The 144,179-nt window shown below is 35.1% G+C and overlaps 1 protein-coding gene and 1 long non-coding RNA gene across 2 annotated transcripts; one reads left to right on the top strand and one right to left on the bottom strand.

Annotated features, from left to right (window-relative positions):
- Positions 1 to 72,868: 72,868 nt before the first annotated feature.
- LOC149554540 (uncharacterized) lies at positions 72,869 to 108,288 on the top strand. Its single transcript, XR_016364382.1, has 2 exons — positions 72,869 to 73,112; positions 107,734 to 108,288. It is a non-coding gene; the product is annotated as an uncharacterized LOC149554540 (long non-coding RNA).
- On the bottom strand, positions 78,209 to 133,130 carry LOC149554539 (receptor-like serine/threonine-protein kinase ALE2). The gene is made up of 10 exons (XM_089828586.1): positions 132,188 to 133,130; positions 95,426 to 95,510; positions 94,478 to 95,205; positions 82,157 to 82,249; positions 81,800 to 81,910; positions 81,232 to 81,603; positions 80,853 to 81,143; positions 80,360 to 80,749; positions 79,937 to 80,180; positions 78,209 to 79,749 (listed from the first exon to the last, which is right to left on the bottom strand). Exons 1-10 carry the CDS (start codon positions 132,315 to 132,317, stop codon positions 79,002 to 79,004), a joined length of 3,192 nt encoding a protein of 1,063 aa, XP_089684712.1. The 5' UTR covers positions 132,318 to 133,130; the 3' UTR covers positions 78,209 to 79,001.
- Positions 133,131 to 144,179: the final 11,049 nt, after the last annotated feature.

Genomic DNA, 144,179 nt, shown 5'->3' with positions numbered 1-144,179 from the left:
GGACCATTTGAGATCCTCAAGAGGATTGGTCCTATTTCTTGTCAACTAGTTTTTCCACCTAGCCTACGATGTCTTTCATGTTTTTTTTTTGAGGCAGTATACTCTGGATGTGACACATGTTCTTGATTGGGATGCTTTGCAAGTAGTGGACAAGCAGCTTACTTTGGAGCCCATTCATATCCTATAGTACTAGAGGTTGACCTTGTAAGGTCAAGACATCAATCAGGTAAGGCTCTAATGGGACTTGAGTGATGAGATCTCTGCAACTTGGGAGGATGCTACACCACTAAGGAGATTGTACCCCTAACTTTTTGCTAGATTCTAGGAGTAAACCTATACTAGTTGGGGAGATGTAGTGTAGCCCCATTGAAGAAGTGTTATATGATACTTGTAAAGTATTGCATGCCCTTGAGAGAAGTTTTGCCCAAACCCTAAAATTTTTACATCCCTTCTTGAGAAAGTTCATATGATTCTAGAAAGCATCACCTAGTTCTAATTTAAAGCATCGCCTGGTATTTCCAAAATTTGTCTGGGCAGACAATGGGCACTTTTTAGTTTGACCCAAACTTTTTGGGAAGTGTTTTGGGTACCCTCTTAAGTGCTCTTCAATCCTTGGTGTCACATTTAGAATTTAGAATTTTTTTATTTGAATTCAATTGTGCATCTTTCGTTGTTAGTCATTTTGGTCAGTACTGGTGTTTGGAGATTCATTGGTGTTGGGATGTTTGGTTAGTCTTCCATTGCAATCCTTTTGATCCTCGTATGTGGTATGTTGTGTGCATTCATACTTGTTCAAAAAATTTAACTTGGCTTATATTTATCCTTGTTTCCAAGGATCTCTGAGTGAGGCATCAAATCAAGTGCATCCTTAACTATTCTAGGTTCAAACTCAAACAAAAAACATGTATCATTCCTTAATGATTTGATCTTGTGTATGATGTCTTCTTACATATTTTTCTATTGTAGGTTCAGATCTTCTTACTTCTTCTGGTAATTTAGTTGGTTTGGTATGTTCAATATCTTCATGTCTCTCTTGTTGTATCTTTGGTTGTATCACAAATTCATCCATCTAATGGTTGACAGTCATTGCCTATTGCTTAGCTTCAATATTTTGATGCTGAAAAAATTACTATTGCTTGCCAACACTCCTTTGCCAAGGCTCAACAATGTCCTCAACCTATATCACTTCACCTAATCTCTCAAGTTTAGGAATGGTACTAGGTTTTCCTTCATAGACATATACTTTCTTTTTTGTAATCTTTAAGTTCCTTCTTGCATTCAGCTTCATTCTTTTCTACAAATTCATCAACTCCAACATTTTTACTTTCCACAATCTTGTTACTATTAGAATTTAAATACTTATATGCCTTACTCTTTTTGGAATATCCTAGGAATATGCCTTCATAAATTTTTGTATCAAGTTTACCTTTCCTATTATCTTTTAGGATAAAACATTGTCTTCCAAAAACTTTTAATTAATTCACATTAGGTGCATGACCATACCAAATTCAAAAGGTGATTTTCCATTACCTTTCTTAACTTTTTCTCTAATCAAGGTACAAATAGAAATATTTATATCTTCTCTCCAGAATTTATGTGAGACATTCTTTTGCATTATTGGTGTTCTTGCATAATCCGTGATATATCTATTCATTCTTTCAACTATACTATTCTATTATGGAGTTCTAGGTCCATACATATTCCTTATGATACCTCCATCATTGCATAATATGTTTAATTATTCATTTATAAATTCTCCTGCTTTGTCATATCTCAAGAAGTTCAAGCTCTTACAAGTTTCTTTCTCAACTCTATCCAAATACCACATAACATTTGACAATCATCAAAATTTTCTTTAAGAAACATAAAATTCATCATCATCCTAGAGTAGTCATCAACAAATAAGATAAAGTACCCATCGCCATTGTATCTTTTCACTCCAATAAAACCACATAGATTAATATGGACTAATTTCAAAACATCACCTTATCAGGTTTACTCAACTTTGGTAACCCTCATACTCTCTTCTTCTTACTAATCTCAACAATTTATCAAAGTTCACATGACACAATATCCTATGCTATATCCTATTTGAAACTACAATTGTAACAATTATTATGTTGTCATTGATGTCCAACCTATTCGTGAGACAGTTTTCTATCTTGTCTAAGTGTCATATCTATTTGATTGATGAAATAGATTTGGGAAGTTGTTCATAACAAAAGTATCTAGAGGATAGGTTTTTTTATGAAGAGGAAACTACAAATAGGTATTTGATTAGTTAGACTTTGACAAGATAAAGTGATTGTTTAAATCATGCTACAAGTGGAGAAGACAGTAATGCTCAAGTCTTAAAACTATGAACAAAGATAGATTAAATACATAGGCTTGACTGAGAAATAGAGTAGAACAAAGAGATTTTTCTTGCATGGAAAATTTTAATGAGGCTACATATAGCTAGTATTGGTGTTGCTGCAATGGAGTTTCTACAAAATGAACATGTGAATATAAATACAATCCCTCTGACTACTCAACAACTGAAAGAAAAGCAAGAACATAATTAGGAAATGTTGGAGATGGCTTCAACCCTAAGTTATGTTGAGTTTGAGGACATAAATAATGCAAGAATACAAAGGAAATGTGGGATAAACTAAAAAACATATATGGAGGAGATGATAATGTCCTGAGAGCTAAATCAGAAAGTTTGAGAGGAAAGTTTGATGAAATGAGAAAGATAGAAGGTGAGAACATAGTCTAGTACTGCACAAGAATCAAAGAGGTTTTCAATATTATTCGAGGTGTAAATAGAAAGATTGAGGATGAAATAGTCATAAGAAAGGAATGGAGAACTCTACTTCCTATTTATGTTATTGGGGTTTCTAAAATACAAAAATTGATATGTACACTAGGTAATGAACTAACTTTAGATTGTGTAAATGGCAGGCTTACTACTTTTTAGATGTCTAATTTTGATAATTACACTTTTGCTACTATTGAATCTAGTTTTAAATCACAATTGGTTCTTAGAAAAAAGAAAGGAAAAGGAAAACGTGTGAAAAGTGACAGTGATTCTTCATATGATGAAATTGATGAGCTTGAGGCACTAATGGCTAGAAGACTTGGAAGAAGAAAAGAAAAATACAAACGTAAACTTCTTATAAACTATTTTTTCATGCAAAAAAGTTGGTCATATTACTACTAGATGTCAAGAAAGGAAAGAAAGTACAAAGGATGAATAGATTACTGAGACAATATGAGGAACACGAACTACAAAGATAAAGGTAAGAAATATTGTTATATTGTTGAAGAAGAGACTGATATTGAATTTGAAAGCAATGATGAAGAAGTAGTCTATATTTCTATAAAAGAAGATTCTAATGAAGATGAGAAAACTGCCTTAATCTCTTATGTGAATAAAAGTAATAGATGGATAATTGATAGTGGTTGTTCAAATCACATGACTACTGATAGAAGTGAATTTGAGAACATTGGACCATACAAGGGTAGTTGTGTTAAATTTGGTAATGATGTTTCATGCATTGTGAAAGGTAAAGGATCAATAAAACTAACTAATAAGATCAAGTGTGACAATGTTTATTGGGTTGAAGTAATTAACTACAATCTATTGAGTGTTTCACAATTAAACAAATTAGGTTACAGAGTTGAATTCCATCATAAAAAGGCCAAAATATTTGATGTTGATGGTAAACTAATTGAAAGTGATGATCAAACAAGAGATAACTTGTTCTATCTAGATTTTTCTTATGAGACATATTTGTTTGCACAATATGAATATATTTGGATATGAAATAAGAGGTTATGTCATGTAAATTTTGACAATTTGGTTGGCATTTGTCAAATGAAAAGAGTAAGAGGTTTTCCAAAACTAAAGAAACCTAAAAATGCTATGTGTAAACAATATCAACTGGGAAAAATGACAAAGTCTTGTTTCAAGAGAAAAACATATTCATCTAATGATATTTTGGAATTGGTTTGTACTTACTTATGTGGACCTATTTGTGTTTAAAGCTATTTTAGAGACAAATATTTCATTCTATTTTTTGATGACTACTCTAGAATGATGACTGTAATATTTTTTTAAAGAATAATATGATGCTTTTCAATTATTTAAGTGGTATCTGGCCATATTTGAAAAGGAGACAAGGAAGAGGTTGAAGTTCTTGAAATTTGATAGAGGTGATGAATTCATTTCCAGTGAGTTTAACCTATTTTGCAATGACAAAGGAATCAAAAGATAGATGTTAGCACCCAAGACCCCTCCTCAAAATAGAAAAGTTGGAAGAAGAAATAGATTAATCATGGATTGTGCTTTAAAATTAATGATTGAGAAAAATGTCTCATAGAAATACTAGAGAGAAGTTGTAAGCACAATTGTTTATACTCTAAATAGAGTACAAGTCAAGAAAGGTAAAAACTCTTCACCTTTTGAATTATGGTATGGATATGCTCCTAATGTTAAGTATTTAAAAGTTTTTGGAAGAAAATGTTACATACTTGAAGACTAGAAATAGAAAACTTGATGCTAAAAGTGATGAAGGCATATTCCTAGGATATTCTACTAGGAGAAAAGCTTATATGTGTTTGAACTCTAACACTAACAAAGTTTTGGAAAGTACAAATGTAAAAGTTTATGAGTACACATAAAAAAATCAAGTTGAATGCAAGAAAGAACTTGAAGACTATAGTTCATTCATATGTGTGAATGATAGTTCTCATAACACCCTACGTAAACAAGATAAAAACATTGTTGATCCATGACAAACTAAGAATGTTAAGTTATAACAATCAATTGTCGAGCACTAGAGTTTGGGTCCTGAGAAATAGGGAAATAATGTTCAGTCATAGATAGAGGAAGCCACACATCAGGAAGACAATTCCAAGCATGCAGAACATGAACCAAAACCTAAACATGACAAAGATAATGAACTTGAAATTATTTTTCAAGATGAATCTATTGAAGAGCAAAGAATAATAGAGCCTACATTAGAAAAATGTGTGATAAGACATCATGTACCTAAACAAATAATTGGAGACAAAGAATCTGATGTTATGACAAGAAAAAGATTCATAGGTGATACATGCATACTTTGTGAGTTTGAGTCCAAATCTGTAAAAGATGCTTTGGAGAATAAGGAATGGATACAAGCAATGAATGAAGAAATTGGGAAGATTGAAAAGAAAAAACATGGAAACTAGTATCTAGACCTAAAGAAAAAAGTATTATTGGAACAAAGTGGGTATTCAGGAACAAATTGAATGAAAATGGTGAGGTCACAAGGATCAAGGCTAGATTGGTATGCAAAGGATATGCACAAGAAGAAGGTGTTGATTATGGAGAAATATTTTTCCATGTAGAAAGAATAGAATTAGTCAAAACATTGATTACATATTCTTCTTATAAAGGATTCAAGGTATAACAAATGTATGTCAAATTTGCATTTCTAAATGGGATAATTGAATAATAAGTATACATAGAATAGCCTAATTGGTTTATGGATCCTAGCAAGAAAAATATGGTGTGTAATTTGCAAAAAGCTTTATATGGTTTGAAACAAGTCCCTAGAGCATGGTATGAAAGACTACATAACTACTTGGTGACTTTTGGTTTTAAATGATAACAATAATCTATACTTGAAGACTTGCAAAAACAATGAGGTATTGTTATCTAAAATGTTTGTTGATGATATCATATTTGGAGGCAAGGAAGCATTATGCAAATCATTTTCTAATGAAATGAAGAAGGAATTTGAAATGTCAATGTTTGGTGAGATAAAAATATTTTTTGGCTTAAATGAAGCAAGGTATCTTCATTACTCAATCCAAATATAACAAGGAGATACTAAAACTTTTGGGATGGAAGACTCAAGACTAGTTATTACACCTATGGTTACTGTACATAAATTATCTAAGCATGATGATTCTACTAATGTGAACCAGACATTATATAGATGAATAATTGGAAAACTATAATATGTTGTTCATAGAAGACTAGATATTGCATTAGCAATTGGGATAGTTGCAAGATTTTTTGCAAGTCCTAAGCAAAACCATATGATGGAATTGAAAATGATACTAAGGTATCTGAAAGAAACAAAAGACTGTGGATTTTATTGACTGGTGAATCTTAGCAAAAGGTTGAGAAGAGGTGAAGAAGTGAAAATTGATGGCTTGAAGGGTTGCCAAGAGAATTAGAGACTAAGAGGACAATGGAGGCCAAATAGTGAATCAATTTATGAGATAAAGAAAGATTTGTACATGCAAAGTGATTTGTACTTAATAGATCAAAACCTATTGTTACTTTCTAACAATTATAAATAGTATTTGAAACCCTTTAATCAAGGTTGACCTAAAAATCATTTGTAAATTCTCTAATAGGGTGATTTAAAAGGGAATATTCTAAAATCCTCTAATAAAGCCACTCTTGACAAGGTGTCAAAAGAGTGAAAATTAATGAGATGTTGCTAGTGCTTTTTCCCATATTAGGTTTCCATGTTAAATCCTAGTGTCAAAATTGTGTGGATGTTATTTATGGTGTTTTACTAATTAATCTTTACATTCTACAAGTATGTTATATTTAGGGCAATGGACAATAATTTGATGTTACTAAAAGTTAATTGCAGAGGCTGAGCTATGGAATGATAAGATCTAAAGTTGATTAAGTGTTTTTGTGTTCAATTGGTACATTTGAACCTTGGTTAACTAATTCAACCCCCTGCCCCCCTTAGTTATTCTAAATATTCCAACAATAGCAAAGCATATTCAAATTGTAGAAACAAACATGTTTCATTAGATAAGTCTAGATAGAAAAACTTACTTATGGTTTTCTCTCCACTTCAAATTAGTTCACTAGTAGCATCATAGATATTTTCTTTCATGTTCTAAAACTCAACTCTTTAGCCTAAACTAATCAACTATACTACACTCAGTAAGTTACGTTTCAGACCTTCAACCCAATATGAACTATCATATTCTATCTTATCATTCAACATTATTGATATTTTACCTTTCACATAATATTGAGCATCATTTCCAAAATTGATACTACTTCCATTATAATGTACCAGCTTATCAAGCTTACTTGTGTCACCAATCATGTGATGTGAACCTCCACTATTAATTATCCTTCTATTATTCTTGCTTATATGCAAGATTAAATAATTTTTCTCATGCATTTCATCACTAGATTCATCTTTCATAGCAACATATATAACTTCATCATTTTCATGAGTACCACTATCAGTAATTTCTCAAGCAATGTAACAAGATTTATTACCTTTTCCCTTGTAGTCTATATCTCTTCTTCTTCAGTATTTATTGTCCTTTCTTTCATCTTTTTCTTTTCTATTAGGACACCTTGCTTTAATATGACCAACCTTCTTACATGTAAAAGAAATAATAGGTATTTTATCTTTCTATTTTCCCTTTCCTCTTGATAGCCTTTTAGCCAATAATGCCTCAAGTTCATCAAGCTCATCATATGATTCATTGCCATTATTCATGTGTTTTCTTTTCTTCTTTCCTCTAGATTTATCAAGAGTTAGTTTTTCTTTCAAATAATTTTCAACATTAGTAGGTGTGTAATTATCAAAATTAGGCAACTCAAAAGTTGTGAGTCTACCAACTAGACTATCCAATGTCAGATCATTACTAGGTGTACATCTAAGTTCTTATATTATAGAAACTCTAATAGAATAAATAGGAAGTAAAGTTCTCAATAACTTTTTGATCATTGTTTCCTCATATATGATACCACCATTACTCTTTATTGTATTCACCACTTCTTTGATTCTTAGAACATATTGTGCCACATTCCCACCTTCCTTCATCTCCATGTCATCAAAATTTCCTCTTAAACTTTCTTCGTAGGCTCTCAACACATTTGTGTCTCCTCCATTGATCAATGTGAAATTGTTCCACACTTGCTTTGTATTTTCACATTAGTTCACTCTTTCAAATTTAGAATAGCTCATAGAGCATGTAAGCTCAATCATCATTTGATTATGCTCCTTCTTCTCTTTCATTCTCTCAATTATCATAGGTAAAGGAACCTCAATGTACTCATTCTCTACATAGTAAAGAGTAAAATCTCCAATACCAGATAGATGCAACTTTATTAGCCTTTTCCATGCTAAGAAATTATCCTTGCTTAACTTGGGTACCTCTCTCTTATACATCTTTATTTGTAGCTTTAAGTCATTCAAACTTTCTCAGAAGCACCAATTATATGATACCAATTATAAGAATATTTATAATAACTTAGAGGGGGGTGAATTAGTTATCCTCAAGTTTGAATGTATAAAATCAATTTTTAACAACTCTAATAAACTTATCAAACTCATGAACAATATATCAAATAAAACTATTCATCACCATTCAACTTATTCATTCCATCTTTCTTCTTGTTTAGTAAGTGTTGACTAGTAGAATAATATTACAGTTAACAATAAAATTCAAACTTAAAAATAGTAGTAGCATAAACACATAATAAACATCTACAAAAATGTTTGACACTAATATTTAACATGGACACCCAATTTGGGAAAAACCACCAAGTAACATGCTACCACTTTTCACTCTTCTAAAGTGAGCTTTGTTAGGAGCCAACCCTACTAAAGATTATAAAATGGACTATTAGGTGTGACCCTATTAGGAGTGGTTACTTTAGAGGACTTTAGAACATTTCCTTAGAATGTCACCTTATTAAAGGATTTAAAAATGATTTTTAGGTTAACCTTAATCAAAAGGATTTACTACTAACACAATGATTAGAAAGTAACAACTAGGTTTGATCTGATAACATACAACTCACTTTGTGAATTGAGATCTCCATTTAGCTTAAATCTAGTTCATTGGCTAGACTCCATCTTACTCAACAACTCAAATCTTCTTAGCAACCCTTCAAGCAATCTTTGACATCACAAAATTTTCCCTTCTCTTTTGCATATTGTTTCTCCACTTGTCTGAATTCTAGTCCAACAACTCTCAAAAACATCTCATATGCCTTCTTAAATAGGTAGCTTAGATCTTTTGTTGCTTAAACATAATGGTAGATCTTAGGGTTAGAATTAGAATCAATATATTTAATGAATTTAGCCATCTTCTATTCTTCTTCCTTCTTGAAATTTCTAGAAGTTTCCCTCAAACATTAGCCTTTGATCACTCAACTAATCCTTTCCATGCATTAAATAATCTAGTTCATCAATCCTTATCATCAATATGTTTTGATTACTTTAATAATTAAACTATGCCAACCACAAATCTTGATTCTTTCTCAAACTATTAGTTTGTTGACACTAAGTCATAACTACATATTGTTGCTTCGTCATGATCACAAAATTATCTTGTTTGGTTTACATTGTACAAATCGATCATTACTATCACTCAAAATTATCTATCACTCAGCCAACACTAATACTCAACCAACATTATTCTTCTTGGAAATGCTTAAGTTCCTTAATCTTTTGCATCAAATACTCTCTTTCTTCACAACAAATCTATCTTCCTTGCTTATTGTAATGAATAAACAACACATCATCTTGTCAAGTTCTAACTAATCAAATGCACATTGTAATTTCATCACATTATCACATCTCAACTCAACCTTTCACTAGATCATCTCATGATTTCTTCTTTTCATATCCTCTTCATCAATCAAATGATATGGCACTCTATACTATTAGACAATGTCTTACCAATAAGGTTTGACATCAATGACAACATAACAATTGTTCCACATTTGTAGTTCAAACATTATAATGACTATCAAATGCCAAAGATTATATCTTAGACATTTGCAAATAGGACGGTGTTACCATATTTTGGACAATGACTCAAATAGTCATTTTGATTTTTATAATGGAAATATCAATAGAAAAGGTGAAAATCATATTTCAATTAAAAGGTGCAAATTACCAAAAAAAAAAAAATTAATGGGTTTAAAGAGAGCATTTTATTAATGCTTGGGAAATGATTTTCAATAATGAGAGAGTAGAGTTAAATTATACACTAAATTCTTTTGGGGATTACATTTCATATTTCCTTCAAGGAACAATAAGCCTTCAATGCATTAAAATGAAAATTCCAGTGAATAAAGAGTGCACAAAAGTTTTCATCGCTAGTGATTGCATATTTTATAATCAAAAAAAAAATTATGAACTTCATAGATACATAGAAATATGATTATCCTCATTCATTATTTGTAATACATGGAATTTCAAATATTATTTTTTCATAAGTTGTAGTAAAACTAAAATTCAAAAAAATCAGTAATGGAAAATATCATAGATTTCTTGAAGAATATTGTATACCATTGTATCTGACATTTAAGTTCCTATTAAAATGAGTGATATGATAAACCTATTTCAAAAATAAAACAACCATTATGTAGGTGGAAATGTGAGTCATATAAATAAACCCTAAGTTCATCTTATAGACTCACACCTCAAGATGATGAGTTCAAGGAAAATGATTCTTTCAAACCAATCCTCACATGTGTTAAACCCTAGGAGGTCAATGATATCCAAATGATAATAGAGCACTAACTCAAGCCAAGATTTAACACTTGTGAAGATAGGTAAAATAAATTTATTTTACCTTAAGATCCTAATCAATTACTTTTAGATCTATGCAAAGTATATAACACAAAGAAAAGGGCATAAAGTGTTGAATTGACAAAGATAGGTAAAGAATTTATCTTAAGTATTTGGTTCCAAAAAAAATATTTTTATACTACTCTAGTAAATAAATAGAGCCATATTTGAGCCTAAAACTACCAAACCTATAAAACCTAGAAATCATTCGGCAATCTAGCAGGGGCAACTTTTGTGTGAGGGTAACTCTCTACTAAAGCAATGGAGTATTATGTCCATAATCAACTATATTCAACCTTGATTCTAATTTTTTAGTTTTGATAAATGATTAGTGGAGCATTATGTCCATAATCAACTATATTCAACCTTGATTCTAATTTTTTTAGTTTTGATAAATGATGAAAGGAATACTAAGATATGTAACTAGTTCTACCTTCTAAGATCCAGTGATATCTAAAATCTAGAGTGTTGGATGGATATGTAGGAGTTTTCCTTATACAACCCCCCATTTTGGTGGTTCCCACCTCCAAAAATAGCTATTATATCGGTTATATTGTATTTCATGCTCAAGCATGATCTTTGAGTGTGAGATGCTAAGATCTAAATCCCTAGATCAAAACCCTAGCATGAAGTTTTGTACTTGAATAAGGATGAAGCAACAATCAAGACATTTAAGTATAACCTAGAAAGAAGACTGAGCCCCCAAGGATAAAGTATTCTAATCCATATTCATCACCCATATATGTCACTTTGTGATTGAATCTTGAATTCTTGAATGATAGAATGGAAGGAGAAGAATAAAAAATACTCTTTCCTCAAAGGATGCTTCAAAGGCTCCTTACTTTCACCTTGCAAATGTACTAAGAAAAATTAGGATTTTGACAATGCCTTTTCCATGTGTAGTATGCTTGTGCTTTCTTTCTTGATATGCCTTGATTTCTTGGTCATGCTCTTGTATCACATTACATCATATTATGGTAAATGAAGAAATTGAGGGGGCTTATAAAGAATTATGGATTAACTTTCTCTTGAAAGCTAAATGGGATCAAAAACCAAATTATGGATCAAACCTCAAGGAAGGGACTAATGATCAAGACCCAAAATGCACCCATATAGAGATGAATTTCATCCTTGATTACTCTATTACGGACATAGTGTATACCTAATTTGGCAAGGATGTACTACATCCCTACCACCTAGCTATAGCAGTCATTTTAATAGCCTTGTGATCCTAGAATAAGTCTCAGAACTCATAAATTAGGTACATATTTTAAGAAAATCATGTCTTTCTATAGAGAAAGAGTTGAATTTATTAGAAGAAGGGGGAAGCGGAGGACTAAGTAAATAGATCAAACCTTGAGTTTTTCATTATAAGATAATAAATCTAAGGAGGATTTATTAGGTCCTACCTAAATACTATTTTTTGGTTAACAATTAGTCTTTCTTGGATTTTGGTTTATGCCCTAGCTCTTAATGTGCCCAATATAGTGAAAGACAATGTAGTTAGCAATAGATTGGGTCAATGTAGGTGTTCTATCAAGGACCCCTGAATTGAAAGGTATAACACCCTTGTCTACAAATATTTGCAATGAATATTGTATTTAGTAGATTAGTAATATCTAGGGGTATGCTCTTAACTAGAGAGAAGAAAAGGTATGACCAAATTACCCAATAGTTTAAGCAATCCAGGAAGATTTCAAATGATGACTCATAACCTCCACATCTATGAATGTATATGAGCCACTTTTAAGCTCTTTCAAAAACTAAATGTAGCCTAGTTAATCTACTGAATGCAAAATGTAGTAATGCATGACTACCTAACATTGCATATTGTATAAGGAAAGGATGTTTGACTAACTAAGCAATACTCAGATTGCCCAAGTCACTAAGATTCCATAGAAACCATTTGTTTCCTACTCAATAGCTTACATCAACCAAATCTAGAATTTCTTGCACAAAAATGAAAATGCGCATGCACTTACTTGTATGGAGTAGGGAAATGAGATAATACTGCAAGTGAGTGGAGTAAGGCTTATAACCACTAAAAAGGAGGAAACAAAACCCTATTAATTTTCAATCCCATAATTTTTATTAACAACACATTTTATTTCAAGCACCATACAAGGACTAACACTAGACTAACATGAATGAAAGAATTAAAATATGGATGCAGAGTCTCACACAATAGTCCCAACTACAGGGGTTTTCCCAAATCAAACTTTTTTTGATCTTATTTACTTGTCAAAAGTTACATTTATAGGCCCTCTAGAATAGGCTAGTTAAATTTCATGATTACCACACAAAGTGCTTGAATCACTATGGAATCATTACTCATTAGTTACAATTCAATACATTAGAGAAAGAAAGTAGAAATGGTCAAAAACCCTCAAAATCCTTATGGATTGGCATCATTACATGGTTTTGGTAACATTTCTTACTCTAAATTTGATAGCTTTCTATTCCTTATTAACCTCTGGCATCCTCCATGGCCTTTATTGTTCACTGTTATTCTAGAATGTACTCAAAATGCTTCATTTTCCCTTCCTAGTTCAACAAAACCCTTTGTGCCACCTTCTCCCTTTCATATTTTTAGCCATTTCTCTGAGTTTAAATCTTTTTCATTGATGTACCATCTTTAGTTACCAAATTAATGATCAAGATTGGTCTTCATGCTTTGACTAGGCCTTTATCCTTCCTTCACTAAGAAAATGGATGACCATGATTAATCCTGGGCAACGATCATGATTGAGTCTTCATGCTTTCACTAGAAACTACATGTTAATAAGTTAGGTCTATGCCCCCACATGGCATTACTCTATTTTCTCTGGTTTTATGCATTTATCTTTTCAACCATTTCATGATTGCCATTGATTTCTTCAAAATCTACTACCATGATCCCATAAGCTCTTTTCCTTTATAATCTGAATCTAGGGTTAATATTTACAAGTCAATTTTGATCCTTTTAATTTTTGGCCTAAAATGGATTTGAGTGTGGAAAAGTGTCATTATTCTAGAGACTTTATCAAAAAAAAAAATCCTTCAATATTTAGGCCCAAAAAATGACTAGGATCATTCGATCTTATCTTTATTTGGACGATCAAGATGAATTGATGATCTAGGCCTACAACTTACAAGGTGGAAGTGTAATGCCCCGCCCGAAGATCCTTGGAAACAAGGATGAAATACAAGCCAAAATTTTATTTTATTTTGTTTACAAGTATGAATGCACATGACAACATCATATAGGGATCACAAAGATCGCAACGGAAGACTTCACCACAATCCCAGAAACCAACAGATCTTCGAATTCCACAACCAACTGACACACATGAACAAAATCCAACAACCACCACAAACAAGATGAGGGCTCAAGAAAGGACCACTCATAACCAAAAAACCAAGCTAGGGTAAAATGCAGAATCTTGAAATCTGGCTAAGCCTAAAATCCTAAAGCCCTAAAAATTGGCTAAGTCCGGATTTCTGAAGCCCTGAAATTTCCTAGAATCCATAACTTATCTCTGAGAGGTCTGAAACCTATCTCAAATGATTCGTCGCATATATTAAAATATATCTTAAGTATAAGAAATTATACTTAAGTATAAGAAATTAAATTAAGTATAAAAAATTAAATATACATCAACTCATACTTAAACGATATATTTTAAACCCAAAGAGACTAAAACAAAAACACGAAAACTCAATTTCAAGAGAAACCAACAGAATTCAAAATGCAATAGCATAGGGTTGAAGAAAACCCAAAAGGGTAGCCAAATCAACCCTCAAAAATTTTGGAACATGACGTAAAGTGCCCACTTTCCACCCGCGCAAGTTTTTACAAAAAACCATGCGACACTTCTTACAAAGGGAGGGCGACACTTCTCCTTAAGGTGTGCGACACTCTTCCAATGTCGTATGACATTTCTCAAGAAGGCATGTGACACTTTATAGTCTCAAATGACATTTCTCAAGAAGGCGTGCAACACTCTTCCAATGTCGTATGACATTTCTCAAGAAGGCGTGCGATACTTTACAGTATCGTACAACACAGTTTGTATGGGTGTGCGATACATTTTTATGTCGCACAATGCTAACAAAATGTTGCCCATAGAAACATGAAAACACTTAAAGAACTCAAAAATAGGGAAAAATACAAAGAAAAACCTCCACACCGGGGAGTACTGGATCCATGCAAATCGAGGAATGAACACTCAAACGCAGTAATAGAAAGGGAAGAGGAACATCTATCCATCTAAACCACAGCAACAAAGAACATACTGAAATAAACATCACAGTAAACAAAAATACCCAAAGAAACTAAACAACCAAAATAAGTGTGTGGTTCTTGCCAACCGTCAATAGCATCATAAGCCCATCGTGGGTCCTAGCCATCCCCTACGCGTAACATCCCAAGCCACCGACCAAATTGTCAGTACTATCATAATAGGGACGCCACTACTAAAACATGCAACAATATAAGCATAAGGAAATCTAACATGCTAGAAGAAAAGCATAAGATAATCCTACAATAGATAACATCACCTATCACATGCTAAACATCAATAAGCAATAGATATGCTACTACAGCAATTCACATCATCTAATCATATGCTAAACTTCATAATATGGGAATGCGCCAAATAAACTAACATCATCTAAACATGATATCCAAGCATTCCAATCAAAGCATAAATCACAAGAAAGCATACTTTGGAACCTGAAGTATCAAGTGAAAACATCTAGCAACGGTCACACTAGGACAAAAGATCATCTTTGTACACCAATCTCTAGCAGTGGTGAAGGTAGCTATGCCTCCCAACCATGTGGTACCCATAGGTCCACACCCGCCATGCTGATGGAGATAATGATCCAACCACAAACACACATAAAGCATAACATCCAAGGCTAACACTCACGCTAGACAGTATGATGGCTGCAACCAAGAACCTAAGACAATGCAAGGAGTACAAGTCCTGGTCAGACACTCAAAAGGCTGCTAAGTAGGGGCTAACATCATGGAGAGTGGCTTGGCATCGAAAATCTCAAGCTCAGATCTATGTAGCTCAACTCCCTCAACGGAAGGCCAATACACCGTGTAGCTCAACTCCCTCAACGAAAGGCAAATACACAAAAGTACCATTTTATTATCTTAAGTTTTATTACCAATCACACATTTTATTTAGTTATCACTTATTTAAAACTTCCTATCCTCTGCCAACCCTATGGGACTAAGGTCACCAGGCTACGAGATAGAAGCCCCCTCCATATGTTACCCTACCCTACCCATGCTCATCCTACAACAAGTGCCCGTGGGCATGCATACTTCCATCCCAACCCTAATGATCATAACTTTTGGCAAATCCACAAAAGATCGGGCCTTGCAAATCACCCAACAAATGTACATGCACGTACTTTTGTGTGGCACACCACCATCATGAAGATCATAACACAAGGATAGGAATGAGAACACAATGCAAAATAAAACACCTAATTGAAAGCAACTCAAGAGGATAGATTTTACACGAATCCCAAAGCCAATAAAATCATACATCATAAAATCACTCAATCGGCCTCAATCTGAGAGTATAGATTCTACACGAATCCCAATGATGTAACAAGACCAAAATTCATGAACTTACTCAATTGACCTCAATCCGAGAGTATGGATTCTACACGAATCCTAGCATCCATGAAACAAAGCAAAGGTCCAATAGAAACCATAACAATAGGTAACAAATCACTCAACTGAACACAGTCGGGAGTACAGGTGTGACATGCATCCCAATGCAACAAAAAATGCAATAGTGGTCTAACTAATATCCAAACGGATCATCCAAGTCCATGACCCACACTGTGCCAGGAAAACTCGAGACAATACGGCGGCATGCAAAATGAGGTAAAAACCCTAATTTTTGGAAAACTTCAAAATTAAAACCCATTTAGCCTTTGGGTTCAAAAACCCCAAAAATCCAAAAATAAAAGGAATCGGACACTGTATGCAAAAATGGCCAGCATAACGGTGCAAAACTCCAAACCCTCATCCCAAAAAACATGGAAATGTTCATACCCGCCCAACCGGGTAGAACTAACATACAGAAACGGAGGGGAACACTAGTTCTCAGCCTCCAAACAAATGGCTACCAAAAATAGAAGCAGAAACAGAGCTGAAACAATCAAACAGGAAAGCCCTACCTCCCAGCCAAAAGGGCAAAATGATAAACTAAACTAGAAACTAAAACGCTCGCAGAAGTGGCTAAAAATTGCGATAATCTAAGGTTTCCTCGAGCTGGATCCAACGAGCTCAACCTCATGACGATCCCACGCCCGTAGCTCCCACAACGAACAAAATAGTAAATTCTCATGAAGAGGATTTTGAGTTTTACTGTCCAACTTTCCAATTTGAAAGTGAGAAGTGAGGAATTAAATTCCTTTTTGGATACTTATTCACTTTTTGGGTGAATAATCGATTAGGGTATTTAACCAGCCAACCTAGTTAAACTCTAAATCGACCCAAATGAAAACAAGCTATTCTTATAAATAGGAATTCATCTATGGCAAAGCTACTAGAAATTAAAATAAATCAATTAAAAAGCCCAAAAATCCATAAACACATAAATCTCCTTAATAACTTTCGCGACAATGCAAACCTCTAAATGCACAGACATGATTACTGGTCTAATCACATAATGCAGATGAGTTCAGATTTAATAATCATTGAAAGGTTTAATTAAAAATTTTAATAAAGGATGCATCAACCATATAAGGATGGCATTGGTAAAATATATCACTAACTCCATGTGCCACTGCTAGGGATATAAATCTTGCACACTAAACAACATGATCAAGTGGAATTGCATATAATAACATAGCCGAAGCACTAAATCCATTAAATCACCTAATTTAACCATTTATTTAATTATATTAAAATAATCTATTTACATCACTCACATTCGCATAAAGCATAGCAATGCAGGAATGAAGTAAATAACCACAGCATTAAATCCATCACATAACATAATCAGAGGTATGTCCTAATACTAGATAACCAGATATCATCATAAAAATACATTGTCATCTCAAAATGGCATCATCATGCAATATGATTAACTGAATAGCATAGTAGTCTAATATCTATGATACTAGAATCAAGTTGTAACATTCAACCCTCGGGTCCTCTCAGGTATAAAGCATCACATAAGAACAGATATCTCTCTAATCAAAATATAACAAGGTAAATGTTCGCAACACACAACCAAATAATCCAACATGAACAATCCATTCTAATTACTTAAGCATTTAATAATGATTGATTACTCTGCATAAAAGAGGCATTTAAAACACATAAAAAACCATAGTCATAAACATGACTAACCACTGCTATAGGAACCTAGTCTAGTGTAGCATGGAAAAAGAACATAGTGCAATCTCTACACACATCTTAGGATAATCACAAAACAACCTCAGGATACCACATCAATCTTGGTAACTACTGGCACAAACCTCAGTGAACCAACAATCACAACATAATCTCATAGATCAGTCAAAAGCATAAATAAAGCAACTGATACAGAAGCATAAATCCAAACACCTCGATGGTGTAGACCACTCAGGGTCACAATCATGATCCCATCACAACAAGGATCAACAAGGTTGCATCCATCAAGATGACTTACGAAAGTCAAATGGGAGAGGCACTACAGGAAGGAGATCTATGGCTCATCCTATACTTTGAAGATTAAAGAGTTTGCATCTAGCTAAATTGGTAAAGCAAAGGCTATTTGATGCAATCGCTTATTAACCACTTCACTTGACTTATTGTATGTTAGTTATCTCATGGATCTTTATGATTGGAGATTTGACTCTTCACTACTTAGCCACACAAATCCTTACTTATATGATATTTGGTTTTTCTTCCTCCCAATTTTGTTGATCATGATTTGATCTAAATTGTTTCTCTAATCACATCAATAACCCGAAATGCATCACCAACTTATGTCTATGCTTTCCATGATCTCTTTTGGAGTTGATGAAAGATCAACCCCATAGCTCCCAAGAAACACTTGCATGCAAACACATGTTACAAAAGAGAGAGGCAAAAACATGAAGCATTTGATCTCTAATTTGGGAATTCTTTATATCATTTGAAAGCTCTTTCCCATGATGCTAGTTGTTTTTCTAGATTCTACTCTAAGTACATTCTATTCAATCTTCTGCATTTTTTCATTTTGGTGGATAACTTGGTTGTTTCAGGGCCAAGGATTGATTTCTTTACTTCAGATGATTTTTCATGACTTGTACTATTTTTTGTATTAATCACATGTCTTTTTTTATCATTGTTGACATCATTTATATGCATTCTTGCAAACGCACTGAGATAAAGTGTCTATCTACATCTATATTTTCATTTTAGTTGTTTTCTTTTGTTTACCTTCTGATTCAAGCAGTTTCATCTAAGGACACTTGTACAGATTACTATATTCTTGGGATTCACTATGTCTTGTGCCTTATTGTACATGCACTACTCTAATAAAGTGCCATGGGGGGTTGATGTTTTACCTTTGTTTTCCATCTTCCTTTTTCCAGTGAGTGTCCCTTCTGTGACATTAACCTCATGATGTGTCTGAGATTGTTCACCTTAGTACACACATATGTACTCTTTTGTGAATCTTGATCATGGTTCCTTGACTTGCAGTTATTTTGGAACACTTTTTTAGTTGTCTATCACCTCACCCTTATCTACATTGGGGGGGTTCTTTTGTTGCTTCTTTGGTTCGGTTGATCAGCTCTTCAGCCTTTGGTGTTTTATACCATCTATATTTTTGAGTTCAATTGTTTATCTCCTAATTTGCTACATATTATAGTCTTCTCTATCTGGTTACGTTCTATTTTAGTGGAGCTTATTTAGATCAGCAGTTATTTTTGACAGAGTTTCGTAGCTTCTACATGCTTCAGTGGTGTTCTACATGATCATCTTTGTTCCTATCTTCTGGGACATTCCCTAGTTTGGAGGCTTCTTCAGTCCTTCACTAGTTTCTTTCAGTATGTTTTTCATCTCTTTTTGGAGTGTATTTTTTCCCATGTGGTTTTCTCTATTTCTCCTCTTTACAGAGATTTGTTTGTGCTTGGGTACCTCATTAGGCTTTGTTTGTCGGGACCCATTTCTCCTTTCAGCAATCATTTCTAGGTTTTTAGCTACTCACTAAGTTTATCTTAAGGGGAGATGTTAGACTAGTTAGATATTTCCTAATTAACTCTAGGTTCTTAAGCTAAACTTTAAGCATCTGATAATTAATTCTTTTATTAATTATTTTGATGCAATCTAGGTTAGACCTTTTTTAGGGTTTGGATCTCCTTTATAAGGATGATATCTCATTGTAAACATTAACTTGAGATAATTCAATCTTGATTATAGCAATCTCCTTTTTTCTCATCAAGAATGTCTCATCTATGGATTTGGCAATTCTTGCCTCCATATCTTTTTGCTTTTCTCTTCTATAATAGGTGTTTGCATGCAAGTGATTCTTGGGAGATGTGGGGTTGATCTTTCATCAACTTTAACAATCTCTTCATTCAACTAGTTTCTTCTTCATTGCTTTAGCTCTGGATCTTCATGGAATCTTTTCCTCTGATGTACACAAAACTAGTTCTTCACTTGAAGTGGGTTTTGAACATGGATAAATGTATCGATAGAGCTCATTTAGCTTTATTCTCATCTTAGGAAAAGCTTGACACTTGCCCACCCATCCTAGAATCACATAGTTGACTAATAGTGCTTGACTTGTTGTATTTCCCACATGGGTAGGCTCACAAGGGTAGATGAGAAGAAAAGACATCCTAATAGAATTCTAGACTTTAATTGACATATTTTACATTAGATTATCATTCACTTAGGAGCTCAAAATTAAGAAGACCTAAAGTACACCAACAACTAGCTCTGTCTTGGGAACTTAGGCATGAGAATTTCTAAGTAGGGACCTCAGTATCTTTGGTTTTGCACAACTAGAATGGAAAACTTAAGAGGACAAAAAATAAACTAAACACAGAACATAAAGAAAACTAAACTAGGAAAACAAGAAGCTAAACTAAAGCATTCAGTGGGAAGGAAAGCTACCTAGACTAACTCTAACTGTAGTGGTTACCTACTTTCAACTCTATAACTAATACAATTTTAGGTCATGGACATTGTAGAAAAATGGCAGAACCTCAGCAATTGGATAGGAAAGTATGAAAGAATTATTCTGATTCACTTTCATAATTTTAGAAGGAACTTTCCAAAGAGAATTGAATTTATGGTGCATACCTTTGGGTTCACATCTCATATCCCACAATAAGACTAGATCACTTTTCATGAATTTTATTAGCCTTTCTCTTTTTTCAAAGAATCTCTTCATGCATTTTTGATGCTTTATGGTGTGGTCAACCATCTTTTCACATTCCTCTTCCATCTTGGTTAGGTATATTATTCTTTTTTCCATACCACTCTAAAATGTATGGTCTTCAATTGTCTGTTATAATTTGTAGACTAATAGCTCCAATGGAAGGGGAAAACTAGCCTCAACTCCATATACTAGCTTGAATGGGGAAATACCAATAGCCCTCTTAGGTGTTACCCGATGTTGAGATAATGGGTGTTGCACACATTGCATAATATTGTTATTTTATTATTTTATTTTATTATGTAATGTTGTGCCTAGATGGACGTGCAACATGTAAATATTCCCATGGAATAATGTAATTATTTAATATTGGGGAAAAGAATTAAATGCCCAATATTAAATGTGGGGTCAGTGGGTTAGGTAGCAGATGGTTTTAGCACATGGTTTATGTAATACCACTTGGTGGTTTTGTGGGACTTGCTACTATATAAGCAGCCACAAGGGTAGTTGTTGTGAGAGTTAGAGTGACAAAGAGAAGACAAAAGGCAAGAGTTGAGTGGGACAAGGCTTGACAAGTTAGCCAAGGGAGCATTTGTGAAGGTTGAAAGCATGGCATGGGATGTGTGGATTCATGCTTGTTCACATAGTTTGCTCGGTTGTGGCTATAGCCATGAAGGCTTCCATGGTTGTATGGCAATGGTAGTTTTGTTGAATAATACATGGTGATGGATGCTTTTGAAGGCTGGGTTTTTCCCTCAATGAGGGTTTCCCAGGGTATATCTTGTGTCACATTTTGTGGGTATGTTGTCTTTTCTCTTGCATGTGGATTTTAATTTCGTGTTTATTTCAAATCTATTATGGGTTATGTGGAAATGGTTATATTCTTTGTTACCAAGTTTCCTTACAAGTGGTATCAGAGCTGTGGTTGTTTTATTATTTGTAACCCTAGATTGAATCCATGGGAATGCATGAGAGGATAAAAGAAAGGGCAAGATATATGAATGATTTATTGCAGATCTGAGGGTTTTGGGTTTGCTGTTATGATGGGATGTTAATAGATTTGGGCATGTGAAATTGTTGGACAAAAATATTTTTCGGATGTTTCATTTAAAATGAGGGTTTTGGGGGGTAGCTTGCAAAAATGACCTCCTGGGTAAAAACAGACCTCACCATTAGATCCGGGTCGACATTTCCATAAAATTTGATATATAATATGCCCTAGTTTGGCCATGTTTAGAGGAAATGAAAGAGTTTTTTTGGTTTCAGCCCATGATGGCCGTCAAATTTAATCCCGTCAGAATTTTCGTCACTAAAAAAATTTAAAAATGAAAAATCGTACTGAAAATGGTAAAAAGACTGTCTCAGTAAAATGGCCATAACTTTCTCTCAAAATATCAGATTTCAAAGTTCTTATAGGTGTTGGAAAGCTAATTTAGAGCACTACAACATGGTGTAGGTTTAGTTCTGTAATTTTGAGATTTTGTCAGGTTTTCAGAGCCCTAAATTCAGATGTTGTTTATTTTGAGCATGGATTAGGGCATAACTTGGGCATACGGAGTCAAATTTTGGACTTCAAGTAGTCAACGGAAAGCTCTTGGAGAGCTCTACACATTGGTTCAGATTTGGTGCAGGTTTGGCATGATTTATTTGTTGATATATTGATCTGAATAGTTTATAGGTATATTTTGACTATGGTAACATTGTGAGTTTATGGCATTAAAGATTTAAGTTTTTGATGTCATTGTATACTCAAGTTTGGTCTCATGATGATATGGTTATCAGTGTTTGGTTTGGATATGCATGATGACTTGTTGGGTCTACAAGTTGTGCAGTGTTGTAAGCAGTCTATACTTACAAGTTGCATTTATAGCTTGGTTATGGGTTGTCTTTGCCCATTGATCTTTCATTATTGATGCATATTCAGATTGGTGGCTTGGATTTGGGTTGTCTATGCCCTAAGTCACATGATTTACTATTTTCTTCATTTAGAAGGGATGAGATGTTGTTACCAGGTATAGTCATGGCAGAGGATTGTGGTTGACTATGCTGACAGGTTGGACATATTGAGATCCAAATGCTCGGTTCATGGATGTGATCATGGTGTCATGGATTTTGGCATGACATGATTGGTTATACAGGTACATCCTTGATGTTCATTAGCTTGGATTTTTCAGATTCAGTTATGGTGGTATATCTTCTTGGTTGAGGATCATGGTTATTTGGTTTCTTTTAAGGAGCTCATGATGTGCACTTTGAGTTCTTTAATGGTTTGATGCCTTGGTTGATTCTCATGGTTAGAGGATGGTATTTTCATCATGATGTCATGGATAGCTTGGATACACGGTTTAGTGGGAGCTTGTGACAGTGATGGGGTGACAGTGCAGGATTAGTTCCTGGTTTGGTTTATATCTTCTTGGTTTGGAGAGGATGGATTTTATGATGCCATAGGTGACTTGGTACCACAGTTGAGTGGGAGTTGTTAGCATTGATATATTTATTGAGTGTTTGCAGATGTTCGAGGTTTGTCTTAGATCCTGTTGCTGTAGAAGAGTCTTTGACATGTGCATGGTGCACTTGTTATCTTCATGGTCTTTGAAGATGGTTAGATCTTGAGAACTCATGGAGTTCTTGGTTATCTTCATGGTATGTGGAGATGGTTCTTCCTAGTATCTGGAGATGATTTTCTTCATGGTGTGTGGAGATGGTTGCATCTTGAGGACTCACAGGGTTCTTGTCAAAGGTGTGGTTTATGCTTTTATTTGGCACGTTATCCTTGGTGTAAGGATGGTTTCATTATTATGTCATGGTATACTCTTGATACGCGTTTAGAGTTGTGACATGTTATAGTATGTTCATGTGGAGCATGTTATCTCTTTGGTTGAGATGGTAAGATCATGTTGTCATGTTTATGTTCCTGAGGCCATGGTTGGAACTTTGACATTGATCTTGGTTTAGTTTCTTGGTATTGAGTACACTGATCATAAGCTGGATACTTCATGATATTGCTATGTTGCATTTGGAGTTGGCATGGATTGATTGGTTACAGGTGCTCATGGATACTTAGAGATGGTGGTGATGCTGATTTCTCTTAGATTAGAGATGTATTTGTTGGGATGATTGATGGTTTCAGCAGGAAGTCCGAGGGGCAGTCACCTAATATGGACTTGAGAGGAGATTGTTCTTAGATGAGTCTTGGTTGGAGACTTGGGTATCTTGATGAGCATTCTCATTCCCCACTCTTGGTCTACTCGGCGGTTTGCTACTTGAGAGGTATAGCCCATTGTTTCTCTCAGTTGCATTATATTTATGCTTATCTTTCATGGATATGGATCTTGAGCTATGGTACATGAGTTAGTTCTGGAGGGTTCATTTGAGAGATGGTTTAGCATTGGTTATCTCCATGTACATATGTTGTTATGCTGGTTGAGTTTGGGAGATGGTTTTATATTGGGCATATTCCTTGGATTAGGAATGGTTATTCCTTGGTTTAGGAATGGTTTTTATTGAGTTTGATCTTCTTGTGAAAGGCTTACATCCATGATTAGTTATATGGTATGGTTTGGGTGTTGTTGAGGCTTCTTGTTGGGGTTTTATGGAGGAGATCATACTTGCACAGTTTACATCTAGAGGTGTGTGTAGAAGGACATGATATAGGTTATGATTTGCATGGTTTCTCTGGTCTTGGTTATCTTCCTGGATGTTCAATTTTTCCTACATTGGATTTGAGATTGGTTAGAGATTGTGATCACTGGTTTGTGCTCATGTATGTCATCTGAGAGATGACATGGTTATTTCTTTCTCTTTCCTCTATTGGTTGTGGTGAACTTGGGAGAGCATTGGAGAGTTGTTCTTGCAGGATATTAGTTTATGTATTGTGGATGTCCTTGATACTACATGGATTCACTTCTTTGGGATGTGTTGAGTGGATTGGTTATAGATTTGACATTATCTTTTGCAGTGGGAGCTTCTTGGTATATATGTGGCAGGTACTGCTCTTGAGGCTTGTGATTGCAGGTTATAGATTGGATATGTTGATGATGTGAGATTCACTTGTTATACTTTTGAGGTATGGATAGTTGGATGGGTTTGGCACTTGCTATGGGTGTTATTTCAGCTATGGATATTTTGACAACTACGGATACATGTGATTATCTTTGGATCAAGTTTTTGTGCTTGAAATTTTAGTTGGTACAGGATTTTATGATCTTCTAATGCGACAGGTTGGGTGGTTTTCTCTTTAGATGGCTTCTATGTATGTCCAGTGGGAGTGGCATAATAGGAGGTGAGATCATTCGTGTTTGAGATGCTAGATACTTTGATTTTGTTGCGGGTACCAGGATGGAGCACTTGGTGTATTTTGATCCATGATGGTGGATGTGCTAGGAGGGATTGTTCCCTTGTTCATTTATGTGGCTACGGATTGACCCTATGCAATGTATACAACAAGTAGAAGATTGTTGAGATAATGGGTGTTGCACACATTGCATAATATTGTTATTTTATTATTTTATTTTATTATGTAATGTTGTGCCTAGATGGATGTGCAACATGTAAATATTCCCATGGAATAATGTAATTATTTAATATTGGGGAAAAGAATTAAATGCCCAATATTAAATGTGGGGTCAGTGGGTTAGGTAGCACATGGTTTTAGCACATGGTTTATGTAATACCACTTGGTGGTTTTGTGGGACTTGCTACTATATAAGCAGCCACAAGGGTAGTTGTTGTGAGAGTTAGAGTGACAAGGAGAAGACAAAAGGCAAGAGTTGAGCGGGACAAGGCTTGATAGGTTAGCCAAGGGAGCATTTGTGAAGGTTGAAAGCATGGCATGGGATGTGTGGATTCATGCTTGTTCACATAGTTTGCTCGGTTGTGGCTATGGCCATGAAGGCTTCCATGTTTGTATGGCAATGGTAGTTTTGTTGAATAATACATGGTGATGGATGCTTTTGGAGGCTGGGTTTTTCCCTCAATGAGGGTTTCCCAGGGTATATCTTGTGTCACATTTTGTGGGTATGTTGTCTTTTCTCTTGCATGTGGATTTTAATTCCGTGTTTATTTCAGATCTATTATGGGTTATGTGGAAATGGTTATATTCTTTGTTTCCAAGTTTCCTTACACCCTATCTATGCAAAGATCTTTATGTGGCTTCTTGTGCCAATTATTCTAGTTGTCAGAGACAAGCTTGTTGGCAATATGGCTAGTTAGATGTCTAAAGTATTATCATTTATGGTAACATGTATTTATATTTCATTTATGCAATTACAATTAGAAAATTGTCTAAGTATTAGATAGATTGTAGCAGTACAAAGATAGATATGACATGTATAGAATACTAAGTTTGATTTAGGACATGCATAGTTAAGGATCATCAGATGACATCATGGTGATGATGTATGACAATGCACATACCCATATGGATGGTATGACACAAGTTACAATCAGGATACTAGTTGGGTTATCTAAAAAAATAGAACAAATAGTAGTAGAGAATTGGATTATACGATTTAAGGAATTATTTTGGTCAAAAAATAATTACTAAGTCATGATGGGCTGACATCCTAGATGTTTATCCTAAGTCATTTTTATACTTGGTCAAGCATGTGAAAACATTAAGGCTAACTAAGGAAAGATTTATAACTTTGTGAGATATAAATAAAGATGATATCTTGCATAGATAACATGTGAACAATGTGAAGTGAATGTGATGCAAACTATATGTGAAGAAATCTTGAATGATATGCGAGCTTTGTGTGATGAAAAATCTGATGTATGATCAAAGAAAGTGTGAGATACAATAGTAAGATAGTATTTCATGTATACCTACTATTGTGAAGAAACTAAATTGTATAATTTCATGTTAGGGTAGTGGGATCTTCTTGCATACATTGTATTTGTTCTACCAACTCCTAATAGAGTTGAGGCTTTTAAAAGGGCCTAGTCCTCTAACAAGGACTCAAGACACTATATTTATTTTACTGATTTCTAATAGGGTCAATATTCTTAACATGATTCTTTTGTTTAGTGAATCATCTTGTGGGTACCATCCCCACTGAGGTTTTCCCTTGGCCAGGGTTTCCCTAGTTAACAAATAATGGTGTTATGAGTTCTCTTTGTGCATGGTTTTATTTACTATTCAACATTATTGTTTTACTTTTATATGCAAGTTATAAAGTAATTAACAATATTTAGTTGTGGGGAAAATTTTGTAAAATACTAATTCAACCCCCCCCCCCCCCCTTCATTATTATCTATTTCTCATGATGTTGACCAAATTTTTGTTGCTTGATTCTACTTGACCATTTCCTTGAAAGAAATAGTTTAAAGAATGACTTAGATGGATATTGCTATCATAGAAAAATTCACAAATTTCAACTAAAGAAAAATATGTAGCATTTTCCATGACCAACTTTAGTGGGACCTCAAATCTTAAAAGGATATTTTCTCTCATGAATTCACAGACAACTAGGAAGGTGGTTCTCTTAGTAGGCTTTGCATCCACCCACTTAGTAAAGTAGTTTGTAGTAGTAATAATATATGAATGTCCAAAAGAAGAGGAGGGGTTAATTGAACCAATAAAATCAATTCCCCACTATTGAAATGGGTCTTCTATGATTACCGGTCTTAGAGGAAAGGTAACCAGCTGAGGTTTTCCAGCAAACAATTTGCATTTTTCACATTGGATACCCATTTTTAGGTATCCTTAAACATACCTAGCTAGTAAAAAAATTGCCTCATAATCTTATAAAAGAGTAATACCCACCACAAGCTTCATCATGGAAGGCTTTGCGCAATCTCTTCTGCTAAGGCTTATCTACACATCTTAGGAATGTGCCATCAATCACCCTTTTGTACAATTTATCATCATAAATGACATACGTAATAGACTCAATCCTAAGATCTCTTCTATGCTTATAGGTCAATCCATTGGGGTATTCTCCATAAGTGAGGAAATAAGGACTAATTAAAAACCAAGCATCTTGGAGGCTTACCATTAGGGCTCTTGATATTTGTTCCTCTTCCCTTACCTTTGGATTTTCTGCAATTGCTTTGCACAAACCATTGTAATGCATCAACTTCATAGATTTTAGCTCAATGTCATACTCTTGGACTTTAGCTATGTAGTCTCCTCTTGAATTGTATCCTATTTATTGTTGAGTTAAGATGCTTTTGATTGTTGAATTAGGAACATAAATAATTGAATGAGACTATAGGACATAAAACCTAAATTTATATAAGGCTCTGACCATAGCATAGCCATGATTTTCCATTTGAGAGTATCATACCTCAATTCATGCTCCTTGAGGGGGGTGCTCATAAAAGAAATAGGTGCTTGGATGTCTTCCTTATTTTCTTGCATGAGTATGGAAGACAATGTATGGGTTGATGCATAGCAATATAAAATAAACTCTTTGGTATAATATGGATAAACTAAGACATTGGCATGAACTATAGTAGTTTTGATCTCATCAAAGGCCTTTCTTCTAGAGTCACTCCACTTAAAATTTGGATTACTCTTCATCATGTCTGATGAAGGGTGCTCCCCTTAATACCATAAACTCATAACATAAACAAAGAAATAACAGTGAATGCGAAAAAAAAATATAGACTTCATATTTGTGCCGCAAATGTAGAATTATAGAATTCACAAGTATAATATGCTAACCCACGTGGGCACCTTCATTACAAAAATCTACAAGACTAAGTTGTGAACTAATACCCAAAGCCATCCTAGATAATGTTCGAGCCTTTCTAAAATGGGAAATGTTATGCCACCTAGGAAGGTTCTAGAAAATGAAACTTAATACCTACGGGTCATAGACCTTAACAATACATATAAAGTTGGCCAAATACATCTTTGACAATTATTTTAGATATTTCGGGTAGCCCAACTTTGGAAGGCCATAACTTTCAAATTATTGATCTAATTGACTATTATAACCACTTTTCAAAAATGCCAGCTCCTAATCTATAGACTCAGAACCATAGCATAGCCATGCTTTTCCATTTGGAGTATCATATCTTAGTTCATTCTCCTTGATGGGGGTGCTCATAAAATAAATAGGTTCTTGGATGTCTTCCTTGTTTTCTTGCATGAGTGTGGTTGATAATGTATTGGTTGATGCATAGCAATATAAAATAAACTCTTTGGTATAATATGGGTGAACTAAAACATAGACATGATCTATAGCAGTTTTGATCTCATTAAAGGCCTTTCTTCTAGAGTCACTCCACTTAAAATTTGGATTTCTCTTCATCATGTTTGATGAAGGGTGCTCCCCTTAATACCATGAACTCATAATAGAAATAAAGAAACAACAACAAATGTGAGAACAAAATATGGACTTCATATTTGCATCACAAATGTGAAATTATAGAATTCACAAGTACAATTTGCTAACCCACATGGGTGTCTTTGTTACAAAAATCTACAAGACTAAGTTGAGAGCTACTACCCAGAACTATCTCAGACAATGTTTGGGTCTTTCTTAAATAGGAAATTTTATGTCGTTCGGGAAGGTTCCAGACAATGAAACTTAATACTTAGGGATGACAGACCTTAACAATACATATAGAGTCAGTCAAATACATCTTTGACAATTATTTTAGATATTTCAGGTAGCCCAACTTCATAAGGCCATAACTCTTGAACCATTGCTCTAATTAGCTATTATAACCACTTTTTAGAAACACCAGCTCTTGATCTATAGGCTGAAAACTGCACAAGCACCCTTTTTTCAAGTTTTCAAACCTCATCTGGGCACTCTAAGGCCTTAAATAATGAGCCTGAAGATTTTTCTACAAAATTTTCCACCAAAAATCCATAATAATTATTAGCATGAATGTTGATACTATGGGGGAGCATTGCAAAACATTGATATGATGTATTTTTAACTATGTTTATCATTTATGACAACATAGTAATAAGTTTGTAAAAGACTAATAGAGAAAAAAACTATGATTTCTATATTGAGAACATTATATTACTTATCTAATGATGTGCAGTTACCAATGCATACTATGATGTGTACTTGTTACATGAGTAAGTGTACAAAACCTAAATTGACAATTTAAGAAATATATAGTTGACCTATAGAGAACCATATAAAAATAGAGTATTAGGAAAGTAGTTCCTATCGCATGATTTCTATAATTTGTTACAATTGTAGTGAAGGCTTGTGCAGTGAACTAGAGATAGTTTACTGACTATTGATGACATCAGAGAGTACACATGTACAGAAGTCACACATGTGAAAGTTTTTGTATAACTATGAGCCAACAATATTAATTAAATGTGTATTTCATTTAATTAACGTGTCGAAAGCTGACTCAAGGATTTATTATTAAGCATGGTAAAAATGAAAGATGTTTTCCTTGTTTTATGAAAAGATGAGTAGAGAAGACTTGTGAATTATCAAGTAGCAAAGTGAAACAAAATTAGAGCGATCTACCTATGCATGTAAGTGACCTTAATGTTATTGTTACTAAGTTTAGAGTTCTAGATCTGAGGGTGAAGGAGTCTAATATACTAGACTGAGGAAGAAGTGGAAGCTTGTTACACATCTATTATTCTGAAAGGAATAGCTTTAACGTTGATTGGACAATGGGTTCTTTGATCTGATCCTAAAGCTATTTGGACAATGGGTTTAGCTGCCTTCCACAACTCCTAGTAGGTTTGGCACAACTCCTAATAGGGTTGGAATCTCCTAGCAATGATTCAAAGTCTCCTAATAGGGAATCTTTGTACTAAATGTTGTAATATACCCTAACAGGGTCCATCCTCTAATAAGGAATATTCATATTAGTACATCATTTTGGGGGCATCATTCTCATTGAGGTTTTCCCTCTAATCAAGGTTTTCCCTAATCAAGATATCCAATGTAACTGTGTATGAGCATCTCTTTATGGTTGTTATTTACATTGGCTTATTGGTCAAGATTATTTAATAGGATAAGTGTTATAATTGTTATATAACTTATTCACCCCCCCCTCTCAATTATATTGGTAACTATTATTTCTAAAATTTGGTATTAGAGCCTTCAAGTCCTTGAAGAAAAAGTTTTAAAACTTTGGGAGATCCATGGTGAACATGTTCAGAAAGGAAAGTCTAAGATTTGATGGCACAAATTACGACAGTTGGAAGGATAAAATGAAGATTCACCTTTTGTGCATGGGTCCACAATATTGACTTGTAAAAATATTGTGAAAGAAGACAATCTTGAAAGTTGTACCAAGGAACAAAGAGAAGTATTTATGTGAAACATAAGGGAAAGAGAAGCAATATTTTCAAGTCTACCTGAAAGTGAGTATAGCCAGGTAAAACAACTCAAAACATCTTATGAAATTTGGAAAACCTTAGAAGCTAATTATGAGGGTGATACACATGCACAAAGAGATAGATTACAAAATCTATATTTTGCATTCCAAGATGCCAAAATGATGAAAGATGAATCTGTAAGAAGCTATATAGGCAGAATATCTACGATTGTTGCAAGAATCACATTTCTTGGTGGAAAGAAATCTTATGATGAAGTAATATGGAAGATCTTGAAAAGTCTAACACCACCTTTCAAGACAATAACACAAATGATTTTGGTGATGATATGTTATACTACTAATTTCACCAAAGAAACATTTCTTGGTAGACTAGAAGCTGAAGAATTCAATCTAAAATAATCTAGAGAATTTGCAAAAGTTGAGACAGCATTTAGTGCATTCAATATTAAACCTAGTCTAGCAAGGAACACAAAAGCACAAGGGGACATTGCTAGCAATAGCAAGTCTATTGAAGAAAAGATCCAGGAAGGAGTGGCTCTTCTTTTGGAAAGAGAAAAAGATAGTAAGAATATATTTAAATGTTGTGTTAGTCTAAAAATGGTTTTGACACTTGAGTTCCAACACACTAAACCACTTTCTACATTAAAGCTGAGTACACTATGCATGACGAGCCACAGTTTGTGTCAAGTTAGGAAAGCTATCAGGTGTCAAGAAATCTTCAGATGCTGAGTGACTATAGGTATTGATCATGATCCAAGTGCCAAGCAATATTCAGGTGCCAAGTCATAAAGGATGCTGAGCATATACAGGAGTTGAGTTACAGAAGGTGTCGAGCATCAGGAATCAGTAAGTGCCGAGTAACATAGAATGCACATATGAGTTTGTAACTTTAAAAATGTAGATGTAAACCATTTTCATGGATGACATATAAAAAATCTCAAAGGATTAAAAATATAAGAACGAATCTTTTGTATTTCCTATGCAATCTACATGCAGCCAATAAGAAAAATGGAGAAGGCATGCAACCAATAGTAAATGTGCAAGTAATGAGCTAAAAATAGAGATTCAATATGGATCGTAGATCCATTTTTAACCCTAAGTCTTTGAATGTCTTTATAAGGAAGACAAAATCTCATTTAATCATATAGATGAATGAAGAGGAAAACGAAATTACAAGTGGAGTTCAGAGTGAAGAGTAAAAAGACTTAGAGGAAGTGATCAGTAGTTAAATATTGAGTTAATCAAGAACAAATCAAGTGACACAAACAAGTATCAAATCTTAGAGGATCAAGGTCAAAAGAAAGTAGATCAAGTGCCTGTATTCAGCAATCAAGGATTGTAAGCTATCAGGTTTATCATACCTAATACTCTTTAGCCATTGTATTAGAAATTCCTATGATGATAGGTTAGCTTAACAGCTATCTTGTAGATCCTTTTAATAGGTGATTAAATCCTTTAACAGGGTAACACTTCGTGTAAAGTGTTTGCAAATCCTTTAATTAGGTCACTATTGATACAGTGTAAAGCCTTTAACAGGGCAGGCCTTTAACAGGGCAGACCATCAGAAGTGGTCAAACATTATTACTGCAGTGATTTGGTGGGTATCATCCCCACTCCAGTTTTACCTTCTTATTCCTAGAGGGTTTCTAGGTTATCAAAATTTCAAAGTGTTATGTGGTGATGCATATTTGTTTCTCATGATTGCTTAATTTTTATATGCATGCATGTCCATTTCAAAGATATATTATTAAGGATTTAAAAATAGGTCAAAGGTTGATACTTTTGATTCACCGCCGACCCCCCCCCCCCCCCCCCCCTCTCAAAAGCATTCTTTCCAATAAGATATTACAAAATTTGGTATCAGAGCTACTTTCTCTCAAAAAGGATCCTAACAGCTTGGAGGAAAAGATATAAAGATGGAAGATTTAAAACTTGGAAAGATCATTGAGAGCTAGGTGATAGATGTGCATCTAGCTCTACAAAAAGTAGAAGAAGCTAGAGTGAAATTAAGAAAATCTTTGAAAAGAAGAAAGGAGATAGCCATAGCTGAAAATGATATACACTACAAGGAGATTGATACCACACAAGTGTTTGTCAATGGAGACACTAAAGAGTTTGATGTAGCAATAGCAGAACTGATGGAGAAAAACAAAGCTCAAGCAGATGAGATAAGATCTCTCAAGATGGAACATGAATCACAAGCCATAATGTTATATGAAATCACTAAACAAAAGAAAAGAATAGTTGAGGATAGAGTCATGATGGAAGATGACAAAAGAAATCTTGCAAACAAACTTGAAGAAAAATGTACTGAATTATCAAGGATCTCAAACATGCAGATGGATACACTTTCCCAAATGATGAATCTTCATCATGAACTCAATATGAAAGATATTGAGATCTATACTTTGAAGATGCAAAATGAACAACTATAGAATGAATTGAACAGAGAAAAAGAGGTAGCAGAGAATCTCATCAAATCAAGTGAAGCCATCAAGTACTTTGAACAGTTGATGAAATTTCCAAGATCATCCCATGATACATCAGGACTTGGATACAACAACACTGAAGTTGGTGAATCATCAAAGAGTGTTGAGCAAAAGAAGTGACAAAGGTAAGGATTCTAAACCCATTTGTCATTACTGTAATAAAAAGGGGCATACTACTAATGTTTGTAGGAGTAGAAGAATCAATCAAACAAAGGCACCCAAAAGCAAGAGTTACTGTCACAAGTGCAACATGCAAGGACATATGACACAAGATTGCAGGGTCAAAGTCACTAGGACACAAAGATTTAATGGAAATTTTCATAATTGTAAGAATTATGGACACAAAGCATTTGAATGCAAATCAAAGCCTATGTGGACATCAAATCAACCAACAAAAACAAAAGGAAATGAAAGTCAGTACCATTGGGACCTTAACACCAGGTATAGCTATCATTATTGTTAGGAATATGGACATATACCCCAGAATTGCATAAGAACACATTTTAGAGGGAATTATAGCAGGTGGCTAAGCCATACCACATGTTTCAATTGCCTAAAAATTGGTCATATTAGCAAAAACTGTCCTACAAGGTCCAAGGCACCCAAGACTGAAGTAAATAAGGGCAAAGAAAAGATTGATGTGGAACACATAAAAACAAACATGAAGAAGACATGGCAGAAAAAGGATGGATCAAGTACATCCTATGAAAGGGTCACTTCACCCATGAGGTCAAGTGATCATTTCTCATCTAACTAATCACAAGATGAGTCTATGGGATTGATACATATAAGGAAGTATCATACTTCAGCCCTAAACCATGAAGAAACAATGCAAAGTATAAATCTACATGAAACAAGATGCCAAGACAAAATTTTAAATGGTGATGCCGAGAAGTCTTTGGATGCCAAGTAAAATTCGGGTGGATGTCGAGTTCCTAACAAGTGACCAAGTTGATGACTGATGTCAACTTGAGTAACTCCTATGGAAGCCGAGTAAAATGGAAATGTATTGCAAGCCAAGTTTGTAGTTGAGCATTTAATGTGATGGAAATAGGGTATATTATCATGATTTCAATCATTTTTCCTCATCGCGATCAAGAAGCAAAGAAGATAAAGAGCACAGAGCGACTTCAGAATAAAGAATCCAACATTTCAAGTAGATTGCAACCTCTTACAATGCATTTTCATCGATCTTGAGGTATTTCATTCAAGTGTCAAGCTACGTAGAGTTTGAAAGCTTGTTTACATTTTAAAACCCTAGCTTGGTAAACAATGGCATCTGGGTCTAGAACCAGTAAGGGGAAGGAACGTCATGAAATATAATTGGTTAGTAATGAAGTCAAACAACTTGAATTCAAGCCCATTCCAAAAGTCACCTACAAAAATGACCCTACCGGCGCATTATCCATTATTCCATCCAAAGTAGTTATGGTGTAGGATGTAAGGAAGTGTTACAAATGTAAAATTGGTGCCATAGGTGATCTTGAAATTTTCCAAGCCTATGACAAACTATGTGAGGATAAATTTTTGAAGGATGAATACAAGATAGTCGAGAGAATGGGTTTGACCAATGCCCTAGTTTATCCTATAGTATTCAAAATTGAATGGATACGGATTATTCTAAGCAGAATACACAATGGATGTTTTTGGTTGGAAAAAGGTCCAGTCAAGATTACTAAAGGGATAATTCATAGGGTTACGAGTTTCCCAACACTAGATTGAAATAAGACCCTGCACAGTAATTCCAAAGAAATCATTAAAAGAAATACAGTGGCAAAAAGGAATAAGAGAGATATGATGATTGATACCATCATTGATCCTCTCCTAAATTTTTTTGGGAGAATAATATCCCACAAATTCTATCAATCCAGTCGATTGAATAGTGTGCCATGCATAGCTATTGATGTAGTATTCAAACTAGTAAAGAAAGATCATTCATATGACTTATCAGAACTTATGTTGCAATAGATAAATGAAAACCTAGGAGCTATAAGGAGATCAAAAGGTGCACAGTACAAATTTGGTTCAGTCCTTATGTGTATGTTCTTTTGTGTTATGAAAAAGTTTCCTTCTAAAGGAAAGGTGAATTGGAACTCTAACAAAATTGCAATAACACAAATAAATGAGTTCATTGATCAGATGGGTGATAACTTTAAAGCCCAAATGACAAGCTATTTTGAGGATTTCAAGAAATCCATGAAGCAAAGGGTAAGAATACCAGTTTCCTTAGTGGAAAAACACACCAATGACATATGTTTCCTAGTTGACATTGATTCCACCCACATTCAAGTAGCAGTTCCAAGGGTGAGATGGCTAAGGCCATTTGATTATGAATTAGATGTGGATGAAGCATCTGCAGCTATCACTGCTTTGCTTGTAGAAGAAATAGACAAGTTTGCCAAATCTTTTGGCACATATGATATGGTCAAATCCAAGATTGAAATAGAATTAAAGATTGCCTCTATAATTAAGAAGAAAGATAAAATGGTGAAGAAAATAAAGAAGAAATTTGGTAAAGGAATTGAGGCAGCAAAAGAAGAAGATGAAGGAGAAGATGAAGAAGATAATGATAATGAGGATGAACAAGAGAAAGGCCCAATGGAATTAACTCAAGGCCTAGGTGAAGACAAGGAGGAGGGTGTTGAGGAAGAAGAAGCCAAGGAAGCACCAATCCAAGCTGAGCCAAAGAAGAGAAAGGAAAAAGATTAGCCTCCAGCTCAGCCCAAACCAAAGAAAATTGCCACACCATCACCCCAAAAGCCAACAACCAGAGCTGCAACAAGGGCCTCTACTCAAAAAGCTAAAGAGGAAGCTACAAATAAGAAATCAATCAAGAATACATAGGAAGAGCCAAGGAAAAGAAGAAAATATGTAGCTCAACCTGATACTAATGAAGAAGATCAATCTGAAAAGGTAAGCCATTTTTTGGTTGATACATTATGTAAAAAGATTGGAAATGGAGACTTAAGCAACATAAATAAAGTTGATTTCAATAAGTTCACTAAAGAAGAACAGAATAGAATAGAAGAATCAGTTTATGGAATGATGGCATAGTTCAAGTACACTCCTCTTGAACTAGATGGACAATTGCCAGATGAACTGTCTAAAATTGTAGAAGATAGATGGCATTTCTATTTGAGAATGGAGAAGGAGATGACAGAAACAACCCTAGCAAGCATACTGCCTGATTTGACTAAGGAGCAAATAGAAAAAGTAGTCAAAGGGTACAATACTAGGTTTACACCTAAGTACAGGGCATTCTTCATTCTCCAAAACAAAATGGAAGATATTGTAAAAAGAACAAAAAAATCATGGAAGAACTTGTACAAAAAGATTGAAGATTTTCTTGAAGAATAATACAATGAAGAAGCCACTGCTCCACCAGAAGAGAGAAGAAAAAGAAGAGAAGAGAAGATAGAAGTAGAGAAAGGTAGAGAAGAAAAGAAACAAGGAGAAGAAAAGAAAGAAGAAGAAAAGAAGGAAGAAGAAAAGAAACAAGGAGAAGAGAAGAAGGAAGAAGAAAAGAAAGAAACAGAGGAGGAGACACAAAAGAAAAATGAAATGGCAACAGCTGAGCAAGAGCAACAACAAGATCAGAGTGTGCAAGACACACAATTGCCACCTTCTAACCCTCCTCATGTACCCATCACACCTGCAAAAAAATGTAACAGTACATGATGTTCCTGACACTTTTTCTCAAAACATCAATCCATTATTTACAGAGGATCTCAAAAGAATCCTTGACCAATCCACACAACAAGCAAGATTATGTGCAGATCTAGTATTGGTCAGTATGGATGAATTACAAAAACTAGTAGAAAACACAATAAGAGATAAGGTGAATCCACAAGAACCACCTTCCATCATCTCTACAGCTACTAGTAGTCAACTTCAAATGCCAACAGTTGTTTCAACAGGCATAGTTGACACCACAATTCAGAAGCAGAGTACAGCAGGAGAAAAATCAACAGAACAAATAGGACAAATTATTACATTTTATCCTATAGCACAAACTCAAGGTGCACTTCCTAAGATTACAATAATTAATCAAAGTAGATAGCAAGAGGAGAAAACAAAGGAAACCCCTAAAGAGCAGGAGGCAATACAAACATTGATAAATTTTCCTACCTTAGGGACTCCTTTATAAAAGCCATTACAAATATCAGCACCAAGATCTAGTTCTACCAAAGTTGCAAGGGTACTTCACTATGGAGACCCTGAACTAGATGAGGATATAGTCATACCAAGTTATGACTCAAAAATAATAAACATTGATCAAATTAATGAGGTGCAAGAAGCATTAAACAGAAGAAAGAGGCAAGAGATACTCAGGAAGGAGTATCAACAAAAACAAACTTTACATGAAATTAAATACATATTTATGGATGCCTTCAGTATTCAGTCACCAAATGAGTCCAAGCATATCATGGAGCAATTATTAGATATTGTTGACCAGGTGACAAATGCAGACCAAGAGACAAATGCAAAACTTATGGAATGGTCTGAAAGAAAATTTCAAGGAAAAGTTAATGAGAAAATATCTAGTGAAATAGCATTTTCATAGATTGAATTGGCAAAGGTCATAGACAAAGTGAAAAAGGTACTTGAGAATATATTCTCATTGTACAAAAAGTTGTGTGACTTTTCATACTTCACACAAGAGACCAGCCAAAAGATAATGAGCCTAGAGAGAAATTAGAGTATTTCTAGCATGCAACTACCAAAAGATCCAGCTCAAAGTGAGAAGCATTTTGCTCAAACGCTTCACACTCATAAAGAGATAGCTATATTAATAAAAGAAGAGGCCACCATCAAGGGAAAACTATTACAGCTCCAATTCTTCATTACTCCACATTTCGAAATCCTCCATAAAGAAAATGTTCTCAAGAAAGACCATAATCTTTCTACTTTAGAAGGACTTATTCACCTTGCTACAAAGACTGCCCTCTAGAATAAATCATTGTACATTGCTTTGCATAATTGGGATGCAGCTCTCAGGATGATTATGGAGCTAAACAGCACATTTTTGGCGAAATATGGTCTTAACCCTTAAAACCCTCTAACATAAGTGTCAAAAAGGGGGAGACAATAATGAGGGAGATGAGAGAATGGGGGAGATAAGATAAAAAGGCGAAGCATGATATACAGCATCAAATTTTGGTTACCAAGATAGCACAGATAATGGCACAATCAACTCAGGGGGAGTTATAATAATTTTGAGGTATATATATTGTAAATTACAAAATTTTGATTAAGATTTTAAAACCTTTGTATGTACACCAAGCATATTAGTAAATGTACTCATAAGGTCAGTTAAGTGTTTTTGTCACTCATGTCAAAGGGGGAGATTGTTAGTCTAAAAATGGTTTTGACACTTGAGTGGCAACACACTTAACCACTTTCTACATTAAATCCAAGTACACTATGCATGTTAAGCCACAGTTTGTGCCAAGTCAGGAAAGCTATCAAGTGTCGAGCAACCTTCAGATGCCGAGTGACTACAGGTGTCGAGCATGATCCAAGTGCCGAGCAATATTCAAGTGCCAAGTCATAAAGGATGCCGAGCATATACAGGAGTCGAATTATAGAAGGTGTCGAGCATCAGGAATCAGTAAGTGTCGAGTAACATAGAATGTACATATGAGTTTTTAACTTTACAAAGGCAGATGTAAACTATTTTCATGGCTGACATATGACGAATCTTGAAGGATTAAAAAGATAAGAACGAATCTTTTGTATTTTTTATGCAATCTACATGCAGCCAATAAGAAAAATGGAGAAGGCATGCAACCAATAGTAAATGTGCAAGGAATGAGGTGGAAATAGAGATTCCATATGGATCATAGATCCATGTCTAACCCTAAGTCTTTGAATGTCTTTATAAGGAAGACAAAATCTCATTTAATCATATAGATGAATGAAGGAGAAAATGAAATCACAAGTTGAGTTCAGAGTGAAGAGTAAAAAGACTTAGAGGAAGTGATCAATAGTTAAATATCTAGTTAATCAAGAACAAAATAGGTGACACAAACAAGTATCAGATCTCAGAGGATCAAAGTCAGAAGAAAGCAGATCAAGTGCCTGTATTCAACAATCAAGGATTGTAAGCTATCAGGTTTATCATACCTAATACTCTTTAGCCATTGTATTAGAAAGGAAATCCTATGATGATAAGTTAGCTTAACAGCTATCTTGTAGATCCTTTTAATAGGTGATTAAATCCTTTGACAGGGTAACACTTCATGTAAAGTGTTTGCAAATCTTTTAACTAGGTCACTATTGATACAGTGTAAAGCCTTTAACAGGGCAGGCCTTTAACAGGGCAGACCATCAGAAGTGGTCAAACATTATTACTACAGTGATTTTGTGGGTATCATCCCCACCCTAGTTTTACCTTCTTATTCCTAGAAGGTTTCTAGGTTATCAAAATCTCAAAGTGTTATGTGGTGATGCATATTTGTTTCTCATGATTGCTTAATGTTTATATGTGTGCATGTCCATTTCAAAGATATGTTATTAAGGATTTAAAAATAGGTCAAAGGCTAATACTTCTAATTCACACCCCCCCTCTCAGAAGAATTATTTCCAATAAGATATTACAACATGTTGTACATGTAATGAATATGGTCATTATGCATCTAAGTGTCCTAAAAGAGAAAGAAAATATAAGGGAAGATTCAAATCTAGAAGACCTAGAAATTGTTTATATGTTAATCAAGAAGAAGAAGAATAATCTAATCAAAACAAAAGTGAAGACGAATTAGAATTTGTTTCTATAAAGGAGGATGATCTTGACAAAGAAATCAGAGAAAAAGGTGTGCTGATTTCACAACTTGAAAGGAAAGATTGGATCATTGATAGTGGATGTTTACATTATATGACTAGCGATATGAGAAAATTTGTCAAATTCAAAAGCCATGGTGGAGGAATTTTCATAGTAGGGAATAATGCAGCCTATCATATTAGAGGAATTGGATCTATCACACTTGATGGTAAAACAAATATTGATGATGTTTATTTTGTTAATGGACTAAAACATAACTTGTTAAGTGTTGGACAGCTTATGGACAAAGGTTACCAATTACAGTTTGGTAATGACACATGCATCATCAAGAACAAGGAAGGAAAACTACTTGGTATTGGTACAAGAACTAGAGGTAATTTATTTTAGTTAAACACCACTAAAATTACATATTTAGTAGCTAGAGTTGACAATAGTTGGTTATGGCACAAAAGATTTTGTCACATAAAATTTGATAACATTGTGAAAGCTAGTAATACACTTGTTGTGAGAGATTTTCCTAAGGTCACTAAGCCAAATGACATTATTTGTAAGGAATGTATCTTGGCTAAGCAGAAGAAAGTTTCATTTCCTAGAAAGTAGTTTGGTACTACACAAAAGCTCTAATTGATTCATACAAATTTGAGTGGTCCGGCAAGAACAAGAGGATTCTATGGAGAAAGGTATTTTATGATTTTTGTTGATGATTTTACTAGAATGATGTGGGTAACTTTTCTTAGGGAAAAATTAGAGACATTTGAGAAATTTAGGATATTCAATAACAAAGAAAAGAATGATTCTGGAGTTAAAATCAAAAGCTTAAAATATGATAGAGGAGAATTCACTTCTAGAGAATTCAATATCTACTATGAAGAGCATAGAATCAGGAGATAGCTATCTTCACCCCATACACCTAAGAAAAATGGGATTACTAAAAGAAGAAACAGATCAATTGTTGAAGCAGCAAGAGCTATGTTATTTGAAAATGATGTACCAAATACTTTTTGGAGAGAAGCGGTTAATACAGTAGCATAGACTCTGAATAGAGTACAGATTAGAAACAATATGGAGAAAACACCTTATGAGTTATGGTTCAAATACTCACCATCAGTCAAATACTTCAGAATATTTGGAAGAAAATGCTACATCAAAAGAGATCATATTCGTAAGTTTGATCCAAGGAGTGATGAAGGTATGTTTCTTGGCTATTCATTAAAAATAAAAGCTTACAGATGTTTCAACTATAGAACAAAAAGTATAGTAGAGTGCGCAAATGTGAGAATAGATGAAAAGTTTGGCACCAAAGAGAAAGTGATGGATTATAACTCTGATGGAGATGATTATTCTGGGATGACAAAAAAATGTAATGAATTATTTATCAAGACTAACAATGACTTGCAAAATCATGTACAAATTAAAGAAATAAGAGAAGAACAAAATGTAGTACCTAAAATAAGAGTTGAAGTAGCAACTCCTACCCCAAATAAGAATATGATAAGAAATCATCATGCCAATCAGATAATTGGAAGTAAAGAAAAAAGGAGTAATGACAAGTAGCAGAATCAATGAAGAACTATGCCTAATATCTCAAGTAGAACCAAAAAGCACAAATGAAGCAGTCAAGGATGACCATTGGATGAAAGCAATGGAAGAATAACTTCAATAGATGATAAAGAATGACACATGGGTACTAGTCCCTAGACCTAAGGACAAAAATATGATTGGCACAAAATGGGTATTTAGAAACAAAATGAATAAACAAGGAGAAGTAATAAGAAACAATGTAAGACTAATATGCAAAGGCTATTATGAACAAGAAGGAATTGACTATGAGGAAACATATGCACCTGTAGCAAGAATTGAAGCAGTCAGAATGTTCTTAGCATATGCAGCAAATAAAAGCTTCAAATTATATTAGATGGATGTCAAGTCGACATTCTTAAATGGAGCACTTGAAGAAGAAGTTTATATTGAGTAGCCAGAAAGTTTTCCTTTGACAGAAGAGAAAGATATGGTTTGTAGATGAAAGAAAGCCTTGTATGGATTAAAGCAAGTACCTAGAACCTAGTATACAAGGTTAGATAAATACTTGGCAAAGCTTGGATTTTCTAAAGGAACAATAGATAGCAATTTGTACTTGAAAGAAATAGAAAATGGTTTTTTGATAATCATTGTATTTTATTGATGATGTCATTTTTTGAGGAAATGATGAAGCCAGTAATAAATTCCCAAAAGATATGAAAAATGAAGTTGAAATCAGCATGATAGGAGAAATGAATTTTTCCTTAGGATTGTAAATTTTTCAGAACAAAGAAGGAATCTTTATTTCTCAAACCAAGTATTTGAAAGATTTTTTGAAAGGATTTGGACTAGAAAATTGCAAACCTATTGGAACTCGTATGGTAACTAGTCACAACTTATCAAGCAAGGATGAGACACCTACTATTGAACAAAAGAAGTACAGATCTATGATTGGAGGATTGCAGTATCTAACTCTTAGTAGGCCTGATATAGAAAATGTGGTTGGAATTATGGCAAGATTTTAGGTTGATCCTAAAGAATATCACTACACATTAGTTAAAAGGATATTCAGATATCTAAAAGGGACATCTAATTATGGCATTTTGTATGATAGAAGTAATGATTTTACCCTTTGCACTTATATGATGCTAATTGGACTGGAGATACGGATGATAGAAAAAGAACTAATGGAGGAGGATTCTTTCTTGGTGGAAGATTGATTCTTTGGCTAAGAAAGAAACAAGATTACACTTCACAAAGTGTTATAGAGGCAAAATATGTTGTAGCAACAAACAACTGTAATCAAGTTATATGGATGAAGCAGATGATGAAGGATATTGGAAGTATATTCAAAGAACATATTATCATTTACTATGATAACACAAGTATAGTTAATATGTATAAGAATCATGTTTTGCATTCTAAGACTAAGCACATCACTATAAAATATCATGTGTTGAGAGAAAGTTTTAGAGAAAGAAATCAAGCAGGAATATACTAACACTAAGGAACAAATTGTAAACATTTTCATGAAGGCCCTACCAAATGAACTAAGTACCTAAGAGGTATGCTTGGAGTTATGCCCCTACCTATTTCAGAATAAAAGATGCAAAACTGCATTAGTCTAGGGAACAGAGCACCATTGATAGACTAGACTAAATGCTAATGCTTCCTCAATGGGGGAGTATTTTTTATGAACAGAGTCAACAAAGGACTCTTGGTAATTGGTAATTGGTATACAACATTTTCTTTAGACACTTGAGTTGTTTATGGATTTTTATACAAAGTTGTAAAGCAATAGACTGGCTTGTGGTCATGCTAATAAATTATTTGATGTTCAAGAAAATTGAACCGCGTGTGTACTATCTTTGACATTGATGTCAATGGGGGAGAAGTATGGCATAAAAAACATTGTACTATAGGGGAGAAGTATTTTGATATACGATTTGCATGAAGCATGATTTGATTGATGAAGAGGTTTTGAAATACTTGTTGGTATTCTTGGAACTAGATGTTTTTCATCTATGTTACCATCCAAAGGGGGAGATTGTTAGCATAAATGTTGATGTTATGGGGGAGTATTGCAGAACATTGACATGATGTATTTATAACTGTGTTTTTCATTGATGACAACATAGTAATAAGTTTGTAAAGACTAACAGACCAGAAAACTATGATTTGTTGGGTGATGCCTTCCCGACCCGCATAAGCACCTGGTATGCGCATCGAGGGGGAGATTTTTGGGTGATGCAACGCGCTCCCCTGCCCACAGGTGGTTAATTATGTGGTGTTCCATGTTCACTAATAGTCGTGGCTTTTGGTGCAATGGCAAATGGGCCCTAACATGATTTCCATATTGAGAACATTATATTACTTATCTAATGATGCATAGTTACCAACAAATGCTACATTGTGTATTTTTAAAATGGGTTAGTGTGCAGAACTTGAATCAATAGTGTATGGAAGATATAGTTGATCTACAAAGAACTATATGAAAATAGAGTATTAGGAAAGAAATTCCTATTGCATGATTGCTACAGTCCATTACAATTGTAATAAAGGGCTCTCTACAAAGTCTACAACCGAAACAATGGTATCCAGTGGAAATGTATCTTTGCACAACTTGAATTACAAATCGAGCCATCGAGCTCTTTGGGTGTGCCTTGCATACTCATAAATAATCTTTTCACAAAAAAATTCATGAACTCATACATTGGGATATTTTCAATGACTAAATCACATCTTTTACCTTGTTTCCCATCTTTTAGAGCTTATTTCACTATCTTATATTTTCTATATTCTACTATTTCATTTCCAATTGCATGTGTACTACCCATATGTTCACAAGTTGATAAAAGTAGCAAAGAACCACAAAATAAGCATGTACCATCCAAGCATGACGTCTTGTAAAATTGTCGATCATCCCTTATTTCACATAAAATTTGGATATGAGTTCTCTTGAAGATCTAGATGGCTCATTCATGTCACAATCCTACAAAACAAACTTAGAATGAAAAAATACGCATATATGCCTTAAAACATCAAAATGTTAGAAAATTAAATATGTATCCTACAACAACAAGTTGTGCATGTTTGATTTATCTTCACATAAAAAGGTTTACCCATCTCAAAAAATCAAACTTATTAAAATTTGAGGATACATACCAATATATTTTGCAAAAAATTATGTCTAAGTTGAGTCCAAAAAATGTTTCACATTTGGGTTGTGATTTCGCATACCAATCCTCCTTCTTACAACATCTCTTTGATTAGGGGAAACGTGTGTGTTATTTATCCAAAAATCTTCAATTAATGATTTCAAAGCTTCACTAATTTCTTTATCCTTTCACATTAGTCTACTACTAAATGTCCATAACTCATTTTTTGTTGGATCTTCCAATCTCTCATGCCTTACCATGACTCTCCTTAGAGTACCTCTACTAATTTTCAATATTTTTCTTATCTTTCTCATGAGTCAAGCTTTCTTTATTTGGGTACTTACTACTATTGATGTAAGTACGCATCTTATGATATTACTATTTTTGGTGTAAATAAGTATTTACTTATTACACTTACTTAAGTTTAATTAGGTTAATGCATTTTATTAATATTTATTTATTAGTAACCTAGAAGTATGTGCACTCTTGTCTGTTGTCATGATGACATCACAGGGGATCGCACCTCTTTTAAGCACATGTTTTCTACAACACAAGAATCTTCTACACACATATGACACTTTGTCATTCTTATCCATTCATCTAGAATGTTGGATAAGGTGCTTAGTTGTCTTATCTCCTGGTTGTTTCTAGTGATAGTCTAAGTGCTTCTTGAGAGGCCTTTATAAGCAAGCACTCCTAGTGTATGTACATGCTTATGGATAGTAAGCAACATCATTCTGATCATACTCTATCTATTTTGGTCTACTATGTGCTTGTGTTGAGTTCTTTAGTTCTTGGGTGAATTCTGGCCTAAGCCAAATTCTTGCATGGTACCAAAGCTGAGGGAGATTCTCATCACATAGTCATTTGAGACCATTCATGTTTTAGCACCTTGACATGAATATGGAAGATCTACAAAAATTAAGAGAGTCTAGAACTAGATCTAACCTCACCGTTGCATCCGAAGCATCGATTCGGTGAAGATCGACTATAAATTTGCCTATATTTGGTGAAAGTTGATCGTGACACAAAAAAATTTTGCAAATCGAAACCTGGAGGCCTTGATTTGTAGTTTGGGTATGATCATTTTATTGATTTGATTATTATTTTTGGATCTGAATATTTATTTACATCTCTGCATTAATTTTTTGATTTGGTATTTTTAGAATTTTTCTAATAGCCCAAGCAAAGAAAATTGTTTGGTTGAACTAGGTAGTGACACCCTAGCTCAGCTCTGTAATTTTGGTTGGTGGAATTTTGGATTAATTTATTGCAGGTATATTATTAAATCTACAATAACATATCAACTATCTATACCTGCACATATAATCAAGCGCAGACAAATCATTCTTAGACCAGCACCCAGTACCTAGGTTCCACCCACCCACTAGCGGTAATATCTTCCACCGCTGCTTGTTTTATTTATATCCACCAGCAAGATTTTTTCAAACTATAGCCAAGGCTCACTTCTCGGCTACCTTGCCTTTGTGCAAAGAGTGGGTGCTTTTTTTTTTAAACAACAACATACTCCCTACCCCACGAATGTGGGACAATACACTCTAATCTAGCAACAAAAATATAGACTCAGCTCTCGCTAAAATAAACTCCAGCGATGCTACGCATCACAATAACCAGTGATAGAACCATTAACTCTGGTAATGACAGAAGAATATTTCGGTAATCAACAATGTTACATAAGCATCCTACCTGTACAGAGACTGTACACGTCATTACATGCATTGTACACAGGCAACATGTCATCTTATACACACCAGCGTACTCGTGAACTACAGTCAGCATCTGCCTCATCTATTAAGTCAGCAGATCATATGCCACGTTAGCAAAACACGTCGAATCATCTATACAATTTTGTATGATTTTGTATTGCCACATCAACTGCCATGCCATCTAAGGGTCTGGCTGTGCTAACGTCATCTTATGGATGAGCTAAAAATTGACACTCCTCTGGAAGTCATTTCAAGGCTATTATAATTTCTAAGACAGTCATATGACCATCAAATTTAACCACATTATTCCCTGATGCAACCCCACTTTAGATTCATTATGTACATGGGTACCTAATATGGCCTAGTAGCTAGGACCCATATTGCATTTCATCCTAGATTTTGTAAGCTTAAGGGCATTTCCCTAAGTTGCACTTAAGGGGGGGTGTTGGTGTAAATAAGTATTTACTTATTACACTTACTTAATTTTACTTATGTTAATGCATTATATTAATATTTATTTATTAGTCACCTAGAAGTATGTGCACTCTTGTGTGTTGTCATGATGACATCATAGGGGACCGCACCTCTTTTAAGCACATGTTGTCTACAACACAAGAATCTTCTACACACATATGACACTTTTTCATTCTTATCCATTCATCTAGAATGTTGGATAAGGTGCTTAGTTGTCTTATCTCTTGGTTGTTTCTAGAGATATTCTAGGTGCTTCCTGAGAGGCCTTTATAAGCAGGAACTCCTAGTGTATGTACATGCTTCTAAATAGTAAGCAACATCATTCTAATCATACTTTGTCTATTTTGGTCTATTATGTTCTTGTATTGAGTTCTTTAGTTCTTGGGTGAATTTTGGCCTAAGCCAAATTCTTACAACTATCTTTGGTGCATGATTTAGAACCCACTTTGTCTTATGCACTCATTCGATTCTTTACAATGTTTTTTTTTCATTTGAATTGTCCATCATTCTTAGCCCAAGAGTCTTCATGATAGACCTAAAATTCCTCATAATTTCAAAAATTAATTGACATTGACCTATAATATTTAATTCTTCAAAGAATAATCTCCACATATGATTAACTTTTCTTTGACAAGTATGCTTGCTAATCTTGTCAGGCATTGATTTCAAAATGTTAGTATCAATATCAATCAAATATTTTGGTCTTCTAAAATGAATTCTAGAAGGTGTTATAATCTCTTCCATTCCCTCAACATTTTGAACATCAACATAAGGTTGAGTGTATTGTGTACCTATAACCAAAGATGATGTGCCTTGGCAATAAGGTGCAAAAGATAGAATATCACCTACTTGATATGTTATTGTTGTGTCGTCAACATGACATGATGGAGTGTGTATATTGTCGGACATAGAAATTAGCATCTCTTCATGATGATATGACTCCAAAATTAGAAGATGGTGTGGCTTCACAATTCAATTGTCTTCTTGAGCATAAGAGTCTCATTTGTTCTCTTTGTCTTTCCAATTCTTTCTCTTTGTTTCTTTGTATCAGTGGTTCTTGTTCCTCTTCAAAAGAAAATTCTTCATTATTCCATTGCAATTTTCTTTGTTCACATAGTAGTTTTATTTTATCTCTTTTAATTGCCAAATCTCTCTCCCTCTCTTTTGTTGTTTAAGGTTTTGGTTTCTTCCTTGGCATGATGATGATTTTTATATGTCAAATTATTCAAACATTTGAATTACTTGCAATTTGTAAATTAAAAATCATTCAAATGCATATACAAATTACAATTATTTCAATGAATACATAATATTTATTAAACAACTTGTCAAATTTTTAACCATTTCCAAATAAGAATTCATTCAAACATACAAATTTCAATGAATTCACTATATATTAAATAACTTGTCAAATTATAATGAAATTTGTCTCTACAGTAACAAAGAATACTTAAAAAGGACTGCACTAACCTTTTATATAGAAAGAATGTTCAAAAAGCCTTCAAATTAGTGTATCCATTAATTGAATTTGGTGTTTACTAGCTTCCAATGGCATGAAAGAATGTTCAAAAAGCCTTCAAATAGTGTATCCAATGATTGAATTTAGTGTTTTCTATTAGAAGAGCATAACACACATTAGACAAAAAATAGAATATGGGTCAGTAGGGATCCAAACTTTTGTTATAACCATTTTTTGGTGTTCTCATATGCACATATGCACTATGAAGCACGTATGCACTATAGTGTGTATGCACTATGTGAAAAATCTATCTCTCCCTATCCCACCCTCTCTCATACCCTAATCTCTCATCCCCTACTCTCTCTCCCACCCCTACTCTCTCTCTCCCCCCATCCCACCCTCTCCCATCCCCTACTCTCTCTCTCTCTCTCTCTCTCTCTCTCTCTCTCTCTCTCTCTCTCCCCCCCCCCCTATCCCATCCCCTAGTATGAATCTCTCTCCCCCTCTCCCTCTCCCACTCTCTCTCTCCCCCTCCCTCCCTCCCTCCCATCCCCTACTCTCTTTATCCCACCCACTCCCATCTCCTACTCTCTCTCTCTCCCATCCCTTCTCTCTCTCATCCCCTCTCTCTATCCCACCTTCTCCCATCCCCTACTCTCTCTCTTGTCTCTCTCTTCCCCCTCTCTCTCTATCCCACCCTCTTCCAACCCCTACTCTCTCTCTCTCTCTCTCTCTCTCTCTCTCTCTCTATATATATATATATATATATATTTATAATTTTAATTGAAGAATATATAGATATATATAGTTGGAATTTACAATTGGGAAGATTTACTTCTAAGAGGGGGGGTGAATCAAAAGTAGCTAACTTTAACCTCTTTAAACCTTTTAATTGAAAACATTCACATGCAGCTAATTCATCTAATAAACATGAAAGTAAAGGCATGCATGAAAATAGATAACACAAGAATTTGGTAACCCAAAAACCCTACAAAATGAGAAGGTAAAACTGGGGTGGGGATGACACCCACAAAGAATCACTGCAACAATATGTAATTGTTTAAGGTTACAAAGTTTGACCACTTCCAATGGTTTGCCCTATGAAAGGCTTGTCCTGTTAAAGACTTTACATCCTATTAAAGTGACCTAGTTAAAGGATTTACAAACACTCACTTGGAATGCTACCCTGTTAAAAAATTTAGCACCTTGTCTAAAGGCTTACACCATGGCTATTAAACCACCTTTCATCATAGTATTTTCATTCCTAATATAATTGCTATAGACTATTAGAAAGTCTTGACCTGATGACTTTTAATCCTCAATTTCTGATTCCATATCCTCATTCTACTTTGTTTGTTCTAATCCTTGCTTGATCTAATATGTCACTCTTCACAACTTTGATACTCTATTCTCGTTCAACTAAATTTTGTAATGTCGTTCTGCTCCTTCTAAGTCTTTACACCCTTCTACACTTCACTATAATTCACCCATACACTTCTCTCATACATGCATACAATCAGGTTTTGTCCTCCTTTTAAAGATTTTGAAGACTTAGGGTTAGGTATGAATCTACGATCAATATTTACTCTTCATTTCCCACTCAATTTTTGCACTTTTCCTATTGGTTGTATGCCTTTTCCATTTTTCTTATTGGTTGCATGCTAATTACATAGCTAATGCAAAAGATTCAATCTTATCTTTAAGATCCTTCGAGATTCATCCTATGTTAGCTCAAAAATGGTTTATACCTGAGTTTGTGAAGGCACAAAATCATATTTTGATTTGGTGTTACTTAGCACTTACTAGTTGTTGTTGCTCAACACATATAAGAATTTTGTATCAGTCAGCTCCTATAGTAATTTTGTTTCACTCAGCATCTATACTCTACTTAGCACCTATAGTGACTTGGCATCACTTATCACTCAGCACTTGAGCTTCACTCGACACCTATTGAATTCTCTGGCTCATCACACATGGTAGCTCAGCTTCTATATTATACTCAACATCATCTTGAGAATTGGTTAAGTGTGTTGACACTTAATTATCAAAACCAATATGAAACCAACAATCTCCCCCTTTGACATAAGTGGCAAAAACACTTAACTGAACATTATGAATCTGATTTCTATGAGTATACTACACATTTTTTTGGCATATGTACAGAACTTCAAAAACTTGTTTAAAAAATTTGTATACCTCAAAAGTTTGTAACTCCCCCTAAGATAATGTGCCAATTCTGTAACCAAAATTTCATTCCTATAACCAAAGACTCTTGTGCTGAATTTGTTTCATGCTGATGTGTCTAATACTCTTTGCCTTCTCATTCTTTTGCCTTTGCTTCTGTGTACCCTGTTTCTGCTTTGTTTGTACTCTGTATTTTCTCCCCCTTTCACATTTTCTTGCAAATTTTATTTTTCTTTTGGTTGTATCTCCTTATTACTTCCTCAAAATTTGAATATCTCCCCCTTCAAATATTCTTTATTACTTACATCAAAGAATGTAGTATCTCCCCATTCTTATTTACATAATGCTTATCTCCCCCATGTGATAATAAATATCTCCCCCTTTTTGACACTTATGTCAAAGGGTCCTAAGAATGAATAGAATATTTAGCCAAAAAAAAAAAAATTTACCTCCATTATCATCTTTAGAGAAGCATCCCAATTGTCTAAGGTGATTTCTAGTGATTTGTACTGGATAGATGTCTCTGTTGCAAGATGTACTAGGCCTTCTAGGGTAGAAATATTAGGATCTTTCTTTAGAACATTTTTTGCATAGGTCATTTCTTTAGTATTACTTCTAGAGGAGTAATAATAGATTCAATTTGTATCAATTTTTCCTTGACATTAGCCTCTTCTACTATCAATATAGCTAACTCCTTCTGGGTGTGAAGCGTAGTTGCAAAATGTTTCTCACTTTGAGTTGGATCTTAGGGTAGCTATGTGCTAGAAATTTTGAGATTTTGTTCCAAGCTCAGAATCCTTTGGCTTATTTCTTGTGTAAATAATGATGAGTCACACAATTTGGAGTGCAATTAGAATATATTCTCAACTACTATTTTCACCTTTTCAACCTTCTTAGCCAATTCAACTTGTGAAAGTGTTATCTCACTATATATTTTCTCATTAACTTTCATTTGAAATTTCTTTTTTGACCATTCTAATAACTTAACATTAGTATCAAGTTTTTTGTTTTGTACCTAGTCCACTATGTTGGATAATTTCTCTATGATGGGCTTGGTTTCATCAAGTACAAGCAAGCTAAATGCATCAAGGAATATATCTTTGATTTCTACAAGTGCTTGCTTCTATCTATACTCAGTTCTAAGTATCTCCTACTTCTTCCTTCTCTCTAGTGCCTCTTACACTTCATTTATCTATGATAGGTTCATTTTCTTGGAGTCATAACTAAGTATGACTATTTCCTCATCAAGTTAGGGTCTCCATAGTGAAGTAACCTTGCAACCTTGGTGGAGCTTGAGCCTGGTGCTGAAATTTGTAGAGGTATTGCATCAGTGCTCAGCTTTTTGGTAGGACTCCCTGAGGTAAGCAAGTTCACCAATGTCTGTATTTCCTCCTACTCCTTTTCTTTACAAATTTTCTCCTCTTCCTTCTCTTCTTCTCTACTACCTTGATCAATGATAATGATTTGAGGAGGTGTGCCTTGATTTTGTACTATAGGAACATCTTGTCATGTTTGTTCCTTTGCTAGCTCCTCAGAAGTTGTTGTTGTTGTTGAGACTATATGATCAACCTTAGCAGTTGTATCCTATGCTTCTTGCTCTTTTGGTTGATCTATTGTAGTTGTGGAAGGTTGTGAAGGTGGTTCTTGTGTGTTCACCTTCTCCCTAGTGATTTCTACTACAGCCTTTCGTAACTCTTCCACACTCACCAAAATAGGATTTTTGCACAATTTTGATTGCAATGTGATTTGGTGAAGGGTCTTTTTGAGATCTTCTGTAGTGAGTGGATTGATGTTCTAACCTAAGGTGTCATGAACATCCTTGACAATTACTATTTCTGCAGGTTTTGCATGTGGAGGACTTGGTGGTGGCAATTGGGTGTCTTGGACACTTTGTTCTGGTTGTTGCTCTTTAGTTGTTGCCTCTTCACCTTGTGTCTTCTCCATTGTTGCCTCTTCTTTTTCATTCTCTCCTTCCTCATCTTTTTCGTTCTCCTCTTGTTCTTCATCATTTCTTCCTTCAAAGGGGTCTCCATGCCCTTCCTTTACTATAATTGATCCACAAATTAATTTCCACATTTGGGTGGACATTTACACATCTTCAATCTGATTTTGCAAAATTCTAAAGGCTATGTATTTAGGTGTAAATTTTCTCCCATGTTTCTTGTTAGACTTGCTTATTTGACCTTTTGTAAGGTCTGGCATTGCATGGGTCAATGTAGATTCCCTTATTTCCTTCTCCATTTCAAGACAGTAATGCCATTTATTCTCTACAATGGAGCTTAGCTCCTTAGGCATAGAATTGTCTAGTTCAAGTGGGGTGGTCTTGAACTTAGCCATCATAGTGTAGATGGACTCTTCCACTATTTTTTTTTGTTCCCTTTTCAATTTATTAAAATCAGTGGTCTATAAACCAGTTAGATTTTCATTATCTCTAATGTTATTACAAACATTTTCCAATTTAGACTTGGTAGAATGCCTTACCAATCTGAATTGTTCATTATCATACTCTATCCTTTCTTCATCTAATTCAAGGGATACAATATATTTTCTTCTTCTTTTTGGTTCTACATGCCCTCCTTTCTCTATTGCTTTTTATTTCCCTTGTTCTTTTTCCACTTGGGTTGTTGCCCTGGTACCTGCCCCTGTACTTGGCTTGGTTGGGCTTGGCTTTGTTGCTTTCTTCTTCCCCTTTGGTTGTACAACTAGTTTTTTTTGTGCTTTTCTTTTCTTTGGCTCTAGCTTTGGTGCTTCTTGCTCAACACCTTCCTCTTCTTCTACATCCTCCCCTATTCCTTGGTTCAAAGCAAGTGTTTCCTATCCTTGTTCCTCTACATCATCTTCTACTTCTTCACCTTGTTCTTCTTCTCCTTCTTCTTCTTCTGCAGTGCCCTCACCAAATTCGGCCTTTAACTTCTTTTCTAGTTTGGAGGTAGTCTTTAACTCCATATCCACCTTTGATCTCACCATATTATAGGTTCCAAAATGTGGTGCACTTTGTCCACTTCTTTTGCTAGTAGTGCAATTATAGTTGTTGATGCCTCATCTATATTTATTTCATAGCCAATAGATCTTAACCATCTAACTCTTGGTATGGAAGCTTAAATGTATGTATAGTTAATATCTACAAGAAAACATCATTTACATATTTCTCTACTAATGACACCAGTATCCTTAGCCTTTGCTTCATGGATTTTTTGAAGTCTTCAAAATAGCTAGTCATTAGGGTCTCAAAATTAGCTCCCATTTGTTCAATATATTCATTGACTTGAGATATGATTGACCTATTTTCTTTTCATATTACTTTTCCAAAAGAAAGAAATTCCTTATCCACATAAAAGAACATACAAATCAAAATAGCCCCAAATTTGCATTGGGCTCCATTGGTTCTCCTTATTGCTACTAAATTCTCATTGATTTGTTGCAGTTGATTTGTTGTAGTCACAATTCTAGAAGATCATAGGTATTATCCTTTTTCACTAACTTGTAACCTACATCCATTGCAATGCAATGCACACTGTTAAGTCTTTGGATTGGCAGAATTTGTGTGCAATAACCCTAATAGAAAAATCAACAAGAGGGTCTTGAATGTTGTCTATTGTCATTTCTCTCTTGTTCCACTTGGCACCAGTGTTCTTTTCAATTGCCTCCTTAAAATCACTCATAAGGGTCTTTGGCCAATCTAGGGTTGGGTACCCTATCACTCTATGTACAATTCTCTTTGTTATTTTCATTGGACCATCCTCCAACCATAAACTTCCATCATGTATTATACTAAGCACTAGCATGATCCATTTAGTCTTGAAAATTGTAGGGAATTCTAGGGCTCGCATCAAACCCTTCTTTTCAACAATCTAATACTTCCTTCAAAACTCCATTATCACATAGTCTCTTATAGGCTTCCCTCATCTCCATGTCTCCTATGGCTCTAATCTTGCAATTGTAACATCTCCTAGTGTCTTGGACCATAACTGCCTTACGGGGTATGATAGATAGGGCTCCAACTGGGTCATTTTTATATGCTACGTCTGGAATTGGCCAAAAATCTGGTTGTTTTACTTCATTGGACATTAGTTGAACCTCAAACGGTTCTTTATCATGTGTTTTCCTAGAGCTAGAAGCCATATATACGATCTAGGGTTTGTATACAAAGATAATATGAAACTACATAGCTCGGCTCAAACGTAAATACCTTGAATTCAATGAAATTGTGCTAATTCACTGGATTCTCTACTTTGGACTCATTTTATGCTCTTCTTTATCTTTTCTCTTCATTTTTGATGAAGAAAAATGATTGAAAATGCAATAATATACCCTATTTTCATTGCATTTAATGCTTAGTGCATTTACAGTTGTCCACTCAGCTTCTGAAGGATTTCTACATTACTTGGCTTCCATTGGCTTTTCATCACTCAGCTTCCATAGAAGTATCCTTCACTCAGCTTCAACTAAATTTTATTTTTCCCTCAGCTTCCACTACGAACTCGGTTGCAACTGATTATTCAGCCTCTACTGTCTTTGACAATCAACTCGGCATGTACTAAAATTTTACTCGGCATCTGAGGACAACTCGGTAATGCTTGTAAAATCTTGAAATTTTAACTTTTTATCTTTTTTCATGCTAATCTCTTCTTTTTAGTATTTTCTTGTTTAGGAACTGATGTATGATAAAGCTTTCTAAATCAGTTCCTCATGCCTTCTCTTGCTTAGTTTGATGAAGTGTGACCACTTGACCTTTTAGGTGAGGTGATCCCTTCATTTGATGTGCTACTCCCATATTTCTTCTTTCAAGTCTTATTCATTTCTCCTTTGATGTGTTCAACATCTACCTTCTCTTTACCTTTTTTGTTCGTTGAATTGGTCTCCTTTGACCTTGTTGGGCAATTTCTACAAGTGGTTTTACTCAACCATCTACTATAGTTTCCTCTTAAATGTATTCTTATGCAATTTTTAGGAATGTGTCCATATTCCTGACAATAATGATTATTATAACTAGTGTTGTAGTCCCAATTGTAGTGATGTCCATGGTTATTTACTCTTGTTCACTGATTAGATGTCCACATAGACTTTGATCTGCACTCAAAAGCTTTATGTCCATATTTTTTGCAATTGTAGCAGCTCGATCATTTTTATATGCTACCTCTAGAATTGACCAAAAATTTGGTTGTTTTACTTCATTGGACACTAGTTGAACCTCAAACAGTTCCTTCTCATGTGTTTTCCTAGAGCTAGAAGCCATTTATATGATCTAAGGTTTGTACACAAAGATAATATGAAACTGCATAGCTCAGCATAAATGTAAATACCTTGAATTCAACAAAACTATGCTAAATCACTAGATTGTCTACTTTGGAGTCATTTTGTGCTCTTCTTCATCTTTTCTCTTCATTTTCAATGAAGAAAAATTATTGAAAACACGATAATATACTCTATTTTCTCAGCTTCTGAAGGATTTCTATATTATTCGACTTCCATTGGCTTTTCATCACTCGGCTTCCATAAAATTATCCTTCACTCAACTTCAACTATATTTTTCTTTTCACTCGGCTTCCACTACCAACTCAGCTACAACTGATCATTCGGCCTCTATTATCTTTGACAATCAACTTGGCATGTATTGGGATTTTACTCGGCATCTGAGGGAAACTTGGCAATACTTGTAAAATCTTGAAATTTTAACTTTGCATTTTTTTTCATGCTAATCTCTTCTTTTCAATATTTTCTTGTTTAGGAACTTATGTATGATAAAGTTTTGTAAATGAATTCCTCATGCCTTCTCTTGCTTAGTTTGATGAAGTGTGACCACTTGACCTTTTAGGTGAAGTGATCTCTTCATTTGATGTGCTACTCCCATCTTTCTTCTTTCAAGTCTTATTCATTTCTCCTTTGATGTGTTCAACATCTACCTTCTCTTTACCTTTTATGTTCTTTGAATTGGGTGCCTTTGACCTTGTTGGGAAATTTCTATTGATATGACCAGTCTTTAAGCAACTAAAACATGTGATTTGACTCAACCATCTATTGTAGTTTCCTCTGAAATGTGTTCTTATGCAATTTTTAGGAATGTGTCCATATTCCTAATAGTAATGATAGCTATAACTGGTGTTGTAGTTCCAATTTTAGTGATGTCCATTGTTATTTCCCCTTGTTGGCTGATTAGGTGTCCACATAGGCTTTGATCTGCACTCAAAAGATCTATGCCCATATTTTTTGTAATTGTAGCAGTGACCTTCAAACCTTGGTGTTCTAATAGTCCTAGTCTTGCAGTCATGTGCTTGATGTCCTTTCTTGTTGCACTTATGATAGTGACTCACATTCTTAGGTTTTTCATGTTGATGAGCATTCTTACTCCTACATACATTAGAGGTATGTCCCTTTTTACCATAGAAATGACAAGTAGTTTTAGTGTTTTTACCTTTGTTACTCCTTTCTTTTGCAGTCTTAGATGACTCTCCTTGTTCAGTGCTAGTGTATCCTAGTCCTGAAGTATTATTGCTAGCCCTTGGTGATTTTAGTAGTTGCTTAAAGTACTTGATGGCCTCATTTGGTCTGTTGGATCTTTCTACAATCTCCTTCTCTTTTTTTCAAATCATTTTACAGTTTTTCATTTTTCATTTTTAGTGTAGATATCTCAATGTCTTTGACATTTAGCTCATGATGTGCATTCATCATCTGGCTTAGGGTGTCTAGCTGCATGTTTGAAAGTCTTGCAAGCTCAATTGACTTTTCTTCTAGTCTATTGGCAAGGTTTGCCTTGTCTTATTCTAGCATAGCCTTATCTGCAATGGCTCTTTTCTTCTATTATGTCACCTCACAAAGCATCATGGCTTGTGATTCTTGTTCAAGCTTGAGTGTTCTGATTTCTTCTACTTGAGCTCTATTCTTCTCCATTAGGTCTACTACTTCTGCATCAAACTCTTTGGAATCCCCATTTACAAACAGTTTTGAGGCGTCAATCTCCTTTTATTGTGTATCATTCTCAATTGTGGCAATCTCTCTTCTTCTCTTTAAGAATTTTTTCAGTTCTTCTCTAGCTTCTTCCAAAGCATGTAAAGCAAGTTGTATGTCAATTGCCTGATTCTCTATGATCTTCCCAAGTTTGTAGACTCCCATTTCTAGATCTTTTCTCCAAGTTGTAAGGCTTCTCGTTGTGAGAACTTGGCTCTGATACCAATTGTTAGAATTTACAAGTGGGAAGATTTACTTCTGAGAGTGGGGGTGAATCAAAAGTAACTAACTTTAACTCTTTAAACCTTTTAATTGAAAACATTCACATGCATATAATTCATCTAATAAACATTAAAGTAAAGACATGCATGAAAATAGATAACACAAGAATTTGGTAACCTATAAACCCTCCAAAATGAGAAGGTAAAACTTAGATGGGGATGATACCCACAAAGTATCGCTGCAGCAATATGTAACTATTTAAGGTTACAAAGTTTGACCACTTCCAATGGTCTACCCTATGAAAGGTCTATCATGTTAAAGACTTTATACCATGTTAAAAGTGACCTGGCTAAAGGATTTACAAACACTCATTTGAAATGTTACCCTATTAAGGGATTTAGCACCTTGTCTAAAGGCTTACACCATGGCTATTAAATCACCTATCATCATAGGATTTTCATTCCTGTAAAATTGCTAAAGAGTATTATAAAGTCTTGACCTAATGACTTGTAATCCTCAATTGCTAATTCCATATCCTCGTTTTGCTTTATCTGTTATGATCCTTGCTAGATTTGATATGTCACTTTGCAACTCTGATACTTTGTTCTTGATCAACTGAATTCTACAATGTTATTCTACTCTTTCTAAGTCTTTACACCCTTCAATACTTCATTGTAATTCACCCATACACTTCTCTCATACATGCATACAATGGGGCTTTTTCCTCCTTTTAAAAGCTTCAAAGACTTAGGGTTAGATATGAATCTACGATCAATATTTACTCTTCATTTCTCACTCAATTCTTCCACTTTTCCTATTGGTTGCATGTCTTCTCCATTTTTCTTATTGGCTACATGTTGATTACATAAGTAATGCAAAATATTTTATCTTATCTTCAAGATCCTTCAAGATTCATCCTCTGTTGGCTCAAAAGCGATTTACATCTGAGTTTGTGAAGGCACAAACTCTTATTTTGATTCTATGTTACTCGAAACTTACTAGTTTTTGATGTTCAACACATAGAGGAATTTTGTATTACTTGGCTTCTATAGTAATTCTATTTCACTCGACATCTATACTCTGATCGAAACCTATAGTGACTTGACATCACTTATCACTCGGCACTTGAACTTCACTCGACACCTATTGAATTCTTTGGCTTAGTAACATTGTATCTTAGCTTCTATATTATACTTGGCATCATCTTAAGAATTGTTTAAGTGTGTTAACACTCAATTTTCAAAACCAATCTAAGACCAACATATATATATATATATATATATCCCACCCTCTCCCATCCCCTTCTCTCTCTCTCTCTCTCTCTCTCTCTCTCTCTCTCTCTCTCTCTATATATATATATATATATATATATATATATATATATATATATATATATATATATATATATATATATATATATATATATATATATATATATATATATATATATATATATATATATATATATATATATATATATATATATATATATATATATATATATAATGTATCTATTTTGATCTTCATCTCCATATTTCTCTAGCTAAATATCTCTCCACTCCTCTCTTTTACTATATTTCTCACACCTTTCTCTCTCTCGCCCTATCAGACCCTCTCCCATTCCCTAGTCTCGCTCTCTCTCACTCTCTCCCTCTCTCATCCCCTACTCTCTCTTTCTCCATTTCTCCATCCCTCTCCATATCCCACCTTCTCCCATCCCCTACTCTCTCTCTATTTCTCGTTCCCTCTCTCTGTATCCCACCCTCTCCCATCTCCTACTCTCTCCCCATCCTCTACTCTCTCACATTCTCCACCCTCTATCCCTTTCTCCTTCCCTCTCTATTGAAATTCATGCTTACAAAGTGTGTATGCAATATAGTGCTTACGCACTATGTAAGCCTAAATTTAAAAAATGTTTTGAATAGCGAGTGTGTGCTATAGCATGCACATGCTATTTAAAGATTTGGATTCTACCAACCCAAAGGTTTGGAGTCTCTAAACTAGTATGAGATGTGTTTTGCAACAAACATACAAAAAAGATTGATTTTTTTTTTGTGTGCTCTCCTTCAAGTTTCCTCATGGTTGAGCATCGATAAAATCAGGTTACATGACATTGTAGATCTTTGTGTTAGCTATATAACCATATAATTTATTTCAAATTTGAATTATTTCAAGCCTTTCAAATATGATTTATTTTGAATGTATGTCCATTTTTTGTCAAAAAGCAACGTGTACTAATTGGGTTGTAGATTTTAGCTCGTTCATTGAATTTCCTAACAATTTACTTTTTGACAAACTAGACTCCATTCTACACACTTTGAAAAAAAAGAAGTTTTGATTTTAGATTAGTCTTAAATCATTTCTAGGGGGAGCACATATATATTTCATGTTTTTGGGATGTGTCCAATTAAAATTTTCATTAAAAAAAATACACATTATAAAATTACCCAAAAAATCTAGGATAAACTACACAGTGTTAGGTAACTTTTGAATGAAATGATTAAAAAATTTCAAAAAAAAGTTAAAATTTTAGGGGGGCCACACTTTGCACTATGTTATGTTTTTTTCCTTAAAAAATAGTACCACTTTCTTTGGCCCCCTTTTTGAGGACCTAAAACTAAACCATTTTGAAAAAAAATAGTAGTTATAAACTAGATTCAAAGGACTACTACTTGTTTTTTGTCATATCTTAAAATTTTGAGCATAACTATCTTCAAATTTTTGTCGAAGTTCAGAAATTGTTGATTTTAGGAGAAAAAAAAAAAAAAAAAGTGGCCACTTATACCCCCCTTTTGGCACCATAGCTTGGTGCACTTACCCTATGCGTAATCTGTCATAGGAGCAATAGGACACATTTTTGGAATAGTATAGGAGCAAATTTTTTCCTAAGTTCAAAATGTTTTTGTTACTACAGAATAATGAGGAAGTTGTATAATAGTAAGACAAGTTTCTTTGGAAAGGTATTTTTGGGTTAACAACAAAGGTAGGAGAGACAGACATTGTAAACATCAAAGATGATTATAGTAGTTGAGAAAGATCGAGTGTGTTGAGTCTGCAAGGTATCATGTCCCCTATACATGTCGATACCCCTAACTCCCCATAGGCCGAGCAATCAAGGCTCATAGATACAAAGGTAGATGGTGAAGAGAAGGAAACAAGTGTAAATAATTAGATTGTTTCAGTACCTCACATTGAGGAAGGCAAAGAATCAAATGAAGTTGAACCGAGTGTAACTATTATTATCTTGAGCATAGATACACAAGAAAGACCGAGTGGTGACACCCCTTCACCAACTTTCAAGGAAATTCTAAGAAGCAGCACTCCTTTACCTAGCAGAAAGAGGAAAGAAATAAAAGATGCTTCACCAAATATTGAGGTTAGTTTGGATGAAACAATTCAGATGCCACAATTGAACTTGGTAAATCTCACCTTGGAGCAAACAATTTTGTTGCAAGAAGTTTTGGTGAAGAAGAAGAGACAAGAATAATTAAAAAGAGAGCTTAAGCAAAGTAGGTATTATATAACGTAAAGAATATTTTTGTTGATGGTTTTGATATTCATAATTTTGAAGATGATGCACCAATCATCAACCAGCTTGTAAATATAATTGATCAAGTGAATGCTAGAAGTATGGAGTCAAATGAGAAGCTAATGGATTGGTCCACTCAAAGATTTGAAACTAAGATTGTGGAAAAAGTTTCCATAACCATTAAACTATTAACGAGAAAAAGTAAAATTGCAAGAGAGTACAAATTATGATAGAGCAAATACATAAGGTACAACATTTGTACACAATTTTTTCAAATGTGCCAAGATTCACTAACAACATTCAGGAACAAATAAATCAAATTCAGGCTAAGATAAAGAGATCCAGTAGTATTATTTTTGAGTCAGTATGATAAAGCATTGTTCACTACAATAATCTACTCAATGCTCAAGGCACATTGGTCAAGCTTTAAGTAGCTGATAGAAATATGAGATCCAAATTGATCTTTATTCAGGCAATGATGATACCTCATTTGGAGATCATGCAGAGAGAATTGAAAACAACCCAAGATCTTATCATAGAAGATCATAATCTTTTAGTGGTTGATAGTTTAATTGATTTGGCTACAAGATTACAATTTCAAATTACTATATTGGAGGCAACATGAACCACATGGGATCATGCATTGTCCATGATTACCAGAGTTCATAAGGAATACATTGAAAAAAATGAATTACTTCTACCTATTCAACCCCAGTAGTAGTGACATCAAGTGTTCAAAAATAAGGGAGAAATAGGCATTGATGGGGGGAATTAGATTTGTTAAAAGAAAACAAGGGAGAAATAGATGATTTTTTTGATCATTTTTATTGTTATTCGTTGGCATAAGTCATAAGACTTAGGGGGAGAGCTCATTTATCATATTGTATTGTAACGATGTAAATATGACAAAGTGTTTTTTCCACTAATGTCAAAGAGGGAGATTTTTGAAATCTCTATTCATTGTTGTCTATTAGTGTCAACCACTTAGTCATTTGCAAGGCAAAGTTAGACGATCATCATTATGATTGAGCTACTCTATATAGGTTGAGTCATGTACATAAGCAAGTATGTACCAAGCTCTATAGGATTTGAGTAAGTGTATGGTCATCGAGTATTTCAATATGAGTCAAGATCATCATTGATTAAGAAAGTATCAAGTATACAAGTTTTGAATTACATAGTGTGTGAGCACAACACATGTCAAGCATCAGAAGAGTAATATAGGCTAAGTGTTGCCCCACTTTTCATCCTATACCCATTATGCAAAGTGGAAAATGGTCTTGTGTCCCAATTAGGTTTAGGTATGTCTGAGTCTATTTCTTCTCCCCAAGTGAAAAGTCTCTTCATTAGGTTTTCATCTTCCTCCTTCTCTCGAATTACATAACCAGGTGGGTTTCCCTTGTTGTCATGAGTTTTGTGGGTAGTCTAGGATCCTTTTTGATGGAGATTCTTGGTTCATATGATGTTCTTCACAAATTCATTTCCAAGAATGAACTTTCTCACGACTCATTATAGTTCACACATAAAGAAAATGAAGTCTACGAAAAACCTAGCATCAACTTCTCCTTGGCAGATTTTTGCACTGTGTAGGCAATTTTCGACAGAGAACAACAAATGAGGTTTATAGACTAAAACAAAGAAGAAAAAAGTTGTTTCATGGATAGATTGTTCCTACGTTGCAGTATTATACCTTGGGAGTCACTCAAAAATCATTATAATGATCAGGATAGCATCTAGCGGAAAACTCTAAAGTAACTTCTCCACAGTGGGTTTTTGACCAAGGAAGTTTGTTTTTTGAGAAAGACATTTGTAAGGGAGAAAAGCAAGTAAGTGGGTTCCTTTTTCATTTTTGTAGCTCTTTTAAAATTTTCTGAAGCTTAGAGACACATTAACTTAAAGGGCTAAGTGAAAATAAGACAAAGGCAGAAAAATAGATGTTGCCTGCGCCTCGATGGGTTTTCAACCCTTTGAAGCGATTTTTTGCATCCATTAAAAATTTAATTTTGCAAACGTGTTGGGCTCATAGATCAATCATAGTATGCTTAAATAGGATAATGGAAGCTATTTGATCACATTTGGGAAGGTATCTTGAGAAAAATCTGGCTGGGCAGATTTTTCTCCATGGAGTACTCCATTCTTAATTCTCTACAACTTGGTGAAAAATGGGAAAGTAAATCTATAATAAAGGAAAGTAACCATTGGGCCAATGGGAATAGTGAAATGACATGTAAAAATCCATTAGAAACCCCCGCATTTACTAATCTAATGGATTTATCCTTTAATTCACTCGTGTGGCGCAGATCTTGAAGATTAACTAGTGGACTGGGATTTCTATATAGAGATAAACATAATGGATTTTCAAACTATCGCTTTCTTATTTGAACTGTTATGCTATTGAATTGAATAGTTATTTCAAAACCTCACAGTTGAAAAGATCTACTCTTTGTACTATTTTGAATTTTTAAGATTTATAGTTCATCTCTATCTCAATTAAGATGGCAACAAGATTCATTGGTTTGGATGGACTAAATGGGATTAAGTCGACATTGCAAAATGTTACAGATACTTCACTCTACTTCTTCGACATGCAAGATTTCCAAAGAAGGTTGAAGACAAAGCCAATCCACCCAATAACAGAGAAACTCTAAGGAAGCGGACTAGTGGAAGCAGTCATGTTTCCAGTAGCAATTCAAGCCCTCGAGATGATCATTGAATGCATTAACCATTACAATCCAGATACTAAACAAATTATGTTGTTGGATCATACAATTTTGATCTCAATTGACTAGCAAACTGTAGTCAATTTCCTCCAGATTCTAAAGCGTGAAGAATTTTTTGATTTGACCATGGGAGGAGCCATGTTTGAGTTCTCCTTGAAGAAGATGGTGTGGCGGAAGGAAATTATGAGGTCTTGGTTCCAAAATCCACGAGGACCTAAGAGTAAGGTTCCTAAGACCCTTTTTGCCACTAATCTCAAGCCCAAAATAGTGGACATCCTAGTTCTTTTGCACCAGTTGAAAGGTGAGGTAGAAGCACTCAATTTCATAGAACAATATTTCTTTTTAGTGCAAATCATCTGTTCAGACACACATTATGTTGATTGGGCATATGAGGTGAGTGAACATCTGTCCAGAGCTCTCAATGCTGCAAAGTTCTACAATACCTTCTACATGTCTTCTTTCCTTATTTATATGTTGGCTTCTTTACAATTGTGGCCGAGCCTTCCCAGAATAAAGGATTTTCCTGATGATGTAAAAAGTTATGAATTTTATCCATGCTTGTAGTTACATAATAGTTATGCAGAGTATGTCAGGGTTAATGACTCTTTTACAATAAGGATTTGTAGGAGCTACAAGGATTCTAAAGAGGAGGTTTAGTCCAAAAGCGATGGCGGTCATTAGTCAGTTTGGTAGCTACTTCATTCAATTCTCATCCTTGTCATATTTGTGTCTTGCAGTTTTCGATGGATTTCCTCTTAAGCTACCCAGATACCCAAGCAACATGATTATGCTCATAGAGATTATAAGACAAGCTATCCAAGTGAATGTGTTGAGCACCAGTCTAAAGAAGAAGGGATATGAGTTTCCCATGAAGGTCGGGGCTTATAATTGTGATTCTCGATCTGATGATAAAAACATGCTCAAGGCATTCAAGAATAATTAAAAATTGGAGGAATATGAAGTTATGAGGCCCATGTTCGACCCAAATGGATATGCAAGGGAAGTGTTTCAAATCGGGAGTGTGATCAAACATGTCACCACTCTAGAGGATTATTGGGAAGATTGCAAAGATGAGTTGGAGAGTCATGATCGTGTATTTGCCAGACTCATAGTGGAACAAATAAAGACATATGGCATTGATCTCAACATAGAGGGATTAGAGGATGATAGTCAAAATATGTATAGCAATACATATCTAACTAAATTAAGAGGAATTCCAATTAGTTCTGAGCCATATGTGGATGTGGAGGAGAGTCTCAATATTATGATGGCAAGGATAATCAAGAGAACTGGGAAATGGGTCGAGTGGACAACTAGGAAGAGCCAAAGTAAGGGTGCAGCCACTCAAGCCTCTCCAGCAGCTGCAATGTGTACTTCATCTCAGAGTGCTACAGTGGGTGTGAAAATAGCTTCCACCCAAGGACCAGCTCAACCTGTGGGTGGAGGTGATCAACCCCAAAGATAAGAATGTTTCTATAGCCCCAACATGTCATGATCGATCCTTGCTAGTTATAGGAACCCAGACTGGCACTGAAGAGAAGAAAGTAGAAGAACCAAAAGACAGTGCTCCTACCCTAGTACCTTCCCCACATACTACTCCCATTCCATATCCTCACACTACCCCTGTTCCTTCTCCACATACCACTCCAATCCCATCCCCTTTTCATAGCCCCGTGCCATTAGCAAGTGCTTCCTTGTTGAGACCAGGTGGCTCTCCCATATAGATAGTAGACTTAGGGGACAAAAAAAGTAGCACCAGTGAGTCAACTGAATTGAGTCAACTGAATCGAATGAAGAGAAAAAGAAGACTTCAAAGATGGAGAAGGGTCAGGTTTCTTCCAAAATCATATCCAAGGATTCAAAGAATCCTTTCTCTTCAACTGTTGTGGCCATGACTCTAGTGAAGAAGAAGATGTTCAGCATTGAATCACTTGGAACAGCTTCCAAGGTGATAGGAATTGATTCTTGGCTAGAAAATACTTTGGAAAGGAAAAGAAAGAGAAAGGATTAGGGTGTTTCTACAAAAGATATTGTATCTCTTGTGGTTTGTTCCAGGACTACATTGACAAACGTCAAGAAATAGAAGACGCTGTCCATACTTGGCCAAGATCCAAAAGCAGGGCACTTGACAATGGAGATAGCAAAGCCGAACAAAGGAGGGAGAATTGAGGACATGAATCTTGATGATTTTACTTTGCATTCAATCAACCTTGGGGAAGCCAAACATGATACAAAGGTTGGCTTGTGGAGATCAAGTAACGAGATGATAGAACGACAATTAGAGAATCTCAAATCGTCAAAGATCAAGATGATGTTAGAAATAGAAGAATTGAATAAATTTATTAGACAGCTAGTCACTCCACTAGCAACTATTTCTGGTATGTCTGTGACTCAGACTCCTAGTGCAGCTAAAGTGCAAGCTCTCATATCCTAGCTCTAGGAAGATAGGCACTATGGCCAGATCGATAGAGAGTGGATTGAGAGACTCAAATTAGAAGGAGTTTCTCTCATAGATCAAATTGGAAATGTTATCCTCGGATTGGAAATAGAAAAGGATAACATATTATCTAACAGTAATACTCTGGCTTGAGAAAGCGTGGGGTGTGATGAATGCATCTCCCTTTTGAAGATGGTCATCCATATGAAAGCAAAGGAAGCAGTCGAAGCCAAGATTCTAAAGAAAGGGAATGAAGCTTTGTTTGAATAGTTCCAAATTATGCAATTCAAACTAGAAATTATCCAAGAAGCTAAGAAGGGGCTCAAGGAGATAGAGGGAAAAATAAAGAAGACTCAATATAGAGGATTTGAGCTAATGAGAGGGTTACACACCGACTCTCAAACTAGTAGTCAAGGAAAGGACCTCATTAGAATAGAAGTGATGAAAAGTAACTTCTCTACTTTTTTAGATAATTTTTCTGTAGTAGCTTCCAGTAGCCATAACAAAACTATAGAACTCTAGCACTAAGTGGATGGATACATGTGGTTGTGGAAGAGTTGCTAGATCAGTTGAATGTCATAAAAGAGTTGGAAAGGGAACGTACAAAATGGATTTTGAGATTCACTAATATAGACGTGCCCAATCATGAATAGCTAATCCCAATAATGGTTTTTGCCAAGTCACATAGAGCAAAAACTGAAAAGGGGAAGAAATCTAAATGATTCATATTATAACCTCTTTTTGTTTTCTTTTGTAATTTTGTAATATGACAAACTGGCACCTTGCCATTTGTCACCCTCAAAAGATGAACCAATTAAACTTCCTTTGTAACGGTCATCTCAAAACTCTATATGTATGAATTGAAAAGATTAATTAAAGGTTGAAAAAAAATTGGTGTGAAGTACTTTTTGTTGCAGAGACAATTGAATGGTGTTTTATGTCAATCATTTTATGTTCCAGTTAGTATTGTATTTATTTTATGTTTTCTCTTTTGTTTGAATTGGAATAAGGGAAGAACAAAATTTTACCTCCCCTGTCTTGAGGCAATAGATGAATGTGATATGTATTGTTATAGTTCATTCGATGAAGAGATTCTACTAGTATTTCTAATTTATTAGTCATAGTTTAGATTCGAATTAGCTTATTTAAGCATCAATTAATTATATTGATGGAATTTATGGAGTCACAAGATGTGTGGATGCATAAATTTGTTTCAGAATTGAGAAGTTTTTACCTACTTGAGTTGGATTTTATTTGGGTCTAGCTTGGTTATCCCTCTACTGTTCTCGGGTTAAGAACATACCCTAAAGTAGTTTCGAAAGAAAACAAAATTCATTGTAAATCTATTTCAGGGAGCTATACCTACCAATTCAGAGGAAAGCTAAAATATCCATAAAGAGCTTTTCGACTGTTTGTGATCAGATATTGTTCTGAATTGGGCATTAAAGAGTAATAATTTGAAAGAACAAATCTATTTACCAACACTGAGTAACAACAATGTCGAGCATTAGGAAACAGTAAAGATCGAACAATGTAGAGTTTACATAAAAGTCAGGAATGGAATACAGTTTGAGGCAAAATGATTATTAGGCTAACTTGGAAGGAACATTTAATACGTGTAGAGGTTTCAAAATATTTACATAATGTGGATCACAGATCCTATTTTTTGTGATCAACAATTTAGATGGAGAGGCTAATATGGAAGAATCTAGAAAACTCTTTAAATAGTGACAATTTTAACCTAGATCCAAAAGTGTGAGAGATGCATGTGTGAGTAAGAGCAAGGGCAAGACTAGAGAATTATATGCATGTGATCAAGGAGTAAAGTGAAGGATTGTGATTAAAAGTCAATGAAAGGTTTTATTATCATCTAATAGAGCAGGTGACCTATTCATAACAGTGAAGTGAAAGAAAAAAGACAAGTAATATCATATCAAAGGAGAGGATCAAATAGTAAGGAGAAGACTCGAAATCAGCTTACAGAGAAAATCGAGAGTCAAGTACTGAATTAGTTTTAACCAACTTGAATCAAGGTGAATCAAGGTAGATCTATTAACAGAGTAGTCTTAACATATCTTTGTAAATCTCCTAACATAGTTCTTACTTTGTTGTAAGTGTTAAATACTATAACAAGGTGAGACCTAGTAGTCTCTTAATCTTTTAATAGGTTAGACCCCTCACAGGGTAGATTATCTCTTATGATCAAACATTGTAACCTTAACTGGTTAACTTTATTACTATAGTTGTGAAGATTTGTGGGTGTCATCCCCACCCTAGTTTTACCTTAACCTCAGAGGATTTCTAGGTAACAAATATTGTGTTTTGGATTTCATTTTCATGCATGTGATTGATCATATTTATATGTTATAGCAGATTTACATTACAAGTTTTACAGGCACAATTTTACTGATAGATGTGAGTGAATTGGTGAAAAGTTTAAGTGCTTAAGATTTTGATTAACCCTCTTGCCCCCATCCCCCTCTCAGTATCTTGTTTATCCTATTTATTACTCCATCAATCAACAGATACATCAGTTCAGAGGCCTTTTCATGCAGTTCATTGCGCATTACTCATAGTTCTACCTCCTATATTTTGAGCTTCAATTTTGCATCAGAGTTATATGTTTGCATGGTTTTTAGATCATTTTTATGCAGTTTTGAGTGAGCTATCAGTTTAACTAACTTGAGGACAGTCTTGGTGGATTTTTTTTATAGTTTGGCGTAGTTTTGTGCTTTATTTTTCATGCATTATTCTTGCATTTGAATTAGGTTTTTTGATATATATTGTATATTGACCTCATTTTAAAATCTCTTGTTTCTATCTTAGATTTTTGCACATTGCAAACTTTTGAGTTGATTGTGGAGGCACTTTGTAGCAGAGATTTTTTCAACATTGATTATAATGATACAACAATTCCTTCTCATGATTCTCATTGCAATATTTTGAATTTCTTTCTTTTGTGTTGTGTTTATCCTTCAATTAAGCTATATTCCTTATTGTACATGTGAATCTTGATACTTGTAATTAGAGGTCTATGTTTTTGTTCTTATTCTTTTTGCAAAAAAATGAAAATCTTAGGTTTTCCTTTCAAAGAAAAAGATTTTGAATCCTTCCATTAGAATCACTTTTGTAATTGCATGCTTGTCTAGGTATTGTGAATATATGGTATTTTGGGTAGTTTTGTGTTGAAATATTGAGGTTGCATTTAATTTTTTGGCATATTACCTCATTTAGGATTTATTAATTTATTCAATCATTTATATTTCCTCATCTCTTTTCCTGCATATAGATTTAGTTTAGGTGAGCACTATCTAGGAACCAATTGTATTTGAAGATTCTACTCTCATTTTAGGAAAAAATGCCACCTAATAGAGTATTTCCATGTTTTGATAGGATAGCTAGATTCCACATCAAGCTATAGGCACAATCTTGATTGACAACAATGACTTCTTATCCTAACTGTAAATGCAAGGAATCATGGATGACTTGAGCTCTACTAGATGTAATCTCACCAACGACTCCACTCACCTATTACAAGCTTCTAAGAAATGCTCAAATTAATATTTCCTCTCTAATCCTAGCAAATGGATAAAAAATAAATATTCAACATAAATTGAAGTTAAATGCATTCAATCATCAGCTTACTACACAAGAAACTCCTGCCATTGGTAAGAAGCTAGTGGTTTGGGTTCATTCGATTCAAGCAAGCAAACATCCACAACAACTTACAATTAACTAAAATACTTTAACATGGAAAAAAAAATCTACTCCAAGCAAAAGAATGAGGAAACCATGCTACACTTCAAAGAAATATTAAGTAATCCACCATGGAGATCCAACAATGAATTACCAATTACTTTGACAAGCATTATAGCAGAAACTTCATCAAGTCTCTCCCTTAGCTTGCCTACCCTAATCTTCTAGCTCGCTTATTATATCGCCTAAACTAATGAATTATGAATGAGAAGGTCTTGGCCTTTTATAGATGTCTAGTTACAATGAGGGGCCAAGATTGTTTCAAAATCAAGGGTTGAGATTTCTTAAGAAAAACTCTAATTAGCATATTCAAATTTATAACTAATTAAATGAGGGCACCGCATTATGGACCAATAAGGAAAATCACAACGATTATTTCAACCAATGAGAAGGTTGGACACTTGGCACAATGTGATTGAATGATGCTCAAAACAAGAATTGTCTGATTGGAGGAGACAACTCAATTCCACCTCATTGTCCTTATCCTATAGATTCATTTAACCCTTTGACAAAGAGGAAATATATCTTGATACTCAAAATTTTAACCTTGATTAACTCTTCCAAAAATCAATTTATTGAGGATGAATATGATGGCCTCTATGACATTATCTTTCAATTCTCCTCCATCTTTTGAAAATTTCCTCATCGATTGACATAAATTTGCTAACATGAACCTTCTAATCTTCATCCTCAAACTCGAACTTGCAATTTGAGATTGTAGTCTTCATTGGACTCCTTAGGGTCTTCATTTACCCAAATCTTTATTGCTCTTGAGCTTGAATTGTACCACATCTCGATCCAAATTTTCCTCTCCATAGCTTGAGTTTTCCTTCCCACTTTGATTCCATGATCATATCTTAGCTTCATCACTCCGCCTCCCAAATTCACCTTGCATAACCAAGGGAGCAAAATAAAAAAATGAAATTCTCATGAAAGAAAACTTCTTCTAAATTTCACCTCTTTTTCACCATTGTGGATCATCAATTAGACTTTAGATTTAAAATTTTGATTAGCAAGTCAAAGATAAGACTCTCATGAGAGATGGACTCATGTGTGAATCACTATTCATGAAACATGGGTCAATGAGTTTGACTCAAAAACTACACAGTTAAATTCTGAGAGCAATATCACAATTCTTTTTCCTAGTTTGTTTACTACAATGTAGGCCAAGCAAAAGCAGCAACAAACTTTTTGTATTCTAATTATAATTTTAGTGGAGCAGGTAGCTCATGATAATTTTTTGGAGGGGGCTAAAGGTTGAATTTGAATCTTTTCCTACGAAATACGAGTTCTAACTTTTTAGCACTATCAATTTGAGCCAGTGAAAATGGAGTGGGGCTAGAGTTAGCCCCACCAAGTTAGAAGTGTTTTTTTGTCACATGTCAGTAATAAAAATAATGATATCATAAATTTAGGAGCTAAATTTTTAAATCTCAAAAACATTAAGAAAAATCATGGGACCGTCCCCCTTTAAATATTCCTAAAGACTCTCAGTAACTACCAAGTGTATTTTTAATGAAGTTTATGGAAGCCCCTCCATGAGACCATACCCCTTTAAATATTCTTAAAAACTATCAATAGCTACCATGTCTATTTTTAATGAAATTTAAGGAAGCCCCCTCCATAGGACTCTAGTCTAACATAACAAATAATTATCTTCTATACATTTTTTAAATATATATAAATTCATAAACTATAAGTTAGACTAAAATGTATCAAATTAATTAAATTTTATTGGTTGAGTTAATTATGCAAATACAAATATAAACTTATAGAAAATTTTCAATGGAACACTCATATTTGCTCATTTACGATAAAATTTAATTCTAATCACTTGCATTGTCCTTTAATTAATAAAGCAAATCACCATTGTAGTAGGGTAACACTTGATTCTATATTAATTGCATTATCCTTATAATTAATATTATAATAATAAAGAAGGAAATCACCGTTATAGTTCTTAAAAATCATTAATTTTAGGATGTCTTAAGATTCCTACCGTATGAGTTGAGGACCGTTACGTAAACATATCGAGTGACAACTGGTGATTGCTAATCCAACGGTGGGATTTCATCTCTAAATCCCATCACCATTATAAATCTTAAATAATCTTTAAAACATTATTTATATGCTTGCTTTATAACATAAAAGCAGGATCTGTAACCTCGTCTTATAAGAATATAAGCTTTAACATGGTTTCTCATTACAACGTAGTTAAAGATTTTTCTATAAATTTCCTGTTTTCTACAGCTCCGATCGTTGACTCTGTATTTTTAATTTTTTAAGGTTCTTTCCATTTTAACAAGAAATCTTTTTAGCTGCGAACGCGTAAATGGCAGAACACACAATGGAGGGTCTTATTCATACGAATAGATTGAAGTGATGCTGCACACAAAACAGTGACCAATTCTATTCAGATTAATTTAAATGTTTTTAACTGGAACTGGTATGATCCTAAATATTTTTGCTTACAAATTTGCATCATATTTATTGTTTCTGAAAGTTTTGTTGATATTTTCAAATCGTCTACTGATAAATCAATGTCATTTTTACCCCTGGATAAATACAAATAGTTTTCTATCTTTGATTATTCAGATATGACGATATAAGCTCCGCCATTTTTTTAGAGGCAAATTAAGTTATTCAATTTTAAGATAAAGTTTCAAAAAATCTCCAATTCCCCGTGTTAGCTTGAATATTTCTGAAGAAATGATTTTCACATGCAGGTTTGTATCGTTCTATGATCTATTGCCAGAATGAACGAAAGAAAAAAATAATAATAACTGAATCATAAAATGTGATAAAAACATTAGTGAAGAAAATCATTTAATTATACAAAATTCAAATTATGTCAATGTTCAAAAAAAATCATCTCCTTAGGTCAGATTGCATGGCATGATTTTTCTTTCCGTACATAAGACAATGCTGTACCATCACATTATGAAGACAACATTTAGTCTGAGTCTTTTCAGGAAGGCATCATGGATGAAGTTGAATAGTTTAGTTTTAGTATTTAAGGTGGTGATTGCAAGCTAAAACGAAGTCAGAGGCAATCTTCTCAGTTTTGTCAAAAAATCTTTAACATTAAATAATATAATTTTACTGAAATGTTCAAGTGCTTGAGCTTTAAAGAAAAATTAAAAGGTCTGTTACAATATCGTCATTAAAAAAAAATCGATGAGAAAATACTCTTTAAATTCCAATAAATTAAAAGCCCATGCGAACTCCACATGCAGCTGCTATAGACCGCACTGATCAGCACAAACAGCCTGCGTTTGATAGTCCATTTGCTTAAGAACCAAAAAAAATCCAAGTGAGTAAACATTACAGCAGAAGTTGCATTGTAATTTTATTTCAATCTACAGAGAAAAAGATCACTGCTTAAAGATAATTCGTATTGGCTCTGTTTTCTCTATCTAATTTTGCAGTTTATATTATTAAACCGATGTCCTGGGTGTTTCCCCGCCTTGCGCATTAATGCCCAAACCAGCGAAAACCAAATAACCATTGAAACCCTTGACGAGGATTATATATTAAAACACAATTTAGGGGAAACCGGTCATGTGGAGGGTAAACAGATCATTTGGATTGAATGGGTGAAAAACATATTAATATATACTATTTAATTATAAATCTGTGACTGTTGCTGTTAACTGGTTTAAGCTAGTTTTGCTCAGCACTTCCATTTAACTCGAGGTATTTCCGTAACATATCAACAAATAGAGTAAATATTGATCAACAAAAGGACGAGTGAGAAGCCAAAAAATCCGATAGGGCGTAGCGGAAATCTGCAGAATGCTCCAGAAGAGCAACAGGATGACGATGACGGCCATGCAGTGTGGCTGGTCATAAGGCTGTCTTCTGACCTTGGCGTGTCCTTTGGGATGGAATCGTCGACTTTTTGCATTGCTGACAGCGGGATTGATAGGGCCTTTGCTAGATCGAGGAACTCCCTGATTGTTAAAGCTCTATGGTTCCAAGCCCAACGTTGTTTGTTACCTTTGGGTTTTTTATCCTGATTTCTCTCTGTTAGAGTTTAGTGTGATCGGATTCTTTCAGGTGGACTGAGGTTTCTCGAAAGTCCTGAATTATGTATCAAATAGTGAGATTTCCAACCTTTGATCTACGAAGAGATATTAACAAGCAGGTGTGGGTATAATTATCCTTTATCGTTCCTTATTTCTGCATTTCTTTTTTGTATTCAAGTTGGTGATGATTTCCCGACTTCACAATTAGATGGCGATGATCTCCCCCAACTTCTCAACTGTCCCTTTAATAGATTATGCCCCTATGTGACCAAATCTTAAGTAATGTCTCATATTTGTCAAACCTTGTGTCAATGTGGAGTGACCAAATCTTAGATCTATCACTTTGTCCTCCGAATTTAGAACATGGGTGTAGCAGTTTACCAGTAAAGGTTCCTATATTGTGTGGACAAGATTTAGCAAATAATGGCATGCTGCAACGGGTTGCATGTATAATTTTAGATGGAAGATTCAATCGTGTCCTTCCCAAAATCAATCGAATCGTCTGAACATCAGAAAGTGTTATGCATTGGCTCCTAAAGTGATTAATCAGAAAGAGGAGGTAAGCCTTCATTTGGGTGGGTCTTCGGGTTTATGTACCTCTTAGCCCACCCCACGGCCACCTCCGAATTGGGTATGGCTTACGAGGCTACGAATGGCAAGGAGCTAGGGTAAAGGGTTGGCATTCAAGTCATGAATTCATCAGAGCCTTTTGACATTTTACCATTCAAGGATTTTCTTAGTGACTGCAGCACCATTTAGTTGTTTCCTATCCGTTGATGCGTTGGATGTTTAACTCCACAGTTTCATTTGGCCATTATTGTTCAGTTTTTTTTTCCACATTTTACCATTTGAGGATTTTCCTAGTGATTGCAGCACCATTTAGCTGTTTCCTATCTGTTGATCTGTTGGAGATTTCACTCCGCAGTTCCATTTGGCCGTTCATTGTTCAATTTTTTGCCACATTTTACCATTCGAGGATTTTCCTAGTGACTGCAGCACCATTTAGTTGTTTCCTATCTGTTGATCGGTTGGAGGTTTCACTCCACAGTTCTATTTGGCCGTTCATTGTTAAGTTTTTTTCCCACATTTTACCATTCGAGGATTTTCCTAGTGACTGCAGCACCATTTAGCTGTTTACTATTGGTTGATCAGTTGGAGGTTTCATTCCACCATTCCATTTGGCCATTCAGTGTTGAATTTTTTTCCTTTATTCTTTATGTAGTAGTATTTCAACTAGAGTTTAAATCAAATATCAAATAGAATGAAAAAATTAGAGTATTATATAGTTTTAAAAAATTATTATATCAAAGAATTTAACTCTATTATAAATCAATCAGTAATTAGAAGTATCTATAAAAACAAATGTTAAATAAAGAGCAAAAATGTTTATAGATTAACTTAGAACTAGTTCTCACTATTCAAAGTGTGAAATATTCTCGCTATTCAAAGTGTGAAATAGACACAGCTAGACAGGACAGTAAACCTAGAAATTGAAATTCATTGTCATTCCTCATCGAACTACTTAGAAAGTATCATAGACAGCCAGCCTTAAACATCACACTAAGGAAGAAATTAAGCTTGGAAAAATAAGTCAACTTTAACTATTTATGACTTTTAACCTAAAAATCAAGACTTAGTGTGTGATGTTTAAGCCATCCTCTCACACGCTACTTAAGCCTTTCAGACATTATTAAACACTTTCATCAATTTATTCAATAAATTTACCCTAAACAAAGACTTCATTTTTGTTTATTTTTAGTCTGCATATTTATTTATTTTTAGTCTGCATATTTAATAGAAGTATTCTGCATATTTAATAGAACATATTTTATCACAACATCACATTTTTAACATTACCCTAAAAAAAGATTTGATTTTTATTTATTTTTAGTCTGCACATTTAATAGAACGTATTCTGCATATTGAATAGAACATATTCTATCACAACATCACGTTTTTAACATTGTTCATCTTCTTTCCATATCTAAAATTGTGGCCTGTCTCATTTTTTTTCGTAACAATTTTGGTAACATACAAGTTTGGTTTTTCCCTGAACATGGGTCCTTCCATGATGCCCTCTGTTTAATGCAACAGTGAATAGAACGAATTTGGTAGAAGATTTGATGAAAGTAAAATTGCTTCGGCATTATCAAATAACATAATTAGTAAATTAGTTAGCAAATTATAAGATTCTTTCTATAAATCCCAAGTTGTAGTGTCACTCACCCTATACTCCTATTCAGGATGGCCAAGACTAATAAGATTTTTCAAATTAACCACTCCATTTATCTAGTTCTATCCTCAGCACTTCAGCTTTCCGCAGGTAATTTTCAAAAATTCCATCTTCTATCCTCATCACCTAGTTACATTATAATTGGTCATAGAAATTACACTTAAAAAGGAGTGTGCGACAGTTAAGCTCAGGGGAACTTACTTTATAGAGAGATTTCCATCATTTTTTCCTACATTGAGTCGAATAAGCTATCAAGAGTTTATTAAAGGCTGTGCCCACAATTCTATATATATATATATATATATATATATATATATATATATATATATATATATATATTCTTTCTTTCTTTTTTAAATTAGTTTTTTTTGGGTTTGTTTGTTGACAGTGTTGTGAAAGGAATGATATTGCATCAAAGACGGATTTAATATGCAAGTTGCAAGACACTCTGAAAGTGGGCTGTTCTTGTTCCCTAATGAACGCCGATCTAATTTCTGTATAAACATGCTGCACTTCAGTCCATGTACACAATCTTCCCTCTCAAATTCATACAAAAGCGTGGACTTTGAGGTTTCTTCAGGGATCCCAATCCATGTCATTCTTACTCTAGCTTCGAGCTTGGGTGATCTTAGTTTCTCAATCCAAAAAAGTATAAACGCTAAGTTCAGAAATTTTGTTTCAAGCTTTTGTCCTATAGTTGTTTGGCACAGATTAAAATCTGCAACCCCTCTCCCAGTTGCCTGAATAGTCTAATTTTTTTGGCTGGACAAGTTTGCACAAACTGAACTCCTATTTTTATAGATGAAAAAATGCAGGTAAGAATACTAACACAAGTAGAACAGTGGTTAAAATATGCTTTTCACATGTTTCTTGTATAATATCATGCAATCTCTTTGGAGATGTCAATTTTTAATTTAATACTCTGTTGAGTACTTGCCAAGGTCTCACCATATTGAAAATTTTGGGCCTGCCAAGTACTCTCCAAGTCCAAGTCTATAAAGTATGGACATTGTTCCAAAATAACCAGTACAATTTTCCTCGAGTAAGAAACAGTTAAAAAGGTATATTAATGTCTACTTAAAGCAGCTATATAGTTACAAAACCTGCAAAAACAAATATTCCTGAAAAAATATTCAACAGAGCACACATATGAGATTAATAGAACCATCATTTTCTATAACGTTTGCAGAATACAAGTTTAATCAACCTATCATTAACCATCTAATGATCAAGACAAAATTATGGTTAAAATCACCTAACATAAGTAGCCTATACACTAAATTTCAGCTGGAACTGTTAAGTCTTTCTGTATTGTAAAAGTCAAAATTAAAATCCCTGGAGAAATGCTGAAGTGCTTTAAAAAAACAAAAGCTTTAGTACAAGCAGAATAGTACATAGGAGTGTCACTTTATTGGTGCAAAGTATCGCACTAATACAGACAAAAATACATTTAGTGGCAACAAAATGACCTCCATCGGTTAAATTGGGCCCTGCCCATTCTTTAACAAGCTCCAACTGTCATATTCCAGAATATACATCTTCAACTCACTGGCTGCAAGAAAGATTTTCTTTATTTCACTTCTGAACTTGGGTAATAAGATGTTCCCCAAGGATATGTCAACAACGCACAATGCAGATCTTGATTTCTATCTGTTCATTGTTTCTTTTTGAACTATAGATTGGAGATATGAAAAGAATTGTCCACTGTTGTTCCCAGCAAAACATAAATCCAGAGTATGCATTTCACCATAAAATTGAATCCCAAGGCCCAAGAATAGTGGTTAATGATCTGGTACCTGAAGTACAGTGCCATTGCTCCAATAATCATTTTGTCTCTTTCTAAGATAAGGCACAAATAAAATTACATGCATCATGCAGGAACAGTTAACTAATGCTCAAAAATTTCAAGCAAGCAACTTGTTAAATCATTTATTTGAAAAGCTCAAACATTTCCTTATGAACAAAACTTCCATTAGGAGCCTTAGTTCTTTCCACCTTGTACCCTGGTATCACAAGCTATGTAAGGCCAGCCAGCTCATGTGCTTATCCAGGCCAAAAATGTTACTAACAACCATCAGGGCCAAAATTCATTCACATCTGTGCCTAAACCAGTTCCAAAGTGCCTCGTAAAACCATGCTCACTCATGCTGCCTCTTGTTAGACCGCGGATCCTGTACCAAGCAGGCTTACTTCTATTCGTTCTCAGAGGACCTGAGCAGCTATGCCTCCTGAAAGAGTCCGATGATTCTCTCATTAAAAATCCAGAAGAGAGCAATGCAGATGCTGAAAGTGGTCTCTCCATATCTAAACCCTGTGCTTGAAGTGGGCCTGAATCATAGTCAATTGTAACAAAAGAAGTAGCATCAGGTATGTACCGAGTGCTTGGCCACCATGTGTGATCAGAATCTTCTTTAAGCTCGATATGAGAGCTAGGCGAATCTTCTACTTGACTAGAGTTTTGAGATCCACCCTTGTTGCTCACATCCAAATCATTATACACAAGTTTTAAGGCTTGTACAACTTCACCCATAAATGGTCTGTGGGAAACCTCAGGCTGTACACACATTGAAGCAATGGCTGCAACTCGGGCCATATTATCGAAAGAAAAGGTTCCCTTTAGAGCAGGATCTACTAACATCTCCAAGCCTTCCTTTGTAGTAAGTAAGGGACGAGCCCACGTAACAAGATTTTCCTGCCCAGGCGGTTGGGACATGTCAACCGGCTTCCTTCCAGAAAGTAACTCCAGCAACACTACGCCATAACTATATACATCACTCTTCACAAGCAGATGCCCAGTCATTGCATACTCAGGAGCTACATATCTGCATGGGAAAGTACTTAAATGTGAGTCGAAGTATTCCTATAAAATTCATGAGTGAATAACTCCCACTGGAAAAAAAGGATTTATATCAAATAACAGCTGTAGATACCACATTATTTCTTAAGCTGCAGAAGAAAATGAAACTGAAAATCTTAAGCACTGAGCCTAAAGAAAATGCAGCACAATACCCAAAGGTTCCCATAACCCGTGTGGATATGTACTCCTTCCCTTCTTCAGAAGCTGCTTTTGCCAGTCCAAAATCAGATACTTTAGGAGTAAAATCATCCTCTAACAAAATGTTGCTAGCTTTGAAATCACGATGAATGACACGGGGATTTGAATCCTCATGCAGGTAGGCAAGTCCTCTCGCTGCTCCAATAGCTATTTTCATGCGTGCATCCCAATCTAGTGGACTAGTCTCTTTGTCTGGGCCTGGAAATATTGAAACAAATAGAGTCTGAACATTAAATTTTACATGCATTCTGCTAATTTCCAAAATAAGAATATTGTCATGATGAAAGTACCTTTTATTTAAACATTTACTTTTCAACATAAATTTTTGACATCTCAGCAAAGCATACAAAAAAATGGTTAGTGAGAAAATACTATACCATGCAAATGAGATTCCACACTGCCATTTGGGATAAGTTCGTAGACCAAACATCGATTGCGTTCTTCGGTGCAAATCCCTATCAACTTAACCAAGTTTCGATGATGCAATCGACTGAGCATCTCCACCTCTGCCATGAATTCTCGCCCTCCTTGATGGTCATCTCTAGTAAGAACTTTTACAGCCACTTTGGTTCCATCTTCTAATACTCCAAGATAAACTCTTCCAAAACCTCCCTCTCCGAGTATGTTCTTAGAAATGAATCTATCTGTAGCCTTTTCAAGCTCAGCTAGTGTAAATGTTCTAGCAGATCCTGTATAAGTAGCCATACTTGAAACAAAGGAAAATGATGTTGAACTGGGTATGCTACTAGAGAGGATAGAACCAACACCTGCACATAACAAATTAAGCAGTCATTAGATTAACAGTCCAATGACACATATAGTCACCAAAACACATTCCAGGGGAAGTTGAATCGTCTTTTGCAGTCATACCTGATCTTTTCGGTACAGATGATACAAATGTGGGCGGAACAGCTGCAGGCAACTTACTTTGGTTGCTGAATTTCAATAGGATAAACCAAACTGCCGCAAGACAGATCACTACTGCAACAGCTGAAGATAGGGCAACAACTGCAATAACTCCACCCCCCATTTTTTCACTCTTTTTCCTTACATCAACCCCAAGTGGCTCTTCACCATTTAAGCCTCCACTCATCCCACTGCCCTCGCCATTTGAGCCATCTGTTGTATTTGAAAATGGTGAAGGAGGTGATGGAGGAAGCCCTGAAATGAACACAATTTCCTCTTCAAAAATTAAAACATACTAACTGCTAGATATTCACAACAAATAGCATAGCCTGAAAATGCATACCTGGATAATGAACAAAATCAACTCCATAATTCCCAAAAAGGGTCTCATTAATTATAACTTTCTTTTGCCAAAACCTTTGGTAAGTCAAGAAGGCAGTCATGTTATCAAATCGTTCTCCAAGTGGCACTAAATCAATACTCACATGTGTTCTCTCTTCATCTTGGGTGTCTGCATTCGCTCCCATTATCCTAATTTGACTTTGTTTCAAAAAAATACCTGCTGCTATCTCAGCAGCTAGCTCAGACACCAATGGAAAAATGGCATAAGGTCCTACCCCTAGTAAAATCCCAACTTGCATAGGAAGCACACAACCACACGGTGCATCAGGAGGAGTGTTTGTGAGTGGTTCAACACAAGTCAATTTTGTACAGTCTGTAGGATCAGTAAATAATATTAGAAATATTTTACAAGATATCTTTACAATTAACTTTTCCTGTTTAACCAGAAAAATCAGTTAACTGCAATGACTTTCCAGCACTGGAATAGTTGGATTTCTTGTACTGAAAAAATTAACAGACTTGTGAAGAAACTTTTCTTTGTAAGAATGGTTAGAATATATTTTATTTACCTTGATTAGATGGTGGAGGAAGGAATGCTAATGGTGATGCAGCGACAGGAATCTTTGGCTTCTTTGGATGATGTTTAGAGGGTGCTTTCCTTGGAGAAGCTGCAACTGGACCTGCAAAATATATCATTACAATGGACTTATGACCATTATTCCCTGGTTATTCTTTCAGCAATTAGGATATAATTACAAATAGGAATAAATGCATCACCATGCCCAGTTGTAATGTATGCTGGCTTGCTAATAAATAATCCAAAAGGACTCCAAATCTGGGTTTAAAAAATTGGCATTAAAAGTCCAAAGCAACTCACCAAAGAGAAATAACTAATGCTACAATACAAGGATTGAAACTCCGCATACCTTGACTAGCAGGTGGCATGACTCTAGCATGTCTTGCTGGCCGATTTCTTCTTGCAGGGTAAGGGACTGAATTACTAGGAGGATGGGCATGTACTGAAAATTACATAATATAAACAACATCATGCCTTTTGTTACTTTGTCTTAGAATGAAAGTATAACATAAATTAGTCAAACCAGATGACAAAACTTTTGCATTTATGACTCAATAAAATATAAACAAAAGCATGCCATAGTTTACCTAAACCAGATGACAAAATATTTGCATGTATGACACAATAAACAAATATCAAGAGCAATTTACAGACAAGCATGTAAAAGAAAAACATCACAACAAACAAACTTAAGATCAGAAAGACTTGATTCAGCAACAATACAAGTACTATATATCTTCCAGGTCTTTTGCCAAGTGTTGGAACATGCAAGACCAGGGTAAAGGAAACATTCACAGCCAACTAAACCAAGGAGAGCCACAGACTTCCAACTAGTTAAGCTGCAATTCCAAACAGTATAATAATTAATAAGATGAATGAAAAACCAAGACTCTGAAATTTTGGCATAACAACAAACTTCAACAGCTAAGTTTTGAGTTAATATTACTAAGAGCATGACCAGGCAGACTTTATCAGATATCAAGAGAGGAGCATTTAGGCTGGGGTTCCATGGGTACCCGCTTGCTTAAAAATAGAGCAGGTGCCACTGAGAGTATTAGGAATATTTAAAAAGGGAAGCGGTCCCATGGTTTTATGTGAGTCTGCTTTAAAAAAATTAGCTCCTAAATTCAAGGAAGCTGGTTGTCTCGTGAATTTTAAAAATAAGAATTATATTTCTTCATAAATTTATTTGTTGGGATTATTTCATTTTGGTGGGAAAACGAAGATTGGGTTGTTGACAAATGGCAAAATTCTTCCCTAACCTAGTGGGGCTATTTCCAGCCCCACCCCATTTTCACCCACTTCAATTGAAGCTAAAAAGTCAGAGCTCCTATTTTATAGGAAAAGATTCCAAATAAACCTTTAACCCCCCTTAAAAAATTATCATGGGGCCACCCACTCCACAAAAATAGAGCCCAAGCCCCTCCCATGGGACCCCTACCTTAATAATTTCACATAGAGGCTCACATATTGTTTGGATAGGGGGTGGAACAAAATAGCCACACCTACTCATTCAATAGCTTTGCATTGAATCCTAGATGGTAAATAGATAGGGTCATTCTTGACATTCCAAAGGTGAATGAAAGATTAAAAAGAGCAAAGTAGCATCCATTATTAGTTATAATCTCCCATAAGGCATGATGTATCCATAGGTGTTATGAGTCCAGCTATAGCTGGTAATAACTGCTTAAGTTCCTACGGTAATAATGAATCATTATGTTGATACTTTACTTCTATCTTTGATGCACATTGTTCATTTTGATGTTCACTGGGATATGAAAATTATTTACACAACCCTTGAAGATTGCACCTTGTGTAGTTGTTGGATTTGGTGAAGTGGAGTTTGGTAGATTTCACTGTAGCAGTATTTGTCCTTCAAGCTTATAGGATTAGAATAGAATTTCTCAACCCTACCCTCATTTACTTTTTGTATACTGCGAGAAACCTAAAAAGTACATTCATTGCAATATCATTTGAAAGCTCCCATGGCCAGTATTGTTTGAAGTCGACTTGAGGAATACTACGTGAGCCATTCATCATACCAGCAATATCACATTAACCATTAAGCTTATCCAACCTAGAAGAAACCTCTAGCATACGCGAAATTTTGATCAAGAGAGGATAAGGTACATAAATATTTTATTCTACTATTAATGTGATCGTAAAAAGCACATCACATCAACAAGTTCATGATCATTTCATTTAGAAACATCATCTTTGTAAATCTATTTAAGGGTCTTTGTCCCCGTCGTTTAATAAATCTATTTACCATAATAAGGTATCAGAGCAAGTGGCGTTTTGCATATGACTCCCTCACAAAAGTGCCCAATATTTTGGGAGTTTTTTTTCAACCCAATAATTCATGTGATGGTTCTATAATTTGTGTGAGATTCTATAATTCATGTGAGGTTTGTCAATTGGCAGATCCCAACCTAGGGTTACTATTATCCACGCTTGTTATTTTGTTCATGCTTTTCCAGTCATTAGTTTATGGGAACTCTTGCATCTATATTTTGAGACCCTTATCCGTGCGACTTTTGTGCATTCATTGTCATTTTTGGCCCGAGCATCATTTTTGTTGAGTGTTGTTTTAAGTAAATTTTAAATTGCAGTAGTTCTACAAACGACAATATTGGTATTCTGTTCCGCACTTGTTGGAGCCCATCTTTTTGGACCCATGACAGCTCTATTTGTGCATTTTTTGTGCTCACATCTGCTTGAAGGTTGTGAGGCTACATCAATCCTATTTTTTGCAAATAGGCAATAGTATGTTAGGATTAAAGAGGCAGAAATAACAATTACACACAAATATAAAAACCAATATCAGAAAAGTAATGAAGCACACAAAAGAGAACACAAGACACAAAGATTTAACGTGGTTCACCCAATCCCTAAGCTACGTCCACCAACAAAGTGTCCTATATTATTATTATCCGATGATTACAACCTAGTTACAATAGGCAATCCCTTGCGACTCAATACCACCGAAAGAAGCTACTATCTCATAGTATGTTATGAAATCCCTAGCCCTAAGCCATTTCATACAAGTTTTTTACTGCTTACAAAATTAGGGCTAGAATGAGTCATCCAATAGAAAAAATAGCTCTCGACGCCTTTTACAATAATAAAGCCATTTACTTTATGCCCTAGGACCCCGCAAGGGGTGCTACTTCCAAACCCCGTAGACTAATCTAGGGGAAAACTGCTTTGAATGAAGTAGGGAAAAAAATTAACCTCTACATCTGATTAGGCTCCACATAACAACACAGTAGTTCCATGTTTTTGGCTCGAAGAAAGTGATTTCTTCAGATTTCAACTTGTGACATCTTCATCTCCCTACAAGAAAGCGACTTGGGCATGCAATCTGCTTGTTTGTTCCGGCACATAGAAATGTTTCAATTTGGGTTTTCATATTTATTTTCCCTTTAAAATTTATATTTGGGTTTTCTACATTTTTTCCATAAAAAATTAGTAGTTCTTTTTTTTTTTCTCCATAAAAACTTAGTGGTTGTGTTTTAATAATTCTCCAAAAAATATTGTTTTTTGTTTTCTTTATAACAAATGGATGGTTTTAATATATTTTTTCCTTAAAAGGTATAGTTAGATTTTATAATTTTTTGGTACAAGGGTTTTATGGTTTTTCCTCAAAAACAAAGTTTTGTAATCTGTCTCAAAAAATTGTCAATTTCTCCTTGATATTTTAGTTTATGAGTTTTCACAATTTTCCTCAAAAAAACATGTTTGAGTTTTGATCGATTTTCTCCTTTATCATGTTTGATTTTGCTTTTCTCCTTTATCATGTTTGATTTTGCTTACTTTTTTCTCCTCAACTATTATGTTTGGTTTTTTCAAGTTCATCCTCAAATCATTTCTAGGAAAAATAAATTCACGAATAATGTGTGTGATTGGTCTTAGGTTTTTTTATTTTCTCCCAAAAATATCATTGAAGGTTTTTGTTGGTTTCCACAAAAATTATGATTTCTTGTCAATTTTTGGGTCAAAGTGCTCATATGCAAAAAGGGTTTGACAATTTTCTCAAAATTGTAGTTTCAATTTCAAAAGTTGTTCTCAGTATCTCTAGCTTCAAGGAAGGACAATTTTGTTTTTCCAACATCGAGTTGGATGGATTTTGATTGTCTTGGTTATTTTTTTAAAAATCAAAGAATTAGGGAGGGTCTCGGCAACAAGCTCTTTTTGCAGAGCATTTTGAAAAGAAGAGGGCAATCTTCTATGCATTCAAACCAAAAGACGTATAGAATATGACTTTTGTAGGGTAGTGACTTTTGTAGGGTAATTAGTACAATGACCATTAAAGCAAGATATTAAAATATTGTAGTAATAATAGTTCAAGAGACTATACACTCAATACAACAAAACTTGGAGCCCAACATGCTTATCAAATTGGACATAAAGAAAGCCTATGACAAGGTAGATTGGAGATTCCTTGGCAAAAGCTCAGAAGCCTTCGGTTTCACTAAACAATGGTTTAACATCATCTTTGAGTGCATTTCAACCCCAAAGATTTATTTTCTAGTTAATGGAACCTTAAGGGGCTTCTTTGGCATATCAAGGGGCCTAAAACAAGGTGATCCTATCTCCCCCTTCTTTATAATTATGGTTGAGGCCTTGGGTGGATCAATTGCAAAGGAAAGAGAAGGGAATCAGTATTACTAGTAGTTTGGACCCAATAACCCATCAACAGTTTGTGGATGACACTATGCTATATCTGCAAAGTACCAGAGAAGAAGCTAAAGCATTCTAGTCAGGACTAAACCTTTTCATAAGAGCTTTGACACAAGAGATTGGCCCAAAAAAGTAAAGATTTTTTTCTTTAACACGTCAATAACTACAAAAAAAAGAAATTTGTTAAATCTTAAACTTCAAGAGGGGTATCCTTCCTTGCAAATATCTTGGTCTACCCTTGGAGGTAGGGTGCAAATTTACTAGCTCATAGTTGGCATAATCGGCAAGTTTCTACTAATCACCGAGTTTTGGGGACTAGCGAGTTTTTCCCCATTTTAATCGCAATTCAACTAGAGAAAAATTTGCGGAGTTTTTGTGAAAAAATCGCAGAGTTTTTGCAATAAATCGGCAAGTTTTTCAAAATAATTCTTTTTTTTTAATTATTATTTTGAATTTAATTTTTTTTGTTAAAAATAAAAGGCAAAAAGCCTATATATATTATGTAAAATAGAGCTGAGAAGAGGAAGATGTGATTGTAATGAGGTATTTACTTCTAGTTTGACACAAACTATTTACTATTATGCTTTCCACCATCAGCATTCCGCATGAGAATGTGATTTTGTACCCACTATGCATTTATATATATCTAAAATCTGCTTGTTTCTTTTGTGTTCTCGTTAATTAACTTATTAGATGCATTTTCTCATTAAATTTTGCAAAAAAATGTATTTTTAATTAAATTTCAGCAATTTTTTTAGGTTCCCGAGTTTTTCGGGTTTTTTTTTAAATGGCCGAGTTTTTTCCGATTAAACTTTTGGGGGGCTTGGCAAGTTGTTGCCGAGTCCAAGTTTTCCAACTATGTACCATCTATCCTGTATTGACCTACCAACCACAAAAAGGGAATATCTAGACAGACACCTTCGAACTTTCTTTTGGCAAGGCACTAGAGAAAAGGGAAAACTCTCCTTGATGTCATCTAATAAAGTTTGTAGACCAAACGAAGAAGGTAGAGCATGTATAAAAAATATTAGAGATCAGGGAAAGGCTTAGGGACTAAATTGGTATGGAGATTGTTTAAAAACTCACATCTTAAATGGGGTAAGATTCTCATTCATAAATACTTAAACAACATAGATCCAATGAGCATTTTTACACAAAAGTCACCCCTAGAGGGTCAAGAATACAGAACTTTGTGCTAGATTGCAGGAGTACAATCTTGGAAAATCTTACGTGAAATCTAGGCAAAGGAGAGGAAGGCCTATTTTGGTTAGATTCTTGAGGAGGATATAGTGCCTTTGACATGTTACATAATTGTGAAAAATCGAAAAACAAGTTGGAGGCATGGTGGGGTTGTAAGGTAAAAGACTACATTAAGGTAGCAGAGGGGGTACAAGGTAGGAAATGGAAGAACATGGAACATTTAGCTATCCAAGTGACAGAAAGAGAATTATTAAGTAAAATTCTCAAGGCAAGGACCGTTTGGTTTGGGATGGCTACAAAAGCAGGGAGTACAATGCAAAAAATGGATATGAACTTTTAGTTAGAAACCACTTAAGGCCAAAGACAAACCTTCCACTAAAATTATGCTAGGATAAATACTACGTACCCAAGGTAGGAATCTTTGCATGGCTTATCCTACATAGAAAAGCTCTAGCGACAAAAAAATTTAAGATGAGTCACGCAAGGCCAAGTAGATGCCCACTTTGTGAAACATGTGAGAAAAATATAGATCAATTGTTCTTAAATTATTAATACTCGAACTTTTGTTGAAAATGGCTAAGTAATCATCTACGGTGATCGTCAGGCTTTCCTCAGACTATACTAGAAAGGAGAGCATACATGAGGGGTTGTGGATCACAACCCTCTCATTGGTTCTATGGCAACTCTGGAAGGAACATAATAGAATGATTTTCAAGACAAGAAATGGATGTCAGCCAAACTAATCAACAAGATGGAGGCAACTATTATAGAAGTTACAAACAGCAGAATTATGGGTCAAGTCAAGGAGGTAGGTAGTATAGACTCATTGGGATGATAAAATAAGAGATAAATGGATTGGTCTAAAAAATCCTCCTTTCTTGGGCTTGGTGACCACAAAAAATAAGGATGAAAGAATAGCATGCAAGTGGCATCCCCCAAAACAAGGATAGTTCAAACTGAATTTTGATGGAACCTCGAGGGGTAGTTCAAGGGTTGCAAGAATAAGATGTTGTATTCACAATTCTGAAGGCAAGGCGATAGCCAAGAAAGCCCAACTTATAGGTGATAAGCCCAACAATTGGGAAAAATTAGAGGCATTAGTAGAGGGACTACCCCTTAGCGAAAAATTGGGAATTCAAAAACTGAAAATTGAAGGGGACTCGGCTATTATTATCAACCAATGCTCTAAGGAAAGGATTACTACTGAATTAGAGATTATATGCTATCATTCGAAGGCACTGGACCTCTATAAATTCTTTAGGAAAACCACATTCAATCATATTTATAGAGAGGGTAATTCCCGGGTGGATGAGCTAGCCAACTTAGGTGTGGATGGACAAACAATTGTATGAGAAGGCCTAACATCCTTGAAAAAATGAAATTGCTTGTTTATGTTGAGAATGATAGTCTTGTTATGCACTTCCATTTTACTGCAAAAATTAGATCTGTATGAATTATCAAAATGCTATATTCGAAAACAAAAGCATTACTATATTTTCAAGGGCTCACATAGTAAACAAGCATTGGGTAATAATTTTTGTAGTGGTGGATGTAATGTCCCCGTCATAAAACAAATGTATTTAATTAAACTTTTGTAACGGGCCGATTGATTTAATGTATCTCAGACCCATTTTTATTTTTGTTTCCATAGTTTGTGTCATCGTCGACTGTCTTTGTACACCCTCAAAAAGTTTTCCGATGGGTATTTAAGCACAGCTTGTAGGTAGTCTATAAGTATGATTCTGAATTATTCTTCTCTGTACTGCGAATTCCTGTTGAAGTTCGGGATTGTCGCCATTTCGGAAGTGAAAGATCTTTCCTATTTGGCTTGTGCAGTTTCGGTGGGATTCAACCCTCACCCTATTCCGTTGTTGCATGTATTTTGTCGCTTGGATCTAGCAAATCGGAGTAATATCTTTCAGCAATTATTATTATTCGCATTCAAGTGTGTTTTATCAAGAACTATTGTGTTTGTGTATGAATCAGATCGCCTTCTATGTTTGATGCATAAACCCATTCTTGTAGCCTCCCATCTTCTTCCGTACAGCTAACTCCTAACCGTACGGTCTCTTATTCCTTCATACTCTTCATTATTTCCATTGAATGGCTAGTATCCTTCTTCGTACGGCCATCCTTGTCATTCTGTATGGCTTCTAAACTAGAATACGGTCACTTCTAGATCCTAGAGGCATCATTCCTGGAGGCACCATTCTTTCTGGAGGCAGTGTACGACACATAAGTAGTTCCTAGAGGCACCATTCTTTCTAGAGGAAGTTTATGGCACATAAGTAGTTCCTGGAGGCACCATTCTTTCTGGAGGCAGTGTATGGCATATAAGTGGTTCCTAGAGGCATCATTCTTGGAGGCACCATTCTTTCTAGAGGCAGTGTACGGCAAATCAGTAGTTCCTGGAGACATCATTCTTGGAGGCATCTTTTTGCAGCTCGGGGTTATTTTGGAACATTACAGTGGTATTAGAGCTTTTTATCTTGCCTACCTATGAAAGTGAATGCAAGTTTATACTCGGAGGATAAGACGAAATAACCCTATTGTAGAACGGCAGATCATCAAGATCCTACAACAAAACTCATGAATCTTTTAAGAGAGTTGAACAGAAATCAAATGCAAATCAACGAAACCCAAAGGCTTATGCAAGAAACTCTACAAAAATTGGCCGAGGGAAAGACAACAGGAGAACAAAATGGTCATAGCGACATTCTGTTTCCAGAAGGACAAACTTTCAACCCTCTCGCTCTCGACCCTCGATACCCATCTTCCCTCCAAGGATGGAAGCACTACACAAAGGAAGAGAGGCCACTTTTGAGGAAATGCAAGGAAAACTTCGGGAAGATTGGCGGGACGCAAATACAGAAGGAGATATATCTTACAAAGACTATGTTGATCTAAGAATGAGATATTCTGGTGGAGGAAATCGTGGTTGTTTTAATGATGATCGCAAGAGAAAGATTGGAAAGGTGAACTTATTGCCATTTGATGGATCTGGAGTCATTACCACATAGTCATGGGTCCTAAAGGTAGATACCTATTTCCAACTCAATCCAATGTCCGAAGAGGAAGCAATCAAGTTCGTAGCACTTCATCTGGAAGGAGTGGCGCATGAGTGGTGGCATCATGGACTGGTCACTCTCGGTCACGACCAAGTGACCTCTTATGTTGAGTTTACTAAGAGACTCATTGATTGTTTCGATGGGAAGGATCATGAGCTAAACTTCAAAGATCTAGCTCAACTAAAGCAAACGAGCATGGTAGACAACTATGTCACTGAGTTCCAAAGGTTCTCCGTATTCGTCACAAACATCTCTGAAAGAAGTCGAATTGTGTTATTCATGGATAGGTTGAGAGAGCTTTTGAGAGGTTGTATCAAAGGGTTCAACCCGAGTACACTCAACGATGCTATTAACGCATAGTCGTGGGTCCTAAAGGCAGATACCTATTTCCAACTCAATCCAATGCCCGAAGAGGAAGCAATCAAGTTTGCAGCACTTCATCTGGAAGAAGTGCCCATGATTGGTGGCATCATTGACTGGTCACTCTCAGTCATGACCAAGTGACCTCTTACGTTGAGTTTACTAAGAGACTCATTGATCGTTTAGATGGGAAGGATCTTGAGCTAAACTTCAAAGATCTAGCTCAACTAAAGCAAACGGGCACGGTAGACAACTATGTCACTGAGTTCCAAAGGTTGTCTGTATTAGTCGCAAACATCTCTGAAAGACGTCGAATTGTGTTATTCATGGATGAGTTGAGAGAGCCTTTGAGAGGCTGGATCAAAGGGTTCAACCCGAGTACACTCAACGAAGCTATTAAGGTGGTGCGTGACATGGCCACATCTTTTGCCAAAACTCACGCAGTTACACCAACACCATCCCCACAAGAAAACAAAGACAAGGTGCCAATTCAGAAAAACCTCAGTTTGATGAAGATTCTCGACAAGAACTCCGAAGGAAAAAGCTCTGTTTCATGTACAAAGAACCATGGGGTCCTGGTCATCGCTGCCTCGAGAAGGGAAAGATTCATTACATTGAGGTGATGCCTGATGATGACGAATAACAAATACTTGCAGTGACTGACGAAGAAATGACCCAGCAAGAGAGAATAAATGCCTTAATACAAAAAGGGGGTTCCATTGCTACCCTCACTACATCAACTAGAGGTGGTATCTTCAGACTTCGCGGTACACTTCACGAAAAACAAGTCCCAATCATGATTGATAGTGGCGCCACACTCAATTTCATCAATTCATTTTTGGTCACTAGTAAAGGCCTGCACGCAGTTGAGCACAGAGGATTTGAGGTTAAGGTTGCAGGAGGAACCTTGTTACCTTGCACTCATGTGATCCCATAGCTACAAATTTCCATGGGAAAGTATACCCTGGCAAATGATTTCTTTGTCATAGATTTGACTGATACTGATATCATTTTGGGCATCCAATGGTTGGGAACTCTTGACCAGTACACTCAAAGTTTCAAAACGATGGACTTTTCATTCAAGACGGATGACAAGGTGTTGCTAAGAGGAATGTCAAATAAAGGATCGAGGAAGTCACAATCAAGAAGATGGAGGCAATTTTTAAACAAGATTTGGCCCCAGACGATACAAGTAAAAACAAGATAGTCAACACCTCACTGCATTCCTTGGATAATTGGCGAGCCCATCTATTGGCCGAGTATTCCAAGAACACTTTTGCATGTGAGTTGATGGATGGTTATGTACACGATGAAAGATACAAGGTTATTGATGACATCATTTACTTCGACAGGAAGATCTACTTAGTGCTTGACTCGGAACTGAAGGAGCTGATTACGGAAGGTTTCCCAGAACCAGGTTTGCATTTGCTTGAGGACAAGCAAATTTTGGGACAGGACTGTAAGGTCCCCATTATAAAATAAATGTATTTAATTGAAGTTTTGTAACGGGCCGATTGATTTAATGTATCTCGGACCCATTTTTATTTTAGTTTGTGTCACCGTCCGCTATCTTTGTAAACCCTCGAAAAGTTTCCTGACGGATATTTAAGCACGGCTTGTAGGTAGTCTGTAGGTATGCTTCTGGATTATTCTTCTTTGTACTGCGAATTCTTGTTGGAGTTTGGGATTGTCGCCATTTTCGGAGTGAAAGATCTTCCCTATTTGGCTCATGCAATTTCGGTGGGATTCAACCCTCACCCTATTTCGTTGTTGCATGTATTTCGTCGCTTGGATCTGGCAAATTGAAGTAATATCTTTCGGCAATTATTATTATTTGCATTCAAGTGTGTTTTATCAAGAACTATTGTGTTTGTGTATGAATCAAATCGCCTTCTATGTTGGACACGTAAACCCATTCGTGTGGCCTCCCATCTTCTTCCATACAACTAACTCCTAACCGTACGATCTCTTATTCCTTCATACTCTTAATTATTTCCATTGAACGGCTAGTATCCTTGTCATTCTGTATGGCTTCTAAACTAGAGTACGGTCACTTCTAGATCTTGGAGGCATCATTCTTTCTAGAGGAAGCGTACGGCACATAAGTAGTTCCTGGAGGCACCATTCTTTTTCGAGGCAATAATAAGCACATAAGAAGTTCCTGGAGGCACCATTCTTTCTAGAGGCAGTGTACAGCACATAAGTAGTTCCTGGAGGCATCATTCCTGAAGGCACCATTCTTTCTAGAGGAAGTGTACGGCACATAAGAAGTTCCTGGAGGCAGTGTACGGCACATAAGTAGTTCCTGGAGGCACCATTCTTTTTGGAGGCAATGTACGGCACATAAGTAGTGCCTGGAGACATCATTCCTAGAGGCACCTTTTTGCAGCTCAGGGTTATTTTGGGGCATTACAGTGGATGGTGTTGTGGATGAATCTTGCAGGGCATTAGGGAGCGGCACAGAAAGGGAACATGGGAGGCTCATAATGACACTAAAGAAAAATAGGGAATTAGGAGCACACCTCGGCCCATAGTCAAACATAGCTGGTATTGTAAATCATTTTGACTATAGCAAGTCGAGTTATACTAAATATATATACTTCCTAAAGTAACTAAGATGATCAACAAAGAACACTACAATATATATATATATATATATATATATTGTAGTGTCCTTTGTTGATATATATGACCAACAAAGAACACTGCAATATATATATATTGTAGTGTTCTTTGTTGATCATATATATATATATATATATTGTAGTGTTCTTTGTTGATCATCTTAGTTACTTTAGGAAGTTTCGTTTCTATCTTCAATTCATGATTATTTCATTTAGAAACATCGTCTTTGTAAATCTATCTTAAGGAGCCTTTGTCTCCTTTGTCAAATACATTGATTTACCATAGCCAGCATGCTAAGGCTAAGCCATCTCTACAGCTACATTTTCCTATGTTAGGCTCCTAATCGAGTGTTGTTCGCATCTTACTATAAAAGTGTTCTAGAGTCTACAAGCCATTCACTATTGACTATACTTCAAGATTAGATTTATATCTCGCTGCCATTTAGTTTTAAGTCTGCAATTGCAGTACTACAATTCTAGCACAGAAAATGATATGCAGGCATTCAAAAAAAAAAGAATAACAAGAACTTCAAATTTCAGACACTTCCCTTTAGATATATCATATAAGAAGATTTCCTTTTAAATGATGCATTCATATTATGGATCAGAATCATTTAACCTCTTAACAATTTATTAAAAAATAATTCACTCAATGCCAGTTACACGTTATGAAAAGATAATCAAATGTATGACATTTCCATTAATAAATCACCACAAAAAATAGAAAAAACATACCAGCTGGACTAATCAATGTCTTTGAATGGGCTGCTGAAGGTAATGCTGGAAATGGATCATTGAACTGTTTAGGTGCTAAATAAGTGTAATGATGTCTGTGATGCCGTTGATTATAAGGTGACACTGAAATTGGTACGGCGACTGGAGGAAGATGTGTTGACAATAAGCTAGGTTTGTCCATCACACTAAATGCAACTTTTCGTGTTGGCCCTTGTTCAGGAACAACAGCTAAATGAAGTTGTGACGACCGATCACGAGATGTAATCAAAGGAGATGGAGAATATGCTAACCTCCGTACAGCCCTTTCAGATAATGGTACTGCTGGAATTGGAAAGTTTTCAGATGGGTTTTGAAATGATTGTGAGACTGGAGGCATGGAATCAACTGGTAAGTTTGTTGATGGGAAAAAATGTTGAACCCACTTGGGCAGCAAGCTTTCTGAAGAAGTGTACGTCAACTGACTCGCAGCAACAGATGTGGAAGGTCCCAAATGATTAGTCTGACGGAGATATTGTTGTGAAGCCAAATTTCTATTTGATGTTGAAACTGAACTTTGTGAATATGAGCTTAAAGTGTCCATCAACACACGAGCAGTAGGCAATAATGCAGAGCTTGATGGCATATCAAAAAGCTTCTGATCACTGAGTGTTTCTGCATGCAGAAGCTGGTCCACATCTTGACTTTCACCTCTGATGGTAGAACTAATGCAGTTATCAAGATTCCCATCCCTAAGTATCAGGGGTAGGCACATACCAAAACAATTTTAATTATATCAATTGGCAACTATATCCAATTAACTGAAACCACTGATAACATAATAAAGCTAATCGTGTCTTCTTATTGATTAGGTCAAGATGAAACAGTCACTAAATACTTTATTTTGCCACTGACAAAATATGAGAAAACAAATAGGTAGACGCTTTCTTTAGAATCAATATAATAACTTACCTGAAGCAGAATACTTCTTGGCTGTGCTGTTTTATTGGACTATTCTGCAAAATGTTGTTCTCTTCAAAAGCATCTCTCATGATATCTATAAACAAACAAGGAAATAAAGGCATCAAGCATATAGTTATGTTCAGTTGTTCAAGGTTAAACACACAAGGAATCGCCTCAAAGGAATCATGTTATATTTTACCAAGTGACATAACAAAAAACAAGATAGAAAACTAGCTGGGCTGCCACATACATTGGCATGTTTTTATTTTGCCCTGATCTTTATTATAAAACACATCTTTATATTCACAAGTATAACTCAGCCTTTCCCCTTCGAAAATATACAGTGTAGATGTGCATAGGAGCATTTTCAACTAGTAACAAATGGAGAGTCAAACTGAAAATTACAGTAACAGCACCTAAATAAAGGGAAAGGCTAGAGAAGAGTGGTGCAGTAGCAGGCTAAGAAACACAAGAAAAAACTTTTCAAAATTTTGGTATTCAGGGGGTTATTTAGACTCTAGAGTATTAACAAAGCTTAACACAAAATATGAATGATTACTATATCATATTATAATTATTGAACAGATACATAATTAAGTATAAAAAGAAAATAGAAAATATTTTTAAAATTAATTAACTGAAATTTAGAAAAAAAAAAATTATGAGCATGACTTCCATTGAACTACATTCATCACTTTTGGACAGTATATATATAGAACCCAAATACAGATTAAATTACAGCAAAAAACTACTAAGTAAACAACCCTAGAATTTCAAAATTTTAAAGACTACAAAACTAGAATCCTAAAAAAACAAGCATATGAAGTGGGAGGGGGGCAATTAGAGGCAGGTAAATAAGAACCCAACATCAGTAAAAATTAAATCGAGGTAAGGGCACATGGACATCATGTGACAAGGGCAAGGGAAATGAGAAAAGGTACAGCTTTATTGTTTGTCAATATGGTTACCAAAAGGTTTTTCATGCAAGGACTTCATCACTTCCCAATAGGTATCAACACTGAGGTGACTACCCATACCTATAGATTCTGTTCTACTACTGTAGGTATGGTTTTTCAGTGATGGATTCCATCCCTTTAAATAGTTTTCCTAGTGACTAGGACACCAACGAAACCAATGCAGCTGCATGTCCTCATCAATGGATGAAGGAAAAAACCATCAGCATCAACCAACCCACACAAAGAATACAAGATGTGTTAATAACTTAATACCCATAGAAGAGTACCCTAGCATAAGGGCATCAAAATGAACTATTATTGAAAGACGCAAGACACTTCCCTTAAAGCTTCTTCAAATATTTAAAATTAACAAATCTCTGAGTGAAGAGAACTACTGATACTCAATGCTTTATATAAGAGTATGAATTGTGATGCCCCAGCAGCCTCACATGGAGGAGACCATGTCCAAATGATCTGTCAATGACTCAATAGTGTCGTCCTAGTTGAATCCAAGGGCACTTTAACGCCACAATATGCACAATTGCTTGAAAAAAGGGGTAATTAACCTGCTAGACTAGAGATCACAAGCAATGTCCTGAATCCAAGAGTGGCAACCTCACAAATGAAAAGAGTCAGAACAAATAAAGATTGATAAGGAACCTTTCAGTCATTGTATAAGTGGCAGTTCCTCCCGTAAGTCCCATAGTAAGCAAAAAAAATTCTAGAAATCCAAGACACTATTCACCACCTTGCTGAGAGAAGAAAGACAACAAACACTCCCACAAAAATAAAGGTGGTCTAACTCAACTTAAAAATAATGGACCCAAACCCTTTGTCACCCAAAGTAAGTCCTTGCACTTTGTAGGAAAAGTTGATTGCAGAAAAATGTCTTAAAGTTGGACAGGATTGGGAAACCCCTCGCTATTTAGTATTTAATAATCAATTGTATCTAATCTAGTCAAATCCATCGGAACTAACCACCCTCAATGTGAATGATAGCTTAAAAAAACAGGTACTCAACCTAGTAACATTAATGTCCATCCCATGCAATCTCATGCATCTAGGACTGAAACCTCATGAAGTAAAAGAGATAAACATCCTTGGTTAATATAACCCATAGTAACGAGAATCGCTCGAAAATCGTGTGAATCGGCGATTCAGCGATAAGATTCAAGGTGGGCGATTTTTTTGGAGTCGGGAATCGCCACACCCGATTTTTTTGGATGAATCGCCAGTATCGGCGATTCATCAAAAAAATCGCATGAATCGGATGAAAAAATCGGCAAGAAATCGCCTATGGACAGAAAAGTATGGAGTTGTAAATTTAAAAAAAAATAACTTGGTTTTTTTACTTTCTTTTTGACCTTTTCTCTTTGTTATAACCCTAAAGGGCCTTCTATTTGTTAAGCATGAGTAGAAGAGAGGGAAAGTGAGAGAGAAGAAGAGGCTTGAGCTGGAACCTTGCCTTGTTTTTATATTTTGTTTACACTGTATAGATATTGATAGTGATACTGAATCACTGATAGACATACATTTCAAACTTTCATGGATCTTCATCTTAGATTTATACATACATTTATGATTTGATGTCTTATAGATCTTTATGATTTCATCTTACATACATTCTATGATTTGAATCATTATGATCATTTGATTTTTATTTACTTCAGCTAGCCTACAATTTACATTTTAGTACATAATGATAACATAGTTACGCATGTGATGGATTTTATGTTTCATGTTTATGTATGTTAAGTTTTAACTTTTATTTGATGATTTTATAGTGTGTTTAAGTTATATTCAATAAAGGGTGCATGAAATAAGTCTTAAATTGTTAAAATCTCTACATTTAAAGGGTTTTTCAAATTTGCCGATTCATTGCCGATTAACTGGCGATTCACCCCCGATTCACGATTCGATTCGGCCGTGCCGATTCCGATACGATTCCGATTCTCGTTACTTTGATATAACCTATGAAGGTAGAAAAGTAACCGCTCAGACAAAAATCATATCATGTCTGGTGGCACTTAAGCACTATTTGTAACCTATAAATAGTGGTGCCTCCCCCAAATATCATGTTAAAAGCAAAAACTTTGAAAATCCAATCTCCTCATTAACCATCTCATTGAGAGAATAAAGGACTTAGAAAACCCATGCTATCCCCATGAAGAATATGATGACTAAATTCATTGATGGTAAGAACAAAATTATGAGCACCCAACTGACTAAGGGAAATACTTAAAGCCAGGGGAAACAGAATAAGAAAAACTTTCAGTAGAAACCAACTTACTGGAAAATAAGTAACTTACTGAATTCTTTTAATATCACTAACCATAGTAGGTAACTTATTAGCACATGCTCACAGGGTATATTCATGTGCCATTGGCTCTCTCATCCCACAATGTAGTTGCTTGTTGCTAGTGTCTACTGCTTAAGTAGCATTACAGATATCCATGGGCAAATGATTCCTCTCTTGTCAATGAAAATAAACCAACTGTAAAAAGATGATGTCAATATAGATAAGTTGGGAAGATCCTAGATAGCATCTAAATTGTTGACAGTAAAGTTATTATTGTTTTTATTGGGAATCTGTTAAAAATCAAGATAGGCTTGTAGACATGTACCAGCATTACCAGTCTCAGTATAATGTCCTAGCAAAGCCACACAACTCTTAGCATTTACTCTCAATGATAAATTACCATAGTCAGGGTAAGACTGTGGCAGCAGTCACATGTAGTGGTCATACCTAAAAATTTCTCAGCAGGTGCTGCTGAAATATCAATATAGCTATTTTAAACCAAATGGTCCCCCATAAGAAAGAAGGTTAACAAACTTAGATCCATTTCTTTAGGAATCCGATCTAGAAAATATAATATCTGAGAAAAATGCACTGCAACTTAGTTGCCATCTCGCAACAAAGTTCCCTTAAATTTTTCTGTGTGCTGAAAACTTCTAGCCCCCCCTCCAAAACTCACTCAATTTTTAATGCTTTAAATATAAGGGTGCTCCAGATGGTGAAAAAGTAGTTGTGTTTACCAAAGTCATAAGACACATTTTCTTGTTCAAGCTCAGCAAGGAAAAAATTCCAAACAACTCTATCAAATTAAGTATAAAATTAAAGAAAAAAATAGGGTGTTAAATTTTAAGTATATAATTATTTTTTATTTAGTTCCATTATAACATCAAAATACTTTGAAAATATTCATGCAAGATTATATCGGTGCATTTGCATAAAAGGTGGCTTCCTCTTTCTGTGCAATAAGACAAACAATGAATCTAAGCGGAAAGCAGTCATGAAGGTCTCTCAATGGCTTCATCCATGTGATGCAGAAACCAGATAGGGGAAGGAGATTTGTCGGTGATTATTCAAGGATTAAACTAAATGGTCTGTACAAGTTGGAAAAGAAAATGATTGTTGGATGGAGTCTTGTCTCTCTACAAGTCCTTTGAACGAAATCTTTTACTCGTTGGTTCTAAGAATGTAATGAGATTGTTAATCTTTTAATCAATGCAAGAGGAAATCAATCCTCCTCATTTACCCTAGTCAATGAGCAGAAAGTGGACACCCTCCTAGATACTAGCTCCCTTCCTTGAGTTTTGGTTATCTAGTTTTTTAATCAAGGCTGATAGCGATTTCTGCATTCCATTTGAGGTTACACATTAATTCTTATTGCTGTTATCATTATCTATATTTATAAATATGATATATGGTTGTAGCTATGTATTATTATGATTACAACCCCCAATGTTCCATTATATTTTTTCGATATTGGCAAGGCAATCTTTATTGAGCATGGAGGTGTCTTTTCATCCCTTTGTTTATATAATCCTATAGAAAGCCAGTTTCATAAGGCAAAGAGCTAGCTTTCTATCTATGTATCTCACCTGGACATCCTAGCTCTGCTTTCTTCCCTACAAGTTCTTTTGGGCATCAATTTGGTTAGTATTGGTGGGATAGCAATGTTTCATTTTCTCCATCTGTTTTGGCAAGGATGGACTGTCTGGAGCTTCAAGCCAGATGTATGATTCCTATTAGTTTTTTACTTCTAATAGGCATCTACAAAATATTTTCCATTGCCCTTATGCAAATGTAAGACTGGGTGTTCTACACCTTGCAGTTACTAAATTATTCTAAATTGTTTAACATATGTAATATTGTAAACTAATGTGTATGGAAGGAAAAGGGTACACAATTTAAATGGAACCTTGAGATTTCATTGTTGGCACTTTGTTCCATGTGCCGTTGATCTTATGGATAGAACATACACTTCCTAGGTGGATTAAAATTAGCAACTGTGACCAGCTAACTATAGTTGTGCAAGAGGTGGGTACTTGACATTATTGCCTACATGGAATACTTGATTGGTACATTGGAACCCATTGGCCATTGGAACCAGTCAATCAAAGAGTTACTTTCAGTGCAAGAAGAAGTTACAATTAGAAAGGGGCACAAGTTGAATATGGAACAACTTGACTTGATCATAGCTGAGTCTAAAATTCCTTAGGTCTCCTTAACCAGGACATTGAGGGCTTAGGATGGAGATTGTATAATATGTTTTCTGCAAGGTTATGCTATAAAATTTTTACAAGAATCTACTACTGTATTCTAACTCAATGTTGTCGGATTTTTTCCCTTTGTGGGGTTTTCTCAGAATATATTGTGTTGTGGTTTTATCTATTCCATTGAATGTAATTTCTCATACCTTTCTTCCATTTCATTTCATGGCCTGATAGCTTGATGTATCTATGGAAGAAGTGTGTTACTAATCCTTTTTCCAATGGACTTTCTGTAGTGTGATCTTGTTTTCAGGGACAAATATGGTAGGCATATCTACAATAAAGGTTGAGAAATTCAATGAAACAAACTTTGAGCTTTAGAAACAGTAATAACCTCTACAAAAAGTTGTATAAATAACTATATTTCATTGACTACATGAAACTGGATTACATGGATAGATAACAGCATGCTACCAAACCAAACCTGCAGCATATGCAATGACCTACAAACAGTTACTCAAAATTAATTTATTGTGCATTGTATGTAGCAATGATAGACAAACAAACTATTGTCAAAGTTGGGGAAAGAGAATATGTTTACCAGAGTTACAGCCTCTAGATGAGACTACCAACATTCACAACCAAGGTTTCATCCTCTGATTAAGAGATTCAAGGGATTTTTTCCTCAGATTAAATAGAGAACACTAATGCAGAAATATAACAGCAAAAAGGGCTTAGTTATATGCCTCATTTTATAGCACAAAGGAGAGCCTGAATCCTAGAACTCCTATAAATTGGCTTCATTCGCAAAATAGCAAATGCTATTCATCACAGTGCCCGCACTCTAATAGCATAGCTGCCCTCTTTGAATCGTCAATATTTAACTCACATAAGTCACTAATAGAAACCAAGAAAAGTAAATGATAAAGCCATTAAATATTATTTATAATTATATATTATTGTCATTTTTCCCAGACCATAATCCCTTTACAAGATAATTTATTTCTACAGCCCATTAAAGAACTGAAGGAATGGGCTTACAAGTCTTTGTGTAACATATTAATGAAAAGGGAACATTAGAACTCCGCCCTTCCCAAAATTATGGAATGGTTGCCAACAAGCTATACAATGTTCAATGTCCCAATATCTAAGGTAGATAAAAAAACTAAGTTTGGTTTGTCCTTAAATCATAACTCTACACATTTCCATCCTTATCGTAACAGATCTAAGACCTCTTCTAGGGGCTGATTCACAATACTTTCATCCATAATTTATTAATTTCCTCAAATGAACTCTACTCAGTAGTTGAGACCATAGTTCAAAATCTCGTTCTCTGTCAGTTATCAGCGAGGCAAAAAAACATTTTCTCAGTAACTATTGGAGATAAATCAACAACTTCTCAGGAAAACATTGGGAATTTTTAAAATGACTAAAACTTAATTGAAAATGCAATTATTCTGCAAAATTCAATAAATAGATGCATCTAATGAGCTATGGATATATATAAATGCGGTAAGTAACAAAATCACATCCTCATGTGGAATGCCGATGTAGTCAAAGACTCTAAACTTTGAAGCAAACTACAAATAGAAAAATGTCTTTGTGAAGCCAACTTTCCATTTTTGCAAGTCCAAAGCCAACTTTGATCCCTATCACCAAATTGGTATGGTGAATGGAAAGAATACAAGCACAGTACTAACTCAAAACTTCTGGGCCAATTTAGCTGAGATGAATATGAGATGAGGAGAATGTGGTAAAGAATATTTGTAATCAGGACATTTCAACTGTCTCCTACACCCAACCAACTATAAGATGATGAAGATTGTACCCATCCATACTATGAAAAAGAGAAAGATAAAGATCTTCCTCCAATAAAATGGTCTAGTTCTGAAACTTACAAGTTTGACAACATTAATGAAGCTAGTTACCAAGTATACCAATTGGCGGATAGATCAGAAAATTCACAAACTGATAGAAAAGAATATTGCCTTATTATTTGATGGGAAACATGGAAGTACATTCTTCCAGTGATGATGAAGCAACCCACAGTGCTGAGAAACCTGAAGGCTGAAAGTATAAAAGATAAGATACAACAAAAACTTCAGCAAGATCAAGAAGAAAGAAAGTTGCAAATGAGGAAAAGAAATCAAATTAGGCTCATTCTTCAGCTTGCACTTATCCATAAAGGAGATTGATTTCATGAATCGAAACAGAATATCAATCGCTGAAAACAAACCACAAGTGGAGATGGAAATTCCTCCTCCAATTCATGAACAAAATGCAAAACCTATTGAATAGGAAATCCAGAAAAAGAAAACAGTAAGAGTTCTCCAGAGAAGTTTGCAACTTCTTGGCAATATATCACCAACTTCTCGGGGAGAAATTTCAAACTTCTCACAAGAAGCAGGTATGATGCCAACTTCGCTGTGTTATTTTGATCTATAGTTGATACAACTGCATCTATAATAGTTGTGGTGATCTTTTGTTAGCAATTGCAAGAGCATGATGCCTAAAGGATACATATCATATCTAGGCCAAAAGTGCTAGCTCTTTGAAATCCAAGACCAATATAACAAAAAAAAATGCATGTAATGAGCCCTGCTGACTCTCAAACAATCTATGCTGAAGAATTGATTTCTTTTTTTTATTTTTTGAGGTTTTGCAATTTTTGATACAACAATATAGCAGCGAAATAGAAGATATTGCAATAACAATTTCAACTCAAATATTTGGATATTACATAGGGAATATACAGCTGAAAATTCCAGATTTTAATATCAACTTAGATACTGGGTATTTTCACAAAATACTAACAACCCAATTGATAAAATATCCTCCATTATCTTAATCAACAATATCCAGAAAATTTATAAGTTACAATTATGAACTTACATGTAAAACGTGCCTTGAAATCCTCTGAAATGAAGACTATCAACAGCGAAAGAATTCTTCAACAAAGAAATGCAGCTCCAAATATGGAGAATGTTGCTCCACACAACGTTAAAATATAATAAAGTGTCATTATAATATAATTTATTAATTGTTTTTGGCTCTAAAAATGACCTTTTCCACCACAACATAATATTTTGACACACAAAGCCATTGTTTCTTGTACCCACAATTTAAAACTTTTCAACCCAATTCCAACGAGCTATTATACTGAGGTGACCAACATTGAACACCAACAAAAATAGCAACCTCAACATATTTAGATGAATAATAATAATTCACCCATCTTGCCAAAACAACTGAAGAAGTATCATAATCAAAATCTAACAACACTAGAGTGATCCCGATGAAGAAAGACAATGAATGAACTTGACGAGGTAACTTACTATAAATAGACGCTCCCTCCAAGATTCTTGGAGCCCAAAATAAAAATTGAGAGCATCACTCAACTCCTCAAGCTCAACTGAGCTCATTAGAACCAACAATTTGACTTATTATAAATACTAAGTCCCTCAAATAAAGCCAAAACACACCATAGGTTGTCGAAAAGCCTATAACCCAACAACTGAGACCCTCAAATCCCACTGTCAGCTCACGCGGGTCGCAATGGTGAACTGACCAAGCCAACCGTAGGAACCTACTAAAAATTGGTACATTATAGTCCACTCTCCCTAAGATTGCTTGTCCCCAAGCAATCCCAGAGCAAAATGAACATCACAGTCCACCTGGATCCCAAGAGTAGAACTGTGTACCATTCCTGCTGTGTACAAGAAACTCCTATAGCACCAACACCCAAATAATAGACATCAACATCAAAATCATCTGAAAATTGACTCCCCTAAGATTGCTTGTCCCCAAGCAATCCCGAAGCAAAATGAACATCACAGTCCCCCTCGATCGCAAGGGTAGAATTGTGTACTATTCCCGGTGTGTACAAGCAACTCTTGTAACACCAACACCCAAATAACAGACATCAACATCAGAATCATCTAAAAACTAACTCTAGGCACTGATGAAGGCAACAACTCATCGGAACTCAACCCAACTGAAATACCAACTCTATCCACACATGAGTCCCCATCAAATTGATACTCGAATCCAACTGCACTGTGGAGATGATAACAACCATAAGTTCCTAAATCACTACCATCAACTCCAAGCTCAAATAAATTGTCCTAGGTGTGTGGATACTACAAGTAATATAAGTTGATCCCATCCCATCCCATAATGGATGGTATGAAACTAGAGCCAACCCACACTAACATGAAACTAAATCCTCTACCTGTGGGTCAAAAGAGAAGTGATGAGCACTCAACATAGTATAATATCAATAAAAAATCCCAATCCCTGTCAAGGGCTCATCAATATGAAACTAGGAATCAGGAGACTGCTCCAATCTTTCACTTTAAACTAATGGTTAGGTAGGATCCTAGCCAATCCTCTCAACAAGCCCAACCATGAAATCGTTGTGGGGAAGCATGGTAGACAGAATCTCTACAATCTTTCCCAACAACCTCTAAATAGCACGAGAGCCTCAGATAAGAGTGCCCTTAGACACTGTATGAATCCTCTCGCACATCTAAACTTTCCAAAAGATACTCCATCAAAGACTTTGTGCAAATAGAAATTATATGTGGAAGAATCACCTATTCCCCAACTACCCATAGCCGATCCATCTAAAAACGTGGCACAATAGGAATCACACTACAGCCTCAATTGATGATCTCAACTCCTCCATACCTATTGCATGCATATCCTAGGCAGATGTGACTAGCACATCATCATGCCCCCTCATCCCTGACCGTGGAAGCAAACTCTCCACCAAACCACAAATTTGCAACTAAACAGGATCTGGAGCTAGTGTCGACCGTACTTGCTTCAACTCCATGGTAGCCTCATCCAGCTGTGACTATGACTCCTGAAGAGCCAACTAAGTACAATGAAGAGTCCATGGTCACCTCAAGCTCTTGGGTGAGCTTAGCCACCTCCTCTTTCCCTGACGACATCTCATAACAGGTGCTAGCCCCCTCTAGAAGGCAGTGTCTATCAACAACTAACTACAAATAGTTATGCTTCAAGATCCTGACAGCCTCTCAAAGTGCATGAATCTGTGCTAGAGAAAGAGTACTATCACCATGCCTATCTAACATAGGAGCACCCCAACCATATGCGCCTAATAGATAGACCAAATTAGGCAAAAAAAACACTTTAAAATCTAAAAAGATGTTTTGAGATCAAATTCAGCCCACAGATTTGGCCGCTAGGCAGAAAGTTCTTCAAAATTCACTGCAAATTCTGCCCAGGTTCCTCTGACAGAGTTTGCAGCAAATTTGTAGCTCTGCGAGAAAGTTTGGGGAGAATTTGACAATGACCAGACTTTGTACAGAATCCAACCAGACTTTGCGAGTTACTGGAGAGAATATCTGGTAACTTAGATATACTTAGAGCCAGTGATATTGGACCTCCAATTAAAGGTATTACCATTCCTATTAATGGGGAGTTGTTGAATGCACAGTTTGCTAATGATACTACTCTTATCCTTGAATTGTATGATTTGAATTTTGATAATCCAATGGACAGACTGCAACGTTTTTTTAGCAAGCCAATTGTGTCTTCCCAAGCAATATGTTACTCCTTTTCATGGTTAGTTGCTACAAGTACCAGTCTAACCAGTTGGAAAAAATATTAAGAGATTTCTTGTTGTCAGATGGGATAGGTAATGAGAAAAGACATTATGTGAAACGGGAACGGTGTTGTAAACCCAAAAATTTGGAAGGGCTGGGTCTTAGAGATCTTAGAGCCCATGGCATTGCCCTCGCTGCCAAATGGATCTTTAATACCATCCAAGGGGAAGAGCCCTGGAAAGTTTTGATAAGAAACAATATCAACAGATCTGTGATTAAAAAAATAAAAAAAGCTAAGATTTAGAATAATGTTCCATTATATGATATCATTTTTGGTGACTTTGATATGAAAATCTTTGATTCTAAGGTCTTTTTGTCTCTTTCGAATGCATGGTGTCAGGTGAGAAGGCTTCTCTATTCCACAAGGGCTGTTGATGGTCCTCCTACCTTTTCAGTCATGGATAATCAATTTGATGGGGAATTCCCTTAACAACAAACCCTTGGCTCTCACACAAAGTTGTTCTGCTAAAACTTGGCATAATAAAGGCATCTTTAAAATTTGTGATATTCTGGTTGACAATCAGCTAGGGTCTTGGGAAGTACCTAGAGACAAATTTAACATCTCAAACTCGTAGAAAAAAACCTTACTAATGCTATTAAGGCATTCTTTCCTGGCAAAATTTTAGACACCAATCAATTCCTCTTGCAGGTTAAGTGGTCTGATGGGACCTTATTAAAGGAGGTATCTACTAAACAGATTTACAATATGATGAAGGATGATAATAGTATTTTTAATTGGATCAATAACTCCTGGGGCCTCGCATGGTCAATTTCTGAATGGCACTTGATGTTTTATTTGATTGCAACTCCCCCCTGAACCTAAAAAGTCTTTGTTTTGGAGGCTATTGTTGTTAAAAAAGCTGGCTGTTGGCAATGTTCTTTCTTTTATGGGTATAAACCTTGTCTTTTGTGCTATCTGTAGTTGTAGTGAGACATTTGAACATTTATTTTTTAAATGCAAATTTGCTTGCTCAATTAGGTCTCTTTTTCTTGGGAAAAAGCGTCAAATGGGATAATTTGAATGGCCTCTCCTGGATTTATTTCCTTGTTGATCATTCTGATGATTAATTTATTTCCAAGTTGGGAATATTCTGGCTTATTCTTTCTACTGAGGTCTTATGGTATCTTTGGAGGAGGAGGAATGAATAAGTTTTCCAGAACAGCATGTGGCACCCTAGTGAGTTTAGATGAGTTTAATTCTAAACTCACTTATTTTTACATTGTGCCACAGGTCTCTGCTGTTACTGAAGTTCCCAAAGACAGGTTCCTGATACTGGTTCGTAAGGATGCTACAATTTTGTATAAAGATGTTCAATCAGCCCACTTTTATGACACTTATACTGATATGCTGAATCAAGAAGAACTTGCTAACGTGAAGCAGTTTGTTAAAGAGAACAAAATTGATATAAAGAAGGAGAATGAAAAGATTAAAGAAGTGAACAATAAAGCTAAACAAAGCTGGGATAAGGAGATTGCTCACGCTGATATTGATACACCGCTGGGAGCATTCGATGGAGATAAAGCTGAATGCAGTAATAGTGTTATTGGTCCAGTTCTTAGTTTAGCTGTTTCTTTGATTAGTCTATGTTTGGAATACTTGTATATATTTTGATGCCATGTAACAAACTTAAGTACATAACTCTGTCGGTCTGACCAGTCACGGTGATATGACTGGGGTAGTTTTTTTTTGGTAGTTTTCTGCTGTTTAAGACAGTACTGCAACAGATACTTTTATATGTTATGCTTTTACAAACTATCTTAATAGAAAAATTCAAATCTTAAAACAGATCAATAGCTCCCAACCAAAAAATTTATTGCGAACCTTATTATTCCTGTATGGTATAATCTGATTGCAAATAGATTTAACTGATATTGCAGACTTATATGGTTGTGAGGAAATTACAAGCTCTTGACCTTTGCTTAATTTTTACTAATAACCTACAACATCAATATATGAATCCCTCTCCCTCTTTTAGTGGGGCAAATTATCTGCCCATCGCAAAACTCTTTGTCAAACATTCGTGGTCACTCCTGGACTACTCAATTCATCTTGATGGTAGTGGACTTGTCAAACTTCTTGTTCTTATTTATCACTAAATGTAATCTCCTCGAGGTGTGTTGATATAGTCGATCAGTTAACATATACTCAGTTTGGATGTAATGTCCCATATTATATCATGCAGATGTATATATCCTCTCTTCTCTAGTTCCAATGTCCAAGTGCATGGAGAAATATAATGGCTGTGGGAAGCTATCTTAGAGTCAAACTTGACATATCTGGGAACCGTGGATTTACACCAAGATATGCAGCGAATATTGAAATTAATAGATTAATGAAACTTTATTTTATCTCTCTAATGTTGCAATGTGTAACACCCCATATAACAAGGGCCCAATAATGTGTACTTTTTCACAAAAAATATCACTTAACTGGAGACATCGATTCTCCCCATCAAAGAAATATATAATTTCTTATATAGTCTGGAGATTACAGTATTTGAACTTTCCACCAAAGATTGCACCTGAATCTCCTAGTGGGGGTAACTGGCTAGCAACACAAATTAAATTGAAGATCAAAGGTTTGTTCGCTATATTATAGTCCTTCAATTGTATCAATAACTTGATTATTAAAATAGTCTTCAGGTATCAGTCAATATGTATTGATAGTTAATCTTCATTCATTCCTTTATCATTCGGAAGAGTTCACATTTCTATTATGATGCCAAGGATATATCCTCTGTTGATTGCTAGTCAATTAAGACAGCCCCTTAATTACTGGTTTGAACTTGCTGATAGTATTTCAGCGATCTTCTGAAGTAATTCCTTCTTAATCGAGTATACTCTTCTACTGGTTGAGAATTTGAGATTTCCGATCAGATCTGATAATGTATTGAGTGTCCATCCTAGAATTATAAGTGGTCCCAATCTGATGCCCTGTTAGAACTCAAAATGTGGGAAGTCTACATGAAGTCTCACAGGTCTGGTAAGGAACCCGCACTAATACCATGTTAAAATTTCTCAGTCTTATGTATTGTTTTATGCCTTCGAAGAAGACTTAATCTTCCTATATGTTGGTGAACAGATTTGTCTATTAAATTAAAGAGAAAGAATAAAAGATTCTATGCCCAAGTAAGAATAAAAGATTCTATGCCCAAGTTCATAAGACAAATACAATTTCCCAACAGTTGAGAAATTTTTACATTCGCAATTCCTCTCTGAATTTTAGTAAGGTTCAGCTTCCTTATTGGATTTTCAATCAAAACTACTTTTCAAAAGAAGATTACTTTTAACCCGAAAGTAATAAGGCTTCCCATCTATTCTTGGATAGGGGAACAATCTAATTAATAACAATATGATAAAAATAAATGCATACAAAGGAGAGAACACACAGTTTCTCTATCAATCACATTCCAGAAAATAAGCAAACTTGAAAGACAATCACCACGAGGGAAGAAATATCCAGCACATAAGGAATCATTCAATAATTCAAAACTGATTCAATACTAAATCAATAATGAACTAATTCAAAGCATACATCTTTGAACATTCAACTATTTCCTTTCAAAAAGAACAATACTGTTCAGATATGATATTGAAAAAAACTTAGAGAATTTGCATAAAACTAAACCTTTTAGTAAATCGGTCACAGCATGATATCCATCAAAAACTGCTAACCCTAGCACTGCTGAGTTTCAAACTTAAATAGCAAGCTATCCAAGAATCTCCCTAAAAACCCGATTCTCAGATAGTTAGAAGTAGTTATGAAAACCAACATTAAAATAGGGTATGTATACCCAAAGTTTAACTGATAAAAACCATAACTAAAAATTTTTTCAAGCAATTTAATAGAAAACATAAAATAACCGCTGATTGGTCAAGCGGTTTCCTCCTCATCTTCGGCATCTTCGGCATCACCCTGCCCACGCGCCAACTTCCACGTCCTAAATGCATTCATAAATTCAATCATGGCGATCATGTTCAGATTCTTGATGCTTTGGAGGTGATTTTCCAAATGTCCTTGCCCAGCTTCATTTAATTCACAGTGTCCACATAACTTGGTAGTCGCAGGGTGTAGGTTCCTAAGCACTTCACTCTTGGCCACTTTGGATAAGTCGAACGATGTGAGATCAATCTTGTCTTTTATAGACTTCATACGTTCTTCGTGTTGCTTGACCATTGTCTCTACATCAAAGCCTCCTCCTTTGAGGGGATTAGGCAAAGGTGAACCGATGGACTTGGAAATCTCTGCCTACCTGCTCCAGCAACGCCTTGAAATCCCTTTCACATGATTGCATTCTTAAAATCGTAGAAGTATAGTTGGACACTCTCCAAGCAATGTTTTTCCTCAAAACCTGAATTAGACCTGTGTCTACATGTTGCAACGGGTTTGCTTGGAGCAATTTTTCAGGTCCGAACTCTTCTACTTCCACTAGTTGAGACACCATGGCTGATAATTTTTCAACTTTTTTCCATGCCCCGCATTGAACACGGGATTCATCAAGAGCAACCCCTACTACGGAAACAACCTCATGCTAATTCCGCATGACTTTGGCAACTAGACTCGTTACCAGGTTGATCCAACTAGATACTACGAACATCATCATTTTTCCTTTTTCAAATCCTCTAATAGCTTCTGATTTTCAAGGTCATCGGAATCGAAGGCAGTTTATGACTAATTAGCAAGAACTAAGCTTTGTTCCTTCAATGAGTTTATGTATTCAGCCATTGCATTATTTTCGGCTTTCAACCTTTTTTTCTCAATTCCATCTTTCTGTGATTGCAGCACAATTTGTTTCGTGGACGCCTCTACCCTGTGCTCCTTTGTCTCTCGGTTCATTACCCCTAGATTTGTGCGTGTAACTTCAAAGTTGCTCAAGTCCAATTTGTCAACTGCCTCTTTATGGTTATAAGTAGCTACTTCAGCAATGCTCCTCCCAATTGCACTGTCAAAAGTTATCCTAGCAGTGCTTTTGGTCCTTTTGGATTTAGGAGCCTTATTAGTGTATTTACTTATAATATCATTAACAGGAAAAGGCATTGGAACCAGACTCTTTTCCTATTTACCGAGGCCACATGCCAATTAGGAGTGACAGCATCCCGTTGTGATCCAGCAACCACTTCCGAAGTAGTTGCAATCCGTACCCTTGGAGGAGATGAACCCACGATCATTTGAACCCTCTAGCTATTATCAATGAGTTCTCTGCCTTGATCTTTGTCTTGCTCGCTGCCAACTTGAATAACTTGGTAAGGGCTTGCTGGAGTTGACATTTTCGTCTTCCTGCTACAATGAGTTTTCTGCACAAGAGGTGGATTGTGAACCTTTTTCTCAAAAATTATTGATGACCTTTTGCTACCTGCAATGGGGAGGACCACTATTAGAAACAGAATCAACCCTGACACTAGCACGGGTGCCCCTTTTTCAATTTCACCCAAGACTTTTGCTTTTTAAACACATTAGCTATTTTTTCAAGGTTATCATCTTCTTCCTTAGAATCCCAAACTATGGCAAGGTTTACAGGTTCAATTTCCTGGGAAGTTGGAAAATCTGTCCCATCCTCCTCTGTATCTATAATATCTATTCCCAACTTTAATTGAAAAAGGATAATTTGGGAAACAGTAAACCTAGATAAACCTCTTTTTTTCACTTCTAATTCATTAGTACAATCTTCCCAGAAATCTTCAACAGTGGAAACATGTGTTATTTTCACCTAACTATCAAACAAGCTATGGATGATGCCTTTGTTGTCAAAGTTTGGTCTAGCTTGATAAGTACCAAAACCAAACTTAACCAGATCAGAGTTTATACATTTTGCATCTTCCATGCTTCCACATGTTAGCTTGCCTAATTTAAGTGGGAAAATGATATCACAAGCTTCCTCAGCAGAGAATTTATTTATCACAGAGATTAATTGCCATGCTACTTCCACCAAGATGAAACAATCAAAAGTAAATCTAGGAAGACGCATAGGTTCTTCATCAAAACCTCCTACTCTCAAATAAGTGAACTTTGGGAATTGAATATGTAGGCTACCGAAAGATTGGACAAGTCTTTGAGACTCGGGTGAAAATCTGTGTTGCAAAGAATTTTTCATTTCAAAAACACAATTTCCCAAAGAAAACATCATGAACCCTTCTAAAATTATCTAAGACTTTATCTTTATGTAACAAAGGGCGATAACTATATATGGTGATATCCTCAGTCCAGGGTTCATGTGGCAAATGTTGCAAATCTTGAGTGGTAACTAACATATACATTAAGTAAGATGACATGAAGAAATCTTTCTTCAGATTTAGGGCACCTTTCAACTAATCTCTGAGAGAACTGGCAATTAGTTCTGCCTAATCCAGAAATTGCGAACCTGCTAACACAATTTGAATATAGAAGTACATCTAATTTTCGAAAACAAAGACACCAAGGGAACCACAAATTCCATGTAAAAGAACCATTATGTCTTGAACTTGAGCAGTCATCAGGCTTTTCTTCAAAGTTTTAGGTAACCTCGAGCCACCCTTATAAAAAGCTTCTATACAACTTTTTGCTATGGCATTCTTATATTCACTTGCCTTTTCAAAAAATCTAATTGCAGATAAGGCCGGGGTAAGATCAGCAAATTGTTGGTCTTCCAGGTGACACAAGCTAGACACGGTCTCTCTATTGACATCCAACAAAATACTTACATCTTTCTTCAATATATGGCATTCTTGAATTAACTCTAGGCAAGGACAAGCTAGAGGGAAAGTGGAAGCCATGAGCAAGTTTGTCTCTAAAACTTTAGTGGAAAAAAGTTGGGCTAGTCTTCACACAATCTTTTTGAAACCCCTCCCAAATCAACCCCCAGCAAGTCTGTATCAGCTATAATGGGGACCTACATTGCAGACTATGAGTGTTTCCAAATATGTGTAATGTAGACTTCATGATTTTAAGAGCTCTATTTTAAACGCAAAAGCAAGGAAACAACCACAAATATGATTCACCTGTAATGTCCCCGTTTTGGTTGACATCGTTTTGCGTGCCGAATCAGTATATCACGGACTCTCGTAGACTAGTGGTTGTGATGAGAGGGTCATTCTGGCGTTTATTTGAGGATTGGATGGCTTATTATGCTCTTGGAGATATTATTTTATCATTACTTTTTATACGCGGCCTACATGTTATAATTTTAAGTTGATTTGCACTTTTTATTTTATAAAGTTATTTAATTATAAAAGTGCATTATAATGAGTTTTTATAATGGATGCGTCTAGAAGTTCTTAGTAACTTCTTAGAAAAGTGAATAAATAGAGGGCTTGGCCTCTCATTTGCATGGAGGGGATTTGATAATTCAACTACATTCTCTTTGAGCATTTGTGGCACCATCCAGGTCTGCAAATATTCAGCATAATCCTTGAGAACGATACCTCTCAAGAGATTGCATAACTGAGGAAGTGAAAGACCTTCTGAAGGGTTGCACTTTGGAAGTTAATTTCAAATTGAGCTTAATTTGTATACTCGGACTACCTGAGGGTTTCATTTCTTCGAAAAAAGCAGGCCGAAAAGCAAAGCAAAAAAGCAAATCCGAAAAAAAAGCAAGTAGATAAGCGCAGAATCGAAAAAGCAGTCCAAAAAAGCATGTCCGAAAAAGCAGTTCGAAAAAGCAGATACAAAAAAGCAAATCCAAAAAAGCAATTCAAAAAAGCATTTCAAGTTGAGCTTCATTGAGTTTTCAGACTAGGGTTGAAAGTGAACATCTCTGGAGTCATTTTGGTGAAAAGATTGAATCATATTTGTTAGAAGGGTTTTGTAAAGTCTGGGACAATATTTATGCACAAATCTGATGCAGAACTGGTCATTTTCAAAGATCAGATTGGGAGCATATTTGGAGTCATAAATTCATCATACCTGGTTTGAAATTCAAGTTGCCAATTTCTTTGCATTCCTAAGACCTGGGCGATTCAGACTATGCTTGATTTAGCACCATTTGGAGAAGGAAAAAATTTATACTAAAATCAAACAAGGCCGTACAGGTATGGCTGTACTTGCAAACCGTACAGTTGCTGGATTTGGGACAGGTTAAGGTTGCAGCCTGATCACTGTATCTTCAGCATATAGACAACATTGCTGCATCATTCCCAGGTTCTTCTTTTAATTACAATTATCTAAATATATGTTGTATATGAGAGTTTAATGGATAAAGTCACTGCTGTATATTCGAGATGCATTTCTAAATGTCAATTGTTGTTCATGTGACAAGAAAGACTATGAATTTTGTCTCTGTTTGTACCCAGCTGCATAGGACATTGGTATATCTTGAATAGTGACACAAAAAGCATGTTTAATCCTTTGTAATCAGTCATGACAGTGCACTGTTAATTTAGTAGAAGACCATAAATTACTCGTAATCTGAAGTTGTAATTGATTGTAAGAGCAGCAACATCTTAATTGAATGCGTATATATATATATATATATATATATATATATATATATATATATATATATATATATATTGGCACTATTTGGGTATCATGGAGTAGGGTGGAATTATAATTTAACAAATATTTCTTTCAGCATTTTATATCTCAGCAGTGTAGTTGATTGCTTGCCAAGTGTTTGATGAAATTGCTTAGCACATATTCAGTATGTTAGATTGCACAATTCAGACTACATGCCAAGTGTTTGACGTAATTGCATAGTTCAGTGTTAGTAGTTTTTAGTGACCTTTGAGTAAGGGTCATTACATCACCCCACGGGCGAGAGGAAGAAATAACCAGAAGATGGAAGGATTACCTACAAGACGACGACCATTTCAACTATGAAAGAAGGCTGGTTTTCTTGAATTCTCTCCTACAACTACTTGTTTTGAGCAGAAAAATAGACTTAATATCTTTCTTTTTAAACTAGAAAACTTTCCTTTAAATGCATTTTGAAAAGGACATGATCATTAATTGCGTAGAGGACAAAAGTAATTTTTGGCATGCTGTGAAGGAAAGATGACAAGGCAGAATGGGTACTAGCATTAAATTAGGAGGCAAGTACTTTAAATGATTGCTCCTCTCTACACGTGCCAAATCTTTGCTTTCACACCCTTAAATCAAAATTTCGACGCAACCATTAATGACAATTTTGACCGTTGATTACCTATACTTACTTTTTAGATCACGACGTCACCTACAACAATGTTAATCATGACAAGGCAACCAGTTGTTATGTATCTCATACGCCACATGTGTGTGCGACATGTCAAGTGGGTCTTCCAAGGAAAGCTACTTTAGGGAACAAAAGAAACCTTAAACCCTTGAATTAGTTCCTTTGGTACAAAAGGTTCAACGCGGTTTAGCACTCTTTGGACTTGGTACAAAGGGTACAAAAGGTTCAAAGAGTACAAGAAAACTTGTCTATTATAGCAAGACACCTTCCGAACCGCAACAAGATGATGCTTTGAAATAAATTTGCTTTCGGTCAAAGCTGACTGTGAGGGAGGACTTGGTCAACAATTTAGCTTGAAAGGAAGGTTGGTTAAAAACAAAGTTGAATAGATATGAAAATGTCAACATAACTTCCTTTTCGAGTTTGACAATTGACAAAACCAATGGTTCAAACTTAAAAACATGAAAACAAGAGTAAACCAAAAATAACGAGTAAAAATGGTGACTCTGAAAAACATGAATTAACACTATAGATGTCAGCGGTGCCCCATAACCAAGGAACACCACCTTTCATTATGGTATAATTGTAATTATATAATATAATATAATCATTATCATATTATTATATAACATAATTATATTATATAATAATTATATTATCAATTTAATATAATAAAATCATTATAATTATTATTATATCATATTATATAATATAATTATTATTAATGTAATAATTATATTTTCAATTTCATGTAATACAAATAAATTAATAATATAATTATTTTTAATACAATAATTATATTATCATGACCTTTATGTTATCTATGCCGGCTTGAATTAATCTGACCATAGCTACAACAGCATCAACAATTAAATGCTTCAATTCCTTTCTACTGTCAACATGATTATTTCTTTGACTTCTTTGCACACCACTTAACTCCTAATGCCTATAAGATGTTATATCTACCTTAGAATCATTGGCCTTCCTTTGATATTCCAAATAATCTATCCAGATCCTCTATAGAATAAGTTTGTGGCACAGCTCTTTCTCCCCTTTTTAGGAACATGGGTTTTGAGGATTTTGGAAAAGAACTTCCTGGCTAGTAATTTGCATATGTAGGCTTCAACATATTGCATTGTTCTGGTATCTTTTTGATTTTGTAATGGGCTCGGAGTGGGCATGTTTTCTTGGATATACAGCAACCATGTCAGCAAATCAAATATTCTTTCTTGCCCATACTGATTACCACCATGTTACCTTGAAACAGGTCTAGTATATTCCTTAAAGCCGAAGTGGACATCCTGGGCCTGGAGGTGGAAGCAGATGCCGAGGAGGCACTTCCCGGTGGCTTCCACAGGCATATGCTTCTACTATTTGGTTAAGATTTATATCCAGTTTAGGCTTGCACAGAAGAAAGAATTCAAAATTGCTAAATCTTAAGGTTGACAATTATTGGCTACTCTGTGTGTGGAGGGCATTTGCAGAGCATTGTCTTGTGTTAGAAGCAGAAAATGCATCTAAGAGTTTGTGTGGCAGCAGATTTAAATCCACAGATCAATTTCTATTATGTTTGTTAATATTTATATACATGGTATCTTCCATTAGAAATGTTAAGGAGACAATAGATAAGACTAAAGATGCGATCTTATCTACTGTTGTTTCCAGTTCAGGAGATCTGTGGTTTTTGACTGAGGATTTTGGCAACATCAGTGAATCTGTGATCCTAGAACAATTCATTTATTCAAAATTCAAGGTTAATTTAAATTCATTTCTTTGCACATGTATATGTATAGACAAGTCTAAATGCATCTGAATCCCCCCAAAACAAATCCATGCATCTGTGCACCTGCTTCTCCCATCTGTTTCTGGATCTGCACCGAAATCAGTAACTTTGGTCTTTTCTCCTCTAACATGGATCTTTCATTTTTGGCCATACCCTACAAGCCTAATCCAAGAAACAACCTAGTAGTAGCAATCAATAGCACCATCTCAAAGTTGAAGCTCAATAAGGTTTGGGTGTATTACTCTCAAAGGAGGTGAGGTCGGAAAAAATCTAAATCAAAGGTCATTCCAAGCATGAGGGCAAGAGCAAGAGAAAGAAGAATGATCAATGATCTCAATCAAAGTCTCCTGACATGTCTGAGATCAAGTGATGGAATTGTGACACAACCGGCCACATCAAAAAGGATTGCAAGGAGAAGGTCACAAAACATTCCAAGAATGGCGGAAACTTCCATTGATGACACTGGTGAGGTGTTCAAAACAGCCTTTACCAAACATGCATCTAAGAATACAGGTTGATTGACTTTGGTGCATCTCTCCAAATGACTCTTTGAAGCAATAGTTTACTAAGTACAAGAGCTATGATGATGGAAGGGTCTGCTTGGGAGATGATTCTTCTCACAGGATTATTGATTGTGGCAAGGTTACACTCACTTTTACAAATGGATGGACCAAATCCCTCTTCAGTGTTCTACACATCACAAGTTTGACAAAGAACCTAGTGTTTGCATGCAAAAAGAATGATTTGGGAGTGCATGTGGCCTTCAACAAAGACAAATGCAAAATGGAGCATAAAGCTGTGGCTTTGACCAAGAGAGTTCATATTGGAACTCTACTTCATTTGGGTCCAAGCACCATTCAATGCAAAAAAATTTAAGGTTACTACATCTGACAATCAGAAACTTCCCACTAAGAAGACCATTATAGCAAGAGTATACAGGCTACATGGGTGAGAAAGGCCTATGAACATCAAAATGCAAAAACTTAGTAATGGGCTGGCTAATTGTTCCCTAGATATAGACTTTTGTGAAAATTATATAAGAAAAGTAAGTGTTCAATTTTACTGAAGCTCTAATAAAGAGGTAGTTGGACTTGAAGTATATTGATGTATTTGGTTTTGTTGATCTACCTTCACTTGCAAGATCCATACATTATGTTACTTTTATTGATTAACTCTCTGAAAAAACATAGGTGTTACTCCTCGAGCATAAATCCAAAACGTTCTCAAAATGCAAAGAATTCAAAGATCTCACTGGGAGCCAGAAAAAGTAAAGAATATCAAGGTGCTAAAAAAACAAAGATGGGAGAGTGGTGTTTAAAAGAGTTCAATAACTTCTGCAGAAGCACGAGATTGTTTACAGAGAGTTACAGAGAGAATAAATAGGGAGCTAATGGAGAGAGCTAGATGTCTGGCCAAAGGCTTTGGTTTGGATCAAAATTCATAGGCAAAAAGGTATGGATATTACTTGTTATCTGGTTAACATATCTCTTACATCAACTCATGGACAAATCCTTTAAAGATGGTTGGTCAGCTAAAAAGATTTTTTTTGTAGTATACCAAGGTACTGATTGTGAAGCATTTGTATGTGCCTAAGAAGAAGAAATCCAATTTAGACTTCAAAGTAAAGATGCCAAGGGTATAAACTTTTGAATCTTCAGAAGAAAGGCAATATCTAGTTGAAAAGTGATCTTCAAGGATATAAGATCATGTTCTAATCCTTCGAAATTCAGATTTTGACAACATTGATGCAACAAAAGCCAAAGCCTACCAAGATTGCCCTAAGGCTAAATTAAAGACTCAGCAGGAATCAAAAGAAGAATAAACTCATTCCTCATTATTAAGGGTGTCCACTCAAAAGGAAAGTAACTACAGAGGTATGGCCCACCTATTTTCAATTGTATATTTTCTTTCTATGCTACTGATAATAGACCTTAAACTATGAAGAAAGCAATCGAGTTTGCAGACATGAATCCTATAAAATGGACATTGTTAAGGAGATGACTGCACCAGAGAATTATAATACATTGGAGATTGGTTAAGCTTCCCAAGATAAGAAATTTGTTAGAGATGCAGATGGTCTTTCAAGATAAAGTTTAGTTCCACTTACAAGATTGGAAGTACAAGACAAAATCACTAGCTATAAGTGCTATTCCCGGGCAGAGAATATATTTTCTGTGACCTCTTCTCATGTTGACCTAAAGTTGAAATATGCATGCTGAGACAACTTTCTAGCATAAGTATTTCAAAGAGAAGATGTAAATGTCGTGGGAACATCAATTTGTGGTGAAGGGCAGAACAGATATAGTTTTTAGATTGAAGAAATTTGTTTATGATCTGTTGTCCTGCATTTTGTCACCACAAAATGTAGGTAACAATACGAAACTTTTTCAAACTAGTTTCGCATTTCTCTAAGCTTATTTCATTATTTAATTGGTTTGTATTAATCAATCAAACAACACCAATTGATATAACGAATCATTTTATTGAAGGCTTTTGTCAAGTCTTTTTCGTTTCTTTGATTGTCAAGCCTATACTTGATTTTTGAGGCCTTCAATGTCCTTTTCTTTGTTTTTGAGTGTGTGTTTGTTGATTTTAGTCCTTTGATCTTGCTCAAACCATGGCTTTCAATTTCCCCTTTGATTTGATCTAACCTAGAGCTTAATCGGAGTTGTCAATCAGAAAATATGGTCATTTTAATGCCTCAAAAGTGGACCTTTTAATGCAACAGCATGAATAAAATATCATGTTATATTTTTTAGTTATTTTATCATTTAAATTTTCATTTAAAGTAACTATAGTGCACTTTATGTTATAATTTTGAGTTGAGTTATTTTTTTATTTTTCACTTAAAGTCATTATATAAACTATATAGTTTCAGTTTAATTTTTGATATTTAAATCAAATGCTCATTTAAATGTTACTTTTTAAATGATATTTGTGTTATATTTTAAATATGATATATAAATATTGTTTATGTCTCATTAAAGTAACATTTTAAAGAAATTAAATTGATATGTGTTTGTTAAATGACTAAGTTATCAAACATGGGCATTTTATATGCAATTTACATGTAAGATCCATTAAAAGTGGACATTTTATATGTCACTGCATATAAAGTTCAACTTAAAAGCATAAGACTATCAAAAGTGGACCTTTTTTATGTCATTACATCAAAATGTGAGTTTTATATGTCATTGCATCAAAAACATGAGATTTCACATAATATATGCAATCCTCCCCAAAAGGTCCGATTTTGGTCAAATGCATGTTTTAAAATCTATCATGCACCCTAAAAGATCTGATTTACCTTGTTGAGACTTTTTAAAATATGCATGTCACCCCAAAAGGTCTGATTTTGACTAAAAGCATATTTTAAAATATGTTGTGCCTCCTAAAAAGTCCGATTTTGGAAGAACACATGTAATGGGCCTCCAAGAACCCGATTTTGGAGATTGTGAGAGATTTACTTGATGGTTTTGCATGAGATTTTCTCCAATAGGGCCGTCTTTGCTTGGTAATGGATTTTTTAACATCAAAAATGGATTTATCTTGCTAAAAAACATTTTTCCAAACTCCCTCCAAGGGCACATTTTTGGAAAAATAAAATCAAAAAACACCATCGTTTGCTCACGTTTTTGCCCAAAGAGGAATCAATTTGGCATTTTAAGTGTTTGTCATTGCATTGTGATACACATTTTCAACTTTAGAAGCCAAAATGTTTTTGTTTCATGCCTTTTTTTTTTAAATCACGTTTTTGCTAAAAACGTCCAGAAAATTGGGGATTTAATCCACTTTTATGTGTTTTGAAGCCATTTTCTTACATTTGGATCCATATATATATATATTTGATAAAGTCGTTTTTGCATTCACAAGTCAAAAATGACTCAAAAACATGCATTTTTTGGCCACGTTTTTGCAAAAACGGCCCAGATTTTTGCATTAAAAAGTCATGTTTTTGTTCAAAAACCTCAAAACATGGCATTTCAGCCCATACATTTGGATCAAGCGGGGTTGTTTTTTAGTTTTAATGCGTGCTCTTGTCTTTGGAGACCACGTTTTTGGCCTTCTCATGTCAAATTCGACCATTGAATGTCCATTACATGCAAATACGGAAAAAGTCAAAAAGTTATTTGAAAATCCAGATTTGAAGGAGAATTGGTCTTCAAGTTTATAAAACTTACTATTTTGGCTCTTTAACCTCCAAATAAGTGGACATTTTCAAACTTGTTCATCAATTCATACTTATCTTACTATTTCCATGCATATTATTGCTTGATGATTGCCACTTGTTGAAATTGATACCATGGAAAGTGCATTTTTCCTTTACAAAAGAAGAAATTGTTCATTTTCATGTTTTTGGTTTTTCCCCAAACTCCAAATTCGAAATTGTATGTTGAAGTGCTTTGCATATTGACATATTTGAGTCACTTTCCAAAGGTAAAATTTTTCTTTTGAGTTTTTGTGTTTTGTGCTTGCTTTCTGGTTTTCTTGACTTTGGAAAAGTTACAAATTCTTTCCCAAGAACTTCTTGTTGTTTCACTTTATGAGAAAGCATCATCGCATTCCATTTTCATCTTTCCATGTCACAACACTTTACATTTCATTTGTCAAAGGTGATTACATGTATTTCGTCCCATCCACCATCCGCTAATCTCATTCTCCACTTCCATTTTCACTCATCTCACTTTCCGCATTCACTCGCATGACACAATTACACGAAAAAGTTTACGTGTGATTGCATCTTCAAAACCCCGATTTTGACTTAAAGTCACTTTTTGAAAAGTCAAAAAGTTGTCATTTTCATCTTCCATGTACTTTGATTTCACCTTTTCACCAAAGATGACAATAAAGTTCATTATCCCTCTTCCATTTTCCATTTCCATCTCTCCATATGCATCCACGCCTTCATGAGAAAATAGATGTTTCCACATCTTTCCATGCTCCGCATCTTATCTTCCATCCGCACTTAAATGTAAAGCGCATCCTCCATCTGCATTCGCATCTCATCTCACTTTTCATTCCTTACTACATGTTGCACTTACATGTAATTCATTTTCCATGTAATAACATCTCAAAAACCCTAAGTCACGTTTGACAATCAGCAATCTTCATTTGCACACATTCTCATGCATTCCACTTTCATGTTTCAAAGCATTTCCATCTTTCCAAGCACTTTGCTTCAAAAAAAAAGAGTTGCAGATGCTTGTCGGAAAGTTGTTCCGAGTTTACATCTGGGCATCACTGAGAAGGTTTTCAAAGTGTTAGAGATTCCAATTTGTGTTGATCTACAAAGGAGAATTCACAACAACTTGAGCGAAAAAAGCTTGATCACATCAATTTTTCAAGCAATTCATCAAAGAAAGTCATAGGTTATCAAAAGACGCAAGACCATGGTTATCAAGGTGAACACAATGACACAATATATAAGAACACTCAATCTTATAATCATCCAGGATAGCATCACCAAGTACAAGGCTTTTCAAAACAATCCCTCGAATATTTTCCTTCTCTTTCGTCTTCTTTCTTCTTCTTTCATGTTTGTAGTTGGAGAGGATGCATTACATGAAAGATGTAATTACATGTAATGCGAATTACATGTACTAGAAAAGATGAAATGCAAGTTGCATGTAACCCTATAATTTCTCTTCTAGTTAGACTAGACCAAAGTTGGATGAGTTGCTCCCACTTTTTCCCCCACTTTTTCTCAACTTTTGTGCGTATATAAAGGAGCGCCCCCTCATTGTAAAAATCATCTTTATCTTTATACAAGAGAGCTCTGGAGAAATTGTGCTAGCAGAACTTTGTTTGTGTAGCACATTTTGAAAGAAATGTGAATACATAGGAGCATTTGGGACTTAACTTTGATTAAATGAGATTGTTACTTGTATGAGTTATAAACTTTGTCTATAATTCGTCTAAGTTGTCTTTGATTCATGTTATTTTGTATTCTTGGTAATCGTATCTTGTGAATTGAATATAAAAGAGTTAAGAAGCAATTGAAGCTAGAGCTTTGACCAAGAGCAATTGTGGAAATATATAGCTAAAAACTTTGTCTGTAGCTTATACTTCTTTCTTAATTCAGAAAATAGTTAATTTATTCTTACTTTTAGGAGTCTTTGTGCCCTAATTGTAAAGCTTTTCATATAGAAGTGCAACCGGACTTAGAGCCAAACCAGTACATTTTTAGCTAGCCTTTGAGTTAGTGAAAATTTATCAATATCACTGTTTCCAGCTCTTGATAGAAGTGTAGTTAGAGATTCACCTTGCCCATTACTCGCTCCACGAGTAAGTAGATTCTTTCTTGAAAGACAAAAAGAAAGGATATTAGTAACACCCATTTTATAAAATCTCTCGACTTCTTGCTTACCTTCAATTGATCCAAGAAACAGTGAGAAAGTGGAGTCTTCCCTTTAAGGTAGGAGAGAATTTGTCTCACATGTTGTGGCTAGTCATCCTATTTTGCGATTGGATTTTTACCCAAAATTGCCAGTTGCAAAATATCTACCCAACATGATCTAAAACAATTAACCTCACATATGTGGCATATCCTCTCATGTTGCAAAGCTTAGATCTCTTATATTTGTGGTAAATAACAAATCCGAAGAGGATGCTTTGCTTCTTTCTTTAAAAAGTGTTGATGATTCATGGGTTTTAGATTATGAGGCTTCATTTTATGCTACACCTCATAGAGGTTATTTTATTGATTATGTCCAAGGAGATTTTGGGCTTGTTTATTCGAGGAATAATAAACCCTATCAGATTGTTGGAAAGGGAAAAGTTAAAATTAAATTGCAGAATGAGAATCACTGGCACTACATGAGGTAAGAAATGTTCCAAGGCTGAGTAGGAATTTAATTTCAGCCGGGCAACTCGGTGATGAGAGTTGTGTAGTTATTTTTAATGACAATAATTGTAAAGTTTCAAAAGGTTCCCTTGTAGTAGCAAAAGGTGTGAAAGTAAGCACCTTATATCTTTGTACAAGTCATATTGTTCCTTCTACTTTCATTGTTTCAAAGAAAAATGAATATTCAAGAACAGTTGTTGCAGTTGAGCAAGGAAAGCAAATAAGTGTTGTAAATTCTAATACAATGCTATGGCACCACAGACTTGGGCACATGAGTGAGAAAGGTATGAAATTACTTCATCCAAAGAAAGTTTTACCAGGTATGAAATGTGTTAATATGGATTTCTGTGAAAGTTGTGTATGAAAAACAAAAGAGAGTGAGTTTGTGAAGAGCAAGAAAGAAAAGAAAAATGAGAAATTAGTGCTTATGCATATAGATGTATGGGGACCAGCTCAAGTATCTTCCCTTGGTGGCTCTCATTATTATGTTGCATTTATTGATGATACAACTAAAAAAGTATGAGTTTATTTCCTTAGACAGAAATCTAATGTATTTCAAACTTTTAAGAAATGGAAATGCTTGGTTGAAAATGAGACTAGTAAAAGATTAAAATGTCTCAAATCTGATAATGGTGGTGAGTATTGCAATCAAGAATTTGAAAATTATTGCTCCACTATTGGTATTCGTAGACAAGAAAACTGTTCCAAGGACTACAGAAAAATGGAGTGGTTGAATGCATGAATAGGACAATAATGTTGTATATTTGATTAATAGAGGTCCCTCTACTCCTTTGGACTGTGGTATTCCAGAGGAAGCATAGACTGGTAAGAAGGTAAGTTATTCTTTTCTAAAAACCTTTGGTTGTGAAGCATTTGCATATATAGATTCTGAAAATAGAATCAAGCTGGAAGCTAAGTCAAAGAAATGTGTATTTGTTGAATATGGCATTAATAAGAAATGTGTATTTGTTGAATATGGCATTAATGAATTTGGTTTGTCTTTGAAATTTTCAAAATCATAAAATTGTAAGAAGCAAGGATGTCATATTTAATGAGAATGCATTGTACAAAGATCTGTTGCAGCAACATGAGAAGAAAGAAAATGATTTTGTAGTGTTGGATGATACTCCAAAAGATGATGTTCCAGCAGTTCCTCATGATCTGCAACAACCGTAACAACAAATATCACACACCCCAGTCAATGTTAGACGGTCAACAAGTCTAAGTAGACCTCCATAAAGATTTTCTCCTTCTTTGTATTCTATTTTACTTACTAATGTTGGTGAACCTACATGTTCTAATGAAGTTGTGCAGGAGGATACAAAGATTCAGCGGGAGCTTGCAATGAAGAAGAAATGGACTCTTTGCCAAAAAATAAGAAATGGGATTTATGCAAGTTGTTTGCAGGTAAAAGGGCTTTACAAAATAAATTTGTTTACAAGTTGATAGAAGAGGATGGAGGTAAGAAAATATTTAAAATCAGGTTAGTTGTAAAAGGATTTGCACAAAAAATGGGCATTGATTTTGATGAAATATTTTCTCCTGTTGTTAAAAAGACTTCTATTCGTACTATTTTAAGTGTTGTTGCTACTGAAGATCTGCATTTGGAGCAGTTTGATGCTAAAATAGCCTTTCTTCATGGTGATTTGGATGAAGAGATATATATGGCACAACCACAGGGATTTCAGGTCCAAAGTATGGAGAATCTAGTGTGCAAGTTGAAGAAAAGTTTATATGGCTTAAAGCAAGTACCTCGGATATGGTATCTGAAACTTGATAGTTTTATGCATGAGCATGGATATAGTAGGTGTTATTCAAATCATTGTGTTTATTTTAAGAAATTGGATGATGACAGCTACATTATTTTATGTTTATATGTTGATGATATGCTTATAGTCGGGTCTAACATGAATCACATTAAGGGGCCGATACGTCAGTTAGCACATTCATTTGCTATGAAGGATTTGGGGGTAGCAAAATGAATCCTTGGTATGAAGATTTACAGTGATAGGAAGAATTGAAATATAACATTATCTCAGGCTGATTATGTTGTAAAGGTGTTGCAACATTTCTCTATGGAGAATGTTAAAACTGTCAGCACACTTTTACTTGGTCATTTGAAATTGACTAAGGCATATGTCCAAAGAAACAAGAAGAGGAGGCTAAGATGTCCACAATACCTTATGCTTCAGCTTTAGGAAGCTTGATGTATGCTATAGTATGTACAAGGCCAGATATTGCACATGCAGTGGGAGTTGTTAACAGGTATATAAGTCGTCCAGGACTTGAGCATTGGAATGCAATTAAATGGATTCTTAGATATTTGTGAGGAACATTCAATAAGTGTTTACATTTTGGGGGCTCTACTACTGATTTACAGGGCTATGTTGACTCAAATTTGGCAGGGGATATTGATACCAGGTAGTGTACTACAGGTTATGTATTTACTGTTGGTGGGGCAGCAGAGAGTTGGGTTTCTTGGTTGCAGAAGGTTAATGCTTTATCCACTACAGAGGCAGAGTATGTTGTTACTACAAAGGCAGCCAAAGGGATGATATGGCTTCAGTTCTTTATAGAAGAATTAGGACACCCACAAAGGGATAATTATTTGTTCACAGATAGCCTGAGTGTCATTCATCTTGCGAAGAATTTTGCTTTGCGTTGAAAGACAAAACACATACAGTTGCAGTATCATTTCATTCAGTCAATTTTTGGATGATGGACAGTTAAAGTTGGAGAAGATACATACAAATGATAATATAGTAGATATGTTTACCAAGGCAGTAACAAAGGAGAAGCTGACAATTGGTCTTCTAGACTAAACAGAATAAAAGAACAGCAAAGTCCAAGGTGGTTTGATATTACAACTTTAGCAATGCTATGATCATTCTCCAAGTCGGAGGTTATTGTTGTGGAATCTGATCAGTTTGACAAGTGAAGATTTTATACCTAAGTGTTGTACAACTTGCAAGTCTTGGGATCAACTGAATTATGTAAAAACAAATATTATTATATTTTGCCCTCATGAAATTTCATTATTTTCAGTTCTAACATGTTTCATTGGTCTTAGAAATGTTGTGAGCCATGAAATCAAGAAATACTAGGTGGACTTGATATAGTTGTGCAAGAGTTTATTACACACCCACATGAAGCATTTATGTGTTACATTCAACCCCCTTGGTCATACAAGAGAACTATTTAACTAAGGTGTTACTTTCTCTTTGTAGATGAGTTACACTTGGAGTAGGGCACATGGATTGAATGTCGAACACCCTAACATGGTTTTGAAACATGGTTTTCAGCCCATGGTTTAGGAAAACCATTGATGAGTCTCCTAGGCCTAAATATATATTCAAGGTGGATGAAGAATATTCGATATGTTTTATCCAAGGTTATGCTGCCAAATTTTCACCTAGTATATAGTATTGACCTCAATAAAGCGAGGAAACTACTATTGTAACGTAACTTGTTGAATGATACAAGTGTATGGTATTGATATAGGGACAGGGTAAACTTAAGCTGAATGATTTGAAATATACAACAAACCCTGCTCAGAGTTATACACGAAACAATATGATTATCACATGAAATAATGGGAACAAGATCCATATAAAGCTAGGCAATTGGCAGCCACATTGATGTAATAATTAAAAGAAGTTTGTCAACATGCCCGGCTGTGAGGCCTTCTAGGTTTCGGCCATATAATGAATTTATGAAGTTAGAATCCAAATTCTCATCTTATCCTACTTCTCAAAATATCATCTTATCTTCTCCTTATCTTCTACTACTTCTATCTCTAACCAAGCTTCTTATATAGCTAGCTAAGCCACAAGTCAACTACTCAAACATTTAATTACATTATAGGTCCAAACTAGGAAGAGTAAACCAAAACCCACGCTAAATGAAACCTAAAGCATTGCGCACTCAAAGGAGGATCCACACATGTCCAAGGAGTCGGCTCCTAACTTCGCAACATGTTACGTTAACATAAGAAACTGTGCAGAAAGAAATAACACGCCTCACCAAAAGGAAACACGCCAAAAATAGAGACTACAAAGAACGGTTCCCAACTCGAGAAATACAACCAATCAAAGCTTGCGCTCTTGGGAGGATCAAGGATAGGTCCTCATCAACATGTTAACTGCACATAACACGACACCAACAACAGCAATAGCTACTTCACGAACAACAGACTGGTACAGAAAACAATATATGTTTTTGACTAATGCAAGATTGCTCAAAGACCCAAAATACTCCTGCATTAGGTATGGAGGTTGGGTATATAGCTTTACAAGATTTTCCCAAGGCATATTATGTCTCGTGGTTTAACTATTCCTATCAGTCTTCCATTCTCCTGTTCTCTGACTAGTATCATTACTCTATTTAGATTATTTTGGATTTAGCATAATTACATTACTCTCCAAATTGGATCAGCTATGAATTTGTCCTGCTTTCTTTCAAAAAAAAATCCTCAACCTTGTGAGGGAGCATCCTAGGGCAGCAAGGCATCAGTGTTATCAAGGCATGTTCTAATGCTTTGATCTGGGTGGATTTCCACATAATTAAAATAGGTATGGAATATAAGGATCCTAGAGTGGGTATTTTTTCTGCTATTTCCTACAAATGAAGCTTCCTCTTTATCTTTGACAACCAACACAAATGTTAAAACAGAAGCATGAAAAAGGTTAAAGGAACAAGAGTTGGTGAAAACGAAAAACCAATGTGCTCAATGAGGAGTTTTTGGCAATATATGACCAGCTTATTGAAGTTCAGAATTTCTATCTTGATTTGAAAACGATTGTTGAGAATCTTGCCATCACTCCTGTATGGCGAAAGATGGGAATAATGGGTGCATTTACCCTGCCCACATTGGAGAGGAATGTGTTAGATCATGCATCAGCAAGAAAAGATCATCCTAAGGCTGAATTTCCAATATTTATAAGACTGTAATGCCTACCAAGTGTAGAACACTAAAGATGACATTAAGGCATTGGTTGGCAAAGGGTTCTCTAGGCAAGTCAAAGATAAAGCTCGTGGCATTGCCAAATGGGGTGCACTATGAGCTAAAAATAAAAACTACTAATACTGTATGAAAATGGGTTGCCTTTTTCTATGAGTGCCATCCTAAAAACATTTTGCTTTTTGTTGCGTGTAAGGAGCTTCCTAATCCCCTTTTGTTCATTATAGGCATAATAGGTTCAAATAGTCTAAGGTTAGTAACGGACTTTTTGGTTTGTACTTGGCACCTTTTCTATTTATTGAACCATGGATAAGGGGCCTTATAAAAACATTATTAATCCATCAAAGAAAAATATTACGTTGCTATTTAATGATATTAAATGTTTTAATAAACATTTAGTATCATGTTTTTGATACTAGAAGCAGCAGAACAAGGGTGCTGTCACTTTAGAACAAAAGCCCAGTGGGCAATAGTCAGCAGATTGACACTATCAGCAAGATGAAGAATGAAGAATATTAGAGGAGAAATGAGTTTAGTAGCAAACCAAGGGACTAAAGGGAAGAGGTAATAAGGGATAGTAAGGATTATCATAACTTTGTATGTGACTAATCAGTTTTGTTCATAAGAGATAATCTACAAGCACCAATAATTATCTCTAGCAACATTCTTAGTCGAATGTGAAATGATCATTCATTAAATTTCTGAAAAAGATGACGATCCTGTTATTACTGTTCAGTGTTAAACATAAATAAAATCTTCATGAGACTGCCTACAGAAGATAAATTGGAAGAGCAACTCCTGGCATAAACACAAGATATTGCTAATTTCAAGACAAAGTAGGAAAAAACCACTTCAAAACTACAGTTTTGAGTAGAATCATCATTCATTCCGACATCCATTACAAAGATTATTATTCACATAAATGTTATATGAGTGTAATAATGAATACTCTTAAGCATCCCTTGACTTAGCACATATCAATGTGGATCAACCCTAGCATAGGATTTTATGGATATGTGATCAGTTAACCTAGGTAACTGCTCCACAAACCATGACTTTGATGCAGAGCCACACCTTGGAAAGCTCAGGAGGAATAATCACTCAACTGAGTTACTTCAAGGGGCACGTACATCACCCAAGATCGAACTGCCGCCAAACTCAATAGTCGATTATCTATATCCTTTCTAATCATTTGATTGCATGAATTGATAGATACAGGATTTAACACTAGACATTCATAAAAAATGGTTCTTCAAGAAACGCCATGTTGACACCAGGATATATATAAAAATTTGAATCTTCGTATTCTCTGCTGCAAAACACAGAAGAACACCACAAGAAAACTGAAATTTGTTTCCAATGAAAATCCGTACCAACCCTCAAACCACTGAAACTTGCACAATAAAACCAAAACGCATTCTTTTCTTTCCAAAGTCGAATCTTCCAAAACTGAAAAAACACACTAAAACTGCAACTTTCTATCTTACTCCAATTCGAATGTTTTCTTACATAGCCGACTGGCTTATTTAAAACTGACTCTCCTTTTCTAATAAAAGGATGAGAAACGTTTTTTCGTCTTCTACCCCAAGAAAAGGATAAGAATCCGAAAACCGCCTACTACCTATTATTGGAATCTGACAATCATGCAGTAGGCCACATGTTTTTTTTCCGTCTTCTATCCAAGAAAAGGATAAGAATCCGAAACTGCCTACTACCTATTACTGGAATCTGACAATCATTAAAACTATTCTAATTTAAAGAATCTACACCCGGTCCTAGGTGGCTATATCTGGAGAGCTCATCGAACTGCTACTCTAGGTATGCCACCACATGTAGGACGTTTATTGAAAACATTAAATTTAAAATACAAAACATAAACCTTTCTTATTCTATTTCCCGCTCTGCTACTGCAGCAGACTTGAATCTCGGTAAAAACTATATTCATAATATGCAGAAAATAAGCATACAGAGATCCATTATTTATATATTACATCCCTAATACCTCTTCCAGCGACCACACATTTGGTTTACAAGATCATGAACAAACAACATTAGAATTGTAATTCTCCATAGACTAACAAAGCAAGTATATGTACCTTAACCATCTTTTAAACTCATTATATCCTATAGGACCTAATATTTTTAATGACGACAAATAATAACTGGTCTCTTTCTGTTGCTAACCTCTAAAGTTTAGTAGTGTAAACCAAAGTATGGATGCAAGGATTAGGTGTATCATAGAAATCAACTTCTTCAAATAACTTTCTTCTTGCTCAGTTGACCAATTTCAAGATAGACATACATATTCCTTCTTCTATCTAGCTTGTTTCTCTTCTAAGGGATTGGTATGTACTATTCACGGCCTCAGGAGATTGATCCAGTCTATCGCTATCAAGGAGTCATAAATTTCTTCTCAATTCCTTTTATTCCCATAAGGCCTATGGCATGTCAACACCAAAGTCAAATAAAAATTACTTCAATAATTGTCAAAACGCTCTGTTCTCTGATGAAAATAGTACGCCAGGGATTTCCAAACAAATGACAGCTTGTCATCTCTAGGATTTCCTATCAGTAAAAGAATATACCTGGAAAACTTAAAGCCGTTGATGGTAAAGTATCCGTGAGAATACGAAGCAATACAAAACTGGAACTTTCGATGTATGAAAATGTAAGGCATGATCAGAGATCAACCTTAAAGAATTAGTAATCCTAACGCATAAACACGGGCATTGTAACATGGAAACGAAATATAATACACTGGTGATCAAAGCAATTGTTAACTGACAAGCAGAGGTCATGATCAGTATTATTTACTTGGATTATAAGGACATTACTATCAATTGATGATATAAAATAATGAATTCAAGCCAAAAGCCGCTACTTTTCTAAATTCTCACAATTTTTAAGCAGCAAATTTCTGAAGAAACGTATACCATTGTCAATTCTGTTAACTAAAAACACAAGGTAACTTACCGTGCCTGCAGTCCCCGCAGTAAATGAGCACGTTACAAGCCAACCAAAGCACGCCAACGTTCAAAATAAAGGACTGCCACATTGCTGTCCACGCTGTTTCTGGATAAACAGATCTCGGTTTCAAACTCATTTCTAGGTTTTATTGAAATATATAATAGCAACCGCTGCGAGGAAACCGATCTTCTTAAAAACCCTCATTTTTCTACCATGCCCATGATCACATCATATGCAAAAGCTCTTGTGACCAGATCTTTAACCTGAATAGCTGACAACGATACACGTTCGCTTTGGTAACAATGTAACATATCCATGTTTCCAAAAGGCGCCATCTTTAACTCGAAGCATGCATTGGAGTTCGCCATTACACTGTTCCTGGCAAAAAAATCTCAGCTCCTTGGCATTCCAGGCCAAATTTCGTCTACCATGTGCCAAGCGTCCCTCGCTAAAATGATTCACATTTGCCAAACTGTGGTCGCACGTTCAATTCTCAGCAGGTTCCAGTACCAGGTGCGCATATGGGATCTCAATTAGCTGGGGATCTCAGATTACAAAAATGGCCCAATAAATAACCCACAACCGAATCCTACCTCAAGTCACAAAATCAATCGCAGTCAATGCTGCAGCATTGGGAATGGGTTACAAGAGAGGAACCAACAAAACGCGACTTAAGCAACAGTTGCAACAATCTTTTCGATTAAAAAAATTGAAATTTCAATTCTCATTTACCAAACTAGCTAATATAATTGAAGTCGGCAAATTGTCTGCACCCATAGCTGCATTGTTAATTAAACGCGGGAAATCGTATGCACCCAGTTTAGGCAGCGCCTGCATTAAATTTTTCGCTCCACAATACACTTCAATCCTGCTGCACCACAACTTAATGCCATTAGACACCAAACCGCCTGTACCTACTGCTGCATTTTCAATGGGTGCAAGAAAAGTGCATTAAATCCCAGCTGAAGCAAACTTTACACCATTTTGTTATTGAAAAACGAATTGCAACCCTAACTACAGGAATAACCCTGTCTCAAATCACCAAATTGCTTCCATCCATTGCTGCATTTTGAATTAGGCACGGAAGAACATCATCAAAGGCAAATTTCAACAGTGTTTTTTTTTTTTCTTATAAAACGCAACTGTTTCTGAACCTCAAAGTAAGCTTTCAATGAGAGTCCCCAAAACAAGAATACCCAATGCTAAATCTTAAACCGAGATTCCAAAAACCACATCTTGGAGATTCCAAAACCACGGTATCTTGCTGCATCTTGCTGAAGGAATAAGTGTCAACCTTTCAGCACAGAAAAGCTCTTCAATCCGAACCCTTTAAACAAACTCCAGTGGACATGTTCACTAACATTCCACCAACCATCAGATACATCTACTCATCATGACCGGATAAAAAAGAAAAACAGAATCAAACTTGTTTACTCTGCCAAAGTTTTTGTGAGATCTAGACGCAGAAAGGCAACAAATCAACCAATCATGATAACAACAAACCACAAAAAGTAGATCCAAAAAGCACTGGTGTGTAGAAAAGAAGCAAAAAGTAGAGTGCCAGATGCACTTAAATGCGTCCAATTTAAATATTATTCCAGTTATCATGCATCACTTGTTATTATCTGTGAATGCACGAGTTGCACCGAGGATTGTGGGACCCCGCCCTTCACTAGACAGTTAATCTTATTCAATTTTTATTGTGCCTGATCCATTGAAAAAAGAAAGTTGATGATTCATCATCCCTTTTGTTTTTTTTTTTAAATGCTTTCTTGTTTGTTCAGTCCAAAAGCGAAGGATATGGTTGAGATAGATCCCTAGAAATGGAACAGTTCGAAAGATCCAAATATTTGAGAGAAGGGTTAATTATGAGCTCATAAGAATTCGTTTCTTTATGATTTTGGCTTTGGATTTGGCTCTTTTTATGTATGGAGATTCACGAGTATGTTGACCTTTTGCCTCTTTATGGTTATTAAAATAATTCCTAAACAGTGTCATGTTCCATTCTTTTCGGTATGTCATGGGATTGGTTTTTTATTGTTATTATTCTTGTTATACACTAATCAATAGTCTTAAAAAGTAATGAGCATAGATATTTTTAATATTTTAATTTAAAAGATATTAATTTATTTGTTTTCTTTCAGGTTTATTTTAAAATATTAAAAAATATTATTTTGTCGGCTAATTCAAGAAGTAAAAGCTAATTTTGGTTAGGCTTTTGTGATTTAGCTTTAACCTTCTTGTTGAAAGTTGTTACTAATGTTAGAATACTATTCTTGGAGGTTTGAACTAATGGGGATTTTATTTTTATATGTACATGTCATATTTATAGAAATTGTTTAAACATTATCCAATACGGGTATAACTTCTAATATCAAAGTTAAAACTCACAAAGGCAATAGATCAGGGAGGACACGATTTGGACAATCAAAATAGCCTACAAGAATTTGAATCTTGAACTTTAACTATGTCACATTTTAAAATTATATCATGAATGGTTGAAAAAATATTTTATTTTGCTAAAGGGTGGTTGAAAAAATATTTTATTTTCTACTTAAAAGTATTATATCAAATTTATTATATTATTTATTTTATGATTATGAAGTTGTTAATTTTATCAATTTGGAGAGTTTTTTAATTTACATGATTGAATGTATCTTTGTTTTATAAACTATTTTTAATTGTTATAATAGAACGTCATTAAAAATTATTAGTGAATATTATAATAATATGTTTCATACAAAAGTTAAGTATTGGCATATTGTAATAGTTAACTGTTGGTAAACAGATTTTTCTTTCCAATGTAACTCTTGAATGCCCAAACCTGTGAGAAACAATTTGATACCAACAGTTGGATAATCTATCATGAGGTTGATAGATTTTCTCTGAATTGAAAGGTACAACTCCCTTATCAATGATATTCAATGAATTTGTTTGTTCCTAAACTAATTGGGTACATTCTTAACCTGAGAACGGAAGAGGAAAACCAAGCCAGCCCTAGACAGAACTAACTCATGCAGAGAATTTAGTTCTACACCTAGCCAACCCCAAGAATTCACAGACTCCCTGACATTGGTAATGCAATGTAAATGCTATATATACAAATGCAGTGGAAAATGAAATGAAAGAGAGTGTTAAATAATCCCAATTCTTGTAATAGTAACGTTTGCAAATACTCTGATCTACAACCCATTCACTATTCAACACAAGATGCGAGATGATGCCCAAACTAAAAATAACAATACTCTGATTGATTATAATCAAAGGAAAAATAACTAAATGCTCTGATTCAGAATAGAACCCCTGTTGCTTTGAACATCACAAATAAGAATACTCAGATTTTATTTGCTCACAACTTATGCTAAATCTATTACAACGACTCGAACTCTTAACATGCATAATGAAAATGCAAAAAACTAAACTAAGTCTCTTCCCCCTACTCCAGCTCTTTGTCTCTTGCAGAAAAGAAGAACCCCTTCAAATGAAAAGGTTTTACAATAAATACATTCTCTAGCAACCGTTTGGTTTCTTCCAGTGACTTTTCAGTTCTGTAACTGATCTTGTCTCTTCGACTTCTCATATTTTTCTTTTTGAAAATTGATATGCTTATTAACTTTTAAAGTTAATAATGATATATATTAACATATTTTAACAATTGACATTTAAATATGTTAAATCAATATCAAAATCTTTCCTTTGTTGAGCGAACAGCAAAATAAATACTGCTACCAGGTAAAAATGGGTCATGTTTCGGGGGGCATATCTTTTGATTCCACCGTTGGATCGAGCTCATCTTTGGATATGTTTTTCGAAATCTAATTATCTTCGTTCTCACTAGAGCGATCGAAAAAATAATCACCGAGTCAAAAGATGAGCTACTGAATGTTGGTCTATATGACTGTTGCAAAATCAGAATTGATAAAATAAAGTTTTCAGCCACTCTTCTTTCACATGCTATGTAACCTAGATGTCTTCAATTTGACACTATGTTATCTTCCATGCTTACCATGTTTATTCCTTGCTAAATTTTGGAAGTGGTTCTCTACAATTCTTGTGGCGAAAAATCCCAAATGAAGGTTGAAAAGTGTACCAAGTTCTTAGTTTTCCACTTCTCTGTTGTAGGTGAAATTCACATATTCTAGTAATAGCTGCACTTTGAAAATAATTAACAAGCAATACTTCTTCTTTGCTATCAGGTCACTAGCTATGAAACACTCTAATTCATCCTTTGTGAAAATTTAACTTTCGTCTTCTCCCTTTGTGGAAAACTCCAAACTGACTGCGAAAGACGTAGCAGAAAATGAGTTTTCCACTTCATATTTAATGTCATGTTGATGTCCAAATCTTCAAGCAATAAATCATTATGAGATTACCATTCTTTGTTTAATCAATTAAGAGCTCTTTTCCATATCTCTATTGTGGATTTAATGCTTGGTGGAAATTCCATTTTTGAGTGCAAAAAGCACACCCAATCTTCAATTTTCCATTCTCATGTAGTGGGCACCATTTTGATGTAGATTGATTCCCAAATTATTTTTCTGGAGTGATCTTGATACTGGACCCCATATGTCTTCTTTTTGGATTGAGATTTGCCTTTTCTCTCCTCGTGGAAAATTGAACTTTGACTGCGAAAGGCGTAGCAGAAAATGAGTTTTCCACTACGCTTCTCCCTTTGGTGGAAAATGAAACATTTTCTTCTCCAATGGAAAATTTGAAAATGACTGCGAAAGGCGCAGTGGAAAATGAGTTTTCCACTCTACTTTTCCCTTTGGTGGAAAATCCCACGTTGACTACTCCATTGTGAAAAATTCAAAAAGTGCTTCTCCAATGAAAATTTTGAAAATGACTGCGAAAGGCGTAGCAGAAAATGAGTTTTCCACTCTGCTTTTTCCCTTTGGTGGAAAATCCCAAGTTGACTACTCCATTGCGAAAAATTCAAAAAGTGCTTCTCCAATGGAAAATCTGAGCAGAAAATGAGTTTTCCACTCTACTTTTTCCCTTTGGTGGAAAATCCTCAAGTTGACTACTCTATTGCGAAAAATTCAAAAAGTGCTTCTCCAATGGAAAATCTGAAAATGACTACGAAAGGTGCAGAGGAAAATGAGTTTTCCACTTTGCTTTTTCCCTTTGGTGGAAAATCCCAAGTTGACTACTCCATTGCGAAAAATTCAAAAAGTGCTTCTCCATGGCGGAAAAATGAACTTTGACTTCTATTTGCTTCCACATTTGCATATCTAGACTCAGAAATAATTCAATCCTTCGTAGAAACTTTGTTAAGCATATTGGGAACAATTTTGGGAAATTCTTTATGGGAGGCGACTTTAAAAGTTTTTTAAATGGTGTACTGAAGGTGCACCTACATTAACCTATAATGATGTAGCTCTTGTCATCAAAGTTCAAATCTCACTAGTGTGCTCCTAAAGAGTGGTTAAGTAGGATTTATCAAAACTATTTGTTGACATTGGCATGGTGTGATGATTAAATTGTGGTGTTATTGTTCTTGCCATCAAATTTTGAAGCTTATTAGGATGTTATTGATAAATATTTAAATCGGGAGTAGGTCCCCTATGTTGACCTCATCTATCATAGCTCCATGTCAAAAGCATTAACCTTCTTAAAAGTTATTACCTTATACAAAAAATATTATTATAAGTTTACATAATAATGCACTTTATAATTGTATACTCACAATGTTACTCATGTCATTTATAGGCGAAGCTAGGGCTTTTTAGAGTGAATATGGGAAGATTGTTGAATCTTCTCAATTATGTGGGTGTGTAAAAACAATGGCTCCATGTAATATTTTCACAAAGGTGATTGAGGGTAAAGTGTGCACAAAGATTTCTAATGCCCCTCTTGGGACTTGGATAGTAGGGTGAATGATGAGAGATGACTCTTCAACAACATATCTATGTGTTATATTCTTGACATGATTGAGATCTTTGCAAAGCATGGCCAATATTAGACTGCACTAGAAAGGGATGGTTGTTTCCCTACTTAAGGATATAGACTCCTTGCCTCTCAATCAACCCAACTTGTCCAACGAGCAAATAATTATTGGAAAGTTGTGTTGGGAACATGTTATTTGTAAGAGGTGAATGAAAATGAGTTTTTTTTCAAAGCATGGTTTGATTGGTAGGCTAGGGGATGTTGGTTGAGTCTAGCATAATTAAATTGATGGATTTTTTAGGCTCACTGATTTATTTAGGTGGGTGATTTGTAAATTTATCGCTATGTTCGAGGGTTTTTAGTTGTGGTTTTTTTATAAGGTCAAAGATTTTGCATTGTTATTTGTGATTATTGATGGGAATGTATATAGGATTTGTAAATGTTAAAGTCTCATTACCCCTTATTTGAAATCTAGTCATTGAACTCTTTATTGTGGTTCCAATATGAGTGAGATTGTTGAATCTTCGTCTATAGGTTTTGTTTGGATCTTTTAGGGATAATTTGGGGGTTTGATGAGGGTTCTTCAAATTACTTATACGTCACTTATATACACATATTAGAAGAGATTGACATTGTCAAAGATCTCTTTGTCGGGTTCTCTCTGGGCACAAAAGATAAAGGTTAGAATAAGATTAATAGATTATGAGGGCATCTCATTCCAAGGTTGCAAATGCTTCAATTTTGGTCATGTTATAGCTCATTGTGTTGAAAGGATAAATAACACTAAGGAAACTTGGTTGAAAGATGTATCCCCTTATCTTTATCAATAGAAAAGGAATAATTTGATTTGGGAATAAAGGCCAACATTGAGGCCCCTAACAAATTAAATAGATATGATATTCTCAAGTGTTTACATACAAAACCAATAGATTTGATGGATCCTCCTCCTGTATCGACTAGCAACGCATTAAAGTTTCTTTGACACTAAGCAAGGGGAAGGCAAAGCAAGAAGAGAGTTTAAACATTTTGTCTTTGGGTGGTGAAGGAGAATCTACAAATAAATTAGATGAGGTTGAGATGGTTGCAGCTATATAATATAATTGAATGATAATATAAAGTAAAATAAAGACATGAATCTTTTCTCATGTACTATAAATACAAGAAAATCCTGAAATTGTGTTAATGGAGGTAGAATTTTGTGCCTACCAATGGGTTTTAAGTATTCTTTTAGAGTCTTAAATAAATAAATCATTTGTATCTTAAACAGTGCAATCACTTAGCTACCATTTACTAATCATTTATCTATGAATGGGTGGATGTGTGTGTGTATACATACATATATGCATATATGTATTTGTGTGGCTAATAAATGGTGCTAAGTGATTGTGTCCTTTATTAAAATATGCATATTTTTCATTTGAGAATCCAAAAGAATTAACCCATTAATGGGTACAAAATGTTATCTTCACTAATATGAAGGATTTTGCTCCCTTTCTAGCACAGGAAAAAAGATGCATTTTAAGCTCAATAACCTTCCTTTTGGTTTGTGTTATTATGTAATTACCTTATGTATCTCTAACATGTTGAACCTCGTAATATTTCTTTGTGAAATCTCTACCACCACTCAAAGACAACACTAAGTAATTTAATGGATCATCCCTACATAGGGTATAACAATATTTAGTTTACTTCAATGCTAAGAAAGGGGAATTCGAACAAGAACCAAAGTTTAGTGAATCTCTCTAGCTAACTTTGTATCTTAAAGGGCAGTCCTCACCTCTACATAGTGGTTGGTTTGCTTTCCCAAGGGAATTGCCACTATAGCTAAGCATTGGCCAAAATGATTTCTTATCACTCTTCCATAGTTAGCTAGCCTAGGATTAAGTCAACCAATACAGTTGATGATCAAGTGGCTATTACATCCAAGGTACGACTACTTTTTCTTCTATGTATCACCCTAATCATAAATACACTCCTTTGTTTAAACCTTTTCTTGTAGTGATGAAAATGTTGGTTAATGCTAACATTCTGAAACTTCCTCCTATCTTCCTTATTGACACTAGAAAACTAATGTCTAAGTCATTAGATCATAATTATTTATGATAATACCATTGTCAACCAAGTTATGATACTAAAAAATGTTATGCTTTGAAAAAAATTACTCAAGATCTTATTTATTCCAATGCTATATTTGCTGATGCAGAGGTTAATAGTATGAATCAATCCCTAGAAGCTCATAATCAAAATTTGTAAATCTACACCAATCTTTTTCCTTCATACCCAACTAATGTCATTAACCAGTCTTCTTCTCTAATTACTAACATTAGTTATGATGAAAAGGTAGGAGAAGCTAATAATGTGGTTAATTGTGTTGAGTTTTAACCTCAACCTTCAATTTTACCTTTGTACAAACCTAAAGCTACACCTCCTATTACCTTTGATCATACTAATATGTTCAAATCATCTAATGGTCCTCTTTACATTATCGCTAGGGTTTTTCGTATCCTTTCTTGTGGTGTTAGTTTGTGGCGACTAATTAGGGAAGTACTATACATGCTTCATAATTATTTAGGCTATGGTATTCCAGAGGAAGCATGGACTGGTAAGAAGGTGAGATATTCTTTTCTCAAAACCTTCAGCTATGAAGCATTTACTCATATAGATTCTGAAAATAGAACCAAGCTGGAAGCTAAGTTAAAGAAATGTGTATTTGTTAGATATGGCATTGATGAATTTGGTTATAAGCTTTGGGATCGTCAAAATTATAAACTTGTAAGTAGCGGGGATGTCATATTCAATGAGAAAGTGTTGTACAAAGATCTATTCTAGCAACTATTGTAATATCTTATTGGAAAGAATGCTTCTGAGAGGGCGGGGGGGTGAATCAGAAGTACTAGCTTTTGACCTATTTTAAATCCTTAATAACATAGCTTTGAAATGAACATGCATGCATATAAACATTAAGCAATCATGAGAAACAAATATGCATCACCACATAACACTTGAGATTTTGGTAACCCAAAAACCCTCCAGGAATAAGAAGGTAAAACTGGGGTGGGGATGATACCCACAAAAATTACTGCAGCAATAATGTTTAACCACTTTTAATGGTCTACCCTATTAAAGGCTTTACACTGTATCAATAGTGACCTAGTTAAAGGATTTAAAAACACTTTACATGAAGTGTTACCCTGTCAAAGGATTTAATCACCTATTTAAAGGATCTACAAAATAGCTGTTAAGCTAACATATCATCATAGGATTTCCTTTCTAATACAATGGCTAAAGAGTATTAGGTATAATAAACCTGATAGCTTACAATCCTTGATTGTTGAATACAGGCACTTGATCTTCTTTCTTTTGACCTTGATCCTCTGAGATCTGATATTCGTTTGTATCCCCTATTTTTGTTCTGATTGACTGGATATTTAACTGTTGATCTCTTCCTCTAAGTCTTTTTAATCTTCGCTCTGAACTCCACTAGTGTTTTCGTTTACTCCTTCATCCATCTGCATGATTCAATGAGATTTCATCTTCCTTATAAAGACATTCGAAGACTTAGGGTTAGATGTGGATCTACAATCCATATTGAATCTTTGTTTCCCACACATTCCTTATACTTCTATCATTGGTTGCATGCCTTCTCCATTTTTCTTATTGGCTGCATGTAGATTGCATAGGAAATATAAATGATCTGGTCTTATCACTTAAATCCTTCGAGATTCGTCATATGTCAGCCATGAAAATGGTTTACATCTGAGTTTGTGAAGTTACAAACTCATATGTTGATTCTAAGTTACTCGATAGTTACAAATTCCTGATGCTTGGCACCTTCTGTAACTCGGCTCCTATATTGTTCCTATCTTGCTCGGCATTGTTTATGACTCGGCACCTGAATATTGCTCAGCACTTGTATCATACTTGGTGTTTGATCTTCACTCGACACCTAAAGGCTGCTCGGGACCTGAAGATCACTCGGCACCTGATGGCTTTCCTGACTCGACACAACTTGTGTCTCGACATACATAGTGTACTCGACTTTAATGTAGAAAGTGGTTAAGTGTGTTGGCACTCAAGTGTCAAAACCATTCTTAGACTAACAATCTCCCCCTTTGACATGAGTCTCAAAAACACTTAACTAAGCATTATTTATCTAATCTTATGAGTATGTTCACTGATCTCAAAAATTATTATAACTCCCCCTGAGTTGATCATGCCTTGTCATGTCATGAATTCTGATGTCTTGTGCCATTATGCCTAATATTCTCTTTAATATATCTTCACAAGATTCACAATATTATCTATATATCTTCACAATATTCACAATATTATCTCCCCCTTAGAATATTATCTCCCCCTTTTTGATACGGATGTGAAAGGGTCCTAAATAGTAATGCCATGCTTGGCCAAAAATGTCTTATTTACCTCAAGGAGTATTTGGAGAGCTGCATCCTAGTTATTTAAGGCAATATCTAATGGCTTTTGTTGGATGGCAAGCTCTGCTGCTAGATCAACAAGTCCTTCATGTGTAGAAATGTTTGGATCCTTCTTCAGAACTATTTATGCACACATTTGCTCCTTGTGTAATACTTCCAAGTGAGGAGTAATGGAGGCTTGGATTTGCATTAGCTTTTCTTTGATAGTGGCCTCTTCTGCTGATAATGCAGCTAATTCCCTCTGAGTGTGAAGTGTTTGAGCAAATTGCTTTTCACTCTGTGCAAGATCTGAGGGTAGTTGCATGCTGGAGAGCTTTAATTTACTCTCAAGGTTCAAAATTTTTGGATTTATTTCTTGTGTGAACCTGGAAAAATCACACAATTTGCTATAAAGGGAAAATATGTTCCCTAATACACTCTTTACATTTTCCAATAGAAGCTAGGTCAACCTGTCCCAAAATTATGTTATTAGCTATTTTCTGGTTGACTTTGCCTACAAACTTCTTTTCTGACCATTCCATTAGTTTAACATTAGTATCATGGTCTTCATTATTCACTTGGTCAACTATATCAGATAGTTGCTCAAGTATTGGCCTGTTTGCATCTGGAGTTTGAAGACTAAAAGCATCCATGAATATATCTTTTATCTCATTCATTGCCTGCTTGTATTTGTAGTCTTTCCTCATTACCTCTTGCCTCCTTCTCTTATCCAATGCACTCTGTATTTCATTCATCTTTTCCTCATTTAGAGTGCTTGAATCATAATAGGTTATTTTAATTTCTTCATCAAGCTCAGGAATACCATAATGAATGGTCCTAGCTACCCTAGTAGAACTTGAACTTGGTGTACTGAGATGTAAGGTCATCATTTCAGTACTCAGCTTATGACTGGGTTTGGTGGGAGTTCCTATTTTTGGTAATTCAACCAAAGTTTGTATTGCAAACTCCTCTTTATCTTGTGTTTCTTGTTTTTCCTCTTCTTCTTGCTTGGCTTCTTCTTGTGTCACTACTGTTGGAGGTATACTCATTGTCTGAACTGTTATCCCTGTGACTACCTCTGTTGTTGCACTTGGCTCATGATGAGCTTGAATGGCTATTGTTGGTGGTGATGGAGGTGGTAGAAATGTAAGCCTAGTAGTTTGAATGATTTGAGGTGGTTCTTGTGGTGACACCTTGGCTTCTTTGAGTTTGTCTACTGACTTTTGGAGATTATCCACACTGACCAATATAGGACTCATACACAATTGTGCTTGTAGAGTTTTTTGATCAAGGGTCTTAGTAAGATCCTTTGTAGTTAATGGATTGATGTTTTGACATGTGGTGCAACAACATCCTTAATCTTTATGATCTTTGCAGGTGTGGTAGTAGAGTGAGGCGGGCTAGGAGGTGAAAGTTGTGTGTCTTGCACACTTTGCTGTTCATTAGTACCTTTGTCTTCATCTTTTCCTTCCTCCTCTCTTTCTTTCTTGTTTTCCTCTTCTTCAACATTTTTCTCTTCTTCTATCTTCTCTTCTCTCCTCTTCCTTCTTTCCTCAGGTTTAGCAACAACTTCCTCTTTGTATTCCTCTTCAAGGACATCTTCAGTTGTCTTGTACAAGTTTTTCCAAAATCTTGTAGTTCTTTGTACAACTTCTTTAATTTTGTTTTGTAAGATGGAGAATGCCCCATATTTA

Source organism: Cupressus sempervirens, chromosome 5 (genome assembly GCF_028749045.1).
Source record: "Cupressus sempervirens isolate cs-2001-9-10 chromosome 5, ASM2874904v1, whole genome shotgun sequence".
Lineage (NCBI taxonomy): Eukaryota > Viridiplantae > Streptophyta > Pinopsida > Cupressales > Cupressaceae > Cupressus > Cupressus sempervirens.
This window is presented reverse-complemented; position numbering and strand designations above follow the sequence as displayed.

Coding starts and splice junctions, on each gene's coding strand:
- LOC149554539 (XM_089828586.1), bottom strand. CDS start 132,317: ATGAGTTTGAAACCGAGATCTGTTTATCCAGAAACAGCGTGGACAGCA. Junction 81,911..82,156: donor CATGCCACCTGCTAGTCAAG/GTATGCGGAGTT, acceptor TATATTTTGCAG/GTCCAGTTGCAGCTTCTCCA. Junction 81,604..81,799: donor TCCTCCACCATCTAATCAAG/GTAAATAAAATA, acceptor CTGATCCTACAG/ACTGTACAAAATTGACTTGT.